Raw genomic sequence first — 144,179 nt, 5'->3', positions numbered from 1 at the left:
CAAATTTTGATCACATGACTATAGTGACATGGCAATGGCCACAAGCTTAAGGACTCAGCGTAAGTCCTCTTTTCCCCAGCACCATTGTAGCTTTTTCTATGGAGATTCTGAGTCATCCAGGTCATTGTTGTCTCAAAGGTGCTTTTTTTCAAGAGGCAACTGGACTTTTCTGGTTTTTCTTTGAAGACTTTTCCCTTGTTGAGGACTACTAGTAGACTTCCCTTGTCATTCAAGAAGAGACCTGAAGAAGCTTGACCCTTCAACCACACACACCCCGAAAATCCGGTTGCCTCTTAAAAAGACATTCTTTGGGACATTGTAGCTTTCAATGGTTGCTGAATAAATGGACATAACCAGAGGGCTACCTCTAGTCTTATTTTATACCAGTTTTCCCTAAACAGGTGATCATCCAATACTTTGGAATCAAGGTCACACTGGAGGGAAATTAAGGGAGCTAAAATCAAGCGCACCTGAATGGTCCCAGGTTGGGAAAAGCTGGTCTCTATCAAGGAAAAGCAAGTGTTGCTTGAAATCTCAATACAGGTAGCCCTCGACTTACAACTACAATTGGGCCCAACATTTCTGTTGCTTAGCAAAACATTCTTAAGCGAGTTTTGCCCCATTTTACAATCTTTCTTGCCACAGTTAAGTGAAACATCGCAGCTGTTAAGCTAGTAACATTGTTGTTAATTGAATCTGACTTCCCCATTGATTTTGATTTTTCATTTTGATTGATTTTCTCAGAAGGTCGCAAAAAGTGATCACATGACCCTGGGACACTGCAACCGTCACAAATATGAGTCAGTTGCCAGGTGTCTGAATTTTGATCACACGACCATGGGATGCTACAAGGTTGTAAGTATGAAAAATGGTCATACGTCACTTTTCTCAGTACCATTGTCACTTTGAATGGTCACTAAATGAACTATTGTAAGTCAAGGACTACCTATACCATCTTGAGATAATTTTGATGAATGCTATTCCCTATGAATGCTCTGTGTGCTGAGCAGGCCGGATTTTTTTATATGGTGACAAAACAAGTGTCAGATGAAGGCAAGAACTGGGTTGAACCGTTACTGAAAGATAAACAATTCATACTGTTTGATTTACACCAGGGGTGTCAAACTGCAGGCCATATCCAGCCAACAGGGTGCTTAGATCTGGCTCACGGCGGCTCCCTGGAAACAGCGAAGGACCAGCCTATGGTGCCTCTGCTAGCAAAAATGGAGCTTGAGAGGGCCACTCCGTTTTTGCTGGCAGAGGGTTGCAGGAGGCTATCGCAGCTGAAAACAGAGTTCAGGAGCCCATTTTCTCTGGCAGAGCACTCAGACCCCCATGCCATGGGCACCCCCCAATACAAGTGATGTCAAGCTGGCTCCCCCCCCCTTCCGTCCCACCCTGAGGTCAAATACAACCCTAATGTGGCCGTCAATGAAATCGAGTTTGACAATCGTGATCTACACTATCTGATTGATTTGTACTCTCTCACTGATATTGATAGACATAGAGAGGGGACAAGTTTAGGCTATACTCCAAAATAAAAAAGGAGAAGAGAATCTTCCCCATGGCTCAAGATCAGGGGTGTGAAACCCGCTTGCATCGTGGACTGTATCATGACATATCGCAATGTTTTGTTCCTTTGCAGAGCCGGGATGGGTGTGGCCTTTGCGGGCCGTATCCGGTCTATGGGCTGCCAGCTTGATAAGCCTGCTCTAGATCATAGAGAAGAAAGCAGTCACTCACCCTTCCAAGAGGTTCCTGCGATTTCCTTCCTGCCAACTGAACTGCTGTTCAAGAGCAAAAGCACAAAAAGTTAACAAGCATCAGAACTAGTGTGGATTTATGAGGCAATTCACAATGCGAGGAAAGGGAAGGCAAAGGTGGGAGTTTAAAAACTCTTTTTTCCTCTTTACTGAAAAGGTGAAAATACCTTCCTCCTCTCTGAGGTGCAAAAAACACTCATTTAAAAACCTGCAATGAAAAACTATGTTACTTCAAAATAAATTACTCAACATTCAGTTAGGATTAAGCCACGCTGAGCCCAGTGTGGCAACCAAGAAACCTATACAGGTGGTCCTCAATTTGCAATCACAATTGGCACTAGAATTTCAGATGGAAGTTGAGACAGTCGTAAGTCAAGGCACCCACGTGACCTGATTTTACAACCATTTTAATAGCAATTGTTAAATGGATCACACCGTTCTAAGTCTGAATCCATTCTCCCCAATGGGTGGGTTTTTGTTTTATTTTTTGCTGAAAACTGACAAAAAATATCACATCATGATCACATGACTGCAGGACCTTACCACCATTCCAAAATGTGAGCCGGTTGCCAAGTGCTCAAAATGGGGTCATGTGACTGTGGGAAGGTTGTGCAGTGTGTCATTGTAGGATGGGCAGAAGTGCTTTACAAGCTGCAAGGTACAATGGCTGAGGCCACAGTAACCGCGAATGGTTATTAAGTGAAAGGTCATATGTTGAGGTCTACCAGTAGCAAGCGGAACTACCAAGACTTCTATTTACTACAAACATAATCCACCCATCCAAACCCCAAAAAATCACGAGGGGAAATTTGGCCCTTTTCTCACTTTTGTGTTGGCAGCTTGCCCCCAGCAACGTTGTTCGGCTGTTTTGCCTCCAGACTGGACGCTGAACTGTCCCTTTCCACGGTCCTTGTGAGTTGGTTCGCCTTTGCCTTCTCCACCTGACAGAGATAACAAATGCTAGAGCCACAGGGCAGCAACTCCTCAGCACAACTCCATTAGGTAGCAGGAAACCCAAGGCAGGGAAGAAAATGAGCAAATAGATAATGATGTCTATGGAGATTCTCAGTCATCCAGGTCATGGTTGTCCCAAAAGTGCTTTTTTCCCCGAAGAAGCAACTGGACTTTCTGGTTTTCCTTTGAAGATGTTTTGCTTCTCATTCAAGCTGAAGAAGCTTCTTGGATGAAAAGCGAAAGGTTTTCAAAGAAAAACAAGAAACTCCCGTTGCTTCTTGGGGAATAAAGCACCTTTGGGAAAAGTAGATCCAAGACCACACATGGCAGGCAGGCAGGACTAAGGAAAAAGAAACCTAGATATAAACATGGCAGTTCCCATAGTAATGTCCAGAACCAACACATAACATATTTGTATGTGGCCACACGGGGTAGACACAAATGCATACAAAGTATGAATAGGAATATGTGCATGTGAAGGTGCATACATATAGGTAGGTAGTCCTTGCCTAATGAGGCTATTGGTGTAGTGAACGTTTGAAGTTATGACAGCTCTGCGAAAAAAGTGACTTAGAAATAGTCCTCACATTTACAACCAATGCAGCTTCCCTACTGTTACTTGATTGCAATCTGGGCATTTGGCAGTTGGCTTGCAATCACGTTATCCCCATTTGCAATCTTCCAGCCGGTTCGGGTAGCAAAGCCACTGGGGAAGCCGGTAGGAGGTCGCAATTCAGTCACATGATGTCTGGCTTAGCGGTGGCCTGCTTAACTGTGGTAGGAAAAGGTCGTAAAACCGGATGCAGTCATGGAAAGCCTCCCTTAACAAAGCCAAATATCATCAGAGGCCTATCAACCACAAATACCTTCTGAACAGCCAGCTTTACCAGAGGATGCTGTTAAGTGTACCAGGTGAGCAGAAAGGTGAGCACAACAGAGGAAATCTGGTGAGGTTACTTGCCAGGCAACAGGGCAAACATTCTGATTAGCAATAGTTGGCTGCAGAGACTCGGTCACCTCTGTTCTCAGATGCAGAGAAAGTAGAGAACTTTATAATACTGTGCCCCAACACTGACTAGAAAACTGATGGATTTTAATTTACCCTTATTAAATGAAAGCTGTGAGTTGTTGTACTACAGAGCCTGATGCTGACCATTCAACAGCCTTACTTTGAAGGGTTTGGGGGGCGGGGGTTGCTGGTGTTTCCACATGCAAAAGAAAATCAACTACCTACCCCGGGCTTCCAATTCTTGAGTGTGGTTGACAACGTTTTAAGTTGTTGAGTATTTAAGCCAAGGCTCAAAGACTGTGGGCGATCCATATCTGTGAACAAGAAAAAAAAATCAAATGGATGATAGCACCAGTGGTTTCAGAACAATTTTCCAATGCATGTAAGCTTCAAATATTTCAAAGCCCTGGTTAATTGTATCATGGGAACTTCATGAATAAATATTAAGACATTGACTGAAGCCTGTTTTCCTACACAAGGGAAATCCAGATTACCGTAAGCCATACCTGTTGAAGCAGACGTAGAGATATGGGACATGCGAAAAGGGTTCATCGCAGGAGTCTCTGTACCCAGGGAGCTATGGGCATTCTAGAGAGAGAGAACACACAACCACATCCAATTTTTAAAAGACAGTGCTTGGATGCCTGGTACCTCTAGTATTTATTTATTAAGCAAATTTATACAGGTGGTTCTCAACGTACAGCCATTCATTTAGCAACCGTTCAAAGTTACGACACTGAAAACAGTCACTTGCATCCGGTCCGCACGCTTACAACCATTGCAGCATTGCCAAGGTCATATGATCAAAATTTGGGTGCTTGGCAATCAGCATGTGTTTCGGACAGATGCAGCATCCTGGGATTATGTGATCGCCATTTGCAACTTTCCCAGCTGGCTTCTGACAAGCAAAGTCAAAAAGCCACACTCACTTAACAACCTCATGATTCACTTAATAACTGCTATGGCTCTGGGCTTTGTTAAAGGCTATGAGGAGTTTAAACTTAATATGGGACAATAAAGGAAGGCAGTAAAAATGAACAAAAATATAGATGTACCATATTTTTGGAGTATAAGACGCACCTTTTCCCCCCAAAAAAGAGTGAAAATCTGGGTGTGTCTTATATACTGAATACAGCATTTTTCGCCTACCAAAACCCCACCCCCTTCACCAAAATGGCTGTGCAGAGGGTTTGGGAGGCTTGCAAAGTGCTCCTGTGGGCTGGGGAGGGCAAAAATGAGCATAAAATGGATCTCCCCCCCCCCAGCCCCCAGGAGCACTCTACAAGCCTCCCAAAGCATCTGCATGCCCCCCCCCTTTTTTTTTGCAAAAAAACAAGGCGTGCAGAGGGTTTGGGAGGTCTGCAGAGTGCAAAAGCTTTTTTAAAAAAATTTACCTCTTCAAAATCATGGTGAGTCTTATACTCCGGAGCGTCTTATAGTCCAAAAATATGGTAATATGCCCCAATTTAAAAAAAAAAAAAACTGGACTGAACAGAACAATTTGAAAAGCATCCGATTTAAACTGGATAGGAAAACTCAGTAATAATCAGAATGGGGGGAAATGGGAATCTGAATCAATTCATAGTTAAATCAGTAAAAAGAGAAAGGATGCATTTAAGAAACGCTGTACTTATCATTCTTGCAACCTTAGAGTACTGTCTAAAGTCAAGAAAGAAAAACAAGATAAAGAGGAAACTGAAAAGTTATGTTGACAAATAGGGAATAAAGTAAAGATGGAAATGAGAAGAAGGTCGTAAAATTGGATGTGACTCACTCAATACCCTTGCTTGCTTAACCCTGGTCTCAACTGTGATCCTAAGGCAAAGACCGCCTGGAAAAACACGGTGACTCTGAACAGCTTACAAAATTAAAAGTCCACAATACAGAAACCCATTAACACTCTCCCCAAGTGGCAAAAAACCCACAATCAAATCAGCCACTTGATTGGCTCCGTGTCAACATGGGGGGGAGGGTGTCCTTAAGAATCTTGTGTTCAGGCTCTTCTGGAAAAGTAAAAGGAAGGGACCAATCTTATCTCCAGGGAATATTCCACAGGAAGGGAGCCACCCCTGAAAAGGCCATGGATCTGAGGCCGAGGACTTCATTTAAGTCTACCTTTCCCTCTGTTCCAGCCACAAGAGTTTTTTTTTCTAGGTTTAGGAAAACGGCAAGCAGGATCCACAAAGAAAAGAAAATATGCATGGTCTGAATCCTTTCCCCCAGTAAAAAAAAATACTTATCTATTAATTTCATTTATGTCATGTCCATTCACTCCAGTAGGCTCTAGGAGGCTTACTAAATCCAGTTACACAGCTGAAATATTTAAAAGCCTCAAAAACATTAAACAGGACTGCCCAGACTAAAAGCAATACAATAAAAACCTGACAAGGCTCCCACAAACATAATAATGTTTTGTGAGATGGACAGCTCCATAAATCAATTTAATAAATAAAATGAAAATAAAACCAGTCTGGGAACAAAGCCAGGTTTTAAAGGCCGTCCTGAAGCCACATCTCTGTGGGATGCTGTTCCAGAGGGCAGAGACAATGTTTAATAAAGGGGACTTGAGGTGCCCCCACTCTGTGTGAAAATACTAGACAGGCAAAATACCAGACAGAATTGGAAATAGGCAGCCCCTCAGATAGCTGGCCCTGATGCCATGAAGGGCTTTATAGGTAATAAACAATGCCTTGAATTGCACCTAAAAGTCAATTAGCAAGCATAGTGAAAAGCCTGTTACTGCTCATATCGCTGCATTTTGAACCAGCAAAGATGGCCTTGAAGGATGGCCCTGAGTAGAATGGTTTAGGTTTAGGTTTAATAACATTTATATGCCACCCAATCCCGTAGGACTCCGGGCGGCTTAAAATACAAAAATAATCAAAAAATAAAATAAGATACAGGGAAGAAAGATAGATATAAAATACGACACATCATGCACTCCATTCTAAATGGGGCTGGACCATATTTGGGGGTCAACAGCCCCAGGCCTGCTGGAACAGCCAGGTTTTAATGGCTTTCCAGAAGGCCAAGAGAGTGGGAAGGGTCCGGATCTCTGCGGGTAGATCATTCCACAGGGCCAGGGCAGCTACAGAGAAAGACCTCCCCCGAGTAGTCACCAACCGGCATTGTCCAGTTGAGGGTATCCGGAGGAGGCCCAGCCTGTGGGATCTTATGAATCGTTGGGAGGTATGTGGCAGGAGGCGGTCCCGCAGATATCCAGGTCCCAAGCCATGTAGGGCTTTAAAAGTAATGACCAGCACCTTGAAGCGCATTCGGAGACCGATGGAAAGCCAGTGCAGCTCGCAGAGGATAGGTGTAACATGGGTGTACCTAGGTACACCCGATATCGCTCGCGCGGCCGCATTTTGGACCAATTGTAGTCTCCGAAGACTCTTCAGGGGCAGCCCCAAGTAAAGCGCATTGCAGTAATCAAGCCTAGAGGTGACGAGAGCATGGTGACCATTTGAAGTGCCTCCCGGTCCAGGTAGGGCCGCAGCTGGTGTACCAGGCGAACCTGGGCAAAAGCCCCCCGTGGTCACAGCCAACAGGTGGTATTCTAATGTCAGCTGAGAATCCAGGAGGACACCCAAGTTGCGGACCCTCTCTGAGGGGTGAAGAGTTTCTCCGCCCAGGCTAAGAGATGGAATATCTGGTCCATTCTGGGGGGGCAACATCAATAGCCACTCAGTCTTGTCAGGATTGAGTGCCAGCTTGTTTATTCCCATCCAGACCCTGACAGCCTCCAGGCACTGGCACATCACTTCTACCGCTTCGCTGAGTTGGCACAGGGCGGACAGATACAGCTGGGTATCGTCCGCATATTGGTCGTATTTGATCCCATGCCGACGAATGATCTCACCCAGCGGCTTCATGTAGATGTTAAAAAGGAGGGGGGACAGGACCAAGCCCTGAGGCACCCCATACTTTAGGGGCCTAGGGGTCGACCTCTGCCCTCCAACCAACACTGACTGCGACCTATCTGAGAGGTAAGAGGAGAACCACCGTAGAACGGTGCCTCCCACTCCCACTTCCCCCAGTCGTCGCAGAAGGATACCATGGTCGATGGTATCGAAGGCCGCTGAAAGGTCAAGAAGCACCAGGATAGAGGAATGTCCTCTATCCCTGGCCCGCCAGAGATCATCGGTCAGCGCGACCAAAGCAGTTTCGGTGGAGTAACCAGGCCTGAAACCCGACTGAAAGGGATCCAGATAATCTGCTTCATCCAAGGTCCGTCGGAGCTGAAAGGCCACCACTTTCTCAACAACCTTCCCAACGAATGGGAGGTTGGAGACTGGATTGTAATTTTTAAGGATAGCTGGATCCAGAGAAGGCTTCTTAAGGAGGGGTCTTACCACCGCGTCCTTTAGGGGCAGCGGGAAAGATCCCTCCTGAAGAGAGGTATTAACAATCCTCTGGAGCCAGCCTCCTGTAACCTCCCTGCTGGTCGAAACCAACCAAGAGGGACACAGGTCCAGTAGACAGGTGGAGGCACTCACAGTTCCCATGGCCTTGTCCACTTCCTCAGGAGTAGCAGGCTGGAACTCGCTCCAAGAAATCTGATCAAGGCCCACTCTCGGCATCTCTGCAGGTACTGCCCAAGTGGAGTCTAGGGCCGTTCGAATCTGAGCAACTTTGTCCGACAGAAACTGAACAAATTCCTCGGCTCTTCCCTGCAAGGGTTCATCCGCATCCCTCCCTTTCAGGAGGGAGCGGGTTATCCTAAACAGGGCAGCCGGGCGGGATTCTGAGGACGCAATGAGAGCGGAGAAATGCATACATTTTGGTTGGTTGGTTGGTTTATTCGACTTGTATGCCACCCTATTCCCGGAGGGACTCAGGGCGGCTGACAAACCAGAAGGGAAGGATCACAATACAAAAAGTAAAAAGACAAAAAACAAACAACAATACAAAACAATTTAAAAAGTCACAACACGCACAATAATTCGAGTAGGGGTGGAACTCAGGAGCCCCAGGCCTGCTGGAACAGCCAGGTGTTAACGGCTTTTCGGCCACCTGAATCGCCACTAGATAAGTCCTGATAAAGGCTCTTAATTGTGTTCAGTCAGATTCGGATTTACTGGCCCTCCAGCATCGCTCTAGGTGTCTCTTTTGGCGCTTCATCTCCCGAAGTTCCTCGGTAAACCAAGGGGCCCTCCTGGATCCACTGCTGCGGAGAGGCCGCAAAGGCGCAATCCGATCAAGAGCCTCGGCCGCCGCTCTGTTCCAAGCAGCGACCAAGGATTCTGTCGGATTGTGGGCAAGGGAGTCAGGTATTTCCCCAAGCTCCGTCTGAAATCTCAAAAGATCCATCAGGCGCCTGGGGTGGAACCATTTAATCGATTCCACCTCCCTGCAGTGGGGTAGTAGTTTCTGAAAATCAAGCCGCAGTAGGAAGTGATCTAACCATGATAAGGGCAAGGTCTTTATGCCCTTCAGTTCCAGATCACATCTCCACTGCTCCGAGAGAAACACGAAGTCAAGAGTGTGTCCCGCTGTATGAGTCGGGCCTTGAATTACCTGGGTCAAGTCCATGGCTGTCATGGAAGTCATAAACTCCTGCGCCCCATCTGAGCATTCGCCAAGAGATGGCAGGTTAAAGTCCCCCAGTACAATAAGTCTGGGGAACTCAACCGCCAGTCCAGCTACTGACTCCAGTAGCGAAGGCAGGGCTGTTGCAATGCAGCTGGGAGGTAGGTACATTAACAACAGGGCCACTTGATCCCCAAGGTCCAACTTCACCAGAAGGGACTCACACCCGAGAGTCTCCCGAGCAGGGATCCCACGAGGTGCTAATGATTTCCAGATGACAACTGCCACTCCCCCACCCCTTCTTTAGTGTCGTGGTTGGTGCAGCACCTGAAACCCTTCTGGGCACATTTCCGAGAGGGGGACTCCTCCTTCATGGCCCAGCCAGGTCTCAGTAATACATGCCAGGTCTGCCCCCTCGTCTAGTATTAAGTCCCGGATGAGGGGAGCTTTCTGAATCACAGACCTGGCATTTAGCCAGTTGGGGGGAGCAGAGGGCCTTCCTACATGCAGTGAGCACCCCCACTCGTCCAGAGTCCAAAGCACTGTAGGGTGGAATTAAACAAGTGCTGTCCAAGATGGTATTCCAGGGGCAGTCGTGGGTAGTAATAGTCAAAGCGACTGGAGTTGAGGCAGCAAGTCCAGAGTTCCTGGGATTACGATTAAAGACGACTGGATATTCAGAAGCCCAGATGGAAAGGAGCCAGATGACAAGCAGGGGGGGTAGAAAAAGGCTCCACAGCAGCGATGATGGGCTGAGGGAGAAACTCACCAAGGGAAGAAGTCCAATCAAACAGCCGACGGAAGAGAAAGGAGGCAGCGTTAATGCAAAGGCTGAGCCAAACACAGAGGGGGGGAAGGGGCGTCCGGAAGGGCGATGGCAGCGGCAAATGTAGCCAGCCGCCCAATTTGCCCAACCTCGGCGGGCGCACAGGTCGTTCTCTGCCCCTCCGGGGTGGTGGCAATCCAAACAGGTCCCCAGGGGCTCAACAAGCCGGGCGTGCACAGTCAAAAGATGTTGCAGGCACCGAGAATTAGTAGAAAATGCCACCATCATCCGCACGCTGCCGCCATCAAGCGGCAAAGATCCCTTCAAAACCACTGAGAGTTGCGAGACCTGAGATCATCCGGGAATGATGACCTCCCCAGCAAACTGGCCTCTTCGGGTCCCTCGGAACTCAATCATCCCCGAAGACCTCTCCAAAGGATTATACTGCCTCTTTGTAAGGTTTCCCAGCATTTTCTCCGTCAGCTTGAAACGGAGCGGAAAGCGGAGCAGCCATTCTGAGCTCGCACATGGGCAGTTTTGCAGTGGAATAGTTCAATCCTAAGGCAAGCAAAGCTGGTGTATCGGTGAACGTGCTGAGCTAGAAACCAGGAGACGATGAATTCTAGTTCCTCATTAGGCAAGTAAAGCCTGCTGGGTGACCAGCCAAACCCACCTCACAGGGTTATTGTGGGGGGGAAATAGGAGGAGGAAAAAGTGTTGGGTATGAGTCACAGCCATTCCATCTTTTCAGAATTGAGCTAAAGTCCCGAGCCAAACAACCTCCAGACAGAACATCAAGAGCTTCACTTGTGCAATCCAGAGTGGAAATGTGTGTGTGTGTGTGTGTGTGTGTGAGAGAGAGAGAGAGAGAGAGAGAGAGAGAGAGAGAGAGAGAGAGAGAGAGAGAGAGAGAGAGAGAGAGAGAGAGAGAGAGAGAGAGAGAGAGAGAGAAGAGAGAGATGGAGAGAGAGAGAGAGAGAGAGAGATGGAGATGGAGAGAGAGAGATGGAGAGAGAGAGAGAGAATTCTAGAGTTAGGCATGCACATTATAACTGGGGTCACACTTCATGCTATATTAAAAGAAAATTTGTTTGTAATCATGACAATGTATGAATCTAATTAAGAATTTTGCATTTGTACATCATTCCCAACTGATATTGTGGCTGGAACTAGAACGTTTACAAACATCCCACACCCAAGGGGGAGAAAAAAGGTAAGGTTAAGGTAATATATCACCAGATGATCCCCCCAAAGGTGCTTTTTCAAAAGGCAACTGAACTTTTGTTTTTCCTTGAAGACGTTTTGCTTCTCATCCAAGAAGCTTCCTCAGTTATGAAGTCTTCTGAAATCAGAACTGAAGACGTTTCTTGAATGTGAATGAAATGTCTTTAATGAAAAACAAAGTCCAGTTACCTTTGGAAAAAGCACCTTTGGGACAAACATGACCTGGATGACTGAGAATCTCCATAAACATCTGCAGATGATGATGATCATATTTTCTCTGTTAAACCATAATGGCAATTAACGGTCATCATTAGTTTTGAACTACTGCATAAAGAAACAAGAAGTGCCTGGCTGGATATCTGTACTGCTCCATTTTAACTCAGTAAGCCAGAACACGTAAAACAAGTGAGCCAGGAGAATTCTTGCCCATGATGGAGACTTACCCCAATGCTGCTTAAACATGCTTTCTTCCCTTTCAGAGGAATTCGCTGGGCTAGGCTGGGCTTGTGTGCTACACTCACCATCTGGTGGGTCAGCCCTGTGTTGGATAGTATGCTAGCAAGAGCTTCTGGGTCAGACACAAACTCGTCTGAGTTCACTTCTGCAAAGAAAATTAGGATTTGCATTAGCCACACAGTTAAGGAATTGTGTTCGGGAGGAAAAGGCCTCAAGCAATTAATTATACCAGATCCCAAGAATAGAGTTCCTAAAGTCTGCACCATTTTTCCCAAGCTGGATTCAAATGCAGAGTTAGAAAGAACTAGATTTTTTTTAAAAAATTCTTTCATCTCCAATTGAAAACACAATCCACGTAAACCTCATAGCCTACCGTAAGAGCTACATCATCCAAGCGTGCTCTGTCAAAAACAGAAGGGGATTAAATCAAATCAAACCTTTATTAGGGTTAAAGAGCAGCAGAAAGGGAGATAATTTATCCATGCAAAAAATCTAATTTCAAGACTGATCTGGATAATTTAAAGCAGTTGACACACAGCAGCAGTGGCCTCATCCATAACACTAAGCCATATGTGAAGTTACCATTGTCACTTAGTGTTAGTTACAAACCAGTCCTCTTTTTTAAAAAAAACACATCCTAGTACTACATTTTATGCTGTTGATTCAAACTATTACCACCAATTATTGTTATGATTAACCACAATTCCACACAACCCAACAAGCCATGGATTATCAAGTACAGAACAAGGCTCCTGAGGCCAGGCTCTTCTTGAAATATGCGGGTTTGGTTTGGCACTGCAGGAGGACATCTGTGACTCACAAAACTTTGCTGAAAACATAACTTCCTTAATTCCCAGCCATTAGCAACACTGCCTATGTCAGTGGGAGTTGAAATTTAACAAACCAACTCCCTAACTTAAAGTTACTAGTCCATCACATCCAAAGTTAGCTGCCTACCAATGCCTAAGCAGAGAGCCAAAATTCTATCAAGTGATGGCTCATTCAATCAAGTTTAAAAGGATGTATAAAAACTGATCCATCTCAACAAATAAATAGACTTGTTTGCCACCCATCTCACCTAGAGCCAACTCCGGGTGGCTTACAAACATTAAAAGCCAATAAAACACTGCAGCAAGAAACAGTACAGTACGTAATAATTTACAATTAAAAGGTGGGGAGGAAGGGAATAGGATGCACACAAGAGTGAGGTGGGATTTTGTCTTAACCCATTAGCCACTTCCAGTGTGATGTGCTCCCATTGGGGCTCAGGCCAACTGGCAGAGCCAGGCCTTCAGGCCCTTACGGAAGGTCAGGAGGATGAATGTGGAACAATATACCTTTGCCAAGAGACACATCACCTTTATTCCTACAACCGGAGGTGGTTAACTGCATGTCTGATAAGGGTTCCCTTGTTGGGGTCTTGGGGGGTAACCCAGCTGCCAATTCCAGGACTGGATTGGAATGAGCCAATGTGCAAGTCCTTGCTTTGGAAGAATATGGCTGCAAAGAAAACAAGAGGATTAAACTCAGGCTGCTATTGTCTTCCTATAAAAACATTCCCTAGTGGTAACCTAGTTAGAGAAGAGCAGAATCAGCCTGAAGCCAGGTTCCCCGCTCCCATATAGTAGCCCTTCTACTCCAAGCACAGTATCCTTCACTGAACAACCAAGGCCCAAAACAGAACTCCAAAGGACAGTGTGCCAAGCACAATTTATTTAATTACGTTTATAGCCCGCCCCGAATGATTTATAGTCATTCATCTATAACTATAGAGCAAATGTGTGTTTATGTACAGTGGGGCAAAAAAGTATTTAGTCAGCCACCAATTGTGCAAGTTCTCCCACTTAAAAAGATGAGAGAGGCCTGTAATTGACATCAAAGGTAGACTTCAACTATGAGAGACAAAATGAGAAAACAAATCCAGACAATCACATTGTCTGATTTGGAAAGAATTTTTTTGCAAATTATGGTGAAAAATAAATATTTGGTCACCTACAAACAAGCAAGATTTCTGGCTCTCACAGACCTGTAACTTCTTCTTTAAGAGGCTCCTCTGTCCTCCACTCATTACCTGTATTAATGGCACCTGTGTGAACTTGTTAGCAATATAAAGATACCTGTCCACAACCTCAAACAGTCACACTCCAAACTCCACTATGGTGAAGACCAAAGAGCTGTCAAAGGACACCAGAAACAAAATTGTAGATCCGCACCAGGCTGGGAAGACTGAATCTGAAATAGGCAAGCAGCTTGGTGTGAAGAAATCAACTGTGGGAGCAATAATTAGAAAAAGGAAGACATACAAGACCACTGATAATCTCCCTCGATCTGGGGTTCCACGCAAGATCTCACCCCGTGGGGTCAAAATGATCACAAGAACAGTGAGCAAAAATCCCAGAACCACGCGGGGGGACCTAGTGAATGACCTGGAGAGAGCTGGGACCAACGTAACAAAGGCTACCATCAGTAAAACACTACGCCGCCAGGGACTCAGATCCTGCAGTGCCAGATGTGTCCCCCTGCTTAAGCCAGTACATGTCCGGGTCCATCTGAAGTTTGCTAGAGAGCATTTGGATGATCCAGAAGAATGTCATATGGTCAGATGAAACCAAAGTAGAATTGGTAGAAATACAACTCATCATGTTTGGAGGAGAGAGAATGCTGAGTTGCATCCAAAGAACACCATATCTACTGTGAAGCACGGGGGTGGCAACATCATGCTTTGGGGCTGTTTCTCTGCAAAGGGACCAGGAAGACTGATCCGTGTACAGGAAAGAATGAATGGGGCCATGTATCGTGAGATTTTGAGTGCAAACCTCCTTCCACCAGCAAGGGCATTGAAGATGAAACGTGGCTGGGTCTTTCAGCATGACAATGATCCCAAACACACCGCCTTGGCAACGAAGGAATGGTTACGTAAGAAGCATTTCAAGGTCCTGGAGTGGCCTAGCCAGTCTCCAGATCTCAATCCCATAGAAAACCTTTGGAGGGAGTTGAAAGTCCGTGTTGCCCAGCGACAGCCACAAAACATCACTGCTCTAGAGGAGATCTACATGGAGGAACGGGCCAACATACCAGCAAAAGTGTGTGCCAACCTTGTGAAGACTTACAGAAAACATTTGACCTCTGTCATTGCCAACAAAGGATATATAACAAAGTATTGAGATGAACTTTTGATATTGACCAAATACTTATTTTCCACCATAATTTGCAAAAAAATTCTTTCCAAATCAGACAATGTGATTGTCTGGATTTGTTTTCTCTTTTTGTCTCTCATAGTTGAGGTCTACCTATGATGTCAATTACAGGCCTCTCTCATCTTTTTAAGTGGGAGAACTTGCACAATTGGTGGCTGACTAAATACTTTTTTGCCCCACTGTATCTGTACACACACAAATGAAGTTATTATTTTGTGTTATCATATATGCCAAACCATTAGCAATGTACAAGTAACACTGTTACTAATAATGACTAAAGATGTACAAAGCAGCATTATTTTGCTCAATACAATCACCCCACTCCAGTTGGACAGAAACAGCACTGTGACATTGAAAGAAAAGCACTCTGCATGGAGGACTCTGAGCAAACCATTAGCTTCATAGAAATGTCACTGGGACATGCTTCCTTTGGGGAGCCCCATGGAAAGCTCATTTGAAGCAAGGCGCCCCTTCATAGCTTCACATCAATTCTGACAATCAGGGAGAGATATGGTGAGAATCTGGGTCGGGCTATTCATAGGGAAGGTTGAGCCGTTGTTTGATACCAATCCTGCCTGGACCCTGAATTCAAATTAGTACATAATGAAGGGATTTGATTTCTTCTATGTGATCTCTCATGGGGCCCCCTGGACTTCTAAGAAGCTCCAAGGAATGAAATGGCAAGACACACTTAGAGAACGACTGAAGAAAGATGAAGTAAAAATATGGGTAAGAGCCCATATTAGGACTCCATGCAAACTGATTAAGGCACTATTATGTCCTGTTACCTGGGATGTTTCACCCAGAAATTAACAGGATTCTGAAGACTGTTAACTCATCTACCTGGCATTTAGGGGAATGCCTCTCCTGGTAGTTAAGGATGTCCAGAAGGTGTTGTGCAATCAGGTCTGTGGGTCCAAACCAGAGGTGGGTTTCACATAAGTTTACCACTGGTTTGCCCGTACACCAAAAATGTGAGTGCTCACATGCGCTCGCTTTTTGAGCGTGCATGCCTTCTGCACATGTGTGCAGCCTACCACATGTGCGCTTTGCTCTCATGTGCAACTTGCACACATGTGCGCAGCTTAGAAAACATGGGTAAATAGGACAGCATAAAGCCAGGGCAGGTGGGCAGCTCACCTGCAGGTCGCCACTACCAATTCTCCTGAACCAGTCCAAACCAGCTGAATATCACCACTGGTCCAAACCTGTTTCTAGAGAAGCCTGTTGAGAAGGCAAATTGCAATTTCCAGGTGCAATTTGAGGTATTCATTTTGTTCTATAAAAGACTTTCAAGGCATAGACCCTAGCTGAGCAATTGCCTTTCTCCCCACTCTTTCTGCCTAAATAAAGTCAGGTCCCATTTTTAAATCAGTTTCATCCGATAGGACTCAGATGATATGCCCTCTATGTTATTGAATCTGCTCATTAGAATAGGATCTCCCTGAAAATGTGATCCCCAACCCTGCTGTCTTGAAGACCTGGCTTTTTATCCAGACCCTGGGTTTGAACAATAGGTGCTTTCTGGAAGAACTGTGCATAAGTTGAGTGGTACTTAGTGCTCTCTGGGTTTGCTAATTTTCTTGCAGATATTTGTAGATAAACAATATCTTCATAATATGCAAAACATACAAAACACCTCGCCATCAACAATCAGTACCCAGATAAGCATAGATTTCCAAGATTAACATCAGATCAACAATCAAGTAAACAAAACTCCAATCATGAAACTGCCAATCAAGATGACAACTCAATCAAAGAACCTCTAAGACCATCCCAACTAACTAGAAAACAAACCCCACTCCATACCAGCACTGATGATATATTACCTAATTTGGGAAATGAAATGTCTGCAAGAAAACTACCAAGCTCAAGGAGCAACAAGGATCCTTCATTTCAACCCTGAATTACAAATATTTTCCTTTATTGTATATTGGTTTTTGGGTAATCATTTTTTGGTGTGTTTTTTTACTGGGCAGTTTATAATACATACACTTCCCAGTACTGTTTTGAATAGGGCAGCCTTGTAGAATTGATTCATAATGAAACATACAGCCAAGTACCAAAACGAACAGAAACTTAAAACCACACAAGCCTAAGTCAAAAGCGAATCCATCAAATTCTCACCTGTGGCTGGGATTGTCTCCACTCTGGAGCGTGTCTGATTTTGGAAAGCACCGGGATCTTACTGCTGCTCAAAGAGCCTGCAGCTAGCAAAGTGTTTTCCTTCCAATCTGGCTTGTCTCGGGTCTTCGGAAAGGGCAACGATACTTGTTGGTTTTCCTTTCCTACTGGAGCCATTTAGGATCCTGTCTGCCTGGGTTTGCACCTACATCAAAAGCAAGCAAGCAGTGTAGCAGTTACCAGGGTGGAATACAATGTGAATAGTCCAGTATGCCTTCTCCCACCACCCCTAGTCGTAGTTTCTCATTTATTCGCTGTGCATTTTTGTTTACATCCACTGTTATCAGCACTACTTGATAGTCAATTACATCTCTCCTAATCCCAGCGCTTTTACAAGGATACAATTGAGCGAGTCTGAGATATTTCATGAGAAGAGTCCTCCACACCTCTGCTCGCAACAGAATATCTTATACCACCAGGCTTGAAATTTTGGGCTTAGACAACTTAGAACTATGCCGCCTTTGGTCTGACCTAAGTATAGTACATAACATTAATTGCTACAATGTCCTACCCGTTAATGGCTACTTCAGCTTCAACCACAATAACACCGGAGCACACAATATATACAAACTTAAGGTAAACCATACCAAACTCCAAAATATGACTTCAGCAACAGCACTACCTGACTCTGTGGTTTCTTCCTCAAACCCCCAAATCTTTAATCTTAAGACTGTCTACTGTTGACCTCACCCCATTCCTAAGAGGTTTGTAGGGCGAGTGCATAAGTGCACCAACGGGTCTACTGTCCCTGTCCTAATGTTCACTTTTATTCATATTCATTTCACGTATCCATAATCTTGTATATACTTCTATTATCCTATACACGTTTGACAAAACAAATAAAAATAAAATAAATGTTACAGTAACATTCTCGATACTTCGAGAATGAGGAGGAACTGGGTTAATTCAGTTAATGCTTTGTGGAATAACCCACGAAACTCTCTGTGGTGTTTCTATGACAAGACATCATCCTAGTTACCACAACAAATAAGTTACCTCCTCACCCCATTTCCCCCCCCGCAGCTCCCATTCCCCTCAACACCCATTCTCCCCATTCTCCCAACACCCATTCCCCCCAACACCCATTCCCTCCATTCTCCCAACACCCATTCCCCCATATCCATTCCCCCAACACCCATTCCCCCATACCCATTCCCCCCCAACACCGAGAGGAACCGAAGTTTGTAGCTAAAAGTGTCAGCGGACGGTTTGACCACGGCGTAACGGTCTGGCTACAGCTCCGCCTTCTGCTCTACACCGTTTCCCGAGAGGGGAGGGGAAAGGGGGCTTCTCAGGTAAACTCTGCTTATGCATCGCCATCACCCCGGCCAGTTTCAGTCGGAGGGGGACGGGGACGGGGTCACCCTTCCTCCCCGTGCTCACCTGCTCCGGATCATCCCCTCCGCTAGCAAAGCGAAAGAGGCGTAGCCGCCGGCTCAGTTCATAAAGCAGCAGCAGGCGCCGATTGGTCCTTCCGAGAGATCACGTGGTCTGCCACAGGAGGCGAGGCTAGAACGCTGAGGGGAGTTCTGGAGCGGCCAAAGACCGGAAGAGGACAAAGGGAGGCGTTGAATGGCTAGAATTAAGCCACGAGGGAAAAGGGGGTGGGGCGAGGCTCTCGGGGACTGGAGTTGAGCCCAAAGTTGCAACTTAGAACAGGGGTCTTCAAATGGTTCTGCGTGAGAAAACTTTGGTGGCCCGCAGAAAAATTATTTGCGTTTTTATATTGCACTAAATATTATTTATCTTTTTAAAAAAGTTATATTGGGGGATTTAAAATTATGACTTTAGTGGTCTCTGAGATCCGAAAGGTTGATGACCCCTGACTACTAATACTACTACTATTACTACTACTACTACGTGGTTTAATCTTTGGTGAGATTCACAACCTTTGGGGCTAGTTGGTAGCTCAACAGCTCGAGTCCTAACGAAGGATCTAGGAACTGTTAAGGTAACGTCGGAGGATATAAGCTGTTCCAAGTAGGGTGGTTTTTTGTAGAATCAGAATGTTCAAGGCTGATAAATTTAGAATTTCCAAATAGCAAGGTAGCCCTTTGGGTATTGCTCCACAGTAGCACACAGCAGCTCAACTTCAATTTGCAAGTCCCAGTACTTTGTGATTTTTTCTTGCTGTTTATCTTCAATTCGTGCATCTCCAGGTATTGCAATGTCAATGAACCATACTTTTTTCTTTTCAACTATTGTTATGTCCACTGTGTTGTGGGCCAAGTGCCTGTCAGTCTGGATTCTGAAGTCCCACAAGATCTTGACTTCTCAACCTGATGGTCCTAGTGGTTTTTGCTGTCCTCAAATCCAAACTTTTGGCACAATTTCCAGTGAATGATCATAGCAACGCGGCCATGGCGTTGTCGGTAGTCAGTTTGTGAAATTTTGCTGCACCCACTGATCAAGTGGTCGACTGTCTTGTCTTTCTCATTACAGAGGCGACATTTGCTGTTGGTGGTAACATGTTGAATTTTTGCCTTCATGCAGTTTGTGGCTAAGGCTTGTTCTTGAGCTGCCAAAATAAAGCCTTCTGTTGTTGTTTTTTCAGTGCTCCTGATCTTAACCAGTTCCAAGTTAGCTTTTGGTCAGCTTTGCCTTCAATACTTTTCAAGTATCGGCTATGCATAGCTTTGTTTTTCCAATTTTCAGCTCGCTTCTCAATTACTTCTTTCTTATATTCAACTTTTGACTTAACTAAGTCTTTAAAAGGCCTCCTTTATTTACTTCCTTAATCATTGGTTCTTTACTTTTCTGGATGTAATCATTCAAGCTGTGTTTTCCTTCTTCCACAGTCTGTTTTACTTGTAGGAGTTCTCGACCACCCTCTGCTCTTGGTAGATATAATCGGTCAACATTGCTTGCCTGAGAATATATCTCTTTAATTTACTGTGTGTGTGCTTACTCACTAAACTGCTTGGGAGGGGAGTTTGTGACCTGGAGGATTTGGGGCGATATTGCTATAACAAGTAGAGTTCTGCAATAGAGATACTCTACTTGCACCAATTGCTCTGTGTGTGAGTTGAATCAGCATTTTCTTTCGAATGCACCTTATTATAATAGAGAATAAAACCAGGGCTTCTAAAGTTATAATCTGAGAGCCAAATCATACTAATGATCCCTTTTCACTAGGTTTTGGCTGCTTATGAAATGTGCTTTAAGAGTTTTTGCCAAGCAAAATGAACAATGACCTATAATCCAGCAGCTGCTGGACCATTGAGCCCAACCCTTGCTTCATGCAAAACTATTTAAAAGTCCTTTTTTTTCTCTCCAGGTAGGCTTCAATCTCTCTGCAGACATTGAATCAGATGTATATTGACCTTTTTTTCAAGTTGCTTATTAGACTAGGATGAAATTCTGGTATCTTGTCTAAAGTATAGCATAAAGCCAAAGCTTTTATACCTTCTCTGTTTTTGCATAATTCATGTGTTTGATTTTTAACTGTTACACTTTTGATGCTTTTGGAGCTTTATAAGCTACACTCAACTTTTGCTAAGTCAGTGTTTCCAGAAAGTAGCTTAGCTAGTATTTAATCATGGAGTTAAGCCAATTTATTGAACTGGCTGCTTTGGGGCCATATGTGCTGCTCAAAGTATTTTCTGTCCAGCTATTTGAACTACTGAACTGAAAGAGACAGTTCATCAGTATTATGTCAAGCCATGGTTTTTTTAATTATGGTTTATTAGCTAAAATTCAGTTGGTTGGGTTCACATGTACAACCATTAGAAGCTAGGGCTTAGTGCAACGCATGATCAGGTCACAGAAAAGTGTTAAAATGGTAGAGAAAATTAATGTCCTTTTTGTGTTGCTTGACAAATCCAAGTGAAGAATAGAGATTTTCAGCAGCCTCCAAGCTTTAACAAAAATTAAACAACACCAGAGCTTGGAGTTCTGCAGGGAAGATTCTGTTGATAGTCAACACACACACACACACTAAAAATAGGCAGCAAGACACTCTTCACATTAAATTTATTGGCTGGTTCAAAGCATACGTGGCCTATTCCACACACTGACCATGGGCATCACAAAACCAACATTATTCAGGAGAGATCAGGAAGCACCAGGAACAGAATGACTGCCGCCCTCCCAGTCTCCACGTATCCTTCTTCTTCACCAGAATATGTACTGTGATGGGTTGAGTTGTTACCTGGGCAAACTACATCATCTTTCCCCAAGCTAGATATATTTAATAAAGCAAGCCTAATTGCAAGGAAAGGTGTTCTGGAGAGCCAGTTGATGTGGATATCCAAGGACAGGAAGTGGGATCAACAGGATTAGCATAGCAGGAGCGGTGCAGAGATCCATTGGCATGGGAAGAGTTAGCACCAGGAATCTCTACTAGCTCTGCAAGGAACACGGAAATTGGTACCAAAGCCCATAAAGGATAAGCCCAGAGTTTTTCAAAAACCCTATCATTTATTTTTTTGGGATAAAGGGGAGAAAGTGCAACATACCAGAATCCAAACTGGAGTTCTGTAATGTGCCAGAGACATTTCTAAGGAATTGACCACAGGAAATATTATTTAGGCCCCTCCGCCCTGTACAGAAATGAGTATTGTATGCGGCTGTCTACAAGCAAATGCACACTGGGAGGCCAAGAAGTAAAGCTGAGTAAAAATGGCAACCTCAAAGTCTGTTGAGCTGTTTCAATGCCATTCCTACCTTGCCAGATATCTCAAGCTCGGAACCCATTCTGAGTCATGGAATAGCCACTTTGAAGCTTAAGTGTGTTAAAGCTGGCAAGATTTACGCATCCTTGCAAGGGAACAATGCTGCTGTTTTCTCAACGTTTTAAGCCACCATGCTTACTATCAAATGATGCTTTATTTTCCTAGTTAATTTGTAGGATTGGTTTGGCTAGGAAAAGGGGGAAATGCTGTGGTCCGCATGGGGAAAAATTCTTGCATTTTATAATGAAAGCCAACTTCAATAATGGTCTAAAATTTAATTTTGTGTAGATTATATATAATAAAGTTGTTTCAATTACACACAAAATGCTAAGCTATCTGCTATAAAAAGCAAAAGTTGGAAGGACGAAATAAAAACCAGCTTCTGCCTGGACATAGGGAGATGATCCAGACTTGTGGTAGGAAGGTCCATTACGGTAGATAGCATGACATTGTGTACTTCCTGCATCATCAACTTGTTCTTTTCCTGCTTTGGAGTACTTGTAGCTACTGAGACTTTAAAACTGATCCTCCACAGGGAAGGGGAAATATAGGTAAAAAGATAAAATAGCCAGAAAGTCAGTCCTAGTTTCCTGCAAAATCATTAAATTGGATTTGGCAATTGGCAAATCTATGACTAGAGACGTCTATGCCTTGTCAGCTAGAAATTACTGACCCTGAAGGTGTGCAGCAGGTAGCATATTTGAAGCAAAATGTTACTGAACTTGTTCCCAAATGGGATTCAGGGAAACACAATCTTGAAAGTTTCCTCCAATTCTTACAAGTAAAGTTGAATAATACTGTGATAGGGTGTCTGTTCGATTTCTGATTTTAACAGAAGGACAGAAAAATTACAAAGTTGGCAGAGAGAAAAAAGTTACAAAAGATCTTAAATACTGGAAATAAAAGCCAGTAATACTGGGGTAATACAGAAGAAGACAGGAAAAGCTATCTCAATAATAGCACCAAGGTTCTCAACTATTATTGGGCAAATATTTTGAAGACTTGTGAGCTTCTGTTAAGTTTTTTACAAAGCTACATACTTCATTGCCTGTAGCTCAAAAATGAGCAAGATGTATGAGAATATATATAATTACCAACAATAGTATATATATTTATAAGAGGATTAGCCATGATTTTGGAGGATAGAAAGGAGAGAATAGGACAGCCATGAAGTAAAATGGTTTAAAGCACTATCACAATATTTTAATCTTTCAAGTTATAAATGATAATGAGGTTATTGTGCCAGAAAAAGTTCCCAAAGCAATGTAAACAAAATGAGACAATAATAGAGATATTAAAATTGGTATTACTGGACTGAGGATAAAAGCTATGAGCTTATTTCCATATGTACAATTTTGGTGCTCAATTGGACATTATTTTCAGGAATAGAAATGCTTAATTCCCAGCTGCTTGTTTCCCCTTTCAATTGTGAATAATCTACTTCATTCAATATTTTTTGCGATTAAATTAAGGTGATTCAATATGATTGGCTGATTCTAAGACATAGTTGCTGCCAGTTAAGCTTCCTGCAACTTAATATTTGCATATTAAGCAATAGTAAGAAGCACAAACTGAAGATCAATAGAAGTTAGCAACCCTAAGTGGTATTGATTAGCTATATCCCAAATAGAAATTGATTCTGTAAATTCCTTCTAAGTCAACAGGAGATACTTCCTGAAAATCAAGGTATCAGTCTTCCAAATAGCTGTCCTACATTCTTTAGCTCCTGCATAGACTATCATGGGAATAATGCAAATAAAAGCTGAGAGAATCATCCTACTTAAGAATTAGGTGAAGATGGAGCTATTGCCATCCATTTGATGCCTCAGTCATGGAGAAATTAATAGGAAACCTGTAACCTTAAATGCATTAACAAACATCCTTTGGGCTGTCGTCACTCATAGTATGTATGACCCACAGGTTAAGGAATCTCAACTGAAAGCTACAAGCATCTCGTTCTTCAGATGAACCTCTATGTTCAAGCTTTGGTCTTTGATACTTGGTCTGCTATACAGCACTTTCTCTAACAAGCTCCAAGTCCTTTTGCAAATCCTCTTTCATATGAATTATTGTAAGAATTACTGTGTGGATTTGGAAGTCTGATTTATGAGGTGAGAAAGCATTCTGGGTGTTCCTATATTATATTTGAAAACCTTATTCGTACCATATTGACTTCCATTTAAGGATAATGTACATAAATACTGAGAACTCCCTCAAGAGTTCAAAAAGTTAGTAAAGAAGAGATTCCAGGCAAATGTTCCCCTGCTTTCTGACCTGCTTTTTCCCTCCTTAAGAGGGCCAGGTCCCAGCCTTCATGGCAATATTTTAAGAAACTGGCATATTCATGAGAAGTAATGTGTAAGAAAATCTGGCAACTCCAAAGATATCACGACACCAAAGAAAGCATCAAAACAAAAGAACCTGACAAGCGACAGGGAAAGGATGTGAAGGGAAAGTTCTAGTATTCTCAATAACTTTTTGGCTCTGGTTGAAAGGGAAAATAGAGAAGGAGGTGTGGATTGGGATCTGGTCTGAAGTAATCTGGAATAACCAGTCAAGATATTGACAGGCAAACTGGCACCTGCAACCAGGTATAAAGAGTTCTTTACTCAGATTATAGAGCTATACATAGACAAAGGCACATGGACCACAAGCAAACAGATAGAAGTGGAAAGTAGCTTTAAAACTGACAGTGGAACTCCTCTGCGTTTCAAATCTGATCATGTAAAACTATTCAACACCACCCAATGCTGCTGCCCTACAAAGAGACCTTGACAATTGGCAACTCCAAATCTCAATGAACAAATCCTCTGTCTTATACATTGGCAAAAAAAAAAAAAATCAGAATACCAAGTACAAGCTGGGCGGACACAACCTCATGGATGACTCTCACTCTGTCAAGGACCTGCGAGTACTCATTTCTAATGATGTAAGTGCCAGAGCTCACTGTAACAGCATTGCCAAAAAGGCATTAAGAGTTGTTAATCTAATCTTGTGAAGCTTCTCCGGTAATATTGTATTGCAAACTAGGGCATATAAAAACCTTTGCTAGACCTTTTCTCGAATAAAGATCATCCATCTGTAACCCGCACTGCCTATCAGACATTAATACAATCAAGTGAGTCCAGAGATATTTCACGAGAAGAGTCCTGCACTCCTCTGCTCATAGCAAAATATCTTATACCAACAGGCTTGAAATTTTGGGCTTAGACAACTTAGAACTACGCTGCCTCCTGTCTGCCCTGAGTGTAGTACACAAAATTATCTGCTACAATGTCCTACCTGTCAATGACTACTTCAGCTTCAACCACAACAATACACAAGGACACAATAGATACAAACTTAAGGTAAACTGTTCCAAACTCGATTGCAGAAAAGACAACTTCAGCAACAGAGTGGTCAATGCCTGGAATGCACTACCTGACTGTAGTTTCATCCCCAAACCCCCATAACTTTAACCTTACATGTCTACTGTTGACCTCACCCCATTCCTAAGAGGTCTTTAAGGGGCGTGCATAAGTGCACCAACGTGCCTACCGTCTCTGTCGTACTTCTTCCTATCCATTTCCTGTATTCATAATCATGTTTATACTTATATCTATCTTATACATGTGTGACAAAATAAATAAAATTAAAATTAAAAAAGAATCTGTCTTGAATTAGATAAGTTAGTTTTTATCAGAGGTGAGTTACCCCTTTGGCCACCAAGGAGCAGCACTCAATGCTCCTTTGCATCATGGGAAGTTGAGAGAGAGGGTTTTGTTTTTTTTCAATACGCCTATTTTGATCATTTTCCTGGTCTTTTTATATTTCAAAATGATAGGGAACTGGGCTGTCCACTGTAAGCAATCATGATCCGAAATGCTTCTATGCGGTAGAAGTTACCTAACCTCAACTAAGCAATTCAAGCTGATATTAAAGTAACTTCTATTAGAGCCAGATTTCAAGAATTTCCATAGCTCTAGCATTTACTGATTTTCAAGGAAAGAATTAACATCCCTACTGGACCATTAATGAGGTTTCAGAAATCAAGAATAAATAACAGTGATTTGGGAGGGGGGAATCACAGGAGAAAGCATAATCATAGAGATGACCTAAACTGCTAATTCACTGAAAAAGTCATGAAGTTTAAGTGAGATTTTCTGTTTCAGAAATTCTTATCTCTAAAGACAACTATAATCACTCCATCCTATGGTCCATATGTAGATTATAAGGAGCTCAAGTACCATTTTATGACTCCTTGGCACAGTATGATGTGGTATCGTGGCAATTCAAACCAAGCAAAGATGGTACTTCAAACCAAAAGAACGCCTTCAAAAATTAGCTTCGTCTATTCTATAATTGTCCTGCATTCTGTGTCCCTTAGTTTAAAAAAAAAGTTTCAGCCCCACCCGTTAAAGAATTGGCTGGTCTTGGTCTGAGAGAACTGGCGAGATGAACCAAACATCCACAGAGAAGCATCTCCCTGAAGTTTCCTTCTTTCTGGAATAAATCCGGAGAAATGAGAAGACAAGACTTCTTACTTATGAAAGATGACTTCTGAGTTTAAGGTAGAAAGCCTCCATGGTAACTTTCTTTCTTCCAGTAAGATAAAGAATGGACAGAAATATGAAAATAAAACTTGGGGGAAAAGCAAGAATAGTTGAGTAAACATCTGTTTACTTAAAGATGAAAGATGAGGGGGGAGGGGAAACCCCAGGCCCATATTGATTCTCTCTGGTACAAGAGAAGCAGAGGGGAAAAAATCTGTCAGTCTTTCAAGGATCTGTTAATATAACTGTCAACTAGCAAAGCATCCCTGCCCTGCTCTCAAGTTACCATAGGAAAGGGGGGATGGGAAACTGATGAAATGGCACCTCAGCAACAGACAGATGCACATTCCAGACTTATCTCTCTCAAGGCTGTATCCCAGGGTTACTTACAGTGGCTGGAAGGGAGTGATCTCTACAACCCATGAAATTGCCCTGTTGGCAAATCAAGAATAGTTGAGTAAACATCTGTTTACTTAAAGATGAAAGATGAGGGGGGAGGGGAAACCCCAGGCCCATATTGATTCTCTTTGGTACAAGAGATGACACACCCTTTGGGGGAGGGAGGAAACAGGGTCATGATTGGGGCAGTAAATTATGTGGGGTCAGGGCTGGCTTCACTTGGGTACGTGCTGACATGAAGCTCCTAATGAATGATTGGATTTCTTTTGAAGCTTGGCTCGAGGCTCATGATTTAATTAGAGCATCTGTCAGAACCGTGAAAATAACTTTCACAGTTCCTGTAGTTTTTGTGGGCTCTGCTTCCTGCCCTGGTCTATCTTCAGGGATGACAAGAATGGAGTTAGTAGCAGAAATGCAATGGTTACCATACTCTATCTGAAAAGATGATGTCTGGAATATCAAGGCAAGGTAAGAGGAAAGAGCTCTCTGATTGTTGGAAAGAAAAGACAACACGTGAAAGAAGATGCTGATCTGTGAAAAAAAAGATGGGTTTGATTAAAAATGGACAGACTGGCAAGAAGTGGTTGGCGCTACCTCTTACAACAAGGGTTCCCAACCGGGGGTGCGAGACGATATTCCAGGGGGTTCAAAAACTTGGGCTTAGAAGTTTCAAAGTTATAGTGTCTATGCATGATTATATGCATATTATTTTTCTAAGGGGTGCGAGAATATATCAGAAACATTCTAAGGGTGCAGGGTATAGAAAAGGTTGGGAACCCATGTCTTATGAGAAGCCACAGATGCCACGAAGGAAAGATAGGCAGCCTTCTGAGGGTCATTAGTAGTCAAGAACGTGACGTGATCAAAATCAGAATAGAGTTGGAAGGGACTATGGAGGTTTTCTAGTCCAGCCGCCTGCTCAAACAGGAGATCCTATACTATTTCAGAATTAAGAAGAGACTGTCTGGTCTTTTTTCTGACCCAATGACAATAGGGTCAGAAGGTAAAGTAGGACTATAACCTTTTAAGGTGTTTTGCAATTTGGAATTATATTAAATCAAATGGAAGACATACCACTCTCATTTTGGCCATTTGGCACCCAACTGAGATTGCATTCACACAGTCCCTGGGGTTCTCAAGGCCAAAGACAAGGGATTCAGGAGCTGCATTGAGATCCTGGTGACCACTTCTGCTAAACAGGAGCCTTGGATGCCTTTCACACATGATGGAATCACTGCTTATTAAGGCCATGAGTCAGCACCACTGGAAGTAGGCATTTTTTAAGCTTTTTTTTTGTTCTGCAGTTTGTTGAACCTTGTGAAATAAAGGCAGTTTGATGTTTTTTCCAGATTTCTAGAGCTGCTCCTCTGCTTTCTTTGCCTGCACAACCCTTAATTATATGCTGTGCAGATGAAGGAGAATACCATGGTGATCTTGACCTGTTCTGGTCCTTTCTCCCAAAAAGAGAGCAGAAAAAAATTGCTTATCAGACATTAAAGGAGCATTAAAGAGCTGAACAGGAAAATGTTCTCCTCTCCGTGAATCACAATTTCAAGTGTTAAGGTAGCTTTCTAGCTTCACTTGTGTCTTAAAAGGCAAAATTGACATCACTTTTAAAAGTGAAGTAAAAATTATATTTGAGTGGAAGGAAGTCAAACAGTTAAGAAAGGCTTGAGGCTTCTGAATAAACACTTACTGGATCAGTTTCTTAAAATTACCACTAGAGGGTCAGAAGGCTTATTTTGGAGGGTGTTTTTTTTTAAAGATTCCCTTACAAAATTTGCTTTAAACAATAAAAGACAATGAATCACCTGTTTTATACAACTTCATTTGGGAGCTTGTTTGAGAAGATCTGAAGTCGTAGTCTCCACTTACACTCCCTTGATGCATTTCATTAACTCTCAGAACAACTAAGGAAATGAACACCGGTTGCCATTTAATTTTTTAAAATGCTTTAGTTGCATTGCCTTGTCAACCTTAAAATAGCCCTACATAAAGATGGCCAGCGCTATTCTCCCTTTCAGCACCGATCACCTGAAGCTAACTATGCACCTTCTCACCGTAAGCTCACAAAAGTGAGAACTGATTGGGAAGCCACGCCTATCGCACCTGGATAAAGCAAGTTCCTATCACGATTCTCTTGGGAATCTTTGTAAACCATGAAGGGTGTCTGTAGCCAGCACATAGAATTGTTTAGATTCAACAAGAGCAGTAAAGCAAGGTTATGAGCAAGCGCCTGGCCTTCTTGGATGCTTCCAAGTTGGTGTGCTTAGTGGGCCTTGCAAGTTGTCAGAGCGTGCCAACCTGCAGCCATCTAAGTGTTTGGCAGTGGTAGGGAACCTGGGACCTTCCAGCTACTGCTAAACTACAAGTCTCAACAACACTCTGTAGGACCTAGGAGGCTGGGAGGTTTAATTCCACAAGAGCTGGAAAGCCACAGCCTTTAGAATCAATCTAGACATACATGGCAAATTGGTTCCTAGGGTGGGCTGGCTTTGTGAGTGGTACTTTACAGGAAGGCAGCTTGGTTTTGGGGGGGTACTGGTTGGGGAAGGGCTCTTTGCGGGAGAGGTGAAAAGGAATGTGATACAAAGAGGTGGGAGGCGGTGGAAGAAAAGAGCAGGGGGAAGCCATCTCCACTCCCAAGACCATTGGTGGTTACTGCTGGGACTACCACCAGGCTGTAGACAGATTACAGTCCGAAGGGCAGAGAGAGCTGGCTCAGGAAGCCCGGAACAGTGTGGGAAGGCTGCCAGTGGTAAGAGGTATCATCAACATCAACATCGTAAATAAGGCCAGTGTGGCTTAGTGAGGGAAGAGGGGAATCTGCGACTGGGACTTTTGCAAAGAGGTGAGCTTAGCGCCTCTCTCAGGGGTCCCCCAGGGGACCTTGCTGGGGTGGCCAGCCTCACTTCTCTATCTCAGCTCTCTGCTCCTTCCTTGACTCGGTCACCACCTGCAGGGAGAGAAAAGGGCAAGCCATGAGAGCAGAACAGGGCAGTCCTTCCCCAACTTGGAGCCCCTCGGGAATTTTATGAAGTCAGGTTTCTTTTGGTTGACTGAAATAACAGCAAAACTCTAATTAGGTCTCTGGAGGGTTTGGTTTTTTTTGGGGGGGGGGTTGGTTTTTTGTTTTTTTTGCTGTGCCCTAGGCCAGGGGTCCCAAAACTTGGTAACTTTAAGACTTGTGGACTTCAATTCCCAGTTGAAGTCCACAAGTCTTAAAATTCTCTTTTTAACTCTCCAATTCTGGGAGTTGAAGTCCACAAGTCTTAAAATTGCCTAGGCTTAGGTCCAATCCCCTCAACTTAAAAATCACACATCTGCCCCGAGTTCCTCTTTCACACAAATCTCCAGTATGAACAGATCAGTGACTTGCCTCTCCATCCTGGGTTTCAATGGTTTTGATCAGCACTGTCTTCCGGGTGTGGCTCTCTGCACTTGGATCCGGCTCTGAAACTATGGGGGGAGAGAGGTTTGAGAGAGAAAAGGCTCCGCCTTCAAAGGGCCCTCATTCTTTCCCCATCCAGGGTCATGCAGGGGACTGAGAACTACAACGCCCAAACACCCAGCAGCTCATCTATCTTCTTTCTCTCATACTCCCATCATGAAAGACCGCTGGCTACCAGCTGGGAGAAATTAGAAAGAAAGGAAAGTGGAGAGGTGACGTAGGGAATGAAGCAGCGTTGGGGTTTCTTTCCAAGAAAAAGCAACTGAGGATAAGCAGGAGTGGGCTTCAAAAATGGCAGCAATGGGTTCGCTGCCCCGTTGTTGGGTGGCCATGGCCATGGTGGGCGTAGCCTAGTCGGCCTCCTGCACAACAGCAGGGGGAGGCATATTTTTCACCCTCCCAGGCTCTGGAGGTTGGGCAGAATTGGCCTTCCCCGGGCTCTGGAGGCCCTCCGGAGGACGGTAACAGGCCCATTTCTCAACTTCCGGAACTTCCAGTTGGCCCATTTTTTGCCTCCCCCGAGCCTCCGCACAGGCCCTGCACTTACCTAGCATGATGAACGGGCCGCATGGAGACTCGGGGGGGGGGAGGGGATGAGGAGGCGTGGCCAGCCAGGGGTGGTGTTTGTGGGTTCGTCAAACTGGGCAGAATCCTTGCTAGAGGATCGCCTGGATCCATGCAAACTCCCAGCAGCCTATCCCCTGACGAGACATGATTGCCTACACAACTTGAGATAAGGGAACCTCCAAAACCAAGCTTGTTTCCCTCGAGCCAAAATGCTCCCCTCCAGTTTTTGCTCATTAGAAACAAAGTATGTGCAAAATATGGCCAAAGAGATGCTCGAGTCCACCCAGAATATTGCTGACATCTATGCCCCTGCCACCATCTCTTTCAGAAGCCCATAACTTTGTCAAAGAACACAAAACACATGGGTGCATCGAGGAGCCATTGCTGGCTATTGGCTCACCTGCAGTTCTGATGCTATAGGATGCCATGGATTGGACAGGCACTGAAATCCTGCAGGGAAACATATAAGCCAGTAAGCATTAAAGAAACTTCTACAAGTTAATTTCCAAACTTTCCCTTTTATATGGCTTTCCTGCATCCCTCCCAGAAAAGGAGAAGGTCGCCTTCCTCCTCACATACTCCTATAAAATTTTGTTCAGAACTAGGTAAAAATAAAGACTATCTTTCCCAATGCTGTAGCTGTAACCCAGACAGCTGTAGATAATCCTTCCGGTGCCCATCCCTCCTACTGTCTGAAATACATGCCAGGCATCCCACAAAACAAGACTGGCCTATATTATTCCAGAGACTTTCCTACATATACCTGGTCTGATATGAAAATGCTGAGAGGAGATGGAAAGGAGAACATTAGAGTAAGTTTGGTGGAAACAGAGGAAAGTGCCTACCTATCAGGAAGGTTAGGAAAAGAAAAGACTGGAGACTTTTAGGAGCAAGGAGCAAGACTCATTTGTTTGAATTAAAGTTTCAGGGAAAGGAAATGGGTTGGGTGGGGACAGGAAATTTTGGGATGGTCAGCCTTCTGCAACCTGGTGCTCTCTAGGTGAATTAGAACTGCCCCGCACACAGTTTATGGGCCCCTGTCTATGTGGATTAGGAGCTCTTAAAATTGCAAGTCCCAAGGCTTCTGGAGGGCAATGTGTTGGGGAAGGCTAGATGGAAGACCTTGCAAGAGACTAAAACAGAGGTGGAATGCTCCCGGTTCAGCCAAACCAATAGTGGCAGTGATGGGAGGCTCTGCCCACCAGCCCGGAAGCTTCTGCACATGTGCAGAAGTGTTGCGCACGAGCATGAGCGAATCGGTAGTAAACCGGTTAGCAACCCACCACTGGACGGCACCCACCAACACGGATGTTGTGTTGGAGTGGAAAATGGTGGAAGCCCAATGAATAGCTTTTGTGGTTCGACTTTCATGTCTGCTTCATGCTCAGTTTCTTGGGTAAGTCCTTGTCTGCCCAAAACCAATTAATATTTCCCAGTGTTTTGTATCTTGCCATGCTGCCTGCAGTAGCCACTCAGCGGTGGCACCCGTGACATTCAGAATGTGCCCATGAACCTAAAAGATGAGCAGGGCAGGATCTGACCACTGTTGACCTACCTACTCTCCTCTCCTTCCAACAGCTTGCGGTAGGTGGCAATTTCAATGTCAAGAGCCATCTTGACATTCAGCAGGTCCTGGTACTCCCGGAGGTGCCGAGCCATCTCTTCCTTCATGTGCTGGATCTCCTGCTCCAGCCGCCCCACTGTCTCTTGGTAGGAGCCCACCTCCGCCCCATATTGGTCCTCAAGATCTCGCATCTGCCTGAGCAGGGCTTCGTTCTAGCAAGATGAAGAGCAAGCAGCACCATGACCGAAATCCATGAAATAGGTACACAAATCACTGACCCACCCACCCCAAAAAATCACACTCATTCACAAGCAATTCGCAAAGTGATCCTGAGGGTGCAGTGCTAACCTCTGGCCTCAACAGGCTTTAAAAACAGTTGAGTCCAGATAGCTTGATAGCACTCAAGGCGGCTTCTCTTCATTTTATTGTATTTATTGCAGTTACAATCTGCTTTTCCATCATAAATGGTGCTCAAGGCTACCGACAACCAAATACAAAAATGTGATTAAAACAGAACTGAGTGAAAAAATAAACAGCAGCCATGTTGCTACTGGTGGTATTCATCCAGTTCGGATCGGTTCAGAGGAACCAGTAGTGGCCGACCAACTGCTCTGGCGCTATGCTCTCCTATGCTGTCCGTTTTCTAAGCTGTGCGAGCAAAGCGCATGTGCGGAAGGCCGCATGCACTCACATTTTCGGTGTGCGGCAAACGGGTGGTAAAATTATGTGAAACCCACTTCTGTCCTTAGCCATACCTGTTTCAGCTATTGACAAATCATCCTAAAGCCCAAAAACTGCCTGAAAAAGGTCCTTGCCACCACGAGGAAGTTGCAGAAAACAGAGTCCATTTAGTGATTCTAGAGCCTGGAAGGAGCCATCACCAAGAAGGCCCTTTTTCTATTCCTGTCAAACTTGCTCCACTGAGGATAAAGCAGAGACAAGGTGTTTTCTACCTGAAGATCTTAAAACCCAGGCAGGCTCAGATGAAGGAAGGTGGCTTCTCAAAATCCTTGGTCCTATATCATACAGGGCTTTTTCTGGTCTTTGCCAGAGTCTGCAAATGGCCTACGTAGCCAATGAAGTTGTCATAATTTGAGGGCTGTAATCAATCTTTCCTTTGGGATTTCATCACACAGAGCAGGGTGACAGTATTGTCTGCTGACCTGGGACTTTCCCTCTCTTGTCCTTTGACCTATGCCATCCATCTGCTGCTGACCCAGGTTGAGAGCAGGGTGAATGTTTTACTCACTGTTCCTTTGAGTCCATCCACCTCACAGGTCAGGCTCTGGATCTGACGGCGAGATTCGTTCATCTCCTGTTTGGCCTGGCGAAGGGCCTCGTGATTCCGATTGGCTGCATCTGACAGGTCAGCAAACTGCAAAGAACAGCAATATCAATAGCACTTAGACTTATATACCACTTCCCAGTGCTTTACAGCCCTCTCTAAGTGGCTTACAGAGTCAGCCTATTGCCCCCAACAATCTGGGTCCTCATTTTACCGACCTTGGAAGGATGGAAGGCTGAGTCAACCTCGAGCCTGGTGAGACTCCAACTCCTGGCAGTGTAATGCAGAGTTAACCTGCAACACTGCATTTTAACCACTGCGTCACTACCCAAGAATTTGGGAACATCAAGATGAGGGAAAGAAGGAACCCCCAAATAATTCCTAATCAGACCATACCTGAACTCATCCACAATTATCTAGCTGGAGGGGAATGGATAACACAAGCCCAAAGTCCACACAGAACTCTTCTCACGAGCCTCTTTTTCCTTTGTGGAAATCTCACAGGATTGCCAAGGACCACAGCATTGGACCCATTCTTTAGACAGGTAATCCTCAAGTTACGACCATAATTGAGCCCGCAATTAAAATCATAAGCCATGATGATTGTAAAGCAGGTCATCATTATGACCTTTTTGTGGTGGTCGTTAAGCCAACCTATTGTTCGCTACGCTTGGTTTTGCTGGAAATCAAAAATAAACCCGGTTTCTGACACATGCACCACCAATCTGCAAGACCGTCTTCTGCCGCATACGGTCGATAAGATCGCACAGGATGGGCCTTCTCCAGGTGCCATCAACCAGACAATGTCGGTGGCGGCTCCCCGGGGGAGGGCCTTCTCTGTAGCCGCTCCGACCCTATGGAATGAACTATCCCCAGAGATCCGGACCCTGCCCACTCTCATGGCCTTCCGAAAGGCTATCAAAACCTGGCTATTCCGGCAGGCCTGGGGCTGTTGACCTCATGACTGAGGTCCAGCCCCGACCAGATTGAGTGCATGAAGTGGTTTTTAATCTGTTTTTCTCTGTTTTTTAATTCTTTATTTTTTTTAAAAATGTATTTTCTGTAAGCCGCCCGGAGTCCTTCGGGATTGGGCGGCCTATAAATTTATTAAATACTAATACTAATACTAATACAATCACAGTCATGTGACTGTGGGGTGCTGCAAACAGCCATAATAAATGCGGACTGGCTGCAGGCACCAAAACTGTAAGTCATGTGATGGTGGAGGAGGGGCAAATGTCTGAATCAGAGTCACAAATGTTTTTTTTCAGGGCTGTCATAATTTCCAACAGTTGCTAAGCAACAGGTCATATAAGTGAAAGATTATCTGTAATATTCTACAGCAGTGGCTGGATTTCCCTCAGTGAGGAAAATCTGATACAGGAATCCAGCATCACCAGTCTGATTTATAGCTTTCCCTCTACTTTCTTTGACCCACACCACAACCTGCAAACTATACATTAATGGAGCTCACTCATGACAAGCACCAGCCAAGCCGCACTGTCTAACAGGAGTGCATGCATCTAAACATACATCTAGTCTAGTTTAATGAAAAGAAGGACTAGGGGTGACATGATAGCAGTGTTCCAATATCTCAGGGGTTGCCACAAAGAAGAGGGAGTCAAGCTAGTCTCCAAAGCAACTGAGGGCAGGACAAGAAGCAATGAGTAGAAACTAATCAAGGAGAGAAGCAACTTAGAACTGAGGAGAAATTTCCTAACAGTTAGAACAATTAATCAGTGGAACAACTTGCCTCCAGAAGTTGTGAATGTCCTAACACTGGAAGTCTTTAAGAAGATGCTGGATAGCCATTTTTCTGAAACGGTATAGAGTTTCCTGCCTAGGCAGGGGGTTGGACCTGAAGACCTCCAAAGTCCCTTCCAACTCTGCTATTGTATTGTATCTCTAGAACATCAACCCCCACGGAGATTAGAATGGCCTCCACTCTAGAAATGTGCTGAAGACCTGGTTCTGCCAGTGGGCCTGGGGAACCCAGAGCGGGATGGAGCCCATTAAATGACTTGTGTGAGGTGCAGTCACTGGGGCGGGGAGTGGGGGGTGATTTTAGTATATTTATTATATCACTTCTTTTATTAGTTTTATTGTTTTTATATGGGCTTTTACATTCTGTCGCCACGTGCAAACAGGAGGCAATATAAATTCAATAAATAAATAAATAAATAAATAAATAAATAAATAAATAAATAAATAAATAGCAATGAAGAGGCATTGCACCACATGCCAAGTAGAAGCAGGAGGGGAGGGTCAACCTGTACCCTAAGTGGTTTATTATTTTGCTATATCAATAAGTTTTATGGTGATAAGGAAATTCCTTTTCTACCAAGCAGCTATTTTCTTGATGCATCAAAAGAGACAGCGTTTATTCAGTGCTAGGGCTCCCCCTACTGGCTGGGGAAAACACTGCTCCGATGAATCACAGAGGTGCCTTACTCGAGCCATTTCCAAATGTAATCTCTTTGTCCTGGACTTTAAAAAGTACCTTCCAGCCTCTTTTGCCATGGGACAGTGAGACAGGGCAGCATATAAATCTACCGTAATAAAATCAATAAGGCATCCTGTATATTCCCGTTGAGGTCATCTTCCTTACTCTCTACAACGTTTTGCAATGGCATCCTGTTAATCATGCAGCAACCCCACCTTCTCATCTCACACACACACACACACACACACACACACACACACACAGTTTAGGCACCTTGGATTTGTACCACTCCTCGGCCTCCTGCAGGTTCTTGACCGCGATGCTTTCATACTGAGTGCGGATCTCTCTCAGGGCGGCGGTCAGATCCGGCTTAACCTGCTCCATCTCCACCTGCTGCTGCTGCTGGCTATGTATGCTCACTTGCATGTCGTTCATCTCCTGCAGGCGTCGGGGTGGCGGGAGGAGAGATTGTCAGAAGCACCAAGAAGGGTCCTTATATAGGTAAGCATCACATAGGCTTCCATACTACGCAAACAGGTAGGTGAGATTAGGGACCATAATTCAGTGGCGAAGAATGCAATGCAGAGAAGGCAATCTTGAAAGAGAACTGCTCAGAGATAACATCACTGCTCACATGAAACAGAGATGCCCAAAAGATATATTCCCACTGAGCATTGAAGTGCAAGAGCAGCCATCCCTGCATTACTTCCTCAAGTGAATCTGCCCTGCAAAACTACAGTGCAGACCAGTCATCCAGGCCACACATCCAAGGGTGGGGCTGGAGATGCAGATGTTTTCCTGCCAGGCACCACTAGATGGCCCAGAAGCAACATCTTTGCTGCAGGATTGTCTTAAAAAATAATAATAATCGCAAATCCAAGGGCGGGGAACCGGTCACCTTCCAGATGCTGTTGCACTTCTAGCTCCCAGCATCTCTGACTCTCAAGCGTAATAGATGGGATTGCAGGATCCAGAAGCCACGGGATTTCCTATCCTGGCTACATTAGTCTCCCATCCTCCTCCTTGAGGCACCTACTCTGCTCATTGTGGCACCACCTACCTCCTTCCAACGCTGTTATCATTACCTTTGGGAAGATATACTACTACGGCATGTAGGATGCTTTCCTACGCAGCCCCAAAATGGTCCTGTTTCACATAGAACAGTCTACGATAGTTCAAAAAAAGCCAGCAAAAGGGGCATCAGTTGCACGCCAGCCCACTATCACTCCTTACCTCCTCGTGTAGTTTCTTGAGGAATTCAATTTCATCCATGAGGGACTCGATCTTGCGCTCCAGTTCCAAGCGTGAAAGGGTGGCATCGTCCACATCCTATCAGGGGGGAACAGGAGAGGGTGGGGCAGTGGCGGGAAGGAAAGTCGCTAAGAATCCCAGCAAACTCCCCAACCACTTTCCACGTTAATTTAAGGAGTAAAATGGACAGCAGAGAATGGGAAGAGGGGTCGGCTGGCCTGCTGCTGGCCTGGGATTCCAGGGAGAGAGCCTGCTTCCAGCACAATCGGAAGCTGACGCAACTGCCAAACAGAGAGTTCAAAAACAAGGCTTGCTACTTAAAGCATGCAAAACAAATGTGGACGCTTGCATGCGTTGCCGCGTAAACAAGAAAAGAAAAAAGCATGGCTGTGTCTGCACGCGGCAGGGTGAGTCGTAAATGTGAAAGGACCCGTGCAGGGAGGGGCGTGTAAGGGGGTTTGGGAGCCAAGCATGCCATTCCCTCCTCTAGTGCTCTCCCGTCCGGAAGAGGCTTGGCTCACCTTGCGAAAGAGAACCAGGTTGTTTTCAGCATCTTCTCGCTTGTGCATTTCCTCATCCAGCCTGTAGAGGGCAGAGAGCAGCCCCAAAGCAGAAATTGGGCGAGAATGCTACAGAATTGGTTGCTTTCATCTCGCCTCATGCGGTCCACAACTTTTAAGCAAACTCAGCCCTCACCCACATAATTAAACACGCATCGATACCAGAAATAATATTCCATCTCGTCTCTTTTTTACTTCTGTTTTCAGGAACCGAGCAAAATATAACTGCTTGGCAAATGTGCTATATGGGCTAAGATTCTGGCTGTATTCTTGCTCCCAAGCATTGATCACACTTAGTTCTTAACCTATGAATGTGATATTAAAAGATTACATCAACGTCTCTGCACCCTAAAATAATTGTACTGTGACGTAGGCACTGTTTTTTTTAAAAAAAACCAAATAAGTAACAACCCTGTTCACAGATTCTCTGACCTCTAAGTAAAAGAAGAAGAAAGCACTAGAAATGGGAAAGAGCAGAGATGCAGGTGGAATAAAGTTAAGTAGCTTGAAATTTGATTTTAGAAACCATTTTCATTCCATGCTCCTTGCAGAATTAATAATCTATCGCAGTGTTTCTCAACCTTGGCAACTTGAAGATGCATTCGCTGGCTGGGGAATTCTGGGAGTTGAAGTCCGGACATCTTCAAGTTGCCAAGGTTGAGAAACACTGATCTATCAAACCATTTGGAGTAAAAACTGAAGCATCTGAAAAATGTGGATTTTGGAGGATAACTTCTTTTTTTTTTCCCCTGTCCCAAGAGGGCAAGTAAGATGGGGAAGGAGGAGGAGAATATATTGGAAAAGAGGCTGTCCGGTAATATTTTGTGTGTTGAAATGAGTCTAGCTGTCTCTCTTCCAAGATTTGGAATCTAATATTCATCTCTTCTTTCCTTCTTCCCACCTCCCCATCTGCCACAGCACGAGCCCTGCCAGCTTGGAGGAGAACCAACCACACTTCACTTATGCCCAAGGGAACACAGTCACACTTCTCTTCCACTTGAATATAAATATGCATGACAAATAAATGAAAAAGCAGAAAAAACGGTTCTGCTGCAAAGAAGCAGGCTCTTGCAAGGCCACTGACTGGGTTCCTATTGTCCGTCGTTTTATCCCTGGAGTTTGCAGCCTGGCTGCAAACCATGAGTCTTTCCTTTGCCCACTTGAATGGATTCCCCCGTGTCCTCTGACAGCCATTCAGAGAGATCTCCAACCAGAGAGAGTCTCCTAAGGGTGTCCTCTGCTCCATCCCTTCCCTGAGCTTCCCAGATGCCACAAAAGAGATTGCCACCAAGCCAAACAAGTGGTGGAGTTCCATCTGGGCCAGAAGGTTCCTCCCTCTTCCCACCCACCCCCACCCTTCTCTCCTCCTGCCCCACCCCATCTTTAGCCCAGCCTCCTCTTTCCCAAATGCCTGGTTTTCTTGCCTTGCTGCCCTTTCGACAGCCTCTCCCTCCCTCCTCGACAGCCTCTCCCTCCCTCCTCTCCATCACGTCATGTCTACCAGACTCATCCCCACCACACCCTTCTCTCCCCTTCCACCTCCCCCTCCTCCAAGCTCATCTCAAGGACCTCTTTTCTATGCACAGCACACCCACCCCATCTGCATCTTCTCTCCTGAGCCCCAGTCCAAGGCTGGGCAGCTTCCTTCCACTTCAACCTCTGATATACAAAAACTCTTCATTATGGTGAAACAGGGTCTGCCTGACAGCTATCTCCTCTTCTTCTTTCTTCTTCTTCTTCTTCTTCTTCTTCTTCTTCTTCTTCTTCTTCTTCTTCTTCTTCTTCTTCTTCTTCTTCTTCTTCTTCTTCTTTTTCTTCTTCTCCTCCTCCTCCTCCTCCTCCTCCTCCTCCTCCTCCTCCTCCTCCTCCTCCTCCTCCTCCTCCTCCTCCTCCTCCTCCTCCTCCTCCTTCCTAAATGCAACACTTCCAGAGACCCAGAATGAGTCTGGGACACAGTTGCCCACAAAGGAAAGTCTCCCTACTACAGCGTTCAGAGGAGTTTACTCTTGCTTAGCAACACAGCCAACTTTTTTTCTTAATAAACCGGATTCCTGACCCAGGAGATCCAAGTCATTAGATTCCTTTATTTTATTATCCTTTATCCTTTTATTCAAACTACACTCATTTGCTTTCTCTATACCGGTAGGCAGCAAAGAAAAAGAATCCATTATTATGCATCCATTATTCAGCAGGTGCATACATTATTCGGCTCCTACTAATTTATTCATCACGTTGCAAAGTGCGGAGAGCCATACATTTTTACAGATCGCTTTTTCATTTCCCTTCTGTGCCCTTCTTAGGGCCAGCTGATCTCTCCTGTAATCGATCACCCTTCTCTCTGGGAGTCCATCCCAACTCCTCAGCTAATAACCCACCATTGGCAAGAAATCCTTCCTTTTTTCTCAAAGACAGGGAGTTACCTGAGTCTTCTGAATATGAGGTCAAGGAAAAGCACTCTGCATACGCTTAAGAGGCATTCTCTTTTAATGCTGCAGACATGATTTTTCAGCAAGCTGGACCCATTCAGCCCAATTTAAAAGCCGACTTTCCCTCTCTATTTGGACACCCCTCACTATTCCAATGCAAGAGAGCGAATTTTCTATACTTTTCACCCATTCGCTCCATCGGCCCTACCTCTCTTCTAAAGCCGGACAGAGAGCTCAAAGTTTCATTCCCCGGCCCCTATTGGGCTCCCCCACTGCACCCCGAGTTATCCAGCACTGGCTCCGTTTGGGGGGGGGGGGGAAGCAAGGTGAAATTCAATTTTTTTTACTGTGGCAGGGTGAGGATATTGCAAAATCCCCATTCCCACCCCACTCTGGGGCCAGCCAGAGGTGGCATTTGCCGGTTCTCCCAACTACTCAAAATTTCGGCTACCGGTTCTCCAGAACCTGTCAGAACCTGCTGGATTTCACCCCTGGTGGGGGGGACTCACCTCTGCTTGAGAGCGGCCAAGTCCTCGGCTAGGTTGTCCCTGTCGACTTGCAGGCGGTCTCGGTCCTTGCCCAGCGAGTCGACTTGCCGGCGCAGCTCGCGCAGCTCATCCTGGAAGAGGTCGGAGGCGCGGGTGGGCTCCTTAGCCCGGGACTGGCCCAGCTCGGTCAGCAAGGCGGCGTTCTGCGTCTCCAAGTAGCGCACCTTCTCGATGAAGCTGGCGAAGCGGTCGTTGAGCTCCTGCAGCTCCTGCTTCTCGTTGCTGCGGGTGGCCAGGAACTCCTGGTTGAGGGCATCGGCCACCGAGAAGTCCAGCTTCTCGGCGCTGTAGGCGTAGCGCTGCGGCGGCGGCCCGGCTAGCATCGACTGTGCGCCGGTGCGCAGGAACAGGGCGCTGCCCCCGGCGCTGCTCCCGCGGTAGGAGCGCAGGGAGGCTCCGGCGGATGGCACGCTCAGCAGCCGCGTGGCGGACGAAGCCGAGGCCAGGCGGGACGAGGAGTAGGGCATGGGAGACAGCATGGGCGAGGGCCCGAATGTGCGGCGGTAGGAGGTGGCGCGGATGCTGCTACCGGAATGGCTCATGGCTGCTAGCTGGGCTGGGGCTCCGAGCAGGTCCGAGCAGTGGGTGGCGAGGAGCAAAAGGTGATGGATCCGGGGATGCTGCTTTATAAACGATCGGTCGGGGATCGGGGAGGAGGGGGGGGGAGCGGCAAGCTCCTCCTCTCCCTTGCATGCAGCCTAGAACTCCGCACTGCAGCCCGTCGACTGGGGGAAGGGACAGGCACCCACCCAGCCACCGCCGTCCTGCCAAAGGCGAGGGGGAGGAGGAGGAAGGCGATCTCCCCCAGCGGCCCGCCCTGCTCCATCTCCAATCCAGGCGACCCGGGCCACCCTGGTGCCCGCCAGAAGCGCCCCCCTGCTAAAGTCCGCGACGGCGCGGCGCTTACTTGGGAGCAAGTGTCCGCTCGGCTGCCTCTGGGACGCCCCCCCCCCCCCCGATTCGCGGGGATTTCCTTTTTTTCTGGAAAAGGGAAGGGGGAGAAGAGAGAGTTATGGGGTTATTGGGCGCGGGTGGGGGTCTTGCCCCCATCTTGGCAGGAGGAAGAGCACCTCCTGACGTCTCTTCTCAGTTCTGGAGTTGGAAACAGACGCAGCGGCTGAATGAATGAATGAATGAAACCGGTGTTTGAGGCGGAAGAGCAGGGCAGGAATAAGATAGCCTTCATATTAATGAACTTGTACCTTTGCAGGGAGGCGCAGTGGAGGAGGGTTTTTTTATATATATAGCTCCCTAAAACTGCGCTTGACTTTGCAAAAGAAAAGGCATCCTCGGTAGCCTTCGCATCGCCCATAATCATTCTGCAGTAGAAACTGTATCCTTTTTGATACGGGAATATTCTGCTCTGGAATGGAAAATAAGTGTATTCGGTTCTAGAAAAGGCACAGCGGAGAGTGAAAGGCTGGGCTAACCCTTTTTGCCTATGGTGATTTATCTCCTTCGCACATTGTGTTTTCTGCCTTTTGCCTGCCACCAAAGAGCTTTCCAGGAGCGATTCATTTGTTTTGTCACGAGTGTATACGATAATAGATACAGGTACGTACAAGATTATGATTGCATGAAAGGGATACGAATAAATGGGGCTGTTAGGACAGGGACGGTAGGCACGTTGGTGCGCTTATGCACGCCCCTCTGGCAGAAACGGATTCACGCTCAGTAAGGAGAGAGGTTTGGAAGAGAAGCTGGGCCGCCGCCCAGCGTGTCCCATCGCTTTGAGAAAGAGGTTTGGCTCACCGGCACTGCATGAAACTCTGGACATGGATTCGGTGCACACAAAAGATGCAAGTCATGGGCAATGCAGGCAACTGAACTTCGACAGCACACACCCACTTTACCGGAGACATCAGGTCTAAAAGCTTTCCTTCTCCCCCTGGTGGCTGCGGAAAGAAATTGCAAAAATTGAGATGGATTTAAAAATGGAGAACTTAGCATATTGTCCCAGCCTAGATACTCTCTCTCTCTCTCTTTCTCTCTCTCGCTCTATAAATATATATGGATGGACACATCCACACACATAATTGCTAGATATACTATCATCCCACACCTTTAAATACTTGTTCTTGTGTGGTGTCCTTGGTGCTCTCTAGTTGTTTTCTGCAGACATTTCATTACCCAATTATTTTCCTGTACTCTGCCCAGACAGATACCCTCTGTGAAAGTGCTGGGTGGTTCTTAAATATGACGAATGAAATTAAGTAACATCATCCGTGTTTGAAGGCAGTGGGGTTGCTCTTTGTTTACATAAAAGGGGCAACAAGGGAACAACCAAGCCCAGAGAGCACCGAAGAATCCCTGAGCTGCAAATATTCTCTGAGTACTTGTTCTTGTTTTCCTCTTCCTATGCATTTGCTGCTCATTTCTTGTCAGGAGCCTTGATGCGATGATGAAACTGAGGCTGGACCTTGTAGCCAAAGCCCAGGTCCTGACAACTTCCAGATTTATTTGTTTACTTGTCAGGAGATAGGCTTGATAATTCTGGGCAATTTCCAGCAAACACAATAAAATAGTAATAAAAACAAATTATTAAAAGCACTAAATCTTCTTAGGGAATACTGTTAATAAAAACTGTTGCTATGATCCAGCAAATCTGAAGCTCTCTCATGAAGAGGGCCTGTTTTGCTGTTATGACAAACACCACCATGGATAGAGACATATCTGACTCTGGGGTAACAAGCTGTTCCAGAGAGAGGGTTCTACTGCAGAGAATATGGTTCTCCAGATCACAGCCCCTTTGCCTGGAGCATCCTCTTTATTGGGTTGTGCAGAGTGGGGGATTATATGTGGGGAAGATGCTACCAAACATAACAAGGTTCTGGAACATAAGGGCTTCATAAGTAATTGGCAGCACTTTGAATTGGGCCTGGATTCCTATCAACAGCCCATGAAGTTTCTATAGAATGTTATTCTGTTAAACTATTTCATGCAGCAGCTTCTGAGTCATCATCAAGAGCAGCTCCACATAAAGCAAAGTATAGCAATCTAGCAGAAATATGTTTATGGTGCCTTCTGGTCCAGGGCATAGTGCAACAGACAGATACACCTCCCAACTTTGGCCAAAGACTCTCTTGGCCATGTTTTCCATCTGCTGTTCCAGCAGAAGCTATGAATCCAGAAGAACCTCTGGCTCCCTCAAGTGTCATCCCATCATCCTATCATTATAGATGGAACATTCATAGTACCAAAAGGTTTCTGAATCACCAACAGCTCTGTATTTGCTGGACTATGCCTTGTCTGATCCCTGGCAGCCTCCAGAAGAAGACCCTCAGGACTTTTCATATCTCCTGTTTAGTTTGATGTTGATGTGTAAAGCTGGATTCAGGTAGTCCTTGACCTATGACCAGTCAAATTTAGGACCTGGCTCCAAAGTTCAAGTGGCTGCCCCCTGCCAAATCACACGACAACATTTCGGGTGCTCAGCAACTGCCCTGTGTTTATGGTGGTTTGTAGCATCCCACAGTCACACGAATCTGATTTACAATATTTTTTGCCCAAAACCAGCATTTTCTTGCAATTTTGGATAAAAATGGCTCATAGCGAACAATAGGCTCGCTTAACAACCTTCACTTAATCACAGCCACAAAAAGGTCATAAAAATGGGTCCAGTCACATTGTGACTTGCTTTATGACTGTCATGACTTATGACTATAATGGGCAGGATCCATTGGAGTTATGAGTTGAGGACTACCTGTATTATCAACCAATTCATGATTCTGCAAAGATGTGGAGAGTTTTCCCCAGAGTTTTAATGTTAGATGTCAATAAAATGTTAGAGAGTCAAGTCCTGGAGACGCATCCCATATTGAAGTCCCAAGGACCTGACTTCTCCTTCCCCAATATCATCAACATGGAAAGAAGAGTAAAATGGTCCTTCAATTCCCAACTCTCACAGGTAGTCCCAGTGTACCAGAACCAATGCTGATAGTTTTCATGAGCATGCTGGGATCCACCCTGGCCAGTGTTATTCACCAGTTTCCTTCCTTTGTATTTTTAAAAACATATTTCTAGATGAGGAATGGCTGGGCAGAAAATATTTTCACTGCATTCTGTTGGAATCAGTTCACTTAACTATAATCATTTTCTACAACAAAGCAGTCTTATTGCCAAGTAAGTAAGTTTAGCATTTGGCCAGCAGAAAACTCCTTGTCATTCTATTTTGAATTCATGACTAAAATGAATTTAAATGGAAAAGATACACATGCTCAGAAGATCCCCTTTTATCAGTTGGGGGGGGGAGTGGCATCTGCTTTAATAGCTAAAAACATACAATGGTTCTAAAGGACCATGAGGTCAAGAAAGGGAAAAGGCTGAAGAAAAATGTGCTAGACACACAAATAATCCATTAAGCATTTAAATAGCATTTCAGAAATCCCTTGCAGCTTCCATTTTGATGTCTTTTTCCATCTAAAAATAATTTTCTCCATCCACATACAAGAAAGTCTAGAAAATCTTGATCTACCTTGGTTTGCTTTTTTTCTTGGGAGTTTGCACACAGCCACCAGCAGTACCTTCTGCCTATATACAACATGGAAGGACCTCATGGCAGTATGAAGACTATCGGATCAATGATGACATAAAATAATGTGCTCAGAGCAAGGAGAAAACATGCTCCCTGTGACAATTCACTTAAGGTTACAGCTTAAACAAGTGGTTTTTCACAGCTTGTACTGTGGCTTTTGCCAACACAGAGATATTCCCCATTTGTCTCAGGCTCTTAGAATGATACTCTTGTGGCCCAGCAGGAGCCATTGGAGCTGCCACCAGACTCCGACAGCGAGGGGCCCTATGAGTCGGCTCTGGAGGATGTGGAGGATCCTGGACAGGGTTCCGACTCCGAGCAGGGCGCAGAGAGGCTGGTTGGCCACCAGGAGGTGCCTCAGCCTTGTAACAGTGGGGAAGAGACAAGGGAGTTTGATCCAGACGTCATGCATTGGAGCAGCAGGGAGGAGCCAAGGGAGTTGTTCCTGGATGCCCGACACCGAACAGCTAATAGGCGTAAGGAACAGTTGCGCAGTTACAGGAGATAATTGCACTCAGCTGGTGGTAATTAGGCTCCTCTCAAGACTATAAAAGGAATGCTTGTGCACACGCCGCCTTGGAGGAGTCAACGTATTCACTAAAGTTGGAGAACTTTTCGTGGCTAGCTTGACAGGCTGGATTGCTGCCAAAGTTAGTCTGTGCTGGATTGCTGCCACCGTATTGTCTGTGCTGGATTGCTGCCAAGGCTTGGACTGTGCTGGATTGCTGCCAAGGCCTGGACTGTGCTGGATTGCTGCCAAGACATGTCTAGACTCACTCAACTCATGGACTGATTCCTTTATCTCCTTTCAGCCTTCCAGCTCACCCACAACCAATCCAGTGGTGTGTTCCTAACCGGTTTACTACTCGTTCGCTGAGAGGGTGTTTTGCACCGCGCGTTGCTACACATGCACCGTTGACTGAAAACTGTTCTGTGAATGCGCAGAAACATGCTGGCGACAGCAGAAGAGACTGGGGAATCAGTTCGGGGGCATGGCAGGCCTGCCTGGGTCGCTGCCAGTTCCAGCGACCCAGACTGCCAAACCACTGCCAGTTCGGCCAGACTGCCCCTCCTCTTGTCCTACATCATTTGGGCCTGACTCATATGGGTGACCATATATTACACCTGGTTTTTGTCTCAGAGCAGATGGAGTATGATCTGGAGGTGGAAAATGCTAACGTCCTTTGTCTCTCTCTGGAGTTGACTAGGGCCATAAGAAGGAGCTGTTCAGTAAGTCTGCTTCAGGTGCCTAATGGATCCATTTAGTCTCTTGCTTGAGGCCAAGAAGGGCAGAGCTGCTGAGTCCTTGGTTATCTCCTGGAACGTGGAGAGGCAGCCTTAGGCTTATGCTTTGGAAATTAGTCCCTACTTGTGTTTTTACATGCTTTCAAACTGCTCGGTTGGTAGAAGCCGGGACAAGTAACAGGAGCTCACTCCATTATGTGGCACTAGGGATTCAGACCACCAAACCACCGGCCTTTCTGATCGACAAGCTCAGTGTCTTAGCTGCTGAGCCACCGCGTCACGGCAAGTGCCAGTACATAGTCTCAAAATGCCAAGCGCATCTGCCCGCCCTAAAAGGTGCTCCTCTCTGCCATACAAAAAATGGAGGGGAACTATAGGCTACCAGACTGGGGGACTTGATTCAATGAGACAGGTGGTGTATGTGTCAACAGCTGCCAGGTAGGATTCTGGTGGTGCCCTTTCTTGGCCAGGTAGAATTTTACGGAAGCCTGTGTGCAGATTTCAGAACATCAGTGCCTGATCATGCATGTCTCCATCCAAAAGCATTGCGCTGAAAGAAACAGGAGGGCTATAGTCTCATAACTGAACCAACCCATGTTAGAGATGCCTCTAGGGGGAATGTGTGTGTACAGTATTTTTCTAGAGCCAGTCAATGAAAATACAGTAGGAAACAGCTGGCGCTCTGTCTTGCCTCTTTCCAACTGGGTGGAGGCTGCAGCTGCTATCATTTCAAGCCACCAGGGTCTTTCAGGAGGTACCAAGAGAGCCTCCCCTTCAGTGAATGTATTCTGTTGCCAGCTTAATGTCTTACCTAGAGCCTTTCTGAACAGAAGCCAACGAGGAACTTTAAAGTAATGGATGCAATGAAGAATGAGAAACTCGACTTTCACTTGGACTCTCTTGGGGTTACATGCAATCTCACTGGCAAATGCTTGCAAAAACCTAACTGGGGGAAGTTGGGGGGGGGGCTGATGTGATGCTTGAACTTTGGCAAACCTCAGTGAGACCATGGAATTGGATAGTACACATAAAGAAAGGGAGAGGAGATTTTGCACTTATTACACATTTGCCTGAATTTCTCCCAAGAGATCAAGACAGCAGATTCCCCCTCATCCCACCAATTTCCTCTTGTGGTAAGTTAGCAGAACGCTTGGTTCGTACCCAATTTTAGAGAATTTTGCGTCAGGCTGAAGGTTTGAAACAGGTCTCCCCAGACAAATCTGTTCTCATGTATAGCCAAATGCACAGATTTTAGCAGTCAAAAGCAACAACCCTGCATATAGGCTCCACTGCTAACACACCAAGATGTTGTAGACCAGTCTAGAGTCTATGGCAGGATTGATGGAGACGATGCATCCTACTGCAGCAAGTTGAAAAATGAGGTTAGCTAATTCATCCTGTAAACCCCTGGGGCTTTCCTTTTCACATCTAATGGGCCTTAGCAGAAAAAAGCATTAGCAAGACCAACCCAGGTGATCTAATCCTTGATCAGCCAGAAAGGCTGAGGCCAGTGACCCGACAGCCAGAGATGAAAACAATGCCAAAAGACAAAGCCACGCCTTTGCTCTCATTACATCTCTTATTCTCCCGTTGCTCACACTCTCTCACATCCTCACTAGTGTAGGCAACCAGCTAAAGTGGCATATTCCTTATTTTTTCAAGTTTTAAAAAGTTTTTATTCAATATAAAAAAATTCAGTGTCTACATAAACAGTGGGTTGTCTGTGTACAGTTACTTTTGAGAAATAGTAATCCTAATAAAAACAATAATATTCGTAATATTAATATTGGTCGCCTATGGTTTCTTTTCAGATCGTATAAATCTTTTGCCTTTTACTAAGTCGGGATATTTCTGCAGTAACCTATACTTTGGAAGGAAGCTCTTTCCACCAAATGTTCCCTTTGGTAACATTTGGTGAGGGTATGTACCAATTCAGGATTAAGAGCCACCGGTTGTATCCTTGCAATGGTTTTTCTGCTATAGGATTTTTGAATGAGATTTAGTACCCAACTGATTGGTTTGTGGATGCCTGGATTTCATTCGGAGCCAGGACTGTTGCAGCCTGTGTACTTTGATCATGTCCCCCCCTCCCCCTCCCCTTTTTAGCCTCAGACTCAATCCACTAAAACAAAGACATGAATGCCCCACTAATGTGAAGATCAGGATGGCAATTACCATGCAGCTCTCAGCATTGGGGAAAAATGCAATAGATGTGGTATATCAGAAGGAATCGCTATAATGCAGAGCCTGGGCAATTATCCAGTTCTCTCTCGCCAGAAAATGTGTAATTCAGTTTTGGTTCTGACTAGGCAGACCGGGAGAGATTTTAAAAGGACCTTTAAAAGAGACACTGATGCTCTTACAGCTATATAGGGCAATGATGGCAAACCTATGGCACATGTGCCAAAGCTGGCATGCAGAGCCCTCTCTCTGAGCATGTGCGCCATTGCCAGTTGCTCTTCTGGGTTCCAGTGTGCCGGCCAGCTGATCTTCGTGAGCGAAAGAGCGTCGGAAACCAGAAGACCAGCTGCTTTTCTGGTTTCCGAGATGCACACGTGCAATTCTGGTTTCGGCACTTGGCGCCAAAAAGGTTTGCCAACACTGATATAGGGAGACATGTGCAAATAGGAGTCCCTGTCCTGAAGAGTTTACAATCTCAATCTTGCCATGGAGAGAAAAAGGAATGAGATGCAGAGTATAAAATCTGCTGGGGGGGGGGGAATCTAGGCAAATATACTTTTAGGACATGGGGAGGAAAAGAACGAAATAGGCCTGGGAGAGAGTGTGTTAGAAAGGAAGCCGGTCGAGGGGATGAAGAGCACTCTGCATCATCATTATCATCATCATCATCATCATCATCATCATCATCATCATCATCATCATCATCATCATCAGAGCCTTCTACCTTCTACTCAGACAGTCGCCAATGCTGGCTGGGATTAACTTCCTAGTAAATGAAATCATTTTTGCAGCGTAAGTGATTTGCAAGGGCACAGACTGAAAACAGAGGCAAAGCATGGTGATTAATGAAGCATTGGGCAAGGGACTCGCTTTGCTGGCCTTTGCACAAAGTTTTGGGGCAGTGGTGAGAAACAATGGCTGAGAGGATCTCTTCCCCAGTGCAACTGCCAACCAACCACGGCCGGCAGCCGTGCCAGGAATATTATTAAGCTCCCTAGAATTTTGGTACAAAGCCTCTAATCCATTGTTTCTGAACCTTGACAACTTGAAGATGTCCGGACTTCAACTCCCAGAATTCCCCAGCCAGCGAATGCTGGCTGGGGAATTCTGGGAGTTGAAGTCCGGACATCTTCAAGTTGCCAAGGTTGAGAAACACTGCTCTAATCTGATGCAGCATCACAGCAGTGGAACCCAAAAGCACAAGAACTATTAAAACAAGGCCTATTTTACTCCCTTAAGTGTATGTCATCTTTGCTACAAAAATCCTAATTGGGTTCACTGAAACGGGGAGACCGTGATTTCTAGTGCCACCTTAGTCATAAAAACCTTGGACCAGTCACTCTTTCTCAACCCAATCAGCCTCACAGGGTTGTGGTGGTGGCAAAAATAGGAGGAAGAAAGAATATTAGATATGTTTGCCACTTTGGGTTTGTAAACAAAATAAAGAGGGGGTATGAATAAATAAATCCTCTTTATTTTACATACGGTAACTCAAGGCGATAAACAAACCTCCTCTTACTTTTCTCATGAAAACAACCCTGTGAGGTGGATTGGGCTGAGAGTGTTTGACTGGTCCAAGATCACCCAGCCAGTTTTAATGGCTAAAGTGGGACTAGAACACTCAAGATCATTTGGAGGGCCAGTAAGAGAGCCAAAGTGAAGGATTTGAACCCGGGCCATTCCAATTCTATATTACCATGCTCAGCGATACACCATGCTGTGACTGCGATGCGGCCTTAGCCACAGTTTATCTCAGGTGCTACAGGCCCCAATACTAGGCTCTGAGTATTCAAATGATGATTAAACAAGTTGCATCCTAGGTCATTGGCCTGGTCTTCTCTGAGGTTATCAAAACAAATAAACCAGGATGCCCTGAGCAGAACATCTGAATCCACACATACAAAGGGCCCTCTCCTTAATACACTGCAGGCTTGATCCTGCTCTAGTTTTTTTTTTTTAAACCTATTTCCTAAGCTTCATACAGTTAGAGGCATCAAATTCTAATTAAATTAATTCTAATTAAATCTAATCTTCCCTGGTCCTGCTGACAGTGCTATGAACTGGTATGAGATCAATCACGCTAATGGGGTCAACATGAGGCTGCAAAGACAGGCCATGGAAATAAAATAACAAATAAATCATTCCTGAAATTAAGCCCTGCCAAAAAAGGCCACTTTTTTTCCTTTGGATCCATCGTTCTCTGCCTGACCTCTCCCTCAGCCCCGTGCGCTTCTCCCCTGCTCTCCCCATCTACCCACCCCCCAGGCCTGCGCCAGCTACTAACAGGAAAGCCAGACAATTGAATATCCTGCCTTGAACTATTCCCAGGGCGCAACTCAAGGGCTTGATAGGATGGAAAAAGAGAGAGAAGTGAAATGCCACACAGTATCGATTTTCAGACTTAATGGATCATCTGCAGCCAGACCAGCCAAGGGAAAATGGCCTTGGCTACAGGCCGGATGCTGAATCAAGCAAAATCCTCATTTGTATTCATTTGAAAAGGCTGCCTCTTTAGAAGCAGGAAACGAAAGCTCATGTCAACGACCCCCATCAATTTAAAAACATGAAATAAAATCACGGGGAAAGGTAGCGGTGATGGTGGGCAATATTATATTTCCCTGCAGGAAATAAGAACATATTGGTCATCCCAAATTTTGTGTGTGTGTGTGTGTGTGTGTGTGCGTGTGCACGTGTGTGTGTGTGTGCGCATGTGTACATGTGTGCGAGTGCGTGTGTGAAGGAGGTATCCTAAAGGGAATATAATGAAGAAACTGTCTCACACTGTTGAAAGGAATGTCCTTCTGGGTTCGGCTCCAAGTAAGGGAAAAGACACTGGAGACATGGAGGCCCCTTGGAAAGATGGTTTAATGGTGGACAGGACCACATGGCTTGAGCTCCTAAACAGAAAAGGTGATCACATGCTTCAATGTTGGGTGCAGAAGAAGAGAAGAGAAGGAAGGGCTGAGATGCTGAAAGTCCCTGGTTTTATGCCCTCTCTGGCCTTTGATCTTGAGCTTGTATTCTGATTGGTTGTCAGAATCCAATGGGGCCATGCAGGGGCAACTCTCTAGACTGTGCTTTGAGTCCAGGTTTGGTTGAGTTCTCAGATGCCATGTGGTGAGTTGGGTAAAGGCTAATCATGCGTTAATCCCATCTCCCTGGAGCTGAAGGGAAGAACTCTTTATTATGTAAAGGGACTGGCTTAGGCATCTTAATGGCCCATTGACAAAGTGGGTGGGGGCAGGAAGCTGCAGGGAGCTACTTTGTCTTTAAAACATGTTTCTTCCTTTTCACATCCAGGGAAATGTAATATTCTGTCTTTTCAATATTTCCTAGGATATTTCATTTTTTTCTGGGAGAGAGCTGGGTGATAATTTCCTACAACACATACACACACAACTTGTGATATGGAACTGCACAATTCACAATAGCTGTGGGAGGGGGCCACTCCTGAACAGACCCTGATTGCTCGAGACTGAGCATCTGAGCATCGAAGACAAGGTTGCCTTGGTGGAAAAAATCAAGATGGTGCCCATGAGAATGTAATCAAAGCTCTACCTGTGCTTTATGTGTATCATGTGTGTGCATGCACACACTTCTATTGTACCAGGCAGGAGTGTGTTCTGGCAGCTGCTACTGCTGGTTCACTCATGGCTGCGTAACGCACACCTCACACGCATGTGCAGTACTATAAAAATGATTCTGCGAATGTGCAGAAGCCAAAAACAAGATGGCAGCACCATAGGGAGAACTGGTTTGGGGGCGTGGCAGGCCTGGGTCACTGCCGGTTCCAGGCCACCAAACCACTATCGGTCCAGCCAAACTGGGCGGAACCAGTAAGAACCCACCACTGCTCTGAGGGCACCCCTGTCCTGTGGGCAGAGTTTCCCATAGGATCTGGAAATCCAAAGGTCCCTCTCCTTAGCTTGCAGATCCATATTATGGTTCCTTATACACATCAATGACACCCAACTTCAGGTCTTGTTGTTTGCGTTTAGGCATACCTGATGACTTCTCCCTAGTAAAATACTGGAGAAAGGATTCGCTTTTTCATATCTAGATGGAATTAATGTGATTGTGTAGAAAAACATATGTTCTGATCAAATTTATTGCTTTCTTGGAAATTAGACATTTGTTATTTAAGCAAGTCAAGTGATATATAACTTGCAAACAACTGGAAGTCCCACCTTCTCATGGTATTTTATTTATGCATTCATGCATTCATATGCCACCCATGTCACTATCCAAAGTCTTTCTGACTTCTGCGTTAAAATAGATTGATGCCATATTTTCAATCACATCTTACCAATTCCCCAAACTGAAAGGCTTCAAAAGCACTAATGTGTCTCCTGTGGGCCACTGTTACCTTGCAAAGTTGGGGTTCAAGGGATATGGGCCAGAAAATCCTCCCACACTGAGACCAGAGTGGGATGAATTGTCCTTTCTTCTTCAGACGATGCAAGACTGGTGGTCAGAGTGACAACATCACTTGGACCTTTGGATCTTGTCAAGATCCTTTTCCTTTTTCTTTCTCTGCCTCATTCTCAGTTATGATTACTTTGCTGAGAAAGGATATTGACATTTCAACTGATTCAAGGAGTCTCCGGTTTAATCCCAGGAAGCAACCAAGACATTAGGATCCCTCATGTTACTGGTCCATAAGCCCCAGCCCTTTTTCAGTTGGTGCCATCTCATTCTGCAATGCTACTCCTTCAAGTCAACACTAAAAATCACCTATCAGTTTGAGGGTATAACTCTTTACTGTCTGATACATTTAATACTCATTTTCATCTTATGATTTTATTACAAGAAAATGTGGTTTATGTCCTTGTTGGATTATTAATTTTTTCGCACCGAAAACAAGCAGGTATAACTACCAATACAATCATGGCTGTTGACTGTATACTGAGCAATAAATAAAAGGAATGCCATGAATCATACAACCCTATAATAATAATAATAATAATAATAATAATAATAATAATAATAATAATAAGGGATGACCAGAAAGCAGTCTTCTCGTCCTCTGCCCTCTGCTTAAAGGGATGCAGGACAAAATTTAACAGGGTGTGAAAAAGAATGGCTTGTGTCCCTTACTGACAAGTCACAAATCACAATTACTTTCGTAAGGGGTGCAAACATTAATCAAATATTCCCTAAAGGTTTGTTGGCAGTGGTGGGGTTCATTTTTTTTTACTACCAGTTCTGTGGGCGTAGCTTGGTGGGCGTGGCAGGGGAAGGATACTGCAAAATCTCCATTCCCTCCCGATCAACTGGGACTCGGGAAGCAGAGAATAGATAGGGGCGGGGCCAGTCAGAGGTGGTATTTACTGGTTCTCTGAACTATTAAACATTTTCGCTACCGGTTCTCCAGAACTGGTCAGAACCGACTGAATAACGACCTCTGGTTTGGGGCATAGAAATGGTTTGGAACTATTGCTTTAAGGGAATTAGTCTTCAAATCACACAGCCTCCATCATTGGTTCTCTCCCTCTTATTATTGAACATTGATGTAAAGCTGCTGGGAGAGCTCATCCATCAGTTTGAGATATAGCATCATCAGCATGCTGTCAATGCCAACTGTATTCTGCTACCCCAGCTGGCACAGAAATATGCCATCGATGTCTTGATCCAGTGCCTGGAGATTGTCAGGACCTGGAGGGAGGCAGAACAGATTTGATCCCACAAGATGGAGTTGTTTATTCATCAAGCTATCTTTTGGATCTAGTGGGGCTTCTGCTGGTATGGATACACGACCTAAGACTTCTCTGGACTTACAGCTACTGTTGAAAGGGCAGGAAGAGTCAGTTGACCAATTCTGGTTGGTGCACCAATTGCATCCCTACCTAAAGCAAAACCTTGTGACATGCCTTCATCATTGTGCAGTTTGACTACTGCAATACCCACGGCACGTTAGAGAGTCACTTGGGTGGTTTGTCTGTGTTCTCAGGGTCACCTGAGTAGTGCAAATGGGTGCAGGGCCTTCTTGGAACTGTTGAAAGGACTGTGTTGCAGACTGGAGATAGATGATGTTGTATCCTTCTCTCTCTGTTGAGAGAGGACTGTTCAATTTTGAACAGAGAGAGACCGCCTCCTGCACCTGAGAGACCGCCTCCTGCCGATTACCTCCCATAGACCGATCAGATCTCACAGGTTAGGTCTCCTCCGGATTCCATCCGCCAGCCAATGTCGGCTGACGACCCCCCGGGGGAGAGCCTTCTCTGTTGCAGCTCCAGCCCTCTGGAATGATCTCCCTGTCGAGATCCGGACCCTTACGACCCTCCCGGCTTTCCGCAAAGCCACCAAGTTCTGGCTGCTCCAGCAGGCCGGGGGGCCTGTGAAACATCCAGCCCCGCGGAAATTGTGAATGTTGTGGTTTTGTTTTTAAAGTGTTGTCTTTGTCTAGTCTTCCCCCTTCCCTTGTCTATTGTGAGCCGCCCAGAGTCCTTCGGGAGTGGGCGGCATACAAGACAAATAAATACAAATACAAATATACAAATACAAATTTTGACATAGATGGTCTCTTTGACCCCTCTTTCAAACTAATGGATCCTCTCTATCCAAAATGTGCTTGTGAGGTCGCAAAAGGATCACATTGCCCTTGGGACATAGGAAATATGGTAAATATGAACCAGTTGCCAAGCATCTGAAGTTTGATCATATGATCATGGGGGTGCTGCCAAGGTCGTAACTGTGAAAAACAGTCATAAGTCACTTTTTTTCAGTGCCCTTGTAACTTTGAATGGTCACTAAATGAACTGTTGTAAGTCAAGGACTACCTGTACTTTATAAATGTTGAATTAAAATTCTCAGGTAGATAACATTATTAAGGATAATAAAAATTGCAGCCCAAGAAACAGGACATCACATTGGGATTTTTGTAGTTCTTCTGCAGCCCAGCTAAGGCGATCTTGAAAGGCTAAGCAAGGACTGGGTTCCAACAAAAGAGAATATCTGTAGTTCCAGTTTGAACTGTGGTATTCTTGGTGCTCTCTGAGCTTGGTTGTTTTCATGCCGACTTTTCATAACCCAGCTAGGCAACATCATCAGTGTGAGAGAGGGTGGGGTTTGTATCCTATTGTATAAAGATAAAGGTAAAGGTTCCCCTCGCAGATATGTGCTAGTCGTTCCCAACTCTAGGGAGCGATGCTCATCTCCGTTTCAAAGCCAAAGAGCCAGCACTGTCCAAAGATGTCTCCGTGGTCATGTAGCTGGCATGACTCAATGCCGAAGGTGCACGGAACACTGTTACCTTCCCACCAAAGGTGGTCCCTGTTTTTCTACTTGCATTTTTACATGCTTTCAAACTGCTAGGTTGGCAGAAGCTGGACAAGTAACGGGAGCACACTCCATTACGCGCCGCTAGGGATTCAAACCACTGAACTGCTGACCTTTCTGATTGACAAGCTCAGCATCTTAGCCACTGAGCCACTGTGTCCCACTGCTATTGTATACAGGACAAGATTTATTATTGGGATGACTAATAAACTCCAGGGTTGAAGCCCAGGCTGGAGAATTAAAGCATCTGAAATGCCATGACACACCACTTCTGCACTGATCCAGAGAAAAGGATATGGATTTGTTTATGATGACTTTAACCCAGCCAGTATTCAACTCTTGCAGGGCAACTTTATGCCTATGAACTTTTAAGTTCCTATGTTCTCCCAGTCTCTAAACCTCTTAGCTGCAGAGTTCAGAGGCTGCAACAAGCCATTAAAAAGACAATGCTTTAGAGCATGAACAGACTGCTTTTCTCTTCATTAATCATAACTGCCCTACCCATACTTGGTATCTTTTAAATTTCAACCATTATATAGTTCTTGCCAGTGTTTCAGATCCTTAACAACCTTAGAACGAAAGTCACATAATCCCCATTTCACATCAAAGCTATGATGTGCTTTGCCCCAATGGGCAAACAATGTTCAGTAAAAGGAAGCAAAAGACAAGGAGGAGGAACTATTGCAGTGAAGTTCAGATCAAATCCAAAATGGGAGTTCTAGGAGGAGACATGAAAATGAGTTGAATGAATATGGGGACAAATTTTATTCAAATCAATAAAAATAACTCCTCTACTAAAAACAGAATCCCTTTTGCCACCAGACTTGAAATTTTGGGCTTAGACAATTTAGAACTTCGCCATCTTCCATAAGCATAGTAGCAGATAAAATTATCTGCTACAATGTCCTACCTGTCAAGGAATACTTCAGCTTCAACCACAACAACATGAGCTCACAATAGATACAAACTTGATTGCAGAAAATGCGACTTCAGTAACAGAGTGGTCAATGCCTGGAATGCACTACCTGGTTCTGTGGTTTCTTCTCCAAATCCCCATAACTTTAACCTTAGATGTCTACTATTGACCTCACCCCATTCCTAAGAGATCTTTAAGGGGCATGCATAAGCACACCAACATGCCTACCATCCCTGCCCTAATATTCCTTTGTATTTGTATCCATGTCGTGTATTCATAATCATGTCTATACTTATATCTGTTATCTAATTCATGCTTGACAAAATAAAATAAAAATAAATAAATAAATAAATGGGTTCACTGTGACATTGGAACACACCGCCCTCACACATTAAGCACAACTTTTAAACTTTTAGAGCAACCATGTTCCCAGTACAAAATCTTGGTCGGGATCCTCATTTAGAAACTGGGTGATCTTTTCCGGTCCCTCCCTCCCTCCCTCCCTCCCTCCCTCCCTCCCTCTCTCTCTCTCTCTCTCTCTCTCCCTCCCTCACACACACACACACACACACACACCCTTCGGCCATGCCCCCCCCCCTCCCCAGCAGGATCGGTGCCTGTTAAGGGTTGTGTTGCGCCAGCCTCTAAAACAACCCCCCCTCACACCGGCACTCCGTGGCGGGATCGATGCCCGCTGGCTCGACTTTTCTGTCCTGCCCAGAGACTCATCGCCAGGGAGACGCGTACGAGCTGAGTCAAGCCTGTAGCTCTGCCAGAAGTCTGGACTGGGGGTGGGGTGGGGATCCATCACCCTCCTTCATCCATATTCATGAATACCTCCGGCGTCGGCTGGATCCGAAAGCTTCCTTCCTCCTAATTCTATCCTTCCGCTCATTTTAAACCGGGCACTAGAGGGCGCCCTTGTGCCTCCATCAAAGCCCCCTTATGGTATTCTGTATGGTATGGGAGCTTTTCTCATTCTGACTCGTTAATGCGGGACCTTGATTGCAGGAGGAATATCCCTTCGTCTGGATTATCCAGTGCATACTAATAAGAGAATAAGATGATTCGTTTAGTGACCGTTCGGGGCTATGACATCACTGGGGGAAAAGCGATTTAGGAAAAGTCCTCACACTTATGACCATTGCATGGGATTGAAGAAAAGGTGTAGGTTCTCCTGCTTGGGTGGGGGGAAAGTTGGACTAGATGATCTACAAGTTCCCTTGCAACTCTGTTATTATCCTGAAATTGGTGCATCCAGCAACTAAGTAGTATGCAAATTATGAACCGTTGCCGTACACGATCCCAGTTTGCTACCTCCTGAACCATGCATTTAAAGCCTATGTTTTCTGGGAGTCGTTGATGAAAGCCAGCATTTTCAGCCATGCAGCTTCACAGAAATTCCTCCCCCTCCCAAGGAATTTGGAGGGGTGGAGTGGTGAATCAGCATATAAAAGCTGGAGTTTTTGTAAAGGCTGAATTCATTATATCAAACCTGTTGTGTGCAAGTGGGCAGCCCTGCCCACCCTTTTGAAATGAGGTAGAAGCAACCATTTGTCCCTGGAAATAGAAGGGGTGATATTCCCAGCCTTTTCCTCCCCTAATACCCCCCCCCCAATCTTTCATTGGCCATTGGAAGGTAAATGTGATGGGGGTTGCAAATAGCTTCATAAAGATAAGTGAAGTTTAGAGCAGGAGTTTGCAACCTTGGCAACTTTAAGGCTTGTGCACTTCAACTCCCAGAATTCCTCAGCCAGCAAAGCTTAAAGTTCCCAAGGTTGGAGAACCTGGTTTAGAGGATGGAAGGTTTACTACCAGAAGTGCAGTCACAAAGTAGGGACTCAGCAGCAGATGTCCTTGAGTGCCATCTAGAGGTCGAAGTATGGCATAAGCCTGCTGTAGTTCAGACAGATAATTCACTTTCCCAGCATGCTTGGCTCTTTGTCTTGCAGTGCATTTAAATACTTCTTCAGCCTTTTTTCAACCGTGGTAACTTTTTAAGATGTGTAGTGGACTTCAAATCCCAGAATTCCTCAGTCAGCCATGCCTAGGAAGGCTCTTGGTTTCCAATGCCCCTGATTTTTGTTGCCTTTCCATACATGAAAAAACCCTACTTGGATGTAGGATTAGCGTTAGGCCTCCAGGGATTCAGAAAGTAAAATAAACATCACCATGAGATGCAGAGATGGCCATTATGCTTAGGGGGCCTGTAGTATTTCAAATCCCACATATTTTCTTCTGTGTAAAATATATGGAAAAATCCTATTTGGATGCAAATCCTATTAGGGTTAAGTTGCCATGGATTCAGAGAGTAAATGAAACCTCACCAATACAGTTCAAGAACCTTCGCTTATGAAGGGTCTTTGATTTTAAATTCCTTTAAATGTTGGCTGTGAAATTCTGGGAGTTAAAGGCCACAAATCTTAAAGTTGCCAACATTAAAAAACGCTCTGGATGCATAAGCATTCATTAGCTAGACTTTAATCTAACTGAAGCCGAATGTCGTGGGTGTTGCTGGATATCACCTTCCCTCTCAGTCCTCAAGAGATGTGGAGAAAACATTCACACTTAAGTTTTAAAATCTGAGCAATCTTTAGCTTCAGGGCTTCTAGCCTCAAGCCCTTTTCACAGCCTCTTCTGACCAGAACCACAAATCCGAGGCATTTTTATTGCCACTTTGAGGCAGAGAATGCTTCATCATTGCAGAAAATTAATCCACTGGCCCTCTGCTAAATATTTTGCCCAAGTCTCAAGTGGAAAACAAAACCAAATCCTGCCCATCTCTGATATATTGTTCCCTTCTATTGTCATCCTACTCACTGCAGCTCTCCTTTTTCCAGAAATATTAAATATGGCCATCAAAAAAATCCTCATTCTTGTTGTAATTAAGCCTGTTGCATTATTAATGCATACAGAGCCTGAGTTACAAGGATTCAGACAGATGCTGCTCCCATAAAATAAGACTAGCAAAAGAACTGTAGCTATTTCCCTTCAAAATTCCTTTTCCCCACAGTAGCTTAGACTCCACCAACTCTTTCAGCTTCAGACTTATTCAAAAGCAAGCATGGTAGAGCTGAAAGTAATAGCAACGGTCATTAGTTTAATGTCTTCCTTATACATTTATTTTCTTTAACTATGTTCTGGCATCCAGAAGGCAATTTGGCATGGACTGGTGTTCTCACGCATAAGGGCTAGAATTCCAAGTAGCACATTTAGCAGTTACGACTAAACAACATTTATTTTGCGGTTTCTAACCCAACTGTATCTGGATTCAGAAGCAAAATAGGACCAAATCCTGGTTAGTTGGGGAACTATGCTACCATGAAATCTCAAGGGTGTAGACTAGATTGGAATATCTACATTCATCCTACAAAAATATTCCAGAAAGTGGGCTATGATAAACCACTTGATTGTTGTCAAGAAAACTACTTTGCTCTTACCCATCCAATTTTTCCTGTTTATTAGCCCAGAAAAAACTCTTCTAGAATAGACTAGAATAGACTGACCTAGGCGAGTATAGGCATCTCAACAGTAGGACTTCCACAAGTCTTCTGTAATAGTTCATCCACAAAAGACTTAAACATGTTGATAGTAGCATTCCTTCTGAGCAGTATAAAAAAGCTTGTTCTTACAGCAAGCTACTGAAAAACCCTCAAGGTTTGAGAGGCATTATTTTTTGAGATACATATCTACTGGTATGTGTTTGTAAAAATTAGTGCTGTATCTTGATCATTGTACAAAAAAATCCCTTTGTACATTCTATGATTAAAATACTTTTTTTCTGCTTTATCTGTTTCCTTCATAGCTTTTGGCACTGAATTCAGTTCCTCATTTTTATTCCAACTCTTATTAATGTATCTCCTTTTAATCACGCAAATGCGTATTTTGTTCTTCTAGCATAGCTTCTGTAATTACATGCACAACTTGAAATTATACATGAAGAGCTTATTATGGAGTGCAATTTGCACAAGAGCTTACTATGGAAATATAGGCCCAAATCATCAGGAGTATTGACAGAAACACATGCATCAGCTGCTCCTGAGCAAGGTGAATCCTGCCCTACTCTTATTACCTAATATTGTATCTGTGAAACTCAAAGCTTCTTCCAATTCCATTTACGCTCCTTTTTCTTTACATCTTCATATATGCATAGATGTGATGGAACCACTACACACAGTTCTATGGTCAAGGGTGAGATGCTTTAGCAATTGAAAAGGTAACAAAATGGCCACTGGGAAAACACTAAAATGCTTTATCTTTCAGTACTGTGAAGTTTTTTTTGTTTTTGTTTTTAGTTTATACTTTATTTGTATGCCGCCCTTTTCCCTGGGGGGACTCAGGGCGGCTCACAATTGAAGGGAGGGGGAAAGACAGACAAGTTACAAACATAGAACCATACATCATTAAAAACAGAACAAACCATTTGAGTGGGGTTACAAGTCTTTAGCCCCAGGCCTGTTGGAACAGCCAGCTTTTAAGGGCTATGCGGAAGGCCTGGAGGGTGGTGAGGGTACGAATCTCCACGGGGAGTTCGTTCCAAAGGGTCGGAGCAGCCACCGAGAAGGCTCTCCTCCGGGGAGTTGCCAGTCGACATTGGCTGGCTGATGGAATTCGGAGGAGGCCTAATCTATGGGATCTTATTGGTCTAGAGGAGGTAATTGGCAGTAGGCGGTCTCTCAAGTTTTTAGAAACTTATAGGGATCCCAAGTTTTTAAACATTGATTTTTCTCTTTCCATGGGGGCAAGGCGGGATTTTTGCTCTTCAGCAATTTCTGCCATACTTCCCACCAACTGATTTGCAAAGCAGCTGCTGCTAATTTCTTAGGTGTCTTCCAGTAAGGTCCATAGTGATGGGTGGGTGGGTGTCTTTGAATGCATAAGCAGGGCACCTAATACTCAGGTTTGTATACTGAGCAAACTCTATAGTTAGGCCTTGCAGGAAATACCACCTTAGAAGGTCCAGAGCCAATCTGGTTTCTCCATCGAAAACACTACAGTCGTGCAGACCTCTCCCAAAAAACCCGGGAGCAGCTGAAATATCCAAATTAAGCAAAATCTTTACTCTTAGCTCTGCCAGCTTCAAATTCATTTTGATAACTGAGCTGATTGTTTACATAACACACGTCAGAGTGAAATCCAGCAGGTTCTGGAGAACCGGTAGCAGAAATTTTGAGTAGTCTGGAGAACCAGCAAATGCCACCTCTGGCTGGCCCCAATGGGGTGGGAATGGAGATTTTGCAGTATCCTTCCCCTGCCATTCCCACCAAGTCGCACCATACCCACCAAGTCACACTTACAGAACCGGTAGTAAAAAAAATTGAATTTCACCACTGACACACGTGTATGGGTGGGTACAGTCCTGTGGTAGGTTCCGGATCCCATTGCAACCGGTACGTGCAATGGGGCCCAGCAACCACATGAACGCATGCAGCACACGCAGGCGTCCTTACCTCCTGTGATGCTCTGCAACGCTTGCGCGATGCTCCAGCTGTTTGGCAGAGCATCACACAGGCGCTGCATGCTCCATGTGCGGAAGCACCAATAGCAATAGCAATAGCAGTAGACTTATATACCGCTTCATAGGCCTTTCAGGCCTCTCTAAGCGGTTTACAGAGAGTCAGCATATTGCCCCCAACAATCTGGGTCCTCATTTTACCCACCTCGGAAGGATGGAAGGCTGAGTCAACCCTGAGCCGGTGAGATTTGAACCGCTGACCTGCTGATCTAGCAGTAGCCTGCAGTGCTGCATTTAACCACTGCGCCACCTTGGCTCTAAAGAGCACCAAAGAGCTCAAATACAGGTAAGGACGGCGGGCGGGCGGGCCCTCCGGAGCACCGTACCAGAATAGTACCCAGTGCTCCCAGAAGGCACCGGAACACCCGTACACGGGTATACCTCCTGCAACACACCACTGGTACCTGCCTTCACTTTATCCTCAAGTCCCTACTCTTAGTCCAAAAGGTAATTACCCTGATCTACAGAATGTAGCAACATATAAAGGAATTGCACAAAGAATTTCCTTCTTGGGAGAATTCATGGAAGTGAACTATGCTAAAGAAAGGGTGGGGGGACATTTTTTCTTCTGCCTGGAAGTACAAATGACCTCCAGCCTGCCCTTATAAAGGACAGCTCCTCTCATTCCAGATATCTACTCTCCCTCACATACTCAAAGCAGAACCAGAAATTCCCAATTTCTCCTCCTACTTAATTTTAAGGTGAATCACAAAGCTATGTTCAGGATGGCATTTGCAGAGAACAGAATTTTTTTTGCACTGAGGGATTACGGCTCAAAGTCCCTGGGTCCGCTACATTCACACTCTTCAATTGACTGTACATTTTTAATGTACCCTGCTGTGTCACCATTCAAGCTTTATCAAGCTAACAGACCATACCATTTATTCATTTAACAAACACAATCCCAGCTGACACCAGAACACTGGAAAGGTCAGAGTTTGTTCTCTAAAGAAAGAAACAAAACTGCTTTCAGCTGAAACAGACTTTTAATAAGCTTTAACACAATAGACAGTTATATGAATCCAGAAGAAGGCAGGGGTGATGAATGGAAAAATTAACACAATAAAGAATCAGTATTCTTCTCCCTCATCATCCCCATCAGCACTATCGGCCCCTACCTCTTCGTAATCCTTCTCCAGAGCAGCCATGTCCTCCCGAGCCTCTGAGAACTCCCCTTCTTCCATCCCTTCCCCAACATACCAGTGGACAAAGGCACGCTTGGCATACATCAGGTCAAACTTATGGTCCAGGCGGGCCCAGGCCTCAGCAATGGCTGTGGTGTTGCTCAGCATGCAGACTGCACGCTGCACTTTGGCCAAGTCGCCTCCGGGGACCACGGTCGGGGGCTGGTAGTTGATACCAACCTTGAAACCAGTGGGGCACCAGTCTACAAACTGGATGCTGCGTTTGGTCTTGATAGTGGCAATAGCAGCATTGACATCTTTAGGAACAACGTCACCACGGTACAACAGGCAGCAGGCCATGTATTTACCATGACGAGGGTCACATTTCACCATCTGATTAGCTGGCTCAAAGCATGCATTAGTGATCTCTGCTACAGTCAGCTGCTCATGGTAGGCTTTTTCAGCAGAGATGACTGGAGCATAGGTCGCCAGAGGGAAATGGATTCTAGGGTAGGGCACCAAGTTGGTCTGGAATTCTGTCAGATCTACATTCAGGGCACCATCAAATCGCAGGGAAGCTGTGATGGAGGACACAATCTGGCTGATAAGGCGATTGAGGTTGGTGTAGGTGGGGCGCTCAATGTCAAGGTTTCGTCGGCAAATGTCATAGATGGCTTCGTTGTCTACCATGAAGGCACAGTCGGAGTGCTCCAGGGTGGTGTGGGTGGTCAGGATGGAGTTGTAGGGCTCAACGACAGCTGTGGATACTTGGGGAGCTGGGTAGATGGAGAACTCCAGCTTGGACTTCTTGCCATAGTCAACGGACAGGCGCTCCATCAGCAAGGATGTAAAGCCAGAGCCAGTGCCACCACCAAAGCTATGGAAGACCAGAAAACCCTGGAGACCTGTGCACTGGTCGGCCTGTTGGGAAAAAGCAAAGTGGATTCAGAGTCAATTTTAAGAACCAGATTTTTCTCTCATTGATTTCCAAGCATTTAAAAAAAAAAACTCCTTAACTCTCAAGAAAATACCAGAAGAAATTCAATCCCATCCAGTTGTTTGAGAATATTCTGTAGCCCATTGTAACTTCCAAAAAGCTACAGACCATAAGATCCAGCCTTCCAGATGATGATGAATGTCAAATTCTACAGCCCCTGCCAATTATCATGAATGAGTGCAACTTAAATCCAACCACTTCAATAAGACTGAATCACATTTAGAAGGCTACTCGGGAATTACCCTGCCTTCTCATTTGCTTCCTGGTAATACAAGTCTTTATATTTCTCCTCCACATCATCATTCCTGATCTAAGATGCAATTCTTTTCATTCTTTTGGTGACTCAGATGGTCAACCTCTTTTTAAAAAAAAACATGATTTAAACCATTGTTTACTAAACTTTATTTTCTACAGTAAACCAATGACAACTCACATGATGCAAAACCACAAGCAGTGGTTTAGAAATCAAAAACTAGGTTCAAACATAACTATACCAAAAATAAAACCAAATTTTATGACTTGCCTGTTCAAATCCAGCTAATTTCAAACTAATTTCCCACAAACTTGTTGCAAATACCCTAAGGTTTCTATGTGAGTTCACTCTTATCTCATTCACTCATCACATTTACTGTTCAAAACTCAATCATGGCTAAAAAGAGAATAAATTGTTTGCCAGCAAGCAGAAGATAAAGTGGGATACATTCAGTGAGTCACACTAGAAGCAGCCGATGATCCTATACTGTAAAACTAGGAGATGCATCAGGGGATCTTATCCCACTTAATATTAGGGGTTTTATTTTTAGAACTATGCATCTCTACAGTTCTTTATTTCACATTTCCAAGCCCAGGGCTCCTTCAGCAGCAGAAATTACCCACCAATTTCCTAATCCTGTCAAGGACCAAGTCAATGATCTCTTTGCCAATGGTGTAATGCCCCCTGGCATAGTTGTTAGCAGCATCTTCTTTGCCAGTGATCAGTTGCTCAGGGTGGAATAGCTGGCGGTATGTTCCAGTGCGCACTTCATCTGTGAAAATAATTAACGAAAAAGGTATTTAGTTTGTTGTGACATCGTGTGATCAAAAACCCAAGATGTTTGTTCAAAAATGTATCTACTGACAAAGCTTTCAGAGAGAATTGAACTTCTGGGGTAAACCAAGAGATGGCACTGAGATGATTGCAGAGGAGAAGAATCCAGAATGAAGAAAGAATTGTGGAAGTGGCCAAATCTTTCTGCACGAGTAAAGAATAAAGGCACCTTAAACATTAATTTCAGTGTATTCCAATTGCTCTCAAATTGCATTGTTCAATTGCACAACTCTTCTTCATTCTGGATTCTTGTCCTTTGTTTAACCTATCATTTATTCACTTAATGATCATCGCAAAAAAAATTGTAAAATGAAATCTGTTACATGATGACTTGCTTTACAACCACCACAACTTATGACCAGAATGGGCAGACTCCATTACAGTCATGTTGAGGACAACCTGTAATGTATTATAAGTAGACTTATGGGAAAAATACAGCATTTAAATCTTTATCACTGTTCACAACACAAGAGTCCCCTTTGGGAGAGGATGGGCAGCTATATAAATTTGATAAATAAAACGTTGAACTATATGCCAAAGTTTTAGAATCTGAGTGCTTATTAGGAATTATGGTTTTATTGAACATGGGAGTAGGTAAAAGAATATTGAGAAATTGGAGATCTGATATTATTCCAGATATTAAGAAATGGCTGCAAGAAGTGAGTGATACCTTGTGGAAGCAAAACCAATATTTTCTACTAATTGGATGCAGCAGTAAATGTTATGTCACAAATTTTGTGATATTTAACAATATTTTGTATTTATAAGGAGGACATCCAGATTCAGCCAGAATTTTGTTCCATACAGTATCAACCTTGTGAACTCTCAAGCTTCCTCTTTCCGTTATGTATTCAAGATGGACAGTGATTAATTATTTATATGTTAGGGTGTATGTATGTATGTATGTATGTATGTATGTATGCATGCATGTATGCATGTAGCATACATGAGTTGTATATGTGTACACTTTTGAGAGCAGGCAAGAAGATTTCATTTTTAATGTGTGTCAGAGTGCCCACAGAAAAAAATATGACAATAAGGGTTATCTTACTTATAATATAGTGGTATATTTATTAGTAAATCAGCAAGTACTAAAAGTATAAAATACAACATGCCTTTGTTTTTTTTTATAAGCTTGTATGAGTTTGTCTCTTTTCTAATTTGTTTTGGTTTCTATTAATTTTTTTCTTTTTGATATTTATGTATGTTAAGAATATTAAGTTAAATTAAATTAAAAAGTCATGATTGAATAGGTTAAAAATTCATGTTAGCACAAATTAATTCCTTATACCAAAACAAGAATCCATCATATATCCAGTCAAAAAGTTAGTCTCTATTCAGATATGTCATGATGTTCTTCAGGACCGAAGTCTGATTTGTTTTTTTTTTAAATCTATAAATGCAAGGGACTGGACCTCCAACTTGAACAAGAAATGTTTGATATTCTATGGACCTCTAACCTTTCTTGCCACGGAGTATTTCTAAAATGTTAATATTACTGCAAGTAGCTCACCAATCACTGTTGGCTCCAGGTCTATGAATACAGCCCTGGGGACGTGTTTGCCAGCTCCAGTCTCACTGAAGAAGGTGTTGAAGGAGTCATCTCCTCCCCCAATCGTCTTATCGCTGGGCATCTGCCCATCTGGCTGGATGCCATGTTCTAGGCAGTAGAGCTCCCAGCAGGCATTGCCAATCTGGACCCCGGCTTGGCCAACGTGGACGGAGATGCACTCACGCTGCAGAGAGAAACCATTCCATTATATTTATTCTAGAACAGGTAAACCACAACTAGCAATTGTCTGCAATGATTAAACCACTCACCAGTAAAGTCCCAACTAGCAATAAATAATCATCTGTTTTCATGCAACACGAAGCATGAGCTATTAACAAGACTTAAGGGCATGGCTGTGCTAGAAATTATTAGCTCTGTCTGTCTGTCTGGATGTAATTAAAGTGCAGCTACGGCTGAAATTTTGCTGCAAGCCAATACTAACAACTTCTTCTTGTCCCATATCAGAAGTTGGCGAAGTTGGCGGAAGTTGGCGATCCTATTTTTATCAAGAGCCACATGAAAAACTGCTGTTGAGTTTTGTCCAAACCAGTCCCTTAGATTTTGAAGCCATGCTTTTTTTTTTAAATTCTGTCTGGACCTCATTTCCATTCATCTTTTCCCTGGAGGATTAAGCGAGGTGTGCCGTATATTTCTGGGTGTCACATCATATGTCCAGAATATTCTAACTTTCAGTCTTTTATGGTTTTTGATGATTTCCCTTGACTTTCCCAGGCAGCTTATCACCTCCTCATTTCTCATTTCAATCATTTCTCATCCCAATGCTAACAACTACCTAGTCTTAATTCATGGGGATGGTTAAGTGCCAGTCATTGCAACAGTTACAATTTCTACCCGTTTCTCGATATGTATCTTTATCACTTGCTTCTGCGACTTCTGGAAATGAAGGAAAGCTGGATGAAGCACAGAAATCACCCGTTCAGAACATCCTTCTATATTATTTAATAACTGGCCAGCAAGTAAACAACCCAGCAGATTTTTGATCACCAGTTCAGATAGATGCAGTAATGTGGCCTCCCCAGCATGAAAAAGAATTGGTGATGGGGATTATGGGAGTTATGGTCCAGCACACCTGGACAGGGTCAGGATGGGGAAGCCTGATCCTTCTTTTAGATGCCAACTTTGTATTTGGTAATGGGCAGAAGCAGGCATTGTGCAGGTTCACAATGTACCTTCTATTTACTTACCGTATTTTTCAGAGTATAAGACGCACCCTTTTCCCTCAAAAAAGAGGCTGAAAATCTGGATGCGTCTTATACACTGAATACAGCATTTGTTGCCTCACAAAACCCCGCCCTCTTCACCAAAATGCCCATGCATTGCCTTTAGGAGGCTTCCAGAGTGCTCCTGGGGGCTGGGGAGGGCAGAAACAAGCAAAGAGCCAAGGTGGCGCAGTGGTTAAATGCAGCACTGCAGGCTACTGCTAGATCAGCAGTTCAGCGGTTCAAATCTCACCGGCTCAGGGTTGACTCAGCCTTCCATCCTTCCGAGGTGGGTAAAATGAGGACCCAGATTGTTGGGGGCAATATGCTGACTCTCTGTAAACCGCTTAGAGAGGGCTGAAAGCCCTATGAAGCGGTATATAAGTCTACTGCTATTGCTATAAAAAACAGGCTGTTTTTTGCTCAATTTCCACCCCCAACTCCCAGGAGCACTCTATGAGCCTCCTAAAGGCTATCCATGCCCTTTTTTTGACAAAAAATGGGCCCAATTTTGTGAGGTTTGCAGAGTGCAAAACCTTTTTTAAAATTTTTTTGGTGCATCTTATACTCGGTTGCATCTTATACTCTGAAAAATATGGTAGCTTGGCATTTTCTTAAAACCGTGAACGCATTAACTATGAGGTTGGACTCCAGTTTATTTTTCAACAATGAAAAGCACAGAAACCAGTATTCAAACACAGGTTATTGGGTAGGAAAGATTAAAAGTGTCATTAGCTTCATTTTTAAAAGGTGCAGCGTCTCTTTATAACATATGTTTTTTTTTGGGGGGGGGGATACAGCTACATCAGCTATATTCAACAACTACCTTGAATATGGGAGCTGCAAGCACTTCAGACTTGATCTCCAAAGGATTCTTTCCTTTGTGCAAGAAGGCAAAATATAATATCTGGACCTTACAGCAGCTGTATCTTTTTCCAGACTCACATGGCTGCTCTTCATAGCTGCCGCACAATCCCACAAAATGACCAGCGGGTTTAAGTATTGCAATCAAATGTTCCAGCTGTTATCCTGTACACTCCAAACACTTTTTTGTATCTGAATGTGAAGCCCTGCCTAGCAAGCGTTATCCTGAGATGCAATTATGTGCACTATATAGAACAGAGGTCTTCAAACTTGGCAACTTTAAGACTTGTGGACATCAATTCCCAGAATTGAAGTCCACAAGCTATGCTGGCTGGAGAATTCTGGGAGTTGAAGTCCATAAGTCTTAAAGTTGCCAAGTTTGGGGACCCCTGATATAGAAGCTCCCATGAGTAGAGTTGACCCCCCCCCCCAACTTCAAATGTCAGTCTTTAAAACTGGCACACCAGAGTACTGATATTTAAAACCGTTTTCAAAATATTTAGAAATGCACCTTAATTTTAGTCCAATTATGGCTTTAAATACTTTTGAGTATAAGCAAACCAGGGTTAAAACCAGCAGCAGAGAATGCTGGAATTACATCTCTGCCTTCCTGGTCTTCTGAAGAAATAAAACACGGCTGCTTCAAGCTTTCTGTAATTCGAGAAGGTTCCTGATTGCACAAATAAAGTTACTTTGTCCACATAGCCATCTAGTATCATTGTAACAATAGTTAAAGCCAACTTTGATCCTAAACTTAGAAGGTCTCTTCACTCCCTACCCCCAAACCTCCCAAACCAGCTTAAATCTGCTGGCTCTGTCATCATCTAGCTCACAACACACAAGGCATTAGATTAAACAGCAAGGCTTTAAAAAGTGTTGTTTGAAGGGATAAGGGTCAGGCATCACTGTGCTATTTCAAAGGAGCAGGCAATGGACAGCACAATTTTATGCCTGTCACAAGGATTGGAGGGAGGGCTTGATGGTCACTTTGGAGCTCAATCCATCTTCAAGAACTCACTTGGAAGTCAAGAGCTGAAAAAAAGTCAGCCTTGGAAAAGGAGGATTCAATCCTACACAAAGAAGACCATATTAGGAGTCCACAATTGGACCATAATTTATTGCAATTGGGAAAAAAGAGGAATTTCCTCAAAATGTTCAGTGCTCTTTATTGAATAAGATAAGGCCAATAGAGATCCCCTATTTGGTTTGTAGCTTATTTAAAAGATTCCTGGCACTTTTTTGTAATAGCCTCCTTAAATGGCCTTTTCAGGCTTGCAATGGATTCCTCAATAATTTTTACTTTGGTTGTGGAAAGATTTTTATTTATTTTTAATAACAACCATAGGAGATTCTTTATTCCAAAGTAACTTTACTTTCTCTTACTGTCTCAGCAATCCCTTAACTGTTAACACAAATCCATGATTCACTGAGACTGGAAACTATGGGGAATACATTGTAACAATAGGTTGCTAAGTTGCACCTTTACTAAGTTATCAACTGATAATGTACCGAATCCAAGTACCAAAACCAAGTACCCAGACAAGAATAATTAACCAAAGAACCTGTCCAGTCACACACTTCCCCACAACCACAAATAGGCTGCCCACCATCTACACGACAAAAAGGTAAGCCAACAGACACTAGGAAGGACAACTAAGATTGACCTTTTGACAGTCATGCACAAACGCATACACCCCAAGACCACACCAAGGACCAGTCCCCTTATAAAACAAAGTCTCTGTAGTCTACCCCCAAGAGCAAATTTGATTGAGTCAATGGATCACCTCCTTTCCATCAACTGTGTGCTCTGCATCTTATTTGCTTGCAAAGTCCCAGCTAGGAAAAGGGTCTCAGAATTTTTTTTTTACACATGGGTTAATTGAGGATGAATGCTATGGATCTTATTGAACTAAACATGGAGAGAAATGGGAAAAAACTAATTGAGATAAGACTAAAAACAACAACAACAACAACAACAACAACAATGCTCCAATACAGTAGCAATAGCATCTGAATGTGTTTTTTGTGTGCAAAAGGAGTCAACCTTTCTTAATGTGAGGTCTACCAGATACAATGGATGATAGTCAATCTCCTACAAGATGCTTCACCAAAAACCAAGGAACACTCCTTGCAATTTAATATATTGTACAACATTGTGGTTTGTAAACCTCAGTGCATGGTTTAAGATATTGTGTGATCTGTCTAACCATGATTTATTCAACAACCCCAGGTTAATCAAATCAGACCTGTAATGAGTAATTATACTTTATAACCTCCAGACATGACTAATGACTATGCTGCTGACAGAGAAGAGTAGGAACTGACCTGGAGTTGTACAAAAGTCTGTCCAGATTGAAGGAAGACAACCTCATACATAAATCCTCAGCAACTTTCAGATATCCCAGTTAGCCATCATGCATTGTGGAATAATCCATAAATAAGATTTGCCCAGTCTGCTAATTCACACACAAACCATATTTAGGTTGAGGATAATGCACAGTCAGACCAGTATATGATCAATCAATCATCTGCAAGGTAGACACGCCTGTATTGCTCGTTTCTTATCAGCAATAGAAGCTGTGGGTGGGATTCAAACCTGCTTGAGTCACTGTGACTATTGCAACACATTGTATTTAGCAAAGAAGAGGCCAGGAGCATCATCATGTCCTGGCCCTCTTTTATCAACTACTAGCAGAAGCTTTAGGTTTCATATACTCTTAGCACTAGCATCCATAGCCTTTCACATACCCAGAAATGACTTTAAACAAGCAGCTCTGGAGTGGGACATTATGGAGTGTGGAGGAGGCAGACTTCTACATGCAAATTTAGGGCAACCCTTGCAGAGACTATACAATGAAGCCAATGAAAAGAAAATATGTAGCATTGAAGACAAAGCTTCCTTTAGAAGAAACGGGACTCTTAGATTTTTCGTCTGGATTTTCTGTGCCGCTGACCAAATCAGAGGAAAATGAGGAAATGCTGTACTGTGACTCAGGTTATAATGAGAGGTTTGTTCAATAAAACCCCAAAGAGGGTACAGTGTCACATGGCTCTTACTATGAAAGCTACTTCAGTACCCTTCTGCATAATGGGAAACAAACAATGGAGTCCTTGGTGCTCTCTGAACCCGTGACCCGTCAAAACCACGGTCCACAAAAGCGTGCTCGACGAAAGTGTGTACGTGATGTCATCACAGCGTGACAAAAAAAATTAAAAATTGAAATAAAAATAAAATTAAAGCAAGCCGATTCACATAAAGGTAAGGGTTAGGTTTAGTGTTAGGTTAAGGGTTAGGGTTACGTTTAGCATTAGGTTAAGGGTTAGCGTTAGGTTTAGCGTTAGGTTTAGGGTTAGGTTAAGGGTTAGGTTTAGGTTTAGGTTTGGGGGGTTAGGGTAAGGTTTTCGCTTTAATTTTACATTTATCGATCACAGCGCAATGTTTTCGTCGCACTGTGATGACGTCACGCACACGCTTTTGTCGAGCGCGCTTTTGTCTACCGCGGTTTTGTGGTGGAACCCTCTGAACCTGGTTGGTTGGTTGCTTGAAGATGTTTCCATGTACTATTGCACTGGTATTACCTAGATGGATCATGAAACACCTGCATGCAAGCAACCAAGCTCAGAGAGCACCAAGGACTCCAGTTTAACCTTGAGCTACATATATTCTCTTCTATTGGGAGCAAACTATTTTAGGAATCCTAGCAGGAATGGGCTTGTTTTAACTAGTCCGTGCATCAAAGGGAATATTCAGGAGTATCCTCAGGCCTGACCCACCTAAACATATTAGTCATTTCAGGAAAGCAATGCAAGTATCTTATCATTCAGCACTAAGAAAGGGTAGGGGAGAACAGCCTGAAAATTAAAATAGCTCGGCCTTCTCCAACTTAACCATTTCCAGCTGACCTATACTACAGCTCCCAGTATTCCCAACCAACATGGGTACAGGTGATTTTGGGTGCAGATGATTGGAAGTTGTGAGCCAAAGATATTTATTAATTAAATTTCTATGCTGCCCATCTCCCCTTACAAGGTGACTCTGGGTGGCTTCATCCAGATCTTTAAGATCTTGATGAAATCATATTATTCTGAGCCCAGAATATTAATGTAAGTGTCAAATGTTAGTCCCAAATCCCTAAAAGCTGGATTGACACTACTTTATACCCAAAATGTAGAGTTCCGAAGCTGCTTCAGATTTTAAAAAAAACATGCACAAACACTGCAACTTATTTCCTTCCTGTTGTAAGTAAATACTAACTATTCATTTATGAGAGCACCATGAAACATCTGGAATTCTTATTATAAAAATTGTGCATCTTTCTAGAAGGCTTGGCATGAGATCAGTAGAGACAATACAGTAAAAACCACAAAGTAAAAGAATTTCAAAATTCCTATGTATCTTGAAACATGAAACTGAAGCAAAAACATCTAGAATATAATTTCATTTGATGTAGTCTACACTATTTTCAAATAGATGGCAGATACTTCAATTATGGTGAGCCTTAAGAAAAGAAGTCAATCATCAGCTTATACTAAACCAAACAGCAATTTATCTTAACCTTAACACAAACACCATTTTCCTGCCTAAACTTAACATTAAAAAAATATATCCCTCAGATCAAGTATTTGAACAATGTCAATTTAAAGTATGTTCCAGATGCATCTTCCACAAAATCTTGTCACCACTGCAAGGTATCCAATGGTGCTCTGCAGTCCTGATTTGATTTGGCCTGGACATCATATATGCACCAGATCCATTCAAAAATTCTGCTAATCCTATTTGTAACTGGCTTTGTGCAATACTCTCAAAGCCTTTTACAGCAAATAGCAAAGCCACATGTTTTCAAGGTCAAACGTGGCCTCTTTCATTTTATAATACTTTATTATGATGTTTAAGGAAGGCTTTTTAAAATGTGGCTTAAAGTGCTAATGCTGGTCATTTTGCAATATTGTTACTTCCTGTTTTTATTGTTTTCATGCCTGCTAGGGAGAAGTATTACCTAGAAAAGGGTTTTTTTTTAAAAATTAGTAGACACTCAAAAAAATTGGAAAAGCAGCGTGGGTTGTTTAACAGGATTTGAAACTTCATATGCTAATGTCTGCCTTTTCCAAGAAAAATGACTCAACAGGTATCTATGAAAAATGAAGGCAAAGATGATGAGTCACAAGACTGAAGCATCGTCACATCCTGCTCCTAAAAGCAAGATAAAGATTCCCTATTAGGCCACCTCCTACTGGTAGCTTTTTTTAAAGAGACAGTCACCTTTCTCTGTGCTGTACAAAGCCTGGAAGATTTGGGCAAGAGTTGCCCATCCATTTCATGGAAAGAATAAAGTGAGGATACAGGAGCTTCATGGAACCCGGTGGCTCAGACGCTGAGCTTGTCGATCAGAAAGGTCGGCGGTTCGAATCCCTAGAGCTGCATAACGGAGTGAGCTCCCGTTACTTGTCCCAGCTTCTGCCAACCTAGCAGTTTGAACGCATGTAAAAATGCAAGTAGAAAAAATAGGAACCAACTTTGGAGGGAAGGTAAAAGCGTTCCGTGCGCCTTCGGCGTTTATGCCGACCACATGATCACGGAGATGTCTTCCATCAGCGCTGGCTCTTCGGCTTTGAAACGGAGATGAGCTCCGCCCCCTAGAGTCGGGAACGATTAGCACATATGTGCAAGGGGAACCTTTACAGGAGTCTTGCTCAAGATCTTAAGAGCTTTTGACATGAGTAATTACCGATATTGCCGCATTCAAGACTTGATACCGATAAAAGAGAATATTTGTAGCTAGGGGTGGGAATGACCGGTCGTTGATGCTCTCTGAGCTCGGCTGCTTTCCTTGCAGACGCTTCATTATCCAAACTAGGTTAATTTAGTTCGGGTAACGAAACGTCCTGCAACAAAAACAACCAAGCTGAGAAAGCACCAGTGGACCCCTCATTCAAAACTGTCTAATACAGCTCAGTCTGTTCTTATCAGCTCCAAACCTCCAACTGCTTATCTCTAAATATCATGGATGATTTGTCTTGCAGCAACAAACAAGCCAATGATAGACCTCCACTCTTTCAACCACGAAAAATATGTAAAGCCGAGACGCAAGAGAGGGAAATACTTTTGGAGGGTGTCATGACCCAACGAAGCGGGATTGAACCGGCGCAGGGACTACTTCCCGCCTTCTGATGGGCGTAATACCCTGCAGGAAACGTCCCAACATCTATCTCTCTATCCATCCATGCGGGCGGTCATGCGTGCTGCCACTATCAGTCGGAGCTAGGAGCCGCTTCTTTCTACCGATCAGAACTGGGGTCTCTGAATGCTTTAAAAACTGCAGTTGAAGCTAGTGTCCCCCAGGGAGGGGGGGGGTGAAAGGCGTAGTAACCCTTTCGGAGAATCCTTTGTTCACTTACCATGTTTCGTGGAAACCGAGATACCGGGAGAAAGCACCTCCAACGAAAACGGGTCGAGTCTTCCTCACTAATCGACCCGTTTAGGAAGCCGTCAGTGAGCCAAAACTTCTTTGGGGCTGAAACAACCCCGGGCGAGGCCTTTTATATCGTTTGGGCGTGTCCTAAGGCAAGGGGGCGTGGTTAATGGGGAAGGTAATGAGGAAGGCAGGTTCTACTTTTTCTTCCTCATCCTTCAGCTGCCGCCTAATTGGCAGGTTCGAATGTCCAGAAATCTGAACGGAATGACATGCGCAGGATAGAATGAGAGGGGGGGGCATGTCTGCACCTCCTGGCGGCCGCCAAAGCGGGTGGGTCACGCGCTCTCCACCCCACCCCACCCCCGGGGGTCCAGAAGAGACTTCGCCGTCGATTTCGGATCATGCTATAAAATACTTAACAAAAGAAATTAAGTCTAGCTAAAGTGTTGTTTCCAGGAAAACCGAGACGCCTCACTGTATGAAACGCAGCGAGGCATTTCTCTTTGGTAGAATTTAGCTACCGAGGCAAATGTTTCTCTCAGAGTAGCCTCTTCTCTCCGGTTTTTAGTGTGGGGGGGGGGGAGGGATGTGCGAAGCCGGGGAAGCAACTGGGCAGATTTATGGATTTTAGGCGAGAGAAAGGGACGGCGACTTGTTGAAGAAAAGACTTCCATCGGGAGCCAGGGACGGGAAGAGCCGCCCTGTTCGCAAAGTGCCGTCGCTGCACATTCCGAAAAGATGGCGGGGCTGGTCCGCTGCGGCAGAAACAAAGCCCCGGCGGCATATCTTTGGCGGAAGAAGGTCAAACGAGCAGGGCTTCTGTGTCACACGAAGCTTCTCTTCAGGAAGCCCTCATGAAATATTTAATATTTGTGATGACAGACAGCTGCCTTTTTTAAAAGAATGTTATACTCACCCTTTTTTCAATTATCTCAAAAAAAAAAAAAAAACAACCCTCCCTGTCAGCAGGCTGATCCAGTAGCTTTTTCAGGGTACTTTTCCATGGCTGGGTTCACACCACATGCTAAGGAGTCACATAAGTGTGCCAGGACAAAATGATCAGGCTGTGGTTTAATGGCCTGTAACATATTCCTTAAGGTAATTTTGGTTTGACTTAGCTGAAGCTAGGTTGGGGGGGGGGGGTGTTAATGGGATGGTAGAAAGCAGGGTCTGTGTTGTGTAGCAGCACCCAGTCCATTTCTTTATACCAGGGTCTCCCAACTTGGCAACTTTAAGACTTGTGGACTTCAACTTATAGAATTCCCCAGCCAGCATGGCTGATTGGGGAATTCTGGAAGTTGAAGTCCACATGTCTTAAAGATGCCACGTTGGGGGACCCTGGTATAAAGGAATGGACTGGGTGCTGCTACACAACACAGAAAGCTAGTCTCAACTGAGTTAAATTAAATTGCTGGTTCAGATGTTGTGCAGATAGTGTCTGGGTTACAGCTTCCTTCTGCAGAGGCACCCAAACCATTACTGCAGTTAGTAAAAGTTGCTCTCACGTAGAAGTGGGCTGGAAATCCAAACATTGTAGGGATGCTACAGGTTGCAACCTCCACCACTACTGTTTTCATGAATTTGGTGGAATTCATAACCTCAGACACAGTTCATTATCCAGATGGGAATTGCCTGCTTATTGCCCAGGGATAATATACAGAATTAGCAAAACTGCCTATGCTCAGAGCCAATCGGGAGACTGTTTCCTATCTGAGCATGTATACCATACTCACAGGTGATGTCATCTGTCCATGTGGCTGCAGTTCCGCTATTCAGCTGTGTGGCATCATCCCATCTGACTTTACCTGAGAGGAGTGGCTTATGTGATCTCATCCTCATACTTCCTCATTCCAGGGTATGAATATGCCCCCTTTTTAGACCATATCCCCAAGGCAGTCTAAAGCCATCTTTAATTCCTTCAGTTTTTAAAATAAATATTTTCTCCTCCACATTTGGTTTTGCATCTACAATACTTTTTCACTGACGTAGTTGACACAATCGGGCTGGGATTTGCTCAGCTCTTCCTATATAGAATAAAGAATAACAGAGTTGGAAGTGACTTCGGAGGTCTTCTGGTCCAACCCCCTGGTCAAGCAGGAGACCCTAGGCCATGTGTGTCAAACTCATGGTGTCACATTGCCATTACATGACTTTTCACAGCGATTTCCCCTTTGCGGAGCTGGGATGGGCGTGATCTGAATATGATGCATCCAGTTTCACACCCCTGCCCGATAGCATTTCAGATAAATTGCTGTCCAATCTCTTCTTCACATCTGGATCCTGTAGGAATAGTTCCCAGCATTGCCCTCCAGGATCATTTAATTCTGGGCTTCAGGAAAGACCAAACATCTTGTTCTTGCAGAAATTTTTGAAGTGCTTGTCAGATGTCCCATAGATTTCTTATTTACACATAGGCATTACTTTTTGGTATATGGAATAACAGTGTTGGAAGGGATCTTGGAGATCCAACCACTGCTCAAGCAGGAGACCCTATACCAGTGATGGCGAACCTTTTAGACAACAAATGCCCAAACAGGTGTGCGTGCACGTGCTCTTCAGCTATACCTGAATACCAGCTGGCCACCGAGAAGCAGGGCATCCCAACATGGGCAGTGTGGCAAAAGGTAAGATCTTTTTCTTTTGTGAGCTTCTGTTTCGTTGTTTGCAGGGGAACAAGCTCACAAAAGAAAATGCCACGGAGATCTGACCTGGACAGTACACATACCAGCACGCAGAGGACTCTGCGTGCCACCTCTGGCATGCGTGCCATATGTTTGCCATCACAGCCCTATACCATTTCAGACAAATGGTTGTCCAATTTCATTTTAAAAACTTCCAGTAATGGAGCACCCACAACTTCTGGAGGCAAACTGTTCCACTGCTCTCCCCACCTCCTTCCCTACTTGTCAGGAAATTTCTCCTTGGTTCTACCTGGCTTCTCTCCTTGATTAGTTCCATCCATTGTTTTTTGTCTTGCCTTCAAGAGAGCTGACACTCTCTTCTTTGTGGCAGCCCCTTAAAGAGTGCTATCGTCACCATTAGTCCTTTTCATTAGACTAGACATAAAGATGGTCCTTGAGTTACAACCACAACTGAGCCCAAAATTTATGTTGCATTTGTTCAGTGAGTTTGCCCCATTTTGTGACTTTTTCCCCCCCACAGTATTAAGTGAATAATTGCATGTGTTAAGTTAGTAACGTAGTTGTTAAGTGAATGTGGCTCCTCCATTGACTTTGCTTGTCACAAAAGATACTCACATGACCCCAGGGCGTGGCACGACAAAACCGCGCTACGCAAAATAGCGGAGATTAAATCGCGTCACTAAAGTCGCGACGTCATCATCGCGCGTCATCACCGCGGGGACAACAGCGCGGTGACAGAAGGGCGTTCTACATGCTTCGTTCTTTGCCTCCAAAGGTAGCCCTCCTCCTCCAGCTGACAGCGGCAGCAGGCACGGCGCGGTGACAGAAGGGCGTTCTACATGCTTCGTTCTTTGCCTCCAAAGGTAGCCCTCCTCCTCCAGCTGACAGCGGCAGCAGGCACGGCGCGGTGACAGAAGGGCGTTCTACATGCTTCGTTCTTTGCCTCCAAAGGTAGCCCTCCTCCTCCAGCTGACAGCGGCAGCAGGCACGGCGCGGTGACAGAAGGGCGTTCTACATGCTTCGTTCTTTGCCTCCAAAGGTAGCCCTCCTCCTCCAGCTGACAGCGGCAGCAGGCACGGCGCGGTGACAGAAGGGCGTTCTACATGCTTCGTTCTTTGCCTCCAAAGGTAGCCCTCCTCCTCCAGCTGACAGCGGCAGCAGGCACGGCGCGGTGACAGAAGGGCGTTCTACATGCTTCGTTCTTTGCCTCCAAAGGTAGCCCTCCTCCTCCAGCTGACAGCGGCAGCAGGCACGGGGCAAAGCGGGCTGCCCAGCAGCAGCAGCCCGCGGGAAGGGTCCAGCTCAGCCGCGGAGGGCAGCAGGAAGCCCGCGGGGGGCCCGAGCAGGGCCGCCGACGCTGGCGGCGGAGGAGGACGCAGCAGCGGCAGCGGCTGAGGCTCTCCCGGGGCCGGCGAAGCGGGCTTGCCCGGCAGAGGCAGGCCGCCCTCTTCTTCCTCAACAACATCTCCTTGGATGGGCGGCCGCCGCCACCGGGCAAGCCCGCTTCGCCGGCCCCGGGAGAGCCTCAGCCGCCGCCGCCCGCCCTGCCTCTTCCTCCGGGGGAGGCGCCGGCGGCGCAGGCCGCCCGTCCAAGGAGATGTTGTTGAGGAAGAAGAGGGCAGCCTGCCTCTGCCGGGCAAGCCCGCTTCGCCGGCCCGGGAGAGCCTCAGCCGCCGCCGCTGCCACGTCCTCCTCCGCTTCCTGATGCCCCCCGCGGCTGTGCTGGACCCTTCCCGCGGGCTGCTGCTGCTGGGCAGCCCGCTTTGCCCCGTGCCCGCTGCCGCTGTCAGCTGGAGGAGGAGGGCTACCTTTGGAGGCAAAGAACGAAGCATGTAGAACGCCCTTCTGTCACCGCGCTGTTGTCGCGGCGGTAGGGTCGTTTTTTTATTAGCGCTTCGGACGCCGCGGATTTGCCTCCGCACTTATGTCGGCGCGGATAAGGGCATCGCGGTTTTGTGGTGGAACCACCCCAGGGAACTGCAAGTGTCATACGTAGTTGCCAAACATTTGACTTTTGATCACATGACCATGAGGATCCTGTAATGGTAGTGTACAAAATGGTCATAAATCACTTTTTTCAGTGCTGTTGTAACTTTGAACAGTCATGATATGAACTGTTGTAAGTCAAGGACTATTTGTACTCAATTCCTGCAACTGTTCTTCATATGTTTCATCTCGCTAAAACTCTTATATACAGTATACCCTATATCCGTGATGGCGAGCCTATGGCACGTGTGCCACAGGTGGCGCACGGAGCCATATCTGCCAGTATCTGAGCTGTCAGCTTAAGTGCGCATGTGTGTGCCAGCCAGCTGATTTTCAGCCTTCCAGTGGGCCAAGGGAGGCATTTTTCACCCTCCCCAGGCTTTAGGTCCAACAGGCCTACCGGAAGTCTCTCCCGGCCCCCCCAGAGACCCTCCGGAAGCCAGAAATTGATCATTTCCAAACTTCCAGTTGGCCCATTGGGCCCATTTTTCACCCTCCCCAGGCTTCGGGGGCTTTCCCGGAGCCTGAGGAGGGCAAAAACGGCCTCCCCCACCCCCTGGAGGAAATGCTAAGCTCAGCTTGTAGGCGAGCAGTGCGGCGGGTGTGAGGGATGAGTGTGTGTGTGTATGTGCACCATGTGCATGTGGGAGTGCACTTTGTATTGAATGCCAGCACGCACATGTGCTATCGTGTGCACATGCTTGCATTTTTGGCACCCAATAACAAAAAGGTTAGCCATCACTGCCCTATATACAGGCTCCTGATATACACAGATATTGCACTCCTTTGGAAAAGAGGCATTCCTAGTGCCCGAGTGAAAATGGCCAAGACCAAATAAATCCCCTCTGGTACTTTGTTTTATTGTTGCCAGGTTTAATGAGAGCATCTTAAAAACCTGGCAGAGAGGCTGTCTCTCTTCCCCCTTCTTTCATCAAAGAGATTGAAAGGCAATCTTGAATTTGTTTCTGGCTCCCTTTTCTCTTTCAGGGCTGATCTGGTGTTTACTTAACAGTTCTTTCTCCAAGGCCATCTCTCCACTCCTTTACATTTACCACATTTGTGTTGAAAAGAACAAAATATTTGGGGTCAAGGAAAGGTAATTGTTAGGAGAAGAAACTGTACTGTATGGTGGAATCATAAATTGCTCTGATGGTGCCAGTCTTTAGGAAAGGTGGTATTTGAATATACAAGAGCAGCTAATGAGGTGCCACAAAGGAGGCAAATCTCTGATGGATTCCCTTCAAGCTGTTCCAATGATGATTGAGATATTGGAGGCAGTTGGTCTAGTGGTTAAAGCACCACCAGGCTTAGAAGCCAGGAGAATGTGAATTCTTAGGCATGAAAGCTGGCTGGGTGACTCCCTCTCAGCCCAACCCAACCCATCTCACAGGCTTCTTGTGGGGAAAACAGAAGGAGTACGGTGTGTTTTCTCTGCTGAGTTATTTTTAAAAGCAATAAAGGTTAAATATAAATAAAATAATAATAAAAAATATCTCATTTCACCAACCCAATGACTAAAAATCTCCTTTCAGACTGAACCTCAGCCAGGGTTTTTGGAATCTTTAACTGTTGCTTGATTTTCCAATCCCCTCCAGCCACTCTTCCTGTCCTCCACCCCTCCCAAGAACAAAAGCTATAAAGGTAACCGTCTCCCCAATAGAAAAAGCCATGGCTGCTGGCATGGGTTGAAGTTGCATGGAGCACCTTGAACAGGAACTTAGAAAAGCTTCTGTCCATTTTATTCTGCACCCCTCCTAAAACTGGGATCAGTCAGCTGGGCTATTTTTTGACTTGGGCTTAGTGCTCTTTTAGAAACATGCTAGATCCATGTTCAGAAATCCGCTGACTTACAGGACAGAGATCCACCACATACATACATCCCAAATCTGTCAAGGAATTTGCTTAATCTGCCTCACATAGATTCTAAAGAGAAATTGGAGCACTTGCCTCACAATCAGGAGATTGTGAGTTCAATCCTAGGTAGAGGTAGATGTAGGGTCTCCTGCTTGGGCAGGGGGTTGGACTAGATGATCTGCAAGGTCCCTTCCAACTCTATTAATCTGCTGAAGGTTTTTCCTCCAGCAGAGGGAGGGCAAACTGAGTCAGGGAACCCACCAATTAACTTGTCCCACATTAAAACAGTAAGGTCAGCAGCTCTCTCCAGTCTCATTAGTGGGACAAAATAGATATTGGCAATCAGAGCACCACAATTTGTACCAGCCTAATCTTCTGCCAGCTCAAGAACTGATGGATTGTAGTTTAATCTGACCTTCTGACGATGCCTGGCATCCTGACAGTTATCTGAATGGGGGCTTTGTTTCAAAGCATATGTTGAAAATTGTACAAGTCTGGAAAGAAAGAAGTATATATGATTTTGTTTTTGTTCTTCTCTTATTATAGCAGGGGCCGTGTCAGAATATGTTCTTCTTTTATCTAGTGTTGCTTTTTAAATTTCCTCCCAAGAATGATGCTTGTTCTTAATAACGGTGTCTGTTGATTGCTACTTTTTATCTTTCTTTCTTTCTCCAAATTGGCATTGGCTACTTGAATGGGAAAGGATCATTTAATCTATTTCCACTACTCTTGCTTCTTTTGCCTTTAACAAGGTTAATTAAGTTTTGGTCTCTGAATTGGAAAAAAACAAAAGGACAGCATATAGGGAGAATCTTTGTGGATTCATATATTTTAGTCTAATGCCTTCTTCAGACCTGGTCGTGTAATTGGTTTCTGATTCAGCATCATGTGTCATGTGAACCCAGATAATGGAGTTACTTAAGTAAACCATGGCTAATAATAGTAAGTGTTATGCAAATAATGGGTAAAGGAAACTTACTAATAATAATCTAACAAGCTTCTTTCCCAAGGTGTTGACCTACAATTTATTATCTTCAGCCAACATGATTCTTGGAGTTGAAAAGTTGAGGAAAATTGGACTAATGCTCCCATTTGCAGATACCGGTACTCCTCTATAAATATGCCACTGCATTCCCCATTAAAGTTATAGATGAGTTCCCATAGTACACAAAGCCAATGTGAAACAGATCACAATCAGGCTCAGGGTGCTGTGTGACTACAATCATAAATCATCAGTATGATTTTTAAATCTAGCTTATGACAGTGTATGAATTAATTGTGTTCTATTAAACCTTGCTTAGAGAAAACATGTTTTGACATATCGTGGAATATATTTCTTGGTTTTGCATGCCACCATAAGCTAAAATGCTATTGATTATTGATATGTACTGTGTTAACCCAACAAGTATGTTAGTTTATAATTCAGTGATTGACTAAACCATGGTTAACCATGGATAAATGTCATGCAAACACAGCCACTGAATGGATATAATATTCTTGCTTTGTTCTGAGCTCCGATTGATGTGGTTATCTAAATCCTCTAGAGCTTATAGCACAGAAAAAAGCAAGGACGTTCATTGATAAGTTGACACCTAAAATCCCTTCAGATGTGAGTTTTATTACTTCATGTCTTGGCTATGTTTACTTGGGTGTAATTGTCAGAAAGGATCTTCTACATATAGTGTGCTTTCCTTACACAGATTATTAGCAGGGGTTTCAGTCAAGCGTGTCCTTTGAATAAGTCTTTAGGACTTTAGACCTGGTTCTCTCACGTTGTTCTAGCTTTCCTCCAGGAATCTCAAGGCAATGTTCAAAGGATTCTTAAATAGCTTTCATCCAAGCACTGGTTATGCCTGTTCTCCTTTTATAAAAAAATCTTCCCCTGCACTAGAACGTTGTCAGTCTATCATTTCAGAGTAATTAAAGTAATTCTCAAGGTTGTAGATCTGAATGTTGCCTAATTCTCTTCTACAAACACATTTGATTGCTTTTCTTTTGAAGAAACATTGCCAGAATCAAATTTATTTCTGGAAAATACCCCAGGCACATGTTGCTAAGAGAACATTGGTTATTTTATGTATAAATAATCACAATGTAAAGACTGACAATTGAATGTTTTAAAAACAGACATTATAACCTTGGAGGCAAGATCTCCTTGGAGGAGATCTTGGAAAGAGAGGGTTGGATGAACACAAACAATTTTGAGTATGAAACTTATTACCATATAAGTAAGATAATAGATCTGAATATAAATTTAGGCTAAAACAGGACTGGCTGCCTTTTTAGGCAGAGATTTATCTTCAGGATTTCTCATGAGATTCTAAATTGAAAATATACTGGAAAAAGTTGAGTGAAGGATTGAATGACGGCTGAATCTTTATGTTAACTTAGGCATGGTCAAGTACCATAAGTTACTCAAAGACCACAAGGAGGAAATGGTCTTAGTTCAGCTGTGAATAGAATATTTTAACTCTTTGCAAAGAAAATATAGAAGCCAATCTGGAAGTCATTCCTTGCAATCTAATTAAGCTGTGGCTAAATATGACACAGATGCTGCTGTAATTATGAGAATTAATCCATCTATCATGCAACCCATAGATGAGGATTTTGAATCCCTAGTATATGTCTCCTGCATGAGCAAGGGATTGGACTAGATGACCTCCAAGGTCCCTTCCAACTCTGTTACTGTTACTGGAACATATAAAAGGTCAGAGGATAGGAAGGAGTATACATGGAAGCAGAATATTGTTTAGTGCTTGTAGATGAATTATCAGAAAATTATGTCTATGGGGATTCTCAGTCATCCAGGTCATGGTTGTCCTAAAGGTGCTTTTTCGGGAGGCAACTGGACTTCCTTGTTTTTCTTTCACTTCTCATTCAAGAAGCTGCTTCTTGGTCAGAGCTGAGTGAGAAGCAAAACATCTTCAAAGAAAAACAAAATCCAATTGACTCCTGAAAAAGCACCTTTGGGACAATCATGATCTGGATGTCTGATAATCTGCATTGACATTTAGCTTAGCACTTTGGGATGAACACACTTCAAATGGTGCAGGAGATGAACAGACTTCCAGAAAAAAATGCAGACTAAAGGAACCATCTGTACCTCAGTTTGAGATGCAGAAAACACAGACTCATCCCCAACAGCCTGTGGCTGTCTTCAACAGAGAAAGGACACAGGGCAGAAAACATCCTGCAGCCAAGAAGGGTCCACACCTATTTGCACTATTCAGGTGACCCTAAGGACGCAGATAAACCTCCAACTGGCCTCAAGGACTCTCTAAAAGGATGCAAATGACCAGTGTCTGCAAGGAATATAAATCCTTCCATTCCCCACCATCCAATCAGAACTGAAGAAACTTCTTGGATGAGAGGTGAAAGTCAAAGAAAAACAAAGTCCAGTTGCCTTCTGAAAAAGCACCTTTGGGACCATCAGGAATGATGCTGCAGTTTTATATTTCTGCATTTGATCTTAGCAAGTAAATAGGCACCAATCCTAAACTAGTTTCCTTATAATGGTAAGCTATGAATCTATTTTAGTGACTAGGGTCAGTCTACACACTCAGTCACAGTATAACGTAGCATGACATACTCTTATAAACTGAACTTCAAATTTATGCCTCCAGAGAACTGGCAACACTCAATGTAACAGTATGTTATTCATATACTAGCATATTTACATAAACCTTGTCCTATCCCCAACTCCACACAGATATTTTTGGTTGAAATTCTCAGTATAGAATAATTTTTTTGACCTGAGCACGTAAGATGTATTCTTAACAAGAAACAGCTATAAAAATAGTTGTGTGAAAGCCAAGCCAGATAATTACTTTGGGAAAGAAAAATTACGTTGGCCTGACCTCTCATTTAAGAGCCTTATTCTCTCAGTGGCTCCGAGAGATAGTCTTTGGTTAAGTTTCCTTGACTGCACATAGCATGCCCTCAGATACTTTCTTAATTCCCAGGATCCACCCAGAAATTGAATATTATGCCAGCATAACTCTAGCTAGCTGGGACAGCCAATGTGTTGAACTGCGTTCAGATGAAAAGGCAGATATGTCAACCCACATCATGAGCTCATGTGCACATCTACATAGGTTATTTTGTTGGCAGCCAGGTTCTATTCTTGGAAACTCTGCTTTCTTCACCATCAACCTCTTCTGTCTTCCACTGGCTGCAATCAAGAGATCCATTCAGTTTACAATGGATGCATTTTGAATGCAACGGTCATGAATTGCATGTGAAGGAATGCATGAACTAAGTTTCTAGCTTGGAAATGGTTGTGCAAAGACATCTAGCCAAGACTGCCTCCACACACATTCACATTCTCACACACATTAATCAGGGAGCCTAATTTACATTTATATGTGATTTGTTACAGATTTTATACTTCTGTCCATACTCAGCATTCCTTGTAATTGTAGGGCAGGCCTTCTTTATCTAACGTTTCAAAGTCCACTGCCAATGTTTCAGTCTCCTCTGACCAATGTTTCAATTAAGCATTGTGGGATCCAATGGAATTCTGGATTCTTCTCCATTCCCAGGCATTTGTTCCATCACTGGAAACATCACATCTGACCATTTAGGGCAGGAAAGGGATGACACAGCTTATTCTGAAGTTGCCTCTCAATAACATTTCCCTCTGGAAAAGAATTGCTTATTGTTTTCTACTATAGTTTCCTGCCTTCAGTATGGGTAAATTAAGATTTATTTATGTAAGAAGCAAACTTAAACCACTCCAAATTACAGGGGAGTGAATATGATTCTAGAACCCCCTATGACACTGTTTTGGTCTTAAACTAGTTTTATATAATCGTGACATATGAAATTATTACAAAAAAGTGAATGGCCCTTTATACCAGAAATGACAAAGATACAAATCGTTTTTCTTAAACTAAGCCAAAAATGAAGTGAGCTGAACTTATAACTACGGTAAAGTAACTGCAATCCCATTTTGCATTTTTGTTGTGATTTTTAAAAAAATGACCTTAGAACCTTATTGAGGATGGAGAACCTTCACCAGAAAGCTATTTACAGTAACTACTTGTATGTCGTCATTTGCTTAGAAGATCTATGCTCAGTGGGAGTAGTTCTGTTCCTTGATCTAGATAGATTGGATAAGATTTTGTGCTTGTGTGATTTCCTAAGGAAACTTGTCAACAAAGAATGCAGTGTTGCGATGTAAAAATGGGAAGTGATTTCAGTCCCCTCACATGCATTAACAGGAAACTAAAGTAACGGGGTGGGGGTGGGGATCTACCAAATATATATCATTTTATAAGGCAGTTGTTGCAAAGTACCAGTTGATAACTGTTATGTCACTAATATTTCATGAGAATGCTATAGCCCAGACAAATCTTTCCAACAATTGTTCCTATCTGATGTCATCACAATGTGTTGAATTACATTTCCCAATATTTTCAGCCAGTTTAGTGCCTAGCTATATTAGCCGGAGATTCCAGAATTGCTGTTTGGACCAACACCTTAAAGAAACAAGTTTGGGGAAATCTGGCTTACACTTTAAGGTTACAGTTGAGAACAAGTTAGTTTGTGAAGAACAGCTGGAAAAGGCTGTTTAGCTCTGGAAGCATGCACTTTGCTATTTTGAAGAATGCATGTTCCCTATTTTAAAGCCCCAAAGTCTACCATGAAATACAACATCATGGTTCTTTTTTTTACAGCTTTCATTATCACATTCTAATTGGCAGTGCTTCTTCTTTTCAAGAGGTAATCGTACAATGCAGAAGGTTTATACATGGGGAAGTCCATCCTGCACAGCAGGAACTTCAAAATAAAGATAAATGTTGAAGCAAAACAGGAATTTAATTGAAAAACATGGGCAGGGAATGTGTAAATCCCAGGCTGCAGGAATTGGTGAGGGAGGGGAACAGACAATTTCCTGGAGTTTTGTCCGTAAAAGGTTGCACTGAGGATTTGATGTTCCATTCCGATTGGGGTTGTCTATAATTGCTGGGAACATTTAAAAATAAATTGTGTTAACATCCTTCACATGAACACGTTGTCTTCATATTTATTTCTCAAGGTCAATCATCACTAACTAAAAGATAACAGTTTGTATATTGTATGAATATTATGAAAATGGCAGTGATTTTCTTAAGTTCCAAGCACGGCAATAAGAAATGGAACAAGGAAAAGGGGACAATGCCATGCCCATGATAGGGAGCTTGGGCAAGGATCCAATACTGGGATTTTGCTGGTTTATTATACCAGTTTAAGCCAAGAATGCCAACAGGGGGAAACTATGGGGCTTTACTTTTCTGACAAGCCTCTAATCCCTCAGCTTGGCTCGCAAGAGTTTCCATGAAAAGGAATTTATAGAAACAAAAAACTCCCTTTCTTGACTCTGGATGTCAGAGGGCAATGCTTTGCCATGGGAAAAAGTGGAAGATCTTTTTTCAACCCATATTTATAGTGACTGCATGGCAAGTTTATTCATGCTAAAGGAAGAATGTTTGTAGCTTAGGATTGAAATTGGGGGGAACCTTGGTGCTGTCTGAGCTTGGTTGTTTTCTTGCAGACATTTCAAAATCCAAACTAGGTAACATCCTCAATGCTATGTTATGCTTCATTGAACCATGTTTTACTTTGACATAATTCAATTATTTGATTGTACAATATACTTAGACACAAATTACATGGTGGGTCAGTATATCTTGTGACTACCATTGTCATGGTTGATATTATCATTGTCTGCCCCATGATGGATTGCTACTTGACAACAAACAAAAACCCCAAATCATGAAGCATGCTTTCTATCTGCGCTAGGTACTGTAGTCAGTATCAAAATGTACTGGCCATTGGTATGTATATTAAGTTACGACTTGATCTGTGATGCATCCTTTGACATATCTCAGCTGAGCTGTTCCCACATGCTGGAAAGGTAAAACTCCCTGCCTTGCCCTCTTATGGATGCTTTAATCTTGATCTGCCTTTGGCTGAGTTATCACAGAACAGAGGAAGATAAATTAGAGGGTGAAGAAGCATAATAAAAACAGGGGCTCGAGGAAGAAGAGAAGCCTTCCAAACACAACAGGTTGAAATCTGCCTGGAAGACCAAGGCAGGGAACTGAGTAGCTGAAAACAGAAAAAGGCTAGCAGATGAAGAAAAATAATTAGAATTGGCAGAGAGCCCAACTGACGAAATGAAAGTCCACAATTCAACAAAGCAAAAGTTTGAACCTTTGAAGCAGGTGAATGATACATGTGGAAAAGGTGTGTCATGAAGTGTCTGCTGCAGACTTTCCATCATGAATGAAGTTCAGCTTTACAACATGAGAGAACTCACTAAAAACCGATCCAAATTGCCTTTTGTGTTTGAACGCCTACCTTGAATAGATTAGGCTGAGGAGTCTTATGGCCGGAGATCTTTCCGTGTTTTTGTTTGAATATAGGGATAATAGTTTACATGTTTCTCTTGCACTGCATCGAACAGCAGGAAAAGTTACATCAGCCCCATAATGACCTAGTTTTTCCTCATTCCAAGCGGATGATCATAAAGAGACCTTGGATCTCTTGATTTTTTATCCGATTACCAGGGGGGAAAAAACCTGGGAAAGTAGGAAATCTAACTACAGTACTGTGAAATTGTATTACATTTTACTTTCTCCCATTTGTTTTTTAGGCACTCATTCCTGAGCCTTTGTGACAGAGTAGCCATGCTACAAAGCTAAGTGGCAAGTTGCTAAGAAGAAAAAGAGATATTTTGGGAGAAATTCTCTGCTGGAGCAGAATTAACTAAGTGGCTATAAAAGGACAGGGTATCTTTTTCAGTGTTAGATTTGTGCTTTTTTCTTCAGCCATTTGAGCAAGTAGCCACTAATGCTGAGACATAATCAAGTGGAAAGGGCTGAAATAACTTTGGTTTTGCAGAGTAAAGTATCCTTCCCATCCCCCCACCCCCAACTCCTCCATCACATGCCCATCACTAGGGGGAAACCAAGTATGGAGTTACTTTGTATTTTAACCCCTTAAATCATTCTCTCCGCTCTTGAGAGAATTGTGCTGGCAAATTAGATGCTGGTTGTTCATGGGTTGTGCATCCTCAAAACATAAGATTGAGGGATGGGTTGTGGCAGGCACTAATGCCGGTTCGCTCGTGGGCGCAATTTGTGCACCCCTGTGCAGTGCAATAAAAATTGTTCTGCGCATGTGCAGAAACGAAAAACAAGATGGCGCCGCCCAGAGAACCGGTTCAGGGGCGTGGCGGACCTGAGTTGCTGCCGGTTCCAGCGACCCAGGCCACCAAACCACTACTGGTTCAGCCAAACCGGTCCAGATTGATAGGAACCCACCACTGATAAGATCTGAGAACAGCCCTGCTACGTCCCCACCAGGAGAGAGACCCCTGAAGAGCAGAAGACCAGAATGAAATTCAGGTCTGGTAGAGCGAAGGGCCAGTTTTCCCCAGTCTCTAGGATTGCTGGTCAGGGGCAGTGTCATGCGGTCAGTGCCATTTCATCTTCTGGATTGAAACTGAATGAAGAGCTGCTGTACTGATGCACTAATGGTCTCCGGTCATTCACAAAACTGTAATTTTTTGCAAATAAAAATTGCAAAGAAGAAACATTATCTTGAGTCGTTCCCTGTGTGCCACCCCCATAAAAGGATGATCATTTTATAAATATTAAGGACCTTTTGCTTCAGAAATACTAACTGAAGGAAATTAATGGTGTGTTTGTGCCACTACTGATTTATTGGCAAAACATAGACAACTAAAGATTTCTTTAGCTTCATGGCAATACAAAATTAAGGATTTTTGAGAAATTCTAGCACTTGAATTAGTAAGCGCTTTCCTTCAGAACAATCTGCAATCTCCAGATATGCACAGGAGGTATCAAACTCATGTCATCATGTGACATATTGGAACTTCCCCCCCCTTTCGCTAAACCGGGTGGGGGCGGGGACAGCACGTGAAGCATCTGGCCCGTGGGCCGTGAGTTTGACACCTCTGTCCTAGAACCGCATCATATGAAGTCCCCAGCCAGCTGGCAGGCAGCCTAATGGGGAGCTGCTTCTGGAAATTGCCAGGAGGTTATTTTATTGGGTGACTTCAGGTTCTTTGAATAGGCATTTCTTCCCACAATACATTATAAATATTTAAAGCAGAAACAAAGAATTCCAATTATTAATGGCTGCCATGAATTGTTCCTTAGCAATCCAAAAGTCATTTGGGGTTCCAAGTAAAACTACAAGCTCAATCAGTGATATTTATCTTCAATTTAGTATGGCTGGAATTTTAGACTGTGATCCTATATGTATTCTACCCAGAGATAAACTTCCTTAAGTTCAAGATGTTCTCCTCCTAGATAGGTATGTTGACATTGCCATCTTATGTCTCATTCCGGAGCAATTAAGACTGCAGACTAATTAGATCATGTCAAGTTCTTGGCAGAAGCTCTTCATTGCTGTTATCACTTCAAATTTTAAATTTCTTCCAGCAGATGGAGCCAGAACAGAATTCTATAAATATGCCTCCAAAACTACAGTACTTTATGAACTGCAAGATTGCATTTTAACTTTTCACCCTTTGGCAACATTTGTTTTTTTAAACGGCCAAATTGAAATGGAACCATTTGGACAGAAGTCCAGTTTAAGCACCCAACTAATCCGAATGCTAAAATAGATATTCAAGTTGCATTTTTTTAATGCAAGTTCCCTCCTATTCATAATCAAAACTGGCATTTGGGGGAGTTTAAACTTACACTCCTGAAACAGGTACAATCATTTTCTATGTGATAAAGACCCAGCAGTTACATCCCAAGATTTAAAGGAATAACAGAATTAGGTCTTTCTCCATGTTACAAATCTTGCTGCTAGTTTCATCACAGCTTCCTAGAATCCTAGGCTAAATAGAATGCATGTGTGCGCAGACTAAATGATGGAAAGCAGGACGTGTGTATCATTCCTATCCATACATGCACTCTAGCTGCTGGTTCAACAAGATAACAGGGATTAAAAAAGGCAGCACAGGTTGAAACAAATTCTTAGCTGCTATCTTTTTCCTCCATATGGAAACCGTATGATAGGGGGAAAAAATTCTTTTTGGAGTGGGGAGATGACCAACATAGAATTCCTTGAGGAATACATATTATGAAAAAGCTACAGTATGTAGCATAATTATACGTATACCAGCTGCTTCAAGTTGTTCCAAAGTCATAAATAAACATGTGTCCTATGTTCCTTGTTCTGTACAATCTAAAGGGGGAGATGATGCAGTTGTCCCACCCAGGTTTTTTAGATGAGATCTGATTTTCTAGGCAGTAAGCATGAGGGTCTGTGGCATTTACCTTTTTTTAATAGAATCTAGCAGGGCAGACCATGCCATTCTGTTTCAGCAGCCTGGGATGCTATAGGGCACCGATTCTCTAAGTGGGGTCTGAGGTTCTCTGGGGGTCCACAAGCCCCTTTCAGGGGATCCATGAAGTCAAATCAGTACATATTTCTATTTTTCTCAGTTTAATTTCTAATATAGTAAATATTGATAAATATAATCCACCTATATCCATTATGGCAAACCTATGGTACACATGCCATAGGTGGCAAGCGGAGCCATTTGTTAGGGCATGCGAGGCGTTGCCCTGTTAGCTCCAGGGTGCATGAGCGCGCTGGCCAGCTGACTTTGGCCTTCTTTTTCAGCCATTTTTCGCCCTCCGGAGGCTTCCCTGAAGGCATTGAGATATCAGAGCTTTAGAGCAAAATCTGAAAAGCCTACCCAAGAACTACAATATAGTTCAACTACAATATAGCATTAAATACCGTATATGAAACATTCTGATAGGTTGATAAGTATAATTAATCAATTGTATTTCAATTAACCATTGGCAAGCTACATAAAATGATAATTAAAAAGAAAAAAATATCAGTCGTACAACAGATGTTACCACATTTCTATTGCGGCAACTATAAAAGTACAGCTACTATACAAGAGATAGTTTCATATCCAAGAGAAGTAAGATCAAATCACACCATTATCTGTTCCTCCTGGGTATTAATGGAGCAGGGGCAAGATACAGCAATTCTAAACATCACCATAGAAGTTATAATATAATAGTACAGGATTAATGATTTGTCTCCCTAGATGCATGACAACAAAACAGAGCATTTAATGTTGTGATAGGAAATGGTGGATTCAAAAGACTTGGGTTTCACTTGTGAATATGTAGAGTTGAACTAGCTGCCCTCATCTTATGTTCCCTTACCATTAGCAACCTGGGATTATAATTGAGTTTTATATTACAGGCTTATTATCCCATAGTCATCATTAATAGATGTGAACTGTAAGTTACCAGAATTTGCAAGTTATGGTTACAAAGTGAGGGGAATAACATATCATGTTCAGTGGTGGGATTCAATTATTTTTACTACTGGTTCTGTGGGCATAGCTTGGTGGGCGTGGCAAGGGAAGGATATTGTAAAATTTCCATTCAGGGGAAGGTTACTGCAAACAATTTTTTTTTAATCCCACCACTGCTCTGTAATATGAAATACTTGTAATCGGTTTAGGTTAGTGTGCCAGGTATAGAAACATAATCGGGTAGGGATAACTTTCTGACAAAATCAGACAAATACTGCAGAACCTCTGTCTAGAAATGGCATTGTTTATTACCACTTACCTTTTATATAGGAGTTTCTATCGGACCTTTTCTATAAGCAGCATAGGTGTGATTTCCGCTTCTTATTTTTACCCCAAACCTTCCAGATAAGGTTGACTAAGAAAAACAACAACAAATAATAGAGAACATTTGTAGCTCAAGGTTGAACTGTGGTGTTTCTGCTGCTCTCTGAGCTTGATTGCTTGAAGATAATTAATTGTTCAACTAAGTAATATCAGTAGTACATCTAACTAGTCAAATAGGCAACATCTCACTTTGATGTTACCTAACTGGACAGTGAAACAGCTGCAAACAACCAAGGTCAGTGAGCAGCAGAACTCCAAAGAGTAACTGGCCCACAGAATTTCTAGACCAGTATTTTTCATCCCTAGCAAGTTTAAGAAATGTGCGATACTTCAACTCACAACATTCTATGATAGCAATGCAGGCTGGGGAATTCTGGGAGTCCACACATTTTAAAGTTGCAAAAGGTAGAGAAACACAGTTCTAGGCTGAGGGAATACCAGAATCTGGGTCTCCCTACTCTTAATTTGACATTTTAGCCATTATGCCCCACTGCAGAGATGGTATTCAGTAGGTTCTGACCAGTTCTGGAGAACCGGTAACAGAAATTTTGAGTAGTTCAGAGAACAGGTAAATACCACTTCTGACTGACTCTGCCCCCATCTATTCTCTTCCTCCTGAGTCCCAGCTGATCTGGAGGGAATGGGGATTTTGCAGTATCCTTCTCCTGCCACACCCACCAAGCCGCACCATGGAACCAGTAATAACATTTTTTGAATCCTACCACTGCCCCACTGGCTTCTGCCAATTTCATGTCAGTTACTAGTTTTGAATCCCAAATCAAGCACATAAAGGCCATATTTTCTGAAGGTCAACCTAATATAAAGGCATTTCTATTTTCCCTGTGTTACTTTTAAAAAATTATGTGGCACAAGCATTTTATAATTATTTTGTCTGCTCTTTTTATTTTTCTATTTTTAACTAGCACTACTTGAATAATTAGTAAAAAAAATAATGTCGGGATTTCCGTGTATTTGAAACTGTCTTCAGTACACTTGGTTTTTTGGTTTTTTTTTTTCCAGGCAGATTTTGGAAATCAAAGAAGCAAACTTCTCCTACAGTAGTGAATATCGCCCCGCATAGTCATCCTGCCATACAGTATATAAAATATATAACCAGCTATTGAAGAAAATAACACAGGACAAGCGAACTCCATTAGGAATTTTTGGGCTAATGGGAGTCGCCCCCCACTCCCATCCTACAGTTAGCAGTGGAACAAACGTTGCCGCTGCTAGATCGTACGAGGAGTTGCGTTTGTGTGGTAAAAAGATAGCATCCAAGGGCGGGGGGGAGGGGGGATGTCGCTTGCTTTGGGGATGCTGCAAGGCGTGTCAACGCCATCGCCCTTTGTTTTGAACAGACGGCGCAGGCAATACGCCTCCAGGGTTTGTCTTATTATCTCAGCCTCCATTGTTCCAGCGAGAAAACGAAGAAATACATCCTCCGTCCAAGAAAACAGGTTGAGCCTCCCCTTTCCCTCCTTCGGGATGCAAGTGGAGGCCCTTAAAGGATTGAAAACGGAGCCTTACAAAAGAGGCTGGAGAGGACCCGACTTGGGCGCACGCAGAGCATGCGCGAAAGTCGAAAGAGGGAGGGGGGAAGCCCGCGGGAGGACAGCATCGCCAGCACTTCCCTCTAAATTCCAGGCTTTGCCGCAATGCAGCCGCCTCTCTTCCCCTTCCTTTCTTCCCTCCCTCCCTCCGCTCTGCAGATGTCTGCAAAAACCGCCCCGTCTGCAAGGAGGGGGGTTGGGGAGGCGAAAGGAGGCGCGCCGCCTTCTCTGCATTCGTGGCGACGCTTTTTGCCGGCTTCTGCCTCCGGAAGCCGCCGAGTAGCCGACGCCCTACTTCTCCCCAGCTGGCGGGAAGGGGGCGTTCGCGAGCAAGGGCCCCCGGGACAGAGAGAGAGAGAGAAAAAGAGTCGGCCCACAATCGGGACATAGGCAACCTTTTGCTGCTGGCTCGATTCCCCGAGAAGGGCCTGGCGGTGAATAAGCGCCCGCGAAATGCTGCGAGGAAATGAGTCCCCTTCGCTGCAGAAGTGTCTGACTCGTCCCCTTCCCTGGGCTGGAATAACTTTCATTTAGACACCCCTTCCCTTTCCCTTCTGCCATTGAAAAAGGCCACTTTCGAGGAAAGACCCTGAAGGGGGAGAGGAAGCGAAGGAGGGAAGCGCCTCAGTTTACTCGGCACTTGTCTTGTCTCCCGCACACACCCCGAAAGCAGTTTTAGGAAATGGCTTCTGACGGCCGCTCTTCCTTTGCGGTGAAGGGGAAGAAAATGGCGTTCGGCATCTGTTTTGCTCATGGCCCCAAAATAACAAACGGTCCGTCTTCGCGGCTGACCGAGGGGAGCGGTTTTTGGGCTGCCTCTCGTGAAGTTCGGGGCAAGCGGTGGCTGCATTAAAAGAGGGCGGGACCCGCGTCTGAATATTGCGAGCGGGGTTTCCGTTCTTGGTTCCGCTTCTCCTTCGAATTCTCCTTTTGTGCTCCGACAAATCCTGATGCATTGCTAATAATTAGTTTTTCCTCCTCATTTTGAGGAGGAAAAAGCCATAGATAACCCTAAGTTACTTGAATGCAACTTAAAATGCCAACGGACCATTTCAGATTCTTCTTGCTAAAATAAACCTGGTGCTTTTCATATTGACGCGCTGTATGGCTGTAATTGTGAGTCTGTTCATCTCAGGTACCTCTCTACGATGGAGCTGCTTGTTATTTGTTTGAATTTAGGCTTTGAGAGGGATGAAAAGAAACATTTCCCCCCAAAACACAACTGCCATGGATGCAGCTAAGGGAAACAATCAGGGCATCTGGCCGTTATACATAATTATCTATATACACCCAGTCCTAATTGAGGCCACAATTTTGGTTGGTAAGTCGTGTTGATTGTAAAGCAAATCAGTATGGACCATACCTGATTTTATAACCTTTTTTGCAGGGGTCATTAAGCAAACATGCCAATTGTAAAGCAAATCCATTGTTCACTACGGGGCTTTTGCTGGAAACCAGAAGTAAACCCCTAGGAAAAATTATATGTTTTGCCTTTGACATAAAGCAGTTGCAAATTTTATGTAAATAGCTGCTGTGAAAATCATCTAATGCTCACAAATAAATTCTGAAAATGTGGATTTTTGAGGTATGTAGCATCTGTCGTGCAAATAACTGAAATGTTTAATTCTTGACAGGTTCTGAAGTCAGTTATCCCAGATTAATGAAACCAACATTAATGTGTACATTGTGTATAAATTTATTGAACTTGTATGTTGCCTGAGTCTTCAATGACACTGAGTGTTTACAATAATAATCCTTTGGTTTATCTTTCACTGTCCAGAATTCAAAGTCACTCATTAGCTGGGTTCACACATAGTCTAGTTAAGAGTTTGTCAATCATTGGCTCAACAGGGGGTCCCCGTCCCCCCCATCCATGACCTACTGCCAAGCCACAGCCTGTTCAGAACCCAACTATGGAAGTGGTGGGTAAGTGTGCATGTGCTCACAACGCTGCATTTGTGAAAGCAGGCAACATGCATGCAAAACCATCCCCTCTCCCCCCTCTGCCTCTGCCGGTCCACCGAGCGGGAAAGGTTGGAGACCACTATTCTAGACAATATATTCTCTTAATTCCCAAAGCAAAAATCTCAAAATTTGGCCAGATTTTATACACTTCTAACACAGAAGTGGCCATTGAATTTATTAAAGTCAACCCTCTACTCAGTACATGAATCTAAATTAAATTGTTCCCGATAGATAGCTTGCTGTCCACCTCTTGAATAAATCCAAGGAAGGGCAGCTTCTGGTGTCTCACGGTAATTGAAATTTTCCTTGCCTTCCTCTCAAGAAAAAGTCAATTCCAATGTTGACAGAATAAATATTCATAATTGCAAATCAAAAGTAGTTAAGTCATCCCAGTGCTGTAAGTTTATTAGCTACACCCAGATTTTTAACAGGATAAAATCCATGCTGTAGTGTACACTTTCTTCAGGTCTCTTTATAATATTTAAAACCTATCACTATCATCCCTGTAGGTTAGGCTCATGGGCATCTAGAAGTTTCCATGTGTTTCATCCCTAACCTAACTTGAGCCATACTTTCATACACATGGTCTCTCCTTTCTGTTCAGATAGAAATGATGCTGACAAACCTGTGTGCAGTGACTATCTCTTGCATATTTCAGAGGATCCAGCGTGCTTGATGTTATTAGGATCAGCGCACAGAAACATGCCTGCTGCAATAGAGCAGACAGCTGTAGCACAAGGAGGTCTCTGTTATGTCTAGGACGCTTTCTATTACAAACATTATTTTTCCCATGGTACTTCCATGGATGCAAACTCCCCAGGTCTTTCAACCCTGCCTAATTAACTAGATTTCATTTTAGTAAATTAGCTAAGTGAGAACAGGAAAGTACCCACAAGTCATAACCATAAAAGCCTGAAATTGACTTTTTCTCTCTCTTATATTCCTTCTTTTTCCTAGTTGCCTCTTGAAAAAAAAGCACCTTTGGGACAACCATCACCTGGGTGACTGAAAATTTCCATAGATGTCTCTTTCTCTATTTTTGTTTCTCTCTTTTCCTTTGTTTCTCTATCCTTTCTTTCCTCTCTCTATTTCTTCCTCCATTCTTTCTCTTTTTATGAATTTCAGTCTTTTACCTTTTCACTATCTTAAGGAATTTATGATCATCCACATAAAAAACAAAAGCCAAGAACAAGGGGTAGCATATCTGAAGCAAGCTTTGTTTTATTCTACACCAAGTCATAATGTGGCTTGATCTGCACACTACATTGCACTGCTAAGACTAAATTCCAAAAGTAAATGGAGCTGGGAGCCATTTTAAGGGATGGTTTCTGAAATGAGATGCTAAGTGTCTGCAAGGTGTAAGGAAATAAATTCCACAATTTGGAAATGATGCAGAAGATGAATTCCTATGTGATTGGGAAACAGCCTTTAAGCCTGGAGGCATTTAAGGTATCTCTTGTCAACATTTTTATTCAGACAAATTCTAAAACAGCAATCCTTCAGTTTTCCGGCCTCCAGCAAAGTTTTAAATATTAAAACAAACATTTTAAATTGGACTAGAAACCATTCAGAAACTAGTACAGTTTTTTTCTACACGGGTGTAATATGATCTTGTTTTTTCCCTATTCAATTTCTACTACTAAAACTTCCCAACACTTTCCAAAGTTTGCCCTACCTGAAGACCTTTGCAGTATTTTAAATGTAATATAACCAGAACAGAGATAATAGTCAGATTAGATTGATTATATACCAAAATACGGTGTAGTTTTATAATGCTAAAATGGGAGAAATGAGTCAGATTTAATAATCTAATTTCTTCTGGTACCTGGATAACACTTGGATAAGCTTTAATCATGCCTTTTTTTTAATGCACTGATGGTTTTCATAATATAGTATCTGAGGTGAGAAATCCTATAGCCCCTGAGGTAGATGTTCATGTAGTATTTAATATTATTTGCGAGGCTGTCTGGATCTGTCTGGAATATTTATTTGAGAGAGAATGGTTTCAGAATTTCAGAGAATTTGGGAAATCTGATGCCACTTTGAAGTGTGCATTTGGAATGAATGTGCATTTGGAATGGATGTGTGAAAAGACAAAAGAAGAAAATGTTACAACAAAGGAAAAGGCAACAGCTGATGCCGAATAACATTGCTGTTCAAGGAGATTGGGCAGACAATATACACCAGGACAAGGCTGAGGACACCGCCCACCCAGCTCTAGTACAGCAGAGCAATTTTGCATGCATTTATTTCATCATTGAGTGTTTCAGCAAACAAAAAGGCTATACTGCAGAATTCACAATGGAATCAGTACAGTATCTTAATGCTACATCAAAGCTGAGAGAAAAATTAACTAATGTGCTCATTAATAGAAAATATAAATTAGCAACTTCTTTGATTCTTTTTTTTCTATTTCTCTAATAATATTCTCTAATGATATTAATATTTTTCCAGTCTCTCATGAGATATATGATAATGGCTCTTTACCTGGGAACAACAGGATATTGAAGTCTTAGTAGAGAAATATGCCTTTTCTTTTCAATGGGGAGGACAATTTATCTTGTAATATTTATCTATTAATATTTAGACTACATCCAACAATCATAGCCTCGCACACTAAGATCTGAGGAAGATCCGCAATCCACGATTTGCTGTAATAAGGGATGGAATGGAAAGCCAGCTGGATTTCACTGAATGCGCATATTTGGTATCTATTGTCTAAAGAGCATTATGCTAATGAATATTAATGAAGGTTGGTCTAAGAGCAGATGTGGTGGGTGGGGGAGGAGAAAAAGCTCTTAAGAAAAAGCTCTGGTAGAACAGATTCCAGGTGCGATATGGATCAGTTGTCTCATGTATACATTCCAAGCCAAAACAATTGTAAACTGCTGTCCTTATGCTTTTTAAGGGGCAGGTGCAACTGAAAAACTGAGTCACTGAGTCACTATTCAGGAAGTCTCCAGTTTGAATTTCACCTGTGAAATAAGATCCCCAAATATTGTCAAGCGGTTTTCTTAGGCTGAGCCACTTCTAACTTAATTTGGTGCAAAGGTATCCAGGAAACCCAGGGTTCTTTATTTTATAGAGTAGTGATGGCTAATCTTTTTGTCCTCATGGGCTGAAAATGTGTGCACGTGCATGACAGCACACGTGTGTACCCACACCCATAATGCAATGCGTGTGTGACACCCCTGCACATGTGTGCACACCTCCCCTGAATCCCCCTGGGATCAGAAACAGGGCATGGGGGGAGCCCTGCACCCCTCATGCTCCACTCCGCCTCTACACATGCACATATGACCCCCTGCATCCACACGTTTCACGCATGCGTGGCAGAGACCCAAAAATCTGCTGGCTGGCAAGAGGTGCATGCCCATGGGTGGTGGAGCTGAGCTGGGCGATGGCTTGTGTGTCTACAGAGAGGGCTCCATGTGCCACCTATGGCATACATGCCATAGGTTTGCCATCAGAGTTATAGGGCAGCAGCTTTTCCTGTTGGGTACCCTACCATCCTTATCTGTCACAAGTCTTTCTTATGGGCATTATGTGACCTCTCAAATATGTGTTTTTTTAAAAAGTTGGTAGGTCTGGGAGGTTGTGTTCAATTAGGTAGTGATTGTTGAGGCCAGATATGTCCATGCTTGCAATATTAGCTACTACTACTAATTGTTTTTTCCCCCCTGGTGCTGCCAAACTATAAAGGATACTGTGACTCATGCATGCGGTGACTTGGCTCAACACTGAGGATAAAAGCGTCTTCATTCTTCCTGTGTTCACATGGATTAAAAATCGTGACCCGTCAAAAGCGCGGACGACAAAAGCGCGATCGACAAAATCGCGCCTTTGACGTCATCAAAGCGCGACGAAAAAGATCGAAAAATTCAAATAAAAATTAATAAAAATTAAATTAAAGCAAGCCGATTCACATAAAGGTAAGGGTTAGGGTTAGGGTTAGGGTTAGGGTTAGGGTAAGGGTTAGGGTTAGCTTTAGAGCGTTAGCGTTAGCGTTAGGGTTAGGATAAGGGTTAGCGTTACGTTTTTCGTTACTTTAACGGTTAGGTTTAGGGTTAGGTTTAGGGTTAGGTTAAGAGTTAGGTTTAGGGTTAGGTTTAGGGTTAGGTTTGGGGGGGTTAGGGGAAGGTTTTAGCTTTATTTTTACATTTTTTCGATCTTTTTCGTCGCGCTGTGATGACGTCACAGCGCGCTTTTGTCGAGCGCGATTTTGTCCTACGCGCTTTTGTGGTGGAACCTTAAAAATATCTGCAGCATGCTCTTAATTATTCTGGAACCAGAATTCTCCAGCTTGTGCCCTTTCTAGATGTTTCTCCTTTAATTCCCAGAATTCTTAATAATATTATTGCATGGTGTATGGCAAACTCTGGGAGTTGAAAACTACTCATTTAGAGAGTGGACGAATGTTGCTCAAAACGTTCTGCACATATATTCAAACTCCACCACACATGGAGCATTCTACTACACAAACAAGATACCTGTTCCAGACACAAACATCAAGGAATGCAAGGAGAAAATAGAAGTGCCAAATAACAATCAAGACTTCACAATTGTCAATAAGAAACGCAAAGTCCAGATAGTGGACTTTGAAGTAACTGGAAACAGCAGATGAGAAAAATCACAAAAACCTGCAAATGGAATTAGACTGACTGTGGCAAAAGAAAGCAAAAGTAGTATCAATAGTAATAGGCTGCTGGGTGCTATCCCAAAACACCTGGAGCACCACTTGAACACCATTGACACTTAACAAAAATCAACATCAATTAATTACAATTTTACTTGGAACGGCTTACATCATTTAATGTAAATACCATCCAACAACAATATCTACCTATCCAGGTACTTGAGAAGAAGTGAATAACAATGACAAATTCAGTCTAAACACCACCTTGCTTCTCCAGTATCTGCAACTCTCAATATTATTAAGATGTCAAGAAGAGCATAGTTTAATAGCTTCCAATAACTGTTGTTGGTAACCTGCTCATATCTAACAAACAGATAATTCCTACATAATGTTGGCATTGGTACTTGACAAGTCAGCATTCCTCTCCTTGGGTTTCCTACTGAACAATAGGTATTAAGAGTTAATTTTCTGTTTTTAAAAAAAGGAATCAGGTTTGGCTTGAAACAGCAATGATAAGAAACAGGTAGCACACTTCACCCTGCTTAGTTTGTTGCCCAAATACAAAAGAAATGGTGATATGAAAAAAAAAATTCTTGTTCTTAAGCCTCAGCCAGTCTCTCCCTCCCCCCTCCCCCACCTGCTGTGGGAAATAAACAGTCTCTTAACGGTCCTGCATGCTTTTCCTCAAGTGATTTTTATCTCTTTGTGCTTTTAACACTTGCCCTGGTTGCCTGAAACAGCATCCAGGGAGGATCATGACAACAGTTGCTAGGGAACTGCATGGTTGCTAGCAACAGTAAACAAAAGACAGGCCCAGGGAAGCAGAGGGTGCATCTCTAGGGAAGCAGAGGGTGCATCTCTAGAGATGTCGGGGGATCTGAGGTGAGTGTTGCAGGGGTTTCTTCTCTATCAGAGGCCAAAATAAAACCACTGGCCTGTGACCTCTCAAATCCCCCAAGGACCACTTCCCAGATCACATAGGTTTTAGATTTACCTTGCAGATGTTTTACACCTCAAATCCAAATAACAGTGGTAGCTATAGATTATGAAAAATACACATCCCACATGTATAATTGAATAATAACATTTATTAGGCCATGCAAAGTAACACAAAAATGCTTTTCTTTACTTCTCTGGAATTTTTGATGCATGATGGTAATATAAACGAGAGAGAGGCTGTTGAAAAGCCTTAAAATTAGGTGAGGTATCTCACAAATGCAAATGGCAGTTTAAAGTTAAAATTAAAGCATGGGTACTGTAAACAAATCTAGCATACAATACCCCCTATGGAGAACATATGGCACGCGGGTGCCACAGGTGGCACACAGAGCCATTTGTCAGGGCACGCAAGGTGTTGTCCTGTCAGCTGGCCAGCGCGCATGCGCATGCTGGCAAGCTGAGATCAGCCTTTTTTAAAGCCAGCTTTCACCCTCCCCAGGCTCCAGAGGCTTTATAGGAGCCTGGGGAGGGCAAAAACAACCTCCCTCCCCCTCCCGGAGGCCCTCCAGAGGCTTCAGGAGCTTCCTTGCAGTCTCCGGAGCGTGAAAAACTGGCCCTATGGGCAAACCGGAAGTTCGGGAATAGACTTCCGGTTTGCTTGTAGGACCGTTTTTAGTCTTCTGGAGCCTTCAGGAAAGCCTCCTGAAGGTCCCTGAAGGCTCCAGAGGACTAAAAACGGCTCTACGAGCAAACCGGAAGTCACTTCCCGAATTTTCAGTTTTCCTGTAGGGTTCACTTTCAGGGAAGCCTCCTGAGGGCTCCTGAACACTCCGGAGGGCTAAAATCATCACTACAAGCAACCCAGAAATGACTTCCAGTTTGCTTGTAGTATCATTTTTTGCCCTCCTGAGGCTTCAGGGAAGCTTCTGAAGCATTCGGAGGGCCTCCGGGTGGGGAGGCTGTTTTCGCCCTCCCCAGGCTCCTATTAAGCCTCTGAAGCCTGGGGAGGGCGAAAAAAGCATGCAAAAAATGGAGGGGAGCACCTGTCATGTGCGCATGCTCACTGGGGGGTTCACGCATTGCATTATGGGTGTGGCACACCCGCGCACACACACCCAGCGCTCCCCCCGTTTATGGCACGCGAGCCAAATAAGGTTCACCATCGCTGCCCTATAGCTATCCAATTATTGGCTGAGGATGAATTTCCTGGCTATGAAGCTGTGTATACAGCTGATGCATCTGCTAATTTCTGAGAGCTACTGTGTTTCCCTGAAAATGGGCGTTGGCTTACCTGAAATGCCCTTTCTCTGGATAGGTGGAGACAGCATCCATGCATGGGTTATACTCGTACACTAACCAATAGGACTGAGTCTGATATCTTTAAGACATGCAGCTCTACCCAGCTTTTTGATGAAGACAAATGCAATAGCAGACTGACATGTGACACCTAAATCGTATGAGACAATCTCTCCCACTGACACTGGAGTAGACAAAAAACATCAGGGCAGGGCTGGATGCTGTCTCCACATGTCCAGAGAAAGGGCAACCATGGTAAGCCAACGCTCATTCTCCAGAAATTGGGCAGTACTAGTTCTTGAGAACAATGAAAAATGGAGTTCACCTTTAGAATGAACGATGGGTCGAGTCTCAGGACAATCGTGTGAAAAATACACAAGTTCTGTCTAATGGACAGGGCCACCAACTCCAAGATCATGGTGCGCCGCTCAGCTACCAGGCAGTCACTGGGGGTTCAGATGAGAGAAGGACCCTTGTGTCAGAGATGAGGGTTGAGTGGGGAGACGCCACAGGGGAGCCCCTGAGAGAGTCTTGAGATCTGTGAACCAGGGGCGGCACAGTCAAAAGGGCAGTAGGTGTATTAGTTCCACCTGCTCCTCCAACATCTTCTAAATGACCCACTGAATGAGGGGAAGGGGAGGGAAGACATGAAGAAGGCCTTTGGGCCAAGACATTGGAGCGCGTCTACTCCCTCTGCCCCTGGGGTCACGTACCTTACGAAGAACCATGAAACCATCCTGTTGCCCCTGGTGGCGAAGAGGTTGACTGCGGGCGAGTCAAAGCGACATTATAGCATTCCCACCACACTAGGGACTTTATAACTTCTGGGGCGATGTGAATTTATCTTTGTTGAGCAACTGGTGTCATCTTTTTGGTGTGGCAGCAGGAGCCATTGGAGGGGCCTGCTGTGGAGCCTGGCCCATGGGACTATGGAAAAGCAAGACAACATCTTTCCCAGGAGCTGAGAGAGGACAATCAGCTGGGCTTGATGGTGTGCCCTGACCTGCTGGACTAGACTCCGCAGACTGACCTGACATTCCCTGGAAAGGTAGATCCTGTCCTGTACTGTGTCTATTACTGCCCCTAAATGGAGCAGCTTTGTGGTCAGGATCAGATGGCTTTTCCCCAGGTTGATGGAAAAGCCATGCTCCCTGAGGATCTGGAGTGTCACCTCTAAGTCCCGTGTAGGTTGGACTGGGGACCTGGACAACAACAGGGTATCATCCAGGATTCTGAGAGGATGGGCTTGCAGATGGGCCGCAAGCACCAACAGGACCTTGGTAAATATCCTCGGAGCTGAGGAAAGGCCAAAGAGGAGGGCCTGATATTGGAAATGCCTCCCCCGATAGCGCAACCACAGGTACTGGCTGTGGTCTGGATGAATTGGGACATGGAGGTAGGCCTCTGTGAGGTCTACCAAGGTAGTCCTCCCTCCGAAGCCCTCCAAGTGGTCAGAAAGGGAGTGCATCTTGAACCATCAATAGACAATGTGAAAGTTCAAGGCTTTCAGGTCTAGAATCGCCCTCCAACCCCCCAGGCCTTGGAGACGATGAACAGAAGGGAATAGAACCCCTGTCCCCACTGACCCTCCGGGACCAGTTGAATGGCCGGGATGTCCAGCAGGTGCTGGATGGCCTGGTCCATGAAGTGTGTCTTTCCCCAGTCCTGTGAGATGGGACAGAGAAGGAAACAACTCGGGGGGGGGGGGGTAGGAGAAAAATTATAGGGAGAGGTCATATTTCACCATCTCCCTGACCAGGCATCCATTGTGACCTCCTCCCGCTGGTCGGCAAAGAAGGCCAATCGGCTGCCAACGGGAAGGTTATCCTGGCAGTCATTTTTGACGATTGGAACCTGCCCCTTGATAGGGTTGTTTGGACTGATAACGCTGTCCTCCCATGCCGCCATGTCTCCCGGATGGGAGAAACTATATACCCCGTCCAAGCTTCGAAAGGGCGGCCTGCATTGGTAGGGGGAGGCCCTAGACTCTGACTTATGGAATTGGGGGGAGGAGAATCTAAGGAGAGTCCTTAGACTCTATGAGCATGGGTTCCAGAGGAGCCCCAAAAAGGTTGTCTCCGGCAAACGAGGTAGAAGATAGGTGCCATCTGTGCTTGGCATCTGCTTGCCACCACTGAAGCCAAAGCATCCTCCTGGCTGATATGGAGGAAGCTATGGCCTTAGAGGCAAATCTGGCTGCACATAGGGAGGCGTCTGCCGAAAACTGCAGGGCCGCCTTAATATTATTGAGGTCTTAATGGGCTCTGGAATCAGAGTTAGGGAGTCTTTCCTGCAGTTGCTTTAGCCATAGGAGAGCAGCTCTATTGAAAAAGGAGGCTGTAGAGGCCTTGATGGCCCAGGCGGCTGATTGGTGGCCCTTCACTAAAATGTGCTCAGATCTTCTATCCTCCAGTTTCAGGGCTGCCTCACGGATGCTGGGAACCACCATAGGAGAGGAGAGGGTCCCTACTGGGGCATCGATTGAGGGAACCTCAAGCAATTTTGTTAATTTGGGACCCACATTAAAGACCCTCTTGTCTTGGGAAGTCAGAAAGGGGCCTAATCCTGGAGAGGACCACTGTCGCTGGACAATGTCTAAAAACAGCTTGGGGGAAAGGAATCACCTCCTTCTGGACCACTGGTTCAGAAAACATCAGGCCAGCCAAGGTCACTGGGGCGGAGGGAGATGAGGGAACATGAGGAAGACCTCTGTTCTCAGAGACCAGCAGCTATGACTTGCCGAATTGCCTCTGAAATAATGGAAGCCAAGTTGGCTGGCTGCTGAGCCAGGTAAGCCACAGGAGGCTTGGGTGATAGGAAAGCCCTGGTTCCTTCGTTATCCTCCTCTGCAACCTCTACTTCAGATCCCTTGCTGCCTGGGGACAGTCCCCCCCATTGGGAGAGGGTCTGCCTCCTGGATGGGACTAGGAGTAATTTGAGGGCTAGTGGTGGTCTATGGTAGCCGTTCAGCTGCCCTCTTGGCTGCCTCTCTTTGGGCCTTTTTTGAACTGTTTGTCCAGGGCCCTCTGGCGCCTGTCATCAACCTCCTTGGAGGTCTTAGACTTCCCCTTGGACTTTCTCCCTTTTTTAGCTGGTGGATTGGGCCTCTGTCTGGTAGTCCTGACTCCAGAAGTACCGTCAAGGGGATCTTCTGATAGAGGAGGATCCATCCCTGCTTCCATCCTCACCATGGAAACCTGCACCTCAGTTTTGAGTCTTGCCAAAGGAGGTGGGGGTTGGCTGCGCAAGGCATTTCTGGTCCTGATCTAGCCTGGAGCTTGATGGGGAAGAATGGAGTCTAGGCACTCCAGGATCTGGTCAGCTATTCAAGGTGTTGTGGAGCACTCCTGGGCCTCTTCGTCTTAAAATAACGCCCCAGGTGGGAAGCAGGGAGGTGGGGGAGAGACTAGGAGGGGCCCTCTATGCCCAGAGAGCACACCTGCTTCAGAACAGCTGAAAGAAGAGCTCTGTTGCGTAGTCCAAAATGGTGGCCACCTGGTGAAGAAATCAAAATGGCGGCCACCCCCTTTGTGCCTTCTAAGAGGCTTCCGATAAAGGTGAGCCAGTGCTGAGACCAATCGCCGCATTCCATGCCCTCACTGCCGCTTTACACACTCCACCCCTGGGGCAAATTGGCACTTACAGAGGTCCGGAGTCACGATCCAATGTCTGGGACTGCTCCGGAGCAGTGCTGCACCAGCTGGCCCCCGGAGGTACCTCATGGCTTCTGAAGCCTCAGGGAACGAAAACAAGGATCTTCGCAAAGAATTATCCTAATCTGCAAAAAGAAATTAAAATTTATTGAAATTTAGCTACTATCCAATTAAACCAGAAGGAAATATAGAGAGAGATTGAATCACATGTCTAGTCCTTTGAGTATACTGAGTGACGAAGCTGGGTGGAGCTGCAGAAGAAGGCGTGTCTTAAAGATATCAGACTCAGTCCTATTGGTTAGTGTACAAGTATAACCCATGCATGGATGCTGTCTCCACCAACCTTGGAGAATAAGACAGGGTCTTATTTTCTTTTGACCTCTGAAATAAGCGGTTGGGCTTATTTTTGGGGAGGTCTTATTATTTTTGAGGTGCAGGAGGCCCCTTAACCTCAGCCCATGGATCAGTTGATCCAGAGAGGATCAGAAGTTCTGCCACTCTTTTTGTGGTCGCCACTAAGAGAAGAGGCACAGTAGCTAGGGTTTGTGGGAACGGCCTCCACGAGGCTGTTCCGCATGGATGGCAGGTTCATGAGGGGTGTGAGAGACATGTTTCCCCCTCCCACCCAGGAAATGGCAGGGGCCAGTTGCGCATCTGATTAAATATTTCAGGGGAGGGCTTATTTTTTGGGGGAGGGCTTTTTTAACGCATGCACTCAAAAGCCCAATTGGGCTTATTATCCGGGGAGGGCTTATTTTGGTCAGGTGATTAAGACACCAGGCTAGAAAGAGAACCCTAAGGCAGGACTTGAACCCTGGGTTCAAGTCCTGCCTTAGCCATGCAAGCTAACTGAGTGACCTTGGACCAATCATTCTCTCTCAGCCGACCCACCTCACAGGTTTATTGTGGGGAAAATAGAAGGAGGAAGGTGCATTGCATAGGACTGTTGCCTGAGGTAAAAATAATAAATGCAGGATATAAATTAAGACTTTCAAACTCTGAGAGAAGGGGCTGTCTTCTGATATGTAATTTTTTAAAAAAGGATTACTCCATGTGTATGTTTGGGACTATATTAGACTAAGTTTGTTTGCTAAGAAAAAGTGAGCACTTATATTAGCCTAGAAATATCAAACAATCCAACTTTCCCAGATTGACAGGTTGAAAATGTAGCATCCTATTTCTCATGGGATATTTATTGATTCATTTATGGGTTTATTTATTTGATTCAATTTAGATAGCTGCCTATTTCAGTAAATGAATCTGGATGGCAAACTATCTAAAATGGAATTCAAAAAATACAAACCATACAATTTGAACTACATAGTAGCATGCTGTATATATCCCTCCTCCTTCACCCAATATGCTGAACTGGTAATACTGTAAGGCCAACATTTCTGGAGGGCACTACGTTGGGGAAAGAGTGCTTGCCATTCTCGTTTAGAAAAAAACTGTTGTTCTTCTCTTTATTTTGTTCTGAAAAGCCTGTGTATTCAATATGGCTTTTTTCTTTTTCTTTTAGCATGTGTGTGATGTCAGTGCAAGTTCCAAAGGAGCGGGGCTTCATTATAGCATTCCTGTTGCCATCTTCAGATTTTTGACGTTCCCTTGGCATTTAAATAGATGATGCTCCCACACTGTAGGTGAGTTGGAAAAAAAATGTTTTTCAGCGATCCAAAGTAATAAAAATGATTTTTGATAATTAAGTTCATTATGCCTCATTTTGCCATTAAATCAATTTTAAGCTCTTTCAAATAAATAGGATTACCACACTGCAATTAAAATACTGGCTAATAGGCAAGTGCAAGATAAAGGGATAAAGTGAGTAGATTTCACATTCCAGACAATTAATTTACTGCTGATTATTACTTAGTGTCTCTGTCTTAGCCTGATGTCAGTGTGCTGGATTTGAACCAAGAAGACCCCGGAATTCAAATCCCTGCTCAACCAAATGCTTTGGCCTAATCACTGTAGCTCAATTTACCTATCCCATGTGATTGTTGTAAGAGTATACTATCAAATAAGGCACTTAATCCTGCATTATCTTTGAAAAACAATAGAAAAAATTCATGCTTCAGGGAATATTTATCAAAATATGGCTGCGTAGTATTATATGTTCTTGCTTGGGATAACTGGAATCAGTGGAACTTGAACAAAACATAACAGTTTTTCTACTGTATTAACTGGAAGAAAAAAACTAAATACCAGTAGGTATTGTTTGCTTTTCTGCAAAGCTATTGAGAATAGTTTTGCATCAGCAACATTCTAAAGGAAAATTGATACATCCTCAAATAGTTTGCAAGTTTCAGCACAATTACCAAAGGAGTAGGAATGCACATTTGCACAGAAATATAATCATATCTGCTAGATTCCCACCATACATCCAACCAAGTCAAAGACTACAGTTACATTCTCAAAACGCACTGTTTGTTGATTGCAGATGCTTCAATTTTCTGAGTGCTGCTGACTCCAGGTTCCTTGTATTTGCTAGCTTTCCCTCCTTCCCTCCCTCTCTCTTCCCCTCCCTCTCCCTTCCTCTCCCTCTCTGTTTGTGTATAATTGGAACATTGCTTGCTGCTATCCTAATTGAGGCAGCTTCCAGAGACTATAACAAAGCCCATTCCCCAAAGAGCCAGTTCACTGAGCAAGCAAACAGTGACTTGTCTCTGTAAGACTCTGAGTAAATTGGACAGTGTAGAAATCTTTGTGGTTCTCTGCCAGGCATAAGCAATGTTTGCTCTCTTGCCTGAAGTGAATCCAGGTGACACCCACTGAACATGCAAGCTTATTATGGAAATACAAGGCGAAGAGCTTGAAGAGACAGTCCCGCATCTACTTTGCAACAAATGAGGGAGGATGAGAAGTTCCTGGACAAGATAAGACTACTCAAAAGAGGCAGAGAAAGGGAGTACCAAAAACACCACGAGGAAGCCATTTGGAAGCATGTGATCAATAGTGAGAGGATCAAGAAACTGATTATGATAGCAGCAGTAGCACTTAGACTTATATACCACTTTACAGTTATTTACAGCCCTTTCTAAGCGGTTTACAGAGTCAGCATATTGTCCACAACAATTTGGGTCCTCATTTTACCCACCTTGGAAGGATGGAAGGCTGAGTCAACCTTGACCCTGGTGAGATTTGAACTGCCAAATTGTAGGCAGCCAGCAACCAGAAATAGCCTGCAGAACTGCACTCTTACTACTGTGCCACCGTGGCGATGATGATGATGATGATGATGATGATGATGATGATGATGATGATGATGGAGCTCAGCAACAAGTATCAAGCTTTCACTTTATGAAAAGATGCGGAGCCACCTGGAGAAACCCTGCTAACCCCAACAAATAGGACAGAAGACACTTAGGCTTCTGTGAGGCAAAAAGACCCAAGAACTACTGTATTTTTGGACTATAAGACCCACTGGAGTATAAGACACATCAAGGTTTCAAAGAGGTAAACAGGAAAAAAAATTGCCCTCCCCTTGGCCCCCAGGAGCACTCTGCAGGCCTCCCAAACCCTTTGTCCCATTTTTCATAAAAATGGGACATACAGAGGGTTTTGGAGGCCTGCAGAGTGATCCTGAAAGCTGGGGAATGCAAAAACGCCTCTGTTTTTGCAAAAAACACACCTGTTTTTTGCCTCCCAAACCTCTCCACATATCATGTTTTTGCCCTTCCCAGCCCCTATGAGCACTCTGCAGGCATCTCAAACCCTCTGGGTGTCACGTTTTTGTGAAACTCTAGCCTGTTTTTGTTGAAAACTGGATGCGCGGGGCGGGGTTTCTGGAGGCCAAAAATGGCTGTATTCGGTGTATAAGATCCACCAACATTTCCACCCTCTTCTAGGGAGGAAAAAAGTGTGTCTTACACTCCAAAAAGGAAATGAGGAAAAAATTAGGTGCGGCCATGGTGATTTTCTGCTGATAGGGACCAAGGCCACAGTAGACACACTTCATATGATATGTTGTCTTCAAAGTGCTGTTATCCAGAATGCAACAACAAACTGCCAAGAAAACTCTTCTAATCATCCCTGTAAATATCCATTCCTTCTGATTCAAGTGGAGATTAATGACACTGCTATAAGGACCTCAAATGTATCTCCGGAGACCATGAGAATCTGGCAGGCAGATGAAGGAATGGGAGCACACACACGTATTGTTTTCATCAGCCCTTCTAATTGAGAGTCTTACCATAAAAGATACCCTGGAAGCCAAAGCCTTTCTAAATAAGTGGTGCCAATGTGAAATGAGTCATCAGTAGTCAGAAACGGGGCAACTGCAATCAACAAACTATTTCTCCCAGTTTCTTCACCCTCTTTTCTCTCCTCAAATGATCTCTCCTTGTTGCTCCTTCAATGGTCTACTCAACTCAATTTTGCTTTGCACTTGCCTTTAATGCAATCTAAAGCCACACAATTACCTGGCTATAAATATAAACTATCGTATATAACAATTTTCACTTCTGCTGGGCTGATCATTGGATTATGTGGCCGACTTTTTACACTTACTCACGGATAGTATTCCATAAAGGATTCCTGGCAAAAGATTATTCTATGTCACAAAATCTAGGTAGCAAAAGCCTGGAATTGAATATATCATTGAGGACTGGAGCCAGTGATGCAGGTGATAAAGCATCCGGGGGGGGGAGGGGGCAGCAAACAGGAAAATGCCAGTAGGGAATTCCATTCATAAACTCAAATGTTTCATTTGGGAAAGTAATAGGACGCACAAATATATCATAGGCCTCTCTGAGCTCTGGTGCAATGACATATAATCAAAATATGGATATACATAATACACTACAATGTTTTCCAAAGGCTTAAAAGATGAGGATGGGATGTTGCATTATTCATAAACAATTGCCTTCATAGAAATTCATAATTTGGAGCATGGAAATGATGAGATCGTTTCAGTAAAAATAAAAATAAAAGAAACAAAGAGTTATCTATTAATTATAGACACCTGAAGAGGCAGAAGATGTGGATCAGACCATTGTGTATCAGAAGATCAATGTTTCAAAGAACCATTCAAAAGTGACAACGTAAGATTTTCAGTGTCTAACATTTGCTAGGAATCTAACTGTGCCAAAAGTGTGATAGCTGACAAGTTCTAGGTAGAAGAAAAAGGGGGTCTGCTAATTTGAACCCAATTCCTACTGACAGAGAGGAATGGGTAGGAGAAGTAAAAGTAGCCATGCAGAGGTGGGTTTCTGCTGGTTCACGCCGGATCGGGCGAACTGGTAGTGGTGGCAGTGGAGGCTCTGCCCACCGCCTGGATGCTTCTATGCGTGCACGAGTGAACTGGTAGTAAAATAAATTGAAACCCACCACCGTAGCCATGTTATTCTTGAATTAATGATGGTAAGAATTCAATTTGAAGAAAGAGTTGTATAACCCTAACTGGGCATTATGACAACGGATATGTGGAACCTGATTTGATAGCATTACGTGTGAAAATATTCTATTGTAGTAAATCACAAGTTGCATGTGAGCTAAGTGTAATGCCACTGTTAAAAAAGCAAATGCTTTTTTGAGGGCATAAGTTCCAGATCATGAGAAGTGATGGTCATATATTGTACTCTGCTTTGCTCAAATCCCCTTTCAAATGTTCTGGGCACTTAAGTCAGAAAAAGGACATCCACAAGCTAGAATAAATTCAGAAGAGAGCTGCTAAAATGATAAGAGGACAAAAAGCACATTTCTATGAGGAGAAAGTAAAGGTTCTGGGGTGTTTTGCCCAGGTCAGGAGACCTGTTAACGGTCTTCAGATATTAAAAGGATTGTCATATAAAGGAGGGAGAGGATTTATTCTGTGTTGTCTCAGAGTAGAACCAAAACTGGGGAGGGGGGGTTGAAGCTATAGGGAAGTAGAGTTAAATTACATATTAGGAGGAATTCCCTGATAGAGTTGTCAATCAGTGGATTGGTGGCCTTGAGAAGTAATATATTCCTCTTCATGGATAGTCTTAAAACCTGCTGCATGGTTTAGTTCAGGGGTGTCCAACTCAGGTTATCATGGCGGTGTCACATGGCGTTTTGGGACTTTTCCCCACTTTGCTAAACCAGATGTGGGCATGGCCAATGTGTGATGCATCCGGCTCGCAGGCTCGGAGTTCGACAGCCCTGGTTTAGTTAGTGAATCCCAGAGAGTTGGGGGTTGAACTAAATTGCCACAAAGAAGTGGGAGTCAAACTATTTTCCAAGGCATCTGAGGGTAGAACAAAAAGCAATGGATGGAAACTAATCAAGGAGAGAAGCAACTTAGAAGTGAGGAAAAATTTCCTGACAGTTAGAACAATTAATCAGTGGAACAGCTTGGCTCCAGAAGTTGTGAATGCCCCAACACTGCAAGTCTTTAAGAAGATGTTGGATAGCCATTTGTCTGGAATGATATAGGGTTTCCTGCCTAGGCAGGGGTTGGACTAGAAGACCTCCAAGGTCCCTTCCAACTCTGCTATTGTATTGTATTGTAAATGGCCTATGAAGTTCCTTCCAACTCAATGATTCTGTGAATTAATGTTTCATACTGCCATTGTTAATTTGGCTAAATTGCATGCCTTATCTAGAATCAAAAGTCAGCAATGTTCATGTAATTAATTTACCATATGCAAACAAAAGAAATCTGCATTTGTGTATCATGTCACTTAAATATAGCAAGTGATATATTTTTGCCCAAACTGCAGAAGCTTTATTGATTAGTCGTTAGTATATGTTTGCAACATGATGCCTCTCAGCATAAGGAACCTCATAAAATGAAGGTATTCTGCATGGTTTCTTTGTTACTTGTGGAAGCCACTACTTGTTCCTTTGGCACAATTGAGGCCTAGAATCAAGAGGCCTGCAACTCAACCTCAGTGTCCGGATTTCTCCCCACTGTCACTGCTGCAATTATCAAAAGAACATTGGAAACCAACAGCCACCTTCTTCCATGGTGTACATGTGCTCCAGCTATCTTTCACCACTCAGCTCTTTCTCTCAGTAGAATATTCCTGCTGGTCATAGGCAAAATTACAAATCTCTCTCCCTGCAACTCACACTTTTCTGCTATAGCTACCCTAAACAGTTATTTTCCCTCCAGAGGGAATCCCTGCTATTTAATTACTACCAGAAGAAAATTATTGATGAAGAAGCTACTTTCTCTAGTCTCTTTGCCACTGCTATTGCATTCAAGGCTGCTTATCTATCCTAAAGGCAAGGTGAAAAAGGGATGCCAAATGCTATCAGGATTCCTGTCCCATCTTTGAGCAACCACGCTGGGTGTTGCCTAGCAGCACATGGGCATTCTGCCTACTTAATTAGGCTCCAAGTATCTCTGAGTCTTCTATAAATAAATATGGAGAGTCTCAGTCATCCAGGTCATGGTTGTCCCAAAGATGTTTTTTTCAAGAGGCAACTGAACTTTCTGGTTTTTCTTTGAAGACCTTTTGCTCCAACCATTCTGAAGAAACTTCTGGGATGAGAAGCAAAATGTCTTCAAAGAAAAACCAGAAAGTCCAGTTGCCTATTGAAAAAATAAAGCACCTTTGGCACTCTTGAGTCTCCTGTGCTTGAAGATAGGAAGGCACTGATTTAACTCTAAAGCAGGCAAAGTCTGATCTTGGAACTATACAATCAATCTTTCTGCTTCTGAAAGACCTTTCTCTTAGCCACCACCTTCTGCCCTTCTCCTCAGGACAAGATATATCTCAGATGAAGGAGTCTAACTACATTTGCTAGGAATGGGGAAAGATTTCCAGCTCATTGCAACCCAGTCACCCCAGCCTTGAAGCAGAGGGCTTGACTTGTTCTGGTACAAATGCAAGGGTTTGGTGACAGAGAGGTAGAAGACTTCCTCCACTCAATCCATCAGTGAAGTACGGGTAGTTATTGTACGCTAGAAATAGGCAGCCTCCCAAGCATGATATAACTCTTTTGCTTTTACTAGGCTCCAAGATTTTCAACTGCAACCACGTAGAAAACGGAGGCTGGTTCAAACATCATACAGAGCCATGCTTTAATTATGATTTAGTAACAACCACAGTTACAAAGTTAATCAGTCAAACGTTTTAAGGACTGGTATGACAACCTAGGAACCAGTAAATTATTGATGTTTTAAAAACACAATATAATAATATATTTAAATATTTATAATTGCTTACTATTGGAAGTAAGTTGTGAATAATTTCTCAGGAGTTTTTTAAAATAATTAACATATTTTTCAGTGTATAAGACACACCGGAGTATAAGACACACCAAGATTTTGAAGAGGTAAATTTTTAAAAAAAGTTTTTGCACTCTGCAGACCTCCCAAACCCTCTGCACATCCATTTTTGTGAAGGGGGTGGAGTTTCGGGAGGCCAAAAATGCTGTATTTAGTGTATAAGATGCACCCATATTTTCACCCTCTTTTTGGGGAGACAAATATGTCTCTTATACTCCAAAAAATACGGTATATTTGAGATAATAGAATCCAATATAAAGATTTTAGGATTTTATCTATGTTCTCATACAAAACATATTTGGAATATATGTCTATATATGCCTACAAATAGTCCTCAAGTTACAACTGTAATTGAGCCTGGCAATTATGTTAGTAAGTTAAAGACTATATGTAGTACCTTCAAGGCAAAAAGATACAACTATTAGTTGAAGCTAAGCAGTTTTTGATTTGGGCTATTTAGGTGGCAAATATCAAACAGTACTGTATATGTTATTTGCTTGAGGCAGTAAAATATATTAGCTTCCTATACTAACATGCAATAAGCTGCAGAGTAAATTGTACAATATAAAGCGATGATAATAATGGGACAAGCAAAAGAGCTGTGTTTCAAATCTTGGGAAGATACAGACTTATGACCACAACTGAACCCAAAATTTATGTTAAGTGAAATATTTGTTAAGTGAGTTTTGCCCCATTTTATGACCTTTCTTGCCACAGTTAACTGAATCACTGCAGTTGATAAGTTAATAACCTTGTTGTTAAGTGAATCTGGCTTCCCCATTAACTTTGCTTGTCAGAAGGTTGCAAAAGGTGACCAGATGATCTTGGGACACAGCAATGGTCATAAGTATGAGCCAGTTGCCAAGCATCTGAATTTTGATCACGTGATCATGAGGATACTATAAAAGTTATGTGTGAAAGATGGTCATGTCACTTTTTTCAGTGCCGTTGTAACTTTGAACTGTCATTAAACAAACTGCTGTAAGTTGAGGACCACCTGTATTGAGTGTGAGGGAGTGTACCATACATGTTGTCTTGAGATTGTATTGCAAATACTCTCAAAGCCCATTGGAGTAAACTGATACATATATACACTACAGTATGTGGATATGTTCATATACATAGATTGGTGTAGCTATTTTCAATGCAAGAGTGGAATCCCCCCCCCCCTTTTCAACTGAATCCAATGGGAAGGAAATGTTTAATACCTAATCCAAGACTGATATCAGGCTGCAGTATTAATAAGAGGATTGTTATAAATTTAGAATAATGTTTGTTAGCCAGTTTGCCTTAGTAATTAAATTACCAGGCTAGAAACCAGGTGTTCTAATCCCATAAAGTGACTTTGGGCCAGTCACTACTCTCAGCCATAGGATATATAGGCAGTAACAAACTACTTCCAAATCATTGCCAAGAAAATTTGCAGAGACTTGTCCAGATAGTCCCTGAAAGTCAACACTGACTCAGACACAAACATACTGGTATATACACACATGTAGTTTGGCTTGCTGGAGAATTCTGGAAGTTGGAAGTCCACACATCTTAAAGTTTCTTAAAGGTTAAGAAACACTGGCTTAGATTTCTGATTTCTCTTTCTTCAACTCTGGGTTTGGGGACCTTTTGTAGTCAAGGTGCACAGCAAAGGGAAGAAATCTTCCTAGTATTGCATGTAATCTTCAGGCCCCATAACACCTGTTCTTTAATATAACATTGTATGCTAAGTCTTACCTACTAAAGCCTTACCTACTAAGACTGTATTACTATTGTTCTTTTCTTCCTTCCTAGTACCTATCTCTTCCCACTTAGGACTATAACCAGGTTGCTTGTACCTTTAAAATTTATATTATTTTGTTTCTTAGTATAATTTGATTGCTTATTAGTAACCTATGACTACCACTAAGTGTTGTATCTTATGATTCTTGATGAATATATATTCTATTTTATTTTTCTTTATGTACACTGAGAGTATATGCACCAAAGACAAATTCCTTGTGTGTCCAATCACATTTGGCCAATAGAGAATTCTATTCTATTCTATTCTATTCTACTCTAATGATGGAATCAGAATGCAAATTTCCTTATTCACCTCAATATAAATTACTCTGGAAAATTGCACCTTTTTATGATGGACTACAGGATGCATAGATAAAAAATAGGAATTTTGAAGGTGAAGCAAAAACAAAAACAAAAAAAAAACCCATGGATCAGAAATCTTGAATTCACCAACTAAGTTAAATGTTTAGAAACTCTTTTAATCTCAAGTAATAGTGACTTCATAATGCCTTTCCAGCTTCCTTAATCATAAATACTGTAAATACAGAAGTCAGAAAGGCACTATGAACACTGTTCCCTCTAAGGTGCGCGGCCGCGCGGCCGCGCACATGGCAAGAAACCCCCGCGCAGAGGTTTCTAACTCCCGCGCAGAGGTTTCTTTCAAAGCAAACGTGGGGGAGTCCTTTGCAGGCGGCTAGAACTGGCCGCCCGCAAAGGACCTTCCCAAACTTGTTTCAGCGGCAGCTCTCAGCCTGGCGGCAGCGTCACTCACACTGTGGAAGGAGGGGGAGGAGGAGGGAACTAAAGAGAGCTTTTACCGAGTCTGCGCCCCACAGCCAGGACTGTCCTTGCGCCCCTCAAGCCGCGTTTCTTCCTGCAAAGCCCTTCGGGCAACCCGAGAGTTCCGCTTGACGCCAGAAGGGCTTTGCAGGAAGAAACGCGGCGTTTCTTCCTGCAAAGCCCTTCTGGCGCCAAAAGGAACTCTCGGGTTGCCCGAAGGGCTTTGCGGGGAAGAAACGCGGCTTGAGGGGCGCAAGGACAGTCCTGGCTGTGGGGCGCAGACTCGGTAAAAGCTCTCTTTAGTTCCCTCCTCCTCCCCCTCCTCCTCCTCCTCCTCCTTCTTTCTGGAGCCCCTTCCTCAAAGATTTGGTACCAAAGCAATGGCGGTGAGGAAGTTGTGTCTTTTGGATTTTGCACTGTTGTCTTTTCAATGGTTCTCAGACTGGTTGAACCTTTAGCAGCTGGGGTGATATTCTTTACTGTTAAGGTTACAATTGGATGTGTTGGACAAATCTTAAAAGATGAAACTTTTATTAAAACGTTTGACTTAACTAAAAACGTCTTCCTTTTTCTTCTTCTTCTTAAATATGATTTATTTATTTATTTTTACTTCAGAAGTTTGATGACCGTTGTACAAACTAATCCAACCTAAATGTAGAGGAGGAGAAGAAGGGGGGGGGATTTAAAAAGAGCAGAGGAAAAAGAAAAGAAAGCATGAAGAAAACATAAAGAAAGGGATGGGAGGGAGGGAAGGAAGGAAGGCACTTTATGTTGAAACAGAAAATATTATATAAGGAAGAAAATGGAAATAACTTAGGAAGGAAGGAAGGAAGGAAGGAATTGCACTTAATATTGAAGGAAAAGAGAATGAAGGAAAAAGTATTGGAAGGATTGAAAGAAGGAAGGAGGAACAAAGAATTACACTTAATATTGAAATGGAAAAGAAAATATAATGAATGAAAGAAGAAGTATAGGAAGGGAAGGAAGGAAGAAAGAAAGAAACAAAGACTGTTGAAACAGAAAAGATAATATAAGGAAGAAAATGGAAAGACGTATAGGAAGGAAGGAAGGAAAAAAGGAAGACAATGTTGAAATGGAAAAGAATATAAGGAAGAAAATGGAAAAAAGTATAGGAAGAAAGGAAGAAATGTACTTAATATTGAAACAGACAAGGGAATGAAGGAAAAAATATTGGAAGGATTGAAAGAAGGAAGAAAGAATGGAAGGAACAAAGACAATGTTGAAATGGAAAAGAATATAAGGGAAAAAATGGAAAAATGTTAGGAAGGAAGAATTACACTTAATATTGAAACAATTGAATATAATGAAGGAAAAGGAAACAGGAATAAGGGAGGGCTGAAGAATTCTGGGAACTGAAGTCCACCCCTCGTAAAGTGACCAAGGCTGGGAAAAGAATCCGCACTAGGGACAATGCAAGCTATGCTTCACCCCGTCAGTCCATCTTAGCGTGCAAGAAAGACATCAGACAACGCCATAGTTGCTATGGTAGCATTTGGCTATGCGCAGCGATGCTCTCCTGGTCTTTATGGGTGGGAGGGGGGCAGTTGAGCTATGATGCTAATCCCCTCGTGGGAACACAGAGGGTGGGAGAAGAGAACCAAAGAACTTCAAACTCCAAGGTTCTGGAGTGGAGAATAAGGGGATCAACTTTGTCTAAATGATATTGACATATAAAGAACGGTTGTAGGAACTGGGTATGTCCAGTTTGATGAAAAGAAGGACTAGGGGAGACATGATAGCAGTCTTCCAATATCTCAGGGCCCAGGGTTGCTCCAAAGAAGAGGGAGTCAAACTATTCTCCAAGGCACCTGAAGGCTGGACAAGAAGCAATGGATGGAAACTAATCAAGGAGAGAAGCAACCTAGAACTAAGGATAAATTTCCTGACAGTTAGAACAATTAACCAATGGACCAACTTGCCTCCAGAAGTTGGGAATGCTCCAACACTGGAAGTTTTAAAGAAGATTTTGGATAACCGTTTGTCTTAAGTAGTGTAGGGTTTCCTGCCTAGGCAGGGGGTTGGACTAGAAGACCTCCAAGGTCCCTTCCAATTCTATTTCTATTGTATTCTCTATATTCTATTCTTTCTCTGTTCTATTCTAATCTCTTCTGAACTAAATGTTTATCTAGAACTCAAATAAATAGCTGCTTTTTGGTTTTATTTTTTTTAATATTTATCAGTCTCTCTTTTATTCCATACTTCTGGTTGAAAGACTATTCTATGTCATGCTAAACAAATGCATATTCTAGTGGCGGCGGGAGCTCGTTGGCATCTTCAGCAGCAGCCCTGCCTCCTGTGAAAAAACCGAAGATGGAGCAGATCCACGCAGATGACGTTGCTGCAACATGACTGGAGGAGGAATTCTGGGAGTTGAAGTCCACAAGGCTTAAAGCTGTCAGGTTTGAAGACCCCTGGGTTTTTTTTCCTAAAGGGTTAGGGGTGCGAGGGTCTTGTAACTTGACAGCTTTAAGACTTGCACGCTTCAATGCCAGAGTTTCTGAGCCAACATTTTGGTTGCTAAGCAGGACCGTTGTTAAGTGATACTGATATTATATAACACTTTTAATTAAGCGGGTACCTTGAATAAACATAACTTTGAGTTTCAAATAATACTGATTTCGTTGTTGTCTTAGGTGACATCTGTGAAAAAAATTCAGGTGCTCAGGCATGAAAATGTGCCGCTCAAACACTATACTTTTCCGCTCACACTGAAAAAAAATTAGAGGGAACATTGACTATGAAGTCATCCTTAATCTATGGTAGTTGATGAGATCCTTACTTCAGTATTTTTGAAGTCATCATCTTTATGGTATAGTATTTGACTTCTAATGAGCTCTTACTCAACTATAGATTTGGGATTTTTCCCCTTTCTTTCATGGAGGAAGATGCTGGCATTGTTTTTGGGATATTTAGCATATTTTCTAAATCTTTATATAGGGAAATAAGATATATTTCTATTAAATGTGGGCATTTTGTAACATTGAAAGGTGAAATAGAGCTGAGATTTTAATAGTAATTTATGTTTCCAAGTGCTGCTTTGTTTTTTTACAAATGTCAATTTCCTGAGACAGTAAACTGAGATTATTTTTTTAAAAAATAGGAATAAAATTAGCAAGTTTATAATGGTATGCAGAAATCCAGCCTGAAATTTCCTCGATCGTATCTTTGATTACCAAAAATAAATCCAAATACTTCCTCCACAAATTGCTGCTGTTAAAAGAAGAAGCCAGCAATCCATATAAATTGACTACAGGGGACTTAAAGAGTTAGTGAAGCTTTAAGCCTGGTCAAATATATATGTCACAGCAGGCAAGTTCAAATGTGGAATAAGATCAGGAAATAGTAATTTACTTACAACACAATATAGTATACCACCAAGATTTAAAAAAAACGATTTATGACTATTAAATCAGCCTTTCAAACATTGGTAGTAAAGGCTCTCATTTTACACGCAAGAGAAAGGACTCTAATGAGAAAATTAGAGATGGTGCAGAATCCCACAGCCCTCAAATGCATAGAAGACGTGGGGTGAGGTTTGGGGAGGGGGAGAGAAAGAAAGATTTAAGTTCTATGGTTTCAGAGGGGGGGAGGGAGCAGAAGGAGCAGTGTACGATGTACCTGCAAGCAAACCCTTGGCCGCGCCCCAATTCCTCAGGTAACTCGCCAGCCCAACGAACGAGTAAGCGAGCCCAGGGCGGGGAAAAAAGCGCGGAAAGAGCCGGGTGAGGTTGTGCAGCGGGAAACTAAGCCTTGTTTGGCTTCCCTTGCCCCAGAGCAGCCGTATTTACCCCACACTCGCCCTTTTGAGGACAGGTGTCCTGCTCACAGAAACCCCTTTAAAAAGAGAGCAACGTCTATCCGTTTTTCAACATCCAACCCAGAATTCAGCTATGCAAAAAAAAAAGGGGGGGGAGGCTCCGGGAAGCAGGCTTCGGATGGACGTTCCCCCGCTCCCCAGGAGCTGCTGCCCGGCCTCGCCCCCCCTTCCCCCCAGAGCTTGTCTGTCAGCCTCGCCCCTCGCCTCGCCTGGGAGCAGAGAAGCAAAGGCTCCGGAAGTTGCCCATTGTGCTGGCCTAGCAACATTGGCCCTTGCTCTAAGATGCTCCCTCTCTCTTGATGGGAAGCGGGCAGAGACATTCACACCTCTTTGGAGAAGAAAATGCACGCCCGGAGCCCCTCTCCCCAGTTCTCTGGAGGAAATGCTTAATCGCAAACCGGCAGTATTAGCGAAGAGGGGCGTGTGTTGTAATATAAAGTCAATAGTTTATAGCCAAATGCAAAACGAAAGTCCTCTGCAGTAATTTTTTTTTTCTCCACCCTGAACGGGAGATTTTGCAGATCGGTAGATTTTCGTGCTCATGAAAGCCACGAGGAAATAAAGGAATCCTGGTTTCAGTGGTTGTTCTTTGCTGGCGACTGACAGCATTTTTTTTTTTACAATTTCCCCCGGTAAACGTTGCAGGCTTATCACAATCACTCACCAGCGAAGCAAAATTCCTTAATCTCACAGCCTCGCCTTGCCTTTTGCTGAAATGCGCATTTTGAGTTGCGCCGTTACTTTGTTCAGAGGGGGAAGGGAGGGGTTGATGTATTGTCTGACATTTGTTCAAAGGGAAAAGGTTATTGGTTTTAAAGCGAGTGTTCACGTTGTGCAGCGTCCCTTTCCCCTCTCTTTTTCCATGGATCTTAGCTCTCCCCCCCCCCCAACACACACACATATCCCCACCCCACGCGCACAAATGATGAATGGAGAACTGTTCGGTCTCTTTGTCTGGAAGATGCAATGCAAACAGACTTGGGATGCTGAGCAGAGGAGGGGGGAATTACCTCATCCTATGCGCCCGGAGCCAATCGCCGTTCTCCTCTCCTGTCTTTTCCTGGCAGATTGGGGGGTCTCGACCAACCGCAAAAAGCCTTGGCCGTCCCCATGGTGACGGGATTGTATATAGGCAGCTGCCTTAGACTATGTGCTACAGGTTCTCTTACATCGACCTCCTAAGAGTCGCGCTGTAAGAACGCACCCCCCTCTCTCCGGTTCGAGTTCTCCGAAAGCTCGGCGACAAAGCAGCAACTATGGTAAGTGCCGGCGCGGGTCTCCAAAGAGAGGAAGCCGGGAAAATCGCCGCGAGACGTGTGTCGACAACCTCTCCTGTGCGCATTTAGACAGATCTCCCTTGTTCCCCCTTTCTCCCTGCTGGGTCTTTTCTCTTGTCCTCTATGGCGGGTCTTTGTTTTCCCGATCACTTCAATCGTGCATAACCTAAGAGTCTCGGGAGAGCCGTGCAAATGTCGGGGGGAAAAGCATTCCTCCTCCATTTCCAACGCCCCAAAGATGGTCTTCTTCTCCCCTAAAAGGCGGCAGGAGCCCACCTGCTGGTCCAATGGCTTCAATCTAGAAAGGGAGTGAAAGACGCGCGTGGCTTCTTTGCCCGCCTGGCGATCGCTAATTTCGTCTCCCCCCCCCATAGCCTTTTATGCTGCAGAGGGGGAGCCCCACTTCGGATCAGAGGCGAGGGCTGACCGGGAGCAGATGAGGAGCAGTTTGCCCTTAAGGCTGCTCTTCCTTTTAGGGAAAGAAATCTCGTTGGGTGGTTCCAGGTCAGGGTGTCTTTGCCCGTGTTTGCTTTAAAATACATCATACGATTAGATTTCCCTTTGAATCGTGTTCTAGCATTTTTTAAAACAAAAAAACTCTACTTGAAACGATTGGAGCCTGCAGGGAACGTAATTCAAAATGCTGTGGCCGATTACCGCATCGCCTCGTCCATCAGTCGAGAGGAAAGGCGTTACCAAATTGGGTGATGGGAACTTTTCGTGGAGGAGGAGGAAGAGGTTGGAGCTCTCTCTGAGAAAGCCCGACGTCTCAATGGGAGGGTCGGTGGACTGCAGCTTGACCCGCCTTTGTGTGGAGTTAAAATGTCATTGAATTCAAAGGGATTGCACGGGAGGAAATTCTGGCCACTCGAGGAAGTCCCAGTGCCGCTATTTCCTCTGAGAAAAGCGGGGACCATCATCTGGGCTAAAGATGCCACGCCCTTTCGAGGCTCAAAAAAACCAAACCCTTGCCTTAAAACGGAGCATTGTTCCATCTGTGGCCGTCGGAATAGACACACACTGCCCAGTATCCCAGACTGCAGGGCAGGAAAAGTAGACCCCTCCCCTTAGAGCAGCAGTGCCCTGCAGCCGATTGGTCTGTCAATGAATAGAAGGCAGAAGGTGCTGGCTGATGGAGCAGACAAAGAGTCTCCTCTGGCAGATGTGACCAGAATAATGAATGGGAGACAATGCTTTTCAGAGTCTTGCTACAGAGGCTTGTCTGTTTTCGACAAGCGCACTCCAATGGCTGAACTTTTAGAAACGTTTTCTAGCAGCCCATTTTTAATCTTGGATGCAACATTCCTAATGTATTAGGAAGATTTCCAGTTCTGTAAAACTCTTTTATTTTGTGGGGGAGGGTAAGACTGGTGAATGCAGAGTTTTACTCTTATTATACCACATACCTACCTTAGGGTTTATCTTCTGGTTCAGCCATCCCATCGATTTAGTTCTCATTTCCAATCATGGTTCTCAGCAGAGCTGAGGTCAGAGGAAGGAAAAAACAGTTTAATGAGATCATGCAGAAATGACTCCAGCTGTTTTAATCCAGGGCACTGCACACACCCACCGGCTGTCAGTGTGGGCGTTGTCAGAAAAATCATGGTTAGCTTTATGTTGAAGAGCATCTACCCAGTGTTCTTGGCTAGGGCGTGGCATTCCTTGGCAGTCTCTTTGCTTGAACCCGGTCCTCTCACATGATAGAATGACCTCTAGAACAAAAGGCAAGTAAAATAAAAGAGAGTAACTCAGGCTGAGCAGATTCAAATAAGAAAATAAAGAAGAAAGGGTGGGAGTGACATTTCAGCACTTCCTCAAAGGTGCATTAGAACCAGACAAATTACATGGTTTATTTTTATTTTATTTCATTCTTAAATTGAGAGATTTGGGGATTTTCCCTTTTTGCCTAGTTCCCATTTGAAACTGGTTTGTTTTTAAGCAGGAACTAACAGCTGTGGTAACTGTTTTTAATTTTACTAGTAAAAGTTTTTATCTGAGTGACCAGTGCACACAGTGTGGGTGTGTAAATTCTTATTCCCATATCCCACCAATAACAATGAAAGACTGCACAACTCATTACAAATTAACCTTCTCTTCTTTTAGACAGAATATACCAATATATAAATCAATTTATACATTTTCTCCCCCACATTTAGCGTGAGTGCATCTCTATCCACGTTGGCCAAGCCGGTGTCCAGATTGGCAATGCCTGCTGGGAGCTCTACTGCCTAGAACATGGCATTCAACCAGATGGGCAGATGCCCAGCGATAAGACCATTGGGGGAGGAGATGACTCCTTCAACACCTTCTTCAGTGAGACTGGAGCTGGCAAACACGTTCCCAGGGCTGTGTTTGTGGATTTGGAGCCAACAGTGATTGGTGAGTGTAAATATCAAAATGCCCAGCTGACTATGAGTCCATCTTTCCCCATACACTAGGAAAAGATTAGTAAGGATTTGTCTTTGCTATATTTCTAGCATCTGATAAATTTCCTAATTCACTTATATAGAGGGCAAAGCATCTCCATTTAATTTAAATCTTTATTTGGCACATAACCTAATTAAGCATGTATTTGAATATGACTAGCAAAAGGAGATCAAAGGAATAATATTTCACAAGAAAAAAGTCTCACGAAATATAACTTCTAGGTTGTGTGATTAGATTGTGTCTTCTGATAGAAAAGTAATTTTGTTTTGCTCTCCATAGATGAAGTGCGCACTGGAACATACCGCCAGCTATTCCACCCTGAGCAACTGATCACTGGCAAAGAAGATGCTGCTAACAACTATGCCAGGGGGCATTACACCATTGGCAAAGAGATCATTGACTTGGTCCTTGACAGGATTCGCAAATTGGTAACTATTTTGTCTTAAGGATTATCTGTAATATAAAGAATAGAAAACAAGCGACAATGACATATAATTCTGATGTATATCATCCAAAAAAATAACGGCCAACAGAAACACTCAGTTGCAATATACTTCCTGTATAATAATAATTATGAATATAAGAATTCATAACATGTTTGATTGGAAAATAGTAAGATAACTTAAGTAACAAAAGCTGATTGTTAAGTCTAAGAAAGTAGACAAAAAGATACTTTTACTTTTATCTATATTCTTTAGATGATTATTGGTATTATATATGTTAACTTTTATTTGTTCTAACAGGCCGACCAATGCACAGGTCTCCAGGGTTTTCTGGTCTTCCACAGCTTTGGTGGTGGCACTGGCTCTGGCTTTACATCCTTGCTGATGGAGCGCCTGTCCGTTGACTATGGCAAGAAGTCCAAGCTGGAGTTCTCCATCTACCCAGCTCCCCAAGTATCCACAGCTGTCGTTGAGCCCTACAACTCCATCCTCACCACCCACACCACCCTGGAGCACTCCGACTGTGCCTTCATGGTAGACAACGAAGCCATCTATGACATTTGCCGACGAAACCTTGACATTGAGCGCCCCACCTACACCAATTTGAACAGGTTGATAGGCCAGATTGTGTCCTCCATCACAGCTTCCCTGCGATTTGATGGTGCCCTGAATGTAGATCTGACAGAATTCCAGACCAACTTGGTGCCCTACCCTAGAATCCATTTCCCTCTGGCGACCTATGCTCCAGTCATCTCTGCTGAAAAAGCCTACCATGAGCAGCTTTCTGTAGCAGAGATCACTAATGCATGCTTTGAGCCAGCTAATCAGATGGTGAAATGTGACCCTCGTCATGGTAAATACATGGCCTGCTGCCTGTTGTACCGTGGTGACGTTGTTCCCAAAGATGTCAATGCTGCTATTGCCACCATCAAGACCAAACGTACCATCCAGTTTGTAGACTGGTGTCCCACTGGTTTCAAGGTTGGTATCAACTACCAGCCCCCGACCGTGGTCCCCGGAGGCGACTTGGCCAAAGTGCAGCGTGCAGTCTGCATGCTGAGCAACACCACAGCCATTGCTGAGGCCTGGGCCCGCCTGGACCATAAGTTTGACCTGATGTATGCCAAGCGTGCCTTTGTCCACTGGTACGTTGGGGAAGGGATGGAAGAAGGGGAGTTCTCAGAGGCTCGGGAGGACATGGCTGCTCTGGAGAAGGATTATGAGGAAGTGGGTGTGGATTCTGTTGAAGGAGAGGGTGAAGAGGAAGGAGAGGAATACTAAAGCAAAATGTCACAATGGTGCTGCTCATACAGGGAATATTAAGCTATTTAACAACATTCAGGTTTTGGTCTGATCGGTTAATTTGTGCATATTCAGATACCATTGTTATCCCTACAATAACTGATCTGTGCTTTAAAACATGAAATGTTACAAGCCCAAACCATCTACTAAGGTTTGGGGTTTGTGAATAAAAAAGCATTCCCTGTCCTAGAGATGAATGTGTTCTGTCTTTATTTGTTGCATATTCCTGGATTGTGATAGGATACTGACCCAATGGTCATATTTTTACATTATGTAAGAAAAAGCACTGCATTACAACAATGGTACAGATTAGTGTGTTCAGGTTGGGACAACTCCGGCCCCTGAAATTAAATACATAAATGTAACATCACATATATGTCCCAATGTGTCTGGAAACATCTTATTTAAGGGCTGAGACATATGTAGAATGAGCCAACTAAATTGGGAAGCTAGAAAATCCTGGGAGACGGCAAGAGCAAACTACTCCTATATTGTTGACAAATACAGATAGTACATGGATATGTACAGTACTGTGATTGAGCTCAGCTCCAAATATTCTTTAGCTTAGCTGGCCAGAATGACAGTCCCACCTTCCACAATTTAAGCTAAATTCTCTTCCATGAATCTACATAAAATTTTCAGAAAAGACCATGAACTCTGCCACATCCTCTTTAATTTCAGAGGTTTTTTCCAGACTGGAAGAATTGCATTTATATCAGATACTTAACCATTTTTATACACTAATTTTAAGTGAAAAACAAAGGTCTTTTCTTAACAGAAATCTACTGGTTTTGTTTTTAAAAAGTGAAACTGCAGCCCTGAATTCATTTACTTGGGAACAAGTTCCTCTGAAATTAGGATTTCTTTCCGATTGTGTTTATTAAATTTGTATGCTGCCCATATCGCCATCCAAAGGGTGTATACCCTATATGTATACTGTTCTGCTATAACTCAGTAAAATCCCAATAATTTTGTTCTTGAGTCTCAGTCATAGGAGTAAATATTTTATAAAATAATTAAAAGGCAAAGAGACAGATGTAAAATTAGCTGTATTGAAAAAGGCCAGAGTCATACAATTCATGTTTGGAATGAAAACCCCAAGGGATATATTAAAACAGCATGCTAAATATATAAATATGACATGTTTTAACATAAATACATTGTTTCATCCTAAAGAATCTTACTAAAAAGATTCTTTTTAGATCTCAAAGCTCTATTACTCTCATGGAGGAAAGCAAATGATAATATTATCTAGTAAGCTGCCATTAACTTACTAAATGCAATTAGGTGGTTGTCTATAATATATAAAAAGTGATGCACCTGTAGGTATGGGAGACTTGTGTCCAACACACATTCACCATAATTATAGGAATATTTATTTAACACTAAATTGTTTCTATTTTCACTTGAGTTACATATTTTGTTGTTTACACTAGTTCATTTATATACAATCATAATGGGTATACCAGTGTTGTTCAAATAGAGTATATTTGTGTTCTTCAAATATTTTTGAGCAGAGGAATGCATTTGATCATGCTCCAAAATTACATGGCGAACATTACAGAACAAAGAACAATGCTGAGCTAGGCAAAAACTAATTTTAACTATTAAAAGGCAATTAAGTACATATATATTACTCCAATATATTTATCACTTTTCCCTTTCCAATGTTTGGAGTAGCTCTGGAAATTTTTAAACAAATTGATAATACTATGATAAAGAATTATCATGCTACATATAGTGTCCTGTCCTTTTAATTTTTTTAATTATTTGCACAAAAGAAAATGAAAGGAATTTTTAACCAAATATTCATTATTCAAGGACTATTGAATTCCTATATGCATAATATACATATAGGTATTTGGATTGACATAACTGAGTTGACCTTGGCAACTTCAGGCACATAACCATGTAATGCTCTGGATAATCCAGGAGCAGATCCCCACTCGGGTCCAATTTATTGGGTGAATTGGGGCCAATCATCTTCTCTCAGTTCAATTTACCTCACATGATTGCTATAGAGAAAATGAGGGAGACTTCAGGGAGGAAATCTAGACTAGAGCATTAAGAGTAAAAGTGAATATAAATGCAATAACAACATATTATCAATAGATACATTACATTTCTTCCCTTTTGGTTTTGTAGGACTAGGATTCTTACTGTTTTGCGGGGAACTCTGTCTACTTCAGTCATTTTGCATACTCTATCAAATACATTTAAGTTTTGTCAACCATGGTCACTTCAAGGACTGCTGAGCATGTGTGAGATAATTGGGAGCTGGGGTGAACCTGGCAAGACTATTGACAATTTTCCCTTCTATTCCCACATAACAAGACCAGTAAACTTGGGTTAAAAATATCCCACTGGCAGATTGGTAACATGGACAAGGAACCCAGACTGAAGCAAGAGACAGTTGTTTTAATACAGTTATGTGAGCTTCCTCTTGCTCTACCCCACAATCTTCCTCTGCCTCACTAACCTGTCAACAAAACTATTTTGCAGCAATTTTCACACATATACAACCAATACAATACAAAAGAAAAATAAAAAACTAATGCAAATTAATACAATTATAAAAATAGAAAGTGTAGAAAGAAATAAAAATATAGTAAGGAAAATTAAATATATAAAGAAATTACTTTTCCCTTTATCACAAGTATAAATAATTTTAATAACTTATCACCTTTAATAATAAAACAAATGATCTATTCTTCTCACATCACATTTTTTATAAACAAATCCTTAAAACTTCGTAATTTCAGTCGTAACTAACAAAGGTCCATTAAGTGTTACTAGAAATAACTTACCTATTTAAGTCCCTTTATAACTCTAATATAGAAAAAAATATCTAGGCCACTTTCTCAGTTTGCTATTTGTATATTCCTTTTAATGTTTAGACATCACTCAGCTTCTTTTGCATATCCAATAGAGCATCTTTTTCAATATCATTCTTACAACCATCTTTTGTATTTAAATTCCTATTCAGATCAGTCTCAGTGTTGTCAAATATATCTTGGTCCTTTTTCGTAACATTTTTCAAGCACTATACAGATACTCTTAACATTAATTCAGAGTCCATTGTTCAAACATATTCTTCAATATGTCCAATATTACAATATTTTACTTCAATTTACAGTAAATCACATTTAAATGTTCTTTTAAGATGCTGGAATTCCCCCCCCCCCCATGGCTTATTGCCTTTTCTACAATTACCTTATTTATCTGAAGTCCTTGGAGTCTTAAGCACCTGTTTCAATGGATCTATCCCAACCTTGCCAAGTAAAAACCTCACATTACACTAGTCCAAATCTGCCCTGCCATACTTTTGAGCTATTGATGATGGCTCTCCCTATAGGCTGCTGATGCTGAGAGGGAGTTGGAATGAAGCTAAAGGAGTCTACAATTATTGCCTTTAAATTGTCCTACACAGTAACTCTGTTAGGGACAGGACTATTCTCAAGTCTTGTTAGTGAGTCAGGCTATGGAATAGTTGCTGAAGAAACACAAGCCAGCTCAAAGACTGGAGGAATCCATATTAATATGGCTGTGGAGAAGAGCACTCGCTGTTCATCGCAGCCTACTATCCACAATACCTAGTTTCACAAGACATGCTAAAACTAGAACCAGGTACAAAGTTTTTATTAAACTAAGCTTGTCTGCAAAGTGATATTACAGTTTACAGCCAGCCAACACATCAGAACTGCTTAATACTTAAGTGCATCATACTAATATGGAATGTTTAATCCTTGGCAGTCCAAGCTACCTGTTATAGGGGGAGAGTGCTATCTTGAGCTCCTGCATTAAAGAGTGAAATTATTTATGGATGTTTTTTTTAAAAAAAAAAAAGACTGGAGAAAACACAGCGTCCAGAGCTTTTTGTTATCTGGCTGAAAGCAAGAAGATGGGCGGCCACACCTGCCCCCAAAATGTGAGCGAAGTGCGCAGCCCAGCTGCAGACAGGAAGTAGAAGAACCAGCGCGGCCCCACCCTGTCTGGAGAATGTGTGTCACGGCTTCTGCCAAGTGCTGCCGGGGTTTGGTGGCGATTTAGGGCAGGCGACACATCACCCAAAAGTAGACCCGATTTTTGCCGTGTACCACACCATAGCGGGGTAAGGGGAGGCAGGGCAACATAAACCAGGACAGAGAGTCCAGCTCGTGGAAAATGGGAGCAGGGGGTATCATCAATATCGTGGGCGCTTAGGAGGCTGAATAAGCAGCAGCAATTCATCGGGAATGTTTGAGAGGATTAGAAAAGGGATGCGGTTTGTGGAAGGCTGCGGCTCGGTGAGGGACGGCCTAGTAAATGAATGTTGCAAGAGATGCCGCAATCTTTAACTACAAATGGTACCGGCAGAACGAGCACGTGCAAGAGTAAAGATGGCGCTTCTTCTGTAAGGTCTCCTCGTCGCTCTTCCTGACTCCGAATTCTTCAGCGATGTAATTCTAACTTTATACAGAATAGAATAGCAATGTCGGGAAAAAGGACTGGCTCTTTTCTCTCTCTTCAGTCTCAGCCCGATTCTTCTCTTACTTGGCGCAACTGAGAAGGCTTTGTTCATTATTCAGCATCTTTTTCCTCTCTCTTTTTTTCCCTACTCTGCGACAAGGACGTGGAGTTTAGATGCCTCTGTCGGGAGGCTTGCAGATTGCAGCCGCAAAAACGCAGCCTCTTGTCGTCATCGGTGCCGCAGTTTTTCTCTGCAGGATAAAACTGCGGTCTCACTGCTTGGTCTCACTTCGCCCCCGCTCTGCAGCTGTTATTTATGGCTTCCGGAACATTCCTAATGTTCTCCATCTTTTGATCCTGTTTAATCCTTGCCCACGTGAGCACGCAGGTTTCTTTGGTCTTTAAAGTAGGATAAAATGTATTTTTCTGAGCCGTTGGGTTCAGCGCCCGATCACGCTACATGTTCAGTGAGCAACAAGCTAACTAATACAAGCCGCAGTTGTTACTTTATTTCTTTTCTTCCATTGCCCATCCTTTCAAAACTCCCTCGATTCCGACGTCGGAAGGAAACGCGGAATGAACTTAAATTGAACCTGTTAAAAAAAAACCACGTCGGTTATGCAGAAGTCTTTGCAGCTGTCGACCATTTGTCTCCCCCCCCCCATTCCAGCAAGACTTGGAGCATTACAAATGTTTGAATACTGCAGGCAACGTTGCATAATTTGCTATTTTAAAAGTATATCAGACTTGCGCTGAAAAGGTATTGTAATTGAGTAAATTGAGGTGTAGGGAGGATTGCAAATTACAATTCCCCCCCCTTTAAATTAGAATCAAACAGTTGTATGAATAAATGTATCCCTACTTTAAATGTCAAGAAATTTATTTTTTTTTCCTTTACGGCAGGCAGACTTAAATGGAGACTTAAGGACCCATTTGTAGTGATTATCTCCTTGGGGATTCCTCGCCTAGTTTATTTCTCTGCGGTTCTTCCTGTACAAGTGATGTCTTAGATTTTGCCTCTACCCGAAAAAAATAGGTGTATCTTCCTTGATTTACTACGTTAGAATTGCTACTACGAAGGAACAAATGATTCATCTCTCTAGATTCCTCGCCAGAGTTGGTTAAAAGATGGGCAGCAATATATTTTTAATACTTAAAAAAAAAGAAAATAATAAAATGTTCATAACTCATCCTTGAACTACTCTAGCTCGTTCCTGCAAGGTTTTTCAGTGCACATAAACTTGAGCGTTACATAAAAATCTTTCGCTGAAGACTTTGCTGGGCTGTTTCCTAGGTTAAAGAGAAAGAACGCGGATTACTTCGCCGCCTCAACTGTGCGATTTTTTTTCTCTTCTACCCACCAAAAATCTCCTGTTTCCCATAGCAAAAGGAGGGTCATTGGTCTCAGCCAATCACTAATTATGAGCTCACAGATGGACGTAGAGGTTGGCCCAATGGCAACCGCGTAATCCGTTCATTATACTAAATACATGTAAGGCCAGCTTTCCCATCCAACCCTGAGAGTGAGATGTGATATAAAAGCAGCGGGGCGGCCCCTTCCTCTTCCATTCTGTTACTTACATCGACTCTTAGCTTGTCGGGAGAAGTAACATCCGAGGCTTCCATTTAATTCCCCCTTCTCCTGTTTCTTGCCATTCCTTCGTCAGCATCATGGTGAGTGGAGGAGGAGGAGAGGGGAGAGATGGGTCGGGAACGATTAGATGATGATCCAAGACAACCTCGGGGAGGGGTTGCGGGGGAGGAGGCGAAAAGAACCCGAAGGCTGGGCGGGAATTCTCAGAAAGAGAAAAAAAAATCAGTGGGGGGGGGGGAGATGCACTTATTAGCTTTTCCCAGCCACGCGCCCTCCAGATGGATAGATGCTGCAAAACCTTAAAATAAAAGGAGAGAGAGAAGAGGGAGGGAAGACCATAGATGGTTAATTCCTAGAAAGGGATTCTGGTTCGGCTGTCCCGAGCAGAACGGAGAGGTGACGTGGGCTTGGTGGGCGAGCCTTGGAAAAGGCACCCAGGGAAACGGGCGGAGAGGCGTTAGTCCTTGCGCTGGCCACGGCTTGAAATCGAAGGGCGGGAACGTGGATCAGTCGCATTCCGAGGACTGCGGGGGTTGGGGGTGGAGTACGCGGGGAATGTTCTGGAACAGCCTTCCCAGCTCCAGGGCCCTCCGGATGAGCAACTAGCTGTATTTTTTTTTAAGGTACAGTAGGGCCAGGCATCTGGAGGACGCGAATTGGATTACGCTGTCTTGGAAAATGGGCGGGAGGCTCCCCCCCCTGAAAGAAACGACCGAGAGGTGGAGGGGGGGAAGGTCGTAGAAAAGCTGGCCGCCTTTAGCCATCCGCCTAGCGTCCCGTTAGTCACGATACTCGTATAAAGTGATTCATTGTTTCTCGCTGCAAGTCCTGAAATGGACTACTTAGTTCATACGTGCCGCCTGTGCTGAAGAGAGCGCGAAAAAGCCCTCAGGTTTTTTAAAGGATTGATTTGAATCCCGTCCTAACCAGTCTTAGCCCTAATAACTAGACCACCACTTCGCTCTGGGCTGTCGTAAGCCCGGCCAGCTGCGAAATGTTTCACTCGAAGGGAGATGGTCGCTTCCCTTCACGGCAGAAAGCGGCGGTTTCCCCTCGGCCCCTCCCGCCACGGCCGTTAAATTTTCCCGCGCGGGAGACCGATGTGCCTCGAGGTGAAAGAGTCGCGTGCGCATGCGCGCATCCTGGAGATGGGCGCTGGAGCTTCTCTGTTGGAGCTGTGTGAGCGCTTTTTTAATGACTTGGAACTGCTGGACTCGCCAAATGCGACTCTGATCATGAGTCGGTTTTCCAAACGGGAAGCCTATCCAACCTCCTAATTCAGTGGGAGACAAAAACTTCTAGAAGCTTCACAGGAGGCTAAGGCAGGGTTGGGGGAAGCAGTCATCTGAATCTTTAGCAGGGCTGGTGCCTGGGCCTCACAGTTTAATGGAAGGGATATGAGGCAGTCCCTCAAATGTGGCATGAAGGGCTTTATGAGTGACAGAAATAAAGGCACTTCAAGTTTGAAATAGTGGTATGGAATGGACCCATCATAATTTGTGCTGCTGCATTCTGGCTCAGTGGTTCGTTAAAGTGCGGCCCTGTGTAAAATACCTCAAGTGAGAGGTGACCAAGCATGGATCATTAGAATCTCTCTGCAAAAAAAGAACAACCCCCCCCCCCAAACACACAGGTGCAATTGGCATGTAAGGTGAGACTATTCGAAGAACCTTTTTGTCATAACTGGCACTTGCTCTTAAGACAGGAACCATGAGTATAGGAGGATTCTCAAATTGCACCCAGTTCTGTCTTGGGGAATGCTATCCCTTTGGGAGTTAAAAATAGAACATCTACAAGTCTAGCTGGTTCCAAAGCCCTTAATCTCCAGACTTTGAAGGCATCACATAATTGGCCTGCTTAATACTGTATTTAATATTCCTCCAGATACTGTCTGGAACTGACCTAGGATGAAAGAGGAAACCACTGTAACATGGTACCCTCTCCTAACCTCCCCCCCCCAATTTGTGCCAAGAACCAGGGTGGATACACTACTTGCAGATAATGTCACAGATCATCTGCAACTGACATTAATGTCATCTCAGTGCTGTATTCCAATCTGAAAGTTGACTAGGGTCTAGATAATCCATTCTTTCCACAGGACCTTATGGAGCTGCAAACCTGACCACCTTTCCCAAAAAGGGGAAGGGGGGGGACAGACACACCATCTCTTATGAAGTACCAGAACCATACTATTTCTTAAGGACATATTTCATGCAACGCGCATCATCCAATAGACCTCTAGCCACTTAGGAGGGACACATATATGAAGAGTGCTTATTTTCCCATGACCAACAGACTCAACTCTTCTCAGATAACTCTAGACTACCTCAATCATCTCCAAAGTACATTTCAGATCAGGTTCAAGCAATTTTGTCTCACAGATCCCTCAAATAGTCTATACAACAGTTCTGCAGATGTACTCCAAACCAAATCCTACCTAGGAGGGACTGGGTTACTTGAGTAGAACTGCTGGCTGTCTATCTGCAGACACAATAAAGAGGGAAGATACAACATTTTACTACCCAGTAATCAATAATGGCTCTTCTTGATCACATTTGCTCTTCATTTTCCCCAGAGGTACTCTAGGTGATCTGCTTTATCTCTTGAGAACCAGGAAATATTCTGAGATCTTGAAACAATGAAAGCTCACATGGGCATGGTCTGGTCTAAGGTTATCACTCTCCTCTATCCCAGATAGTGACTCAGATCCCAATTGAACAAAACCTCAGGAATAAGCCCATTTTTTTCTGCTCAAACCCATTAGGTCCCACTAAGCCCCTTGGGCAGCCTAAATAGATTCTCCCTGCAGAGGGGAGTGGCTGCATTGAGCAGCTCTGCAGTGCAGTGGGAAAGCTGATACAGTAGCAGTAATCCACTGATACTTAAATTTATCAACAACTACAACCCTGTTTTGAGGTTATATTCATATTGTATATGTATTTATGCTGTTTGTTTAACTGGGATTTATTCAGCCCACTTTTTAAATTGATAGGTCATATTGAATCATAAACCAGAAATCTGGAATACAAAAATCAAGATAATCACTAGATGATAGGAAAAAAAATCTAATGGTTATGCAGCCTGGATTTTTACTCTTGGAATGTGAATCCCTGTAAAAAAACCAATCATTGACTGATAAGCTAACTAGCTATGGTTGACTAATTTGTAGTTTAAAGTTCCCTGTAATCCATTTCTGCTCTGATGTATTGTAAAGTACATATGGTTAAGCCGTCTGTTTTCAAATCTTCAGGATCCAGACATTATCCCTCTTAAAATTTTCCCTGCATTTTGTAATTGATTATCCTTTGGAATTTAAATGTACAAGTTTTCTTTGCATATTGTCTCCAAATTGAACATATGTATATGCATTTGCAGAGGTGCACTAATTACAGACTATAATTATTTCATACAAATGCAAATTATATCAGATCTAACACAAAAATCATGTTTTCATAGTGCTGTAGAAAAGTGCACACAGAAGTCAGTATTAAACATCAATGAAATGTGCATGCTTAAAATACATGGCTGAAACAACTATTAGTGGCCATAAGAAGAATTTAGTATAGTTGTCAGATTTGAACAGCTTATCTGCCTCTTTAAAGGCAGTCTCCTGTCATTTAAAAGGCTTAATTGCCAGACATCTTTGTGCCATCTGTTGAGTGTAAGATTCTTAACAAGGTCTTAAAGGAATGTGTTACAACAGGTGGTGCTCAACAGGTTGAGCTGGGTCTGTGTAATGAACACACTGGTGAAGGGAGTGCAGGAAGACGGACATATGCCAGGAATTTAAAGCAAGGCCTTAGATAAATCAAGAAACAGGTTGTAAGCAGATGTTCCACAGAGGAAATCAATGCTAGGGGAAAAATCTGCTTGGCCTGTTTCCTCTTTGTAGATGTGGGAGTGACTGCATCCTTTTTGCTTTCTGGCTTGCAAGAAATGTGACTGCTGGTGCAGGGAGTGGCAGCAGGGAGTAGCTCATTCATGATGCTTTTAGAGACTACAGAATTCCTATCTGACTAACTCTTAGATATTAAATTTTATCATACTTGGAAATTAAAACTTAGAATGCATTTTTTTAGTGTTGTAAATTGAAATAACAGTTTTAGTGGGATTCTAAACTGGAACATAAAAATGTCCTCTGTTACATATTAATAATATCTTGTCGAGTCTAATATATTGATCAGTTTTATTCAAAGAAGTTTGAATGCTGAAGACCTTCATTTATGACTTCCTTGGAACAACCTGACAGTCTTGTGTCATGGTCCTTGGCTTGTCATTGGTAGTTTTTTGTTTTTTAACTTCAAACATGGCATGCCAGACATGAAACAAAAACAAAGATAGGATAATGCAGAATTAAGTTGGCAGTGATTTTTTTTGTCACCATAATGAAGGCTAAGTTATTTTTTTTTTTAGTACCATAGCTGGTCTTAAATTTTTTGTGAGAGCTTCCACAAAATGCTTCTTCACATTAGATTTTCACATGCAATATCTGTTTATAACAATTTCCTTTTCAATAGAGGTAAAACTCAAAAAATTAAAATATGTGCAAAAGTTCATTTATTCCAGTAATGCAACTTAAAAGGTGAAACCAATATATGAGATAGACTCATTACATGCAAAGCAATATAGTTCAAGCCGTGATTTGTCATAATTGTGGTGATTATGGCTTACAGTCATGAAAACCCCAAATCCACAATCTCAGAAAATTAGAATATTGTGAAAAGGTGCAATATTCAGGCTCAAGATATCCCACTCTAATCAGCTAATTAAGCCATAACACCTGCAAAGGGTTCCTGAACCTTTAAATGGTCTCTCAGTCTGGTTCAGTAGGAATCACAATCATGAGAAAGACTGCTGACCTGACAGTTGTGCAGAAAACCATCTTTGACACCCTCCATGTGCAGGGAAAGCCTCAAACGGTAATTGCAAAAGAAGTTGGATGTTCCCAAAGTGCTGTATCAAAGTACATTAATAGAAAGTTATGTGGAAGGGAAAAGTGTGGAAGAAAAAGGTGCACAAGCAGCAGGGATGACTGCAGCCTGGAGAGGATTGTCAGGAAAAGGCCATTCAAAAGTGCTGGGAACTTTCACAAGGAGTAGACCGAGGCTGGAGTCAGTAAAAGAGCTACCACACACAGACGGATCCTGGACACGGGCTTCAAATGTGGTATTCCTCTTGTCAAGCTGCTCCTGAACAACAAACGTCAGAAGGGTCTTCTTACCTGGGCTAAAAAAACACCCCAGACCTGGTCTGTTGCTCAGTGGTCCAAAGTCCTCTTTTCTGATGAGAGCAACTTTTGCATCTCATTTGGAAACCAAGGACCCAGAGTATGGAGGAAGAATGGAGAGGCACACACTGCAAAATGCTTGAAGTCCAGTGTGAAGTTTCCACAGTCTGTTGATTTGGGGAGCTATGTCAACTGCTGGTGTTGGTCCACTGTGCTTCATTAAGTCCAGGGTCAATGCAGCCGTCTACCAGGAGATTTTGGAGCACTTCATGCTTCCTTCCACAGACGAGCTTTATGTGGATGCTTACTTCATTTTCCAGCAGGACTTGGCACCTGCCCACATTGTCAAAAGCACCAAAACCTGGTTCAGTGACCGTGGGATTACTGTGCTTGATTGGCCAGCAAACTCGCCTGACCTGAACCCCATAGAGAATCTATGGGACTTTGCCAAGAGAAAGATGAGAGACATGAGACTGAACAATGCAGAAGAGTTGAAGGTGCTATTGAAGCATCCTGGTCTTCCGTAACACCTCAGCAGTGCCACAGGCTGATAGCTTCCATGCCACACTGCATTGAGGCAGTAATTGCTGCAAAGGGGGCCCAAAGCAAGTACTGAGTACATATGCATGCTTATACTTTTCAGAGATCTGATATTGTTCTATGTACAATCCTTGTTTTATTGATTGCATGTAATAATCTAATTTTCTGAGATGGTGGATTTGGGGTTTTCATGAGCTGTAAGCCATAATCAACACAATTATGACAAATCACATCTTGAACTATCTTGCTTTGCATGTAATGAGTCTATCTCATACATTAGTTTCACTTATTAAGTTGCATTACTGAAATAAATGAACTTTTGCACAATATTCTAATTTTTTGAGTTTCACCTGTATATACATGGTTATGTTCTATAAAGGATAAGCCTGTTAATACATGCCAAAAGCTCATTAAGTCTAACATCTGGTTTGCTGCAGTGACTAATCAGATGTCCTGAAAGCCCTCAGCCAAGATTGATAATCTCTTCTTGGAAATTGACTGGCATGTAGTCTGGAGGTCTACACTGACCATTTTAAAACTCAATATTTAATCTAGGCATGGGCTGCTGTGACTGAGGAAGGTAGAATGAAAGAGAATTTATAAAATTTTTATACCACCCATCTTACCTAAGTGAGAAATATACAGCTTTACTGTTTCTCCTTGCTACAGCGTGAGTGCATCTCCATCCATGTTGGCCAAGCCGGGGTCCAGATTGGCAATGCCTGCTGGGAGCTCTACTGCCTAGAACATGGCATCCAACCAGATGGGCAGATGCCCAGCGATAAGACCATTGGGGGAGGAGATGATTCCTTCAACACCTTCTTCAGTGAGACTGGAGCTGGCAAACACGTTCCCAGGGCTGTGTTTGTGGATTTGGAGCCAACAGTGATTGGTGAGTGTAAATATCAAAATGCCCAGCTGACCATGAGTCCATCTTTTCCCATACACTAGGAAAAGATTAGTAAGGATTTGTCTTTGCTATATTTCTAGCATCTGATAAATTTCCTAATTCACTTATATAGAGGGCAAAGCATCTCCATTTAATTTAAATCTTTATTTGGCACATAACCTAATTAAGCATGTATTTGAATATGACTAACAAAAGGAGATCAAAGGAATAATATTTCACAAGAAAAAAGTCTCACGAAATATAACTTCTAGGTTGTGTGATTAGATTGTGTCTTCTGATAGAAAAGTAATTTTGTTTTGCTCTCCATAGATGAAGTGCGCACTGGAACATACCGCCAGCTATTCCACCCTGAGCAACTGATCACTGGCAAAGAAGATGCTGCTAACAACTATGCCAGGGGGCATTACACCATTGGCAAAGAGATCATTGACTTGGTCCTTGACAGGATTCGCAAATTGGTAAATAATTTACATATTTGCATAAGTGAACATTTGGGATAATCTTGATAGAAGAAAAAGAACTTTTGAGTAGTTAGCATCTGATAGGGCAGGTGCTACAATAAAGAGCTCACCTTCTGGGTCCTGCAAACTTAGCTCAGGGGTGTCCAAACTTTTTGCAAGGAGGGCCAGATTTGGTGAAGTGAAAATGTGTGGGGCCGACCATTCAGGCTGACATTCTTTGAACCATTAACATTAAATGCAAATGAAGTACAGTATTTTATGAAAGACTAAACAAATAACTTCAGTGGGGAGAAGAGGCTGCAGGCCACTCAAAATTTGAAAATGGGCCGCAATTGGCCCTCCAACCAGACTTTGGACATGCCTACCTTAGCTGTTGGGACCCAGGTCACGCCCATCCTGCTGAACCAGACAGGACTGGTAGAAATCCTTTTTATCCTTTACTAGGTCCATAACCTTTTTTGTTGAATTTGATAGAAATTGATTACATACGAACAAAGTTCAAAACAACCCTGTTTGATATTTTTACAAACTTTACAACTTTACCTAGATTAATTATCTAGTCTCTTTACTAGTATGATTAACTGTTTCTTGTATGGTTTAATATTGGGCTATTATTTATAGCACCATTTTGTTGGTGCTCTCCTGAGTTGAATATTGATGAATTGGAATAATTAAAGTGGCAGCAAACTGGGAATTTACAAGCTTATTTTTTGGTGGCAAGAATACCATAAGTAGAGAGACAAAATGTAATAACCACACTGATGCAAAGTGAGAAATGTACATTGAGGTCTCACGTTACATGCAAATACATTATTGGTGCAGTTGCCTCAGGGCGCATGTGTCTTCTCTGATCCATAAAATCTATGAAACTGAAAAATGCATAGTTATTGCAAGCAGGTAAGGACAGAAATACCATCAGTGACTTTAAAAAATCATTCCACAAAGAATAATTACAGAAGTATTATTTTTGTAAGCTCAAAACTTAGAAAGCATCACATTTTGCACTGGAAGTAGTAACACTAGTTACTAAATTAGGCCTTGTTTATAACTATATACTTTAAAATAATCTTAAAACTGACATGGTTCTGTTGATTTGATGTATTCAGAGATAAAAAAAATCCTGAAAATTACTGCATGAAATCTTTGTTTTTTCCCCAACAGGCCGACCAGTGCACAGGTCTCCAGGGTTTTCTGGTCTTCCATAGCTTTGGTGGTGGCACTGGCTCTGGCTTTACATCCTTGCTGATGGAGCGCCTGTCCGTTGACTATGGCAAGAAGTCCAAGCTGGAGTTCTCCATCTACCCAGCTCCCCAAGTATCCACAGCTGTCGTTGAGCCCTACAACTCCATCCTCACCACCCACACCACCCTGGAGCACTCCGACTGTGCCTTCATGGTAGACAACGAAGCCATCTATGACATTTGCCGACGAAACCTTGACATTGAGCGCCCCACCTACACCAACCTCAATCGCCTTATCAGCCAGATCGTGTCCTCCATCACAGCTTCCCTGCGATTTGATGGTGCCCTGAATGTAGATCTGACAGAATTCCAGACCAACTTGGTGCCCTACCCTAGAATCCATTTCCCTCTGGCGACCTATGCTCCAGTCATCTCTGCTGAGAAAGCCTACCATGAGCAGCTTTCTGTAGCAGAGATCACTAATGCATGCTTTGAGCCAGCTAATCAGATGGTGAAATGTGACCCTCGTCATGGTAAATACATGGCCTGCTGCCTGTTGTACCGTGGTGACGTTGTTCCTAAAGATGTCAATGCTGCTATTGCCACCATCAAGACCAAACGCAGCATCCAGTTTGTAGACTGGTGTCCCACTGGTTTCAAGGTTGGTATCAACTACCAGCCCCCGACAGTGGTTCCTGGAGGTGACTTGGCCAAAGTGCAGCGTGCAGTCTGCATGCTGAGCAACACCACAGCCATTGCTGAGGCCTGGGCCCGCCTGGACCATAAGTTTGACCTGATGTATGCCAAGCGTGCCTTTGTCCACTGGTACGTTGGGGAAGGGATGGAAGAAGGGGAGTTCTCAGAGGCTAGGGAGGACATGGCTGCTCTGGAGAAGGATTATGAGGAAGTGGGTGTGGATTCTGTTGAAGGAGAGGGTGAAGAGGAAGGAGAGGAATATTAGACCTGCTTTGCCACATCTCTGCTGCTCGTCTCCATGATGTTTCATTTAACACACTTAGCTTAGTTACCTGGGGCCGTGATACTACAAAGGAATGCAGCAGACACTAGGATGTCTTGCCATTCCGCCATGTGATCATGTCAGTTTTCCATGTCTTAAACGTATCATGTCTGTGAAATAAAATGGTATAAAACATTTTGAGTATGTGGCATTCAATATATTTTTTAACAAATGTCTCAAGGTTTTCTGCAACAAATATAAAATCTATTTTAGGCTATAAACTTTGGTGTACTATCTACCTTGACTAATTCACAAAATCAGCCATAGAAGTTTAAAGTTATATAAATCAAAGTTTCTTGGCATTATTAACTTGTAAAATAAGTAGGCAAAAATTTTATATAGAAAACTTCAGATAATTTCTTTTGATTTTATCTTCTAAACTGGTATACATGTCCATAGTCTCTGATTAAATTTCTTATATTGAAAGAAATTGGCCAATTAATCCTCCATCAACTATTTCACTACTGTATGGCTAAAGAGGATAAAGTCTACAATCTGTCAACATAAGGGAGGGGGGAACAAATTTCAAGATATTGGGATATACATTACTTTTGTAACTAAGCATTTTACTTACTAGTTTTACTCACTCATTGGTCAGAACTGACTTCCAGTTAGCTTTTATAAAGCCTGACCTATTGAACTAATTTTTGAGATTTCTTGGCCATGTCTTCAATTTTGCTTATATCTGCCCAAGACTGCAAAATGTTTGAAATTATCTAGCATGACACTTATAATCGTATTTATCTGAAAATGCTATGCTCTGCAATTGACATACATAGCACCAACAAGCAAATTGAATTATAAGCCTATTTTTAGTAATCCCACATATCCAACTG

At 43.5% G+C, this 144,179-nt stretch overlaps 5 protein-coding genes and 1 pseudogene across 6 annotated transcripts in view; 2 read left to right on the top strand and 4 right to left on the bottom strand.

The window, feature by feature from the left end:
- Window positions 1-18,524, bottom strand: part of TROAP (trophinin associated protein) — a 30,643-nt gene extending 12,119 nt beyond the window's left edge. The window contains exons 1-8 of one of the 2 annotated variants that reach the window (XM_087710292.1): window positions 18,469-18,524; window positions 17,029-17,230; window positions 13,042-13,204; window positions 11,692-11,849; window positions 4,233-4,314; window positions 3,952-4,040; window positions 2,589-2,704; window positions 1,744-1,787 (exon numbers count right to left, since the gene is read on the bottom strand). In XM_087710292.1, the coding sequence (XP_087566418.1) occupies window positions 1,744-1,787; window positions 2,589-2,704; window positions 3,952-4,040; window positions 4,233-4,314; window positions 11,692-11,849; window positions 13,042-13,204; window positions 17,029-17,202 (826 nt within the window). In that variant the 5' untranslated portion in view covers window positions 17,203-17,230; window positions 18,469-18,524. The remainder of the gene's footprint in view (window positions 1-1,743; window positions 1,788-2,588; window positions 2,705-3,951; window positions 4,041-4,232; window positions 4,315-11,691; window positions 11,850-13,041; window positions 13,205-17,028; window positions 17,231-18,468) is intronic. The other variant, XM_087710293.1, reaches the window with a different exon arrangement.
- LOC148048212 (uncharacterized) lies at window positions 6,396-10,312 on the bottom strand (annotated as a pseudogene).
- Window positions 18,525-28,570: 10,046 nt separating the features above from the next.
- Window positions 28,571-41,326, bottom strand: PRPH (peripherin). The gene is made up of 9 exons (XM_014063512.2): window positions 40,746-41,326; window positions 37,772-37,832; window positions 37,233-37,328; window positions 36,273-36,437; window positions 33,521-33,646; window positions 32,263-32,483; window positions 31,108-31,157; window positions 30,069-30,148; window positions 28,571-29,645 (listed from the first exon to the last, which is right to left on the bottom strand). Exons 1-9 carry the CDS (start codon window positions 41,324-41,326, stop codon window positions 29,598-29,600), a joined length of 1,428 nt encoding a protein of 475 aa, XP_013918987.2. The 3' UTR covers window positions 28,571-29,597.
- Window positions 41,327-63,420: 22,094 nt separating this feature from the next.
- LOC106546601 (tubulin alpha-1C chain) lies at window positions 63,421-126,138 on the bottom strand. The gene is made up of 5 exons (XM_014063507.2): window positions 126,067-126,138; window positions 75,694-75,801; window positions 67,175-67,397; window positions 65,451-65,599; window positions 63,421-64,498 (listed from the first exon to the last, which is right to left on the bottom strand). Exons 1-5 carry the CDS (start codon window positions 126,067-126,069, stop codon window positions 63,524-63,526), a joined length of 1,458 nt encoding a protein of 485 aa, XP_013918982.2. The 5' UTR covers window positions 126,070-126,138; the 3' UTR covers window positions 63,421-63,523.
- Window positions 65,463-143,478, top strand: LOC106546597 (tubulin alpha-1B chain). The gene is made up of 5 exons (XM_087710291.1): window positions 65,463-65,506; window positions 134,044-134,086; window positions 140,443-140,665; window positions 140,993-141,141; window positions 142,306-143,478. Exons 2-5 carry the CDS (start codon window positions 134,084-134,086, stop codon window positions 143,284-143,286), a joined length of 1,356 nt encoding a protein of 451 aa, XP_087566417.1. The 5' UTR covers window positions 65,463-65,506; window positions 134,044-134,083; the 3' UTR covers window positions 143,287-143,478.
- TUBA1A (tubulin alpha 1a) lies at window positions 123,622-128,154 on the top strand. The gene is made up of 4 exons (XM_087710290.1): window positions 123,622-123,773; window positions 125,948-126,170; window positions 126,498-126,646; window positions 126,962-128,154. Exons 1-4 carry the CDS (start codon window positions 123,771-123,773, stop codon window positions 127,940-127,942), a joined length of 1,356 nt encoding a protein of 451 aa, XP_087566416.1. The 5' UTR covers window positions 123,622-123,770; the 3' UTR covers window positions 127,943-128,154.
- Window positions 143,479-144,179: the final 701 nt, after the last annotated feature.

The sequence above is a fragment of the Thamnophis sirtalis genome, unplaced genomic scaffold (assembly GCF_051295495.1).
Source record: "Thamnophis sirtalis isolate CommonGarterSnake01/CBP01778 unplaced genomic scaffold, rThaSir2_p1.2 scaffold_3, whole genome shotgun sequence".
Lineage (NCBI taxonomy): Eukaryota > Metazoa > Chordata > Lepidosauria > Squamata > Natricidae > Thamnophis > Thamnophis sirtalis.
The sequence above is the reverse complement of the archived record's forward strand: the minus strand, read 5'-3'. Positions and strand labels throughout refer to the sequence as shown.

Coding starts and splice junctions, on each gene's coding strand:
- PRPH (XM_014063512.2), bottom strand. CDS start 41,326: ATGAGCCATTCCGGTAGCAGCATCCGCGCCACCTCCTACCGCCGCACA. Junction 37,329..37,771: donor ACCTGGTTCTCTTTCGCAAG/GTGAGCCAAGCC, acceptor CCCCCCTGATAG/GATGTGGACGATGCCACCCT. Junction 30,149..31,107: donor CTATAGCATCAGAACTGCAG/GTGAGCCAATAG, acceptor CTCCCCCCATAG/TTTCAGAGCCGGATCCAAGT.
- LOC106546597 (XM_087710291.1), top strand. Junction 140,666..140,992: donor TTTGGAGCCAACAGTGATTG/GTGAGTGTAAAT, acceptor TGCTCTCCATAG/ATGAAGTGCGCACTGGAACA. Junction 141,142..142,305: donor TTGACAGGATTCGCAAATTG/GTAAATAATTTA, acceptor TTTCCCCAACAG/GCCGACCAGTGCACAGGTCT.
- LOC106546601 (XM_014063507.2), bottom strand. Junction 67,398..75,693: donor CTCGGTTTCCACGAAACATG/GTAAGTGAACAA, acceptor TTCTCTCTGCAG/CGTGAGTGCATCTCCGTCCA. Junction 65,600..67,174: donor CCTGGAGCCAACAGTGATTG/GTGAGCTACTTG, acceptor TTATTTTCACAG/ATGAAGTGCGCACTGGAACA.
- TUBA1A (XM_087710290.1), top strand. Junction 126,171..126,497: donor TTTGGAGCCAACAGTGATTG/GTGAGTGTAAAT, acceptor TGCTCTCCATAG/ATGAAGTGCGCACTGGAACA. Junction 126,647..126,961: donor TTGACAGGATTCGCAAATTG/GTAACTATTTTG, acceptor TTGTTCTAACAG/GCCGACCAATGCACAGGTCT.